At 44.7% G+C, this 113,214-nt stretch overlaps 2 protein-coding genes and 1 long non-coding RNA gene across 17 annotated transcripts; 1 reads left to right on the top strand and 2 right to left on the bottom strand.

The window, feature by feature from the left end:
* Window positions 1–6,245: 6,245 nt before the first annotated feature.
* SETD5 (SET domain containing 5) lies at window positions 6,246–53,205 on the bottom strand. Of its 12 annotated transcripts, XM_040995113.1 has the most exons (24): window positions 48,243–48,327; window positions 47,581–47,671; window positions 43,973–44,165; window positions 43,585–43,690; window positions 43,050–43,258; window positions 42,654–42,712; window positions 42,006–42,184; window positions 41,077–41,115; window positions 37,161–37,403; window positions 36,463–36,611; window positions 35,982–36,099; window positions 34,658–34,767; window positions 33,434–33,680; window positions 33,038–33,121; window positions 31,762–32,019; window positions 29,142–29,462; window positions 28,502–28,744; window positions 23,573–23,702; window positions 16,608–16,855; window positions 11,988–12,458; window positions 9,134–9,432; window positions 8,269–8,402; window positions 7,831–7,919; window positions 6,246–7,212 (listed from the first exon to the last, which is right to left on the bottom strand). In XM_040995113.1, the coding sequence occupies exons 3-24, from the start codon at window positions 44,062–44,064 to the stop codon at window positions 6,604–6,606; spliced, it is 4,437 nt and encodes a 1,478-aa protein (XP_040851047.1). In that variant the 5' UTR covers window positions 44,065–44,165; window positions 47,581–47,671; window positions 48,243–48,327; the 3' UTR covers window positions 6,246–6,603. The 12 variants fall into 12 exon arrangements, with proteins under 12 accessions (XP_040851047.1, XP_040851048.1, XP_040851056.1 ...); XM_040995114.1 differs by lacking the exons at window positions 43,973–44,165; window positions 47,581–47,671 and adding an exon at window positions 52,547–53,205 and having other exon boundaries at window positions 48,243–48,429; XM_040995122.1 differs by lacking the exons at window positions 43,585–43,690; window positions 43,973–44,165 and adding an exon at window positions 42,820–42,945 and having other exon boundaries at window positions 43,050–43,201.
* A 26,903-nt stretch (window positions 53,206–80,108) lies between these two features.
* LOC121166074 lies at window positions 80,109–86,095 on the top strand. Of its 2 annotated transcripts, none has more exons than XR_005885340.1 (2): window positions 80,109–80,182; window positions 85,730–86,095. It is a non-coding gene; the product is annotated as an uncharacterized LOC121166074 (long non-coding RNA). The 2 variants fall into 2 exon arrangements; XR_005885339.1 differs by lacking the exon at window positions 80,109–80,182 and adding an exon at window positions 81,444–82,442.
* A 2,733-nt stretch (window positions 86,096–88,828) lies between these two features.
* On the bottom strand, window positions 88,829–112,816 carry THUMPD3 (THUMP domain containing 3). Of its 3 annotated transcripts, none has more exons than XM_040995111.1 (10): window positions 112,743–112,816; window positions 111,276–111,564; window positions 107,890–107,967; window positions 102,444–102,920; window positions 99,754–99,884; window positions 96,811–96,880; window positions 95,338–95,453; window positions 91,226–91,336; window positions 89,901–90,024; window positions 88,829–89,471 (listed from the first exon to the last, which is right to left on the bottom strand). In XM_040995111.1, the coding sequence occupies exons 2-10, from the start codon at window positions 111,528–111,530 to the stop codon at window positions 89,322–89,324; spliced, it is 1,512 nt and encodes a 503-aa protein (XP_040851045.1). In that variant the 5' UTR covers window positions 111,531–111,564; window positions 112,743–112,816; the 3' UTR covers window positions 88,829–89,321. The 3 variants fall into 3 exon arrangements, with proteins under 3 accessions (XP_040851045.1, XP_040851044.1, XP_040851046.1); XM_040995110.1 differs by having other exon boundaries at window positions 112,758–112,786; XM_040995112.1 differs by having other exon boundaries at window positions 91,226–91,333; window positions 112,758–112,786.
* Window positions 112,817–113,214: the final 398 nt, after the last annotated feature.

The following is a 113,214-nucleotide window of genomic DNA, read 5'->3' as shown; positions in this document are numbered from 1 at the left end:
CACCCCCCGGGGACATCTCCTGCCCGAGGGGAAACCCTGTGTTCTTCAGGGGTTGGTCAGAAATGACCCCTTCCTGGGACCAGAGGCTTAGAGCCCCGTGGCCGAGGCCTTGTTCCTTGGTGCAGGGGCCACATCAGAGGGGACCTATGTACAGGTGACAGGACTGGTTAGCGCCAGACACTTAGGAGGAGACTGACCACGCTTCTGGGTCCTGGTAGTAATGGCAACTGGGGACCTATGGGGCAAAGGGGGTGCAGTGAGCCGCAGCTTGCAGGGACTGCAGGACAATGTCGCAGTGGCACTAAGGGCTACACGGAGGTGAGCGTGGAGCAGGTGACCAAGCTGCAGCCCTGGCCCCCATGGCCCTGATGGCTCCCCAGAAAGAGGGACATAGGGCGAGCCCTGACCCAAGGTGGGGAGAATGGCTGATGCCTCTGGGAGGGCGGGGGTTGGCCCCGGGAGCCTACCTGGGAGGTGACTGGTGTGGGGTGCATGGCACTGCCTACTTTCTCTCATCCAGCCTGGGGCCCCTGTGACAAGAGGCCCTGGTTGTAGACGGGTGGCTGGCCCACAGCAGCGACCCAGTCCTCCTGGGGATGTGAAGATGCTCCTTTTGGGGACCAGCACTGTGGAAAGGGAAGCCTGGCCCGAAGGCCCTGGCAAAGCCCCTGGCCTGAGGGGGCTCGGCCTTCTCTGGCTTCTGGTGTGGACCGGCAGGAAACCCCCTCTTCAGAGGAGCTGGGAGTTCTCCAGTGCAAGAAGCCCGCAGGCTGAGGGTAAGCCTTTGGGCGAGTCTGTCTGGGGTCCCCCTGCACCCACCATGGGCCCGCTGTCGTTAGGATAGCTCGGTGTTGTCTAGCCTGTTAGTAGGTTCTGTGCGAATGTGTCCTCGCTGTTCCTCGTCCAGTTCAATGTTACGTTGACTTTGGTCCTGACCCCTTCTGCTGCTGCTGGATTTGAGCTTCAGTGCAGGTGGAATGAGGTTCAAATAAAGACACACTTTATATCACCCATGTTGGCTGCAGTGTTCCTGAGTGCAGGGTCCGGAGGGGGGCAGGTGGGGCAGTGTCGGGGAGAGGCAGCCTGACCCCTTGGGAACCTACAGTACACTGCTGCAGTGGGTTAGCAAGCGTGCATATTTCTTCTTATTAAGAATTTTGTGGTTACCACACATAACATACAAAACTATATTTGAACTTATCCCACATTTGATGTTTCTGCTATCACAACTGAATGTTTTACATGCATCTATTTTTAAAAATATCATTTACATACAGGAGATAGATCTTCCACTGCTGGTTCACTCTCCAGTGCCTGGACCAATCCAAAACCAAGTTTCGTCTGGGGCTGCTACATAGTACAGGGGCCCAAGCACTTGGGGCACAGGAACGTGGGGGCTGGATTGGAAGCGGAGCAGTCAGGACCGTCACATGGGATGCTGCAGCCCAGGCAGCAGCTAAATTCCGTGAGCCAGTGCTGGCCCCACAGTGCTTGCTTTGGCTACTCTAACAGACGTACAATGGAACCTCAGTGCGTCATTTTCTATTTTTTTATTGTTATTTGTATTTTATTTTCTACTTCTGTCACTGGATGTCATGCTTCCAACAGGCTTGCCATGCACGTAGCAGCTGTCTGTTCATATCTTCTGCTCTTCTGATTACTACGGGTCCCAAGGTTTAGGTAAGTAAGTTCTTTATCAGGTGTTTCTTCTCTAAATATATTCTTCGGTCTGTGGCTTCTCATCTCATTTTTTTGTCCCTTCAAAGTATTCACTTTAATTTGAATAAAGCCCGGCTTATCAATCCCTTCTTTCCAAGGATTTACTTGAAAGGCACAGTGACAGAAGGGACAAACATTTCCCACTGCTGGTCCTCTCTCCAAATGGCTGCAAAGAGGCCACAGGGTCAGGCGCTCCAGCTGGGTCTGCCGTGTAGCTGGCAGGGGCCCAGCCACTTAGACCTGTCCTGCTCCAGGACACAGCACATCACAGGGAGCTGGACCAAATGCCTGCCTGCGTGGGAGCCCAAGCAGTGGCTTTACCTACTGTGCCACAGGCTCATCCTTGGTCTCTCACGGATCAGGCATGTCATTGTCACAGCCATCTTCTCAACAGACTATCTAGATTTTCCAGGTTATCTTCCAGTTCTGCTGAATTCAGGTCTGGTTCATTCTGAGTTTCTCTGGTTGTGGTTGAATGATGTCCAGAAGTTCCACAGTGTCAGTGCAGACTCTTGCCCTCTCTTCTGCTTGTGCCCCACCAAGGTTGTGTGTCTGTGTGTATATATACACACACATATATAAATGCACGCATGTGTATATATATATTTTTTAAAAGCAAGACTTATTTTCCATTTGTAAAGCAGAGTTAGAGAGGAGAGACAGATTCTCCATCTGCTGGTTCACTCCCCAAATGGCCACAATGCCCAGACCTGGGAATGTCTGAAACCAGGAACTTCAGCAGGGAGTTGGATGGGAAATGGATGCCTGCATAGGATGTTGATGTGCCAGGCAGAGGCTTAACACACTATGCTGCAACACTGACACTCAGCTGCCTGAATGTATGTGGGGTTGACTCTGGCCTATCTCGTTCCAGTGATCTATCTGTGACCAACAGCACCCTGTCTAGTCTACTGTAGGTTGCAGCAAATGCCGAGGCCAGGGAGTATGAGAATTGGCCTATAATTACATTGTCTGCTTGCCCGTTTTATTTTTATGTCAGGGTTGCAATTCATACTTTTTATGGGAGAAATAAAACTGATTTCAGAATCCCTGCCAGGTACCCCCCAGCAGTGCATCATGTCTGAAGTGTCCCCTTCAGCCTAAGAAGCCGTAGCAGGCAGGGATGGTGCAAGTGTTTTGCCCTCTGCTTCCATGAGGGAGGCCTGAAAGAAGTTCCTGGCTCTGGTCTGGCTGTTTTGTGGCCATTTGGCCATTTTAGTAGATCAAAGATCTTTCCAACTCTGGCTTTCAAATAAACAAAATTCTCACAGGTTGCTTAGTCATCAGGGGCTGGGGTTGTGGTGTAGCAACTGAAGACGTTGGCACTGACTGCATGTGGCTGCTGGCTGGGGTGTCTGATGCTCCATTCTGCTGCAGCCTCCACCCCCCCATAACCTGGAGAAGCAGTGGAAGGCGGCCTAAGTGCCTGGGGCCCTTGTCACCCATGTGAAAGACCCGAATGGGGTCATGGGGTTCCTGGCTACAGTCTGGCTTGCATCTAGGCAGTCACCCTTTTGTTCAAGGTGATCACTATTTGAGAGGACAAAGCACCACCCAACTGATGGCTGGGGCAAAGGGCCAGGCTGCTGCTTTGGGGCGGGATATGGTAGGACTTAGTCTTTTAAGTGATTTCCAAGAAGAATTTTGTTATTACAATTTATACTCATTTCCTAGTTACACTGCAAAATTTCTCAAGACACAGATTTTTCAGTTGTTAACCCCTTAGCAGCCCAGCAGGGAATAATTCGAAGTCTAGCAGCTGTCTTACCTGGATGCTCCCGGCACTACACACAGTCCAGGTGCCTAGCAAGTTACAAAATGTGCACTTAGAGACACATCCAGCTAGGAACTGCAATAGAGGAAGAAGTAATTCCCACGTGCCCCCCGCGGGCCAGGGCTGGATCAAGCTGAGCAGGGGAGTTGTGGTCTCAACCCAGGTACTCCTCCACGCAGGAAGCAGGAGGCTGGATTCAAGTCCACTCTGAGGTAGGATGTGGCAACTGCACTGCTCAATTCCCTGATTCTTTGAAGAGGATGGCCCTCAACCTCCAATCTAGTTCCAGCTGCAGCAGCTGTGGTTAGTCCTAGGCATTCTGGAGGGGATCTTTCAAACCTATGCAAGTATTGTGGTTGTGCACTCAACTGGCTATTGTCCAAGCTTCTTACAGAATTATCTTTCTCAACTCTCACAAGGTGGTTTATCACAGGTTAAGTAGTAAATATTTGTCAGTACACAGTAAAAGCAGAGCTCTGCCAATGCAGTCCATCAGCACAACACAGCCCGATTCCACCTACTCCTTATCTGTCCTGGACACCTGGGAGTTCCCTTCCAAACTGGGTTCCCAGCTGTCTACTCATCTCTAACAGGACTCAAACAATCTGTAAGAACCAAGCCCCTACTGGACAAAATTGGAGCACTTATTCATTTGCATGATTCCTTCGTTGTACTTAACTGTTGGGTACAGGGAGCAGCAAACTGTAGCCTTTGGGCCAAACCTTCCCTGTCCGGTACCAGGAAATAAAGATCGATGGGAACCCAGCAACATGCTCTATGGCTGTTCCAGTTACGTAGTGTTAAGTGCTGACAGCCTAGAAACACATGGCCTGCTGGGACTGACCACGCGTAAATCAGAACCTACTGATACCCCTTCCAAACACCTTCAAACTCTTCCCCCCATGGCCTCACTGCCCCGCTGTGGCCTCAGCTGACACATCTATTCCTCCTCCTTCAAGCTCTCCAGTCACATGCAGTTAGTCCCCTCCCACACTAGACTATTAAGGCCACTTTAACCAGTACAAGTCCAGAGTCAGTCCAGCATGGCTTTTAGATGAACAGCAGCTCTGTCATGAGGAAGCCTCACCAGTATTCCTGGCCCCCAGAGGGGAAGACAGGTCCCCCAAGAACAAACACTGTTGAATGAATGTTATCTTCAAGCAAGGAGGCCATGAGGCAACCACACACACAGAACAAACAAGTTCTCAACTCTGTTATGGTTAAGAATTTTATTATCAAAATTATTACATCTCTTGTGAAAGTTCAAATGTTACAGCAAGGTGTAAACACTCCACTTGAGAAAGAAGCGATACTTCTTCCCTTCCAAGAGTCCCCCACCCCCCTCCCCCAACCCCCCCAGAGGTCTGGTCTTGACAGCACCCTGCCCACACAGAGTGGCTGGGGTCTCTGCACGTGCCAGGCAGGGTGAGGGCTGCCTGCCCGCTGGCCTCTCCCTCAGGTGCAGCCGAGAGGAGAACGCAACCCCAGCGCAGGTGGAGAGACGTTTACACGTGGTTTCTATCATACACGAAGGAGCCAGCATCCCAGGCTGGAGGAACCCACTCCCAGTGCTCTCCCAGACGGACGGGCTTGTGGGGGGAAACGACAAGTACTCTGCTGAGGTCTCCCCTCATTGGAGCAAACACCTGATTTCCATTTTGAAAAGTGAAATTTTGTAACAGTCACACACAAAGAGAGAAGACTGTGCATATGATAGCTGTAGGACAGGGCAGAAAAGAAGGGGATGCAGGAGGTGGGGGGGGGGGGGGGGAGAGAACAAATTGGGGGAAGGTAAGAGGGAGACTCACAGTATCATCTTGTCTAAAGAAAAGAAGTCCGGTCCACTGCAGCACCAGGGATCACACCTGCCGTACAGTCACTACCCCTACCATGGTTATAACTGAATACAAAATTAGATAAATAAAAACACGCCGGATAGTACAGTAAACAAGTGAAAGAAATAAGCTGGCAACCGTATGGAATTTAAAAAGATTGTGTACCCCGCCTGGGCCGGCTCTGGGCTCCTCCAGGGGTGTACAACAGGCACAATGCACTGACGGGGAGAAGCCAGGCTGCTCGCATCTCTCATCCGCAACAGTGTCAGGGCTGTGGGGGCTTGGGAACTCGCCAGGCCTACCCTCACGCAAGCAGCCCCCAAGGGAACGTGGGGGGGCCCGCAGTCAGTCCTGTCGGTGCCACTCCACAAGCCCACCTTCCCACTCTTACCCTGCAGTCACGCGTGCAAGCTCCCTAGTCACAGAGGTGGTCCTGCTCAGGGAGTGGTCAACTCCTGATTAACTGGGAGTAGAGAAAACAACATTCAAAGAATGTCCCAAACCACCTGGGATCCTTCCTAACGAAGCTGCTGCCTAGAACTCAAAGTGGTCACGCCACAGGGCTACCTCACCTCTCAGCCCTCTTGTACCGGCCCCATGGTCACTGAGCTGTGAGATGTTGTGAAAGGGAAATGACAAATGCCCCCGGTATCTCCTCCCAGAAGAGCTGGGCTCTCGGCCCAGAGCCTACCTCTTGGTGATTTTAAGACAAAGGTAAAGGCAGGACTCTAGGGGCACACACCTTAGCCAGGCCGCTGCTTTTCTGTTTTGGAATGGTTGTCATCGGGTGGACACTTCCACACCTACCTCTTTTCTTAAGTGCATAAAAACCCTAACACTACTCAGATGGCTTGGGGCTATGAGATCGGCTCCTTTCACTTTTTTTTCTTTTGAAAAGAAAAATGTTTTTCTCTTTTATTTAAAAAGATGTCCTCACTGCACAGGTGACTACAGGCTACAGGCAAGGATGGGAGACAGAGGCTCCAACACAACTCATTGCACTTAGAACCGTTACTGAGACCATTTGCTTGTCAACAATGTACCCTCGACCGCAGGGGGGAACTTCTTTGTAGTCTCTGCTTCAGACAAGATTTCCATCTTTCTCCAAGGCCAGAGGCCAGTCGCAACCACAAGTCTTGTTTCTTGTCGACCAGACCCAATCCTCTGACACTGTGTACCCCCTTCCCCAGCAATCTGCTCGGCCTGGGTTCCAGAGGCAGCTGGAAGGAAGCAGCTATGGGCTTGTTCAGTTCTATTTGCCCAAATCCAGAAGCCCTAGGAAAGTCCTGTCTGAGTCTTGACCCCTGACCCTTGCAGTGGCTGGAGTCGGTACTGATGCACAGTCCCACTCCCTCGGGGTGGGTAGTGCTGTGAATTGGAAACCGCAGATACCCTGGAGGCCTGGGAGGCAGCTGACTGCCCGGCACTGGGCACACTTATCGTCCGTAAGTCCGACGGCAATGACGCCCTAGAGTTCTGAGGAAAGGAGGTGGAACTCAGAGTTCCTGTGCTGGACTGAGAAACTGAGTCTGAGGTCGGCGAGTCGGAGGGACCCTGCAGGGTTGGGCTGGCGGCACTGGAGGAGCAGCCCCTCCTCGGCACACTGCCGCCACTGCTGCTTGCAGAATGCTGCTGGCTGCTGTAATACCCTGGAGTCCCTGGGAAGGGGGCCATCGAGTCTGTGGATACGGGGTGGGCGGGGCTGGAATAGGACGCAGAAGAGAGGGAGGACTCGGAGGAGCTCTGCGAGGTGGCGTTTGCAGGCCTCAGGGCAGAAGTTCGGTAACTGTACCCTGGAGACTGGGTGGGATGCCCTCTGAAGGGGGATGAGCTCTGCTGCAGGAGGCTTTGTGATTCTGTGCGGGGACTGTCGCACTGCAGGAGCTGGAACGAGACAGCAGGAAGGCTCTGAGCAGGGAGGCAAACCCCTTGTAGTTCATGCACATTTACTGTATTTTAACTCAAAGTAAGAGTAAGTGTGTGTGGATCTTGTATCTGCTGATTTACTTTCCTAAATGGCCACAGTGGCTAGAGCTAGGCTGGTTTGAAGCCAGGCACCAGGAGCTCCTGTGTCTCCCAAGTAGGGGTAGGGGCCCAAGGCCCTGCTTGGCTGCTTTCCAGGCCACCAGCTGTGAGCTAGCCTGAAAGTGTAACAGCTGGGACTTGAACTGACACTCAAACGGGATATCGGCACCACAGGCAGAAGGTTTAATGTGCTACACCACCATGCTAGCACCTTCCCTTCCATTTTTAAAAAAATTATTTTATGACACAGTTCTATGGTTCTGGAATTTTCTCTCCCTCCTCAAATTCCCTTCATTTTTGTAACAATCTGTAAATTGACTGTGGCCATCTTTTTTTCCGGCATGAGTTACTGCCTGAGAGCGGGCAGATGATTTCCTTCTAAGGTTCTGAAAGCATATGCAAAGCCAGCACCCTGAGACTTCAAAACACGACAAGGACCACAAAACCCTGACGCCCTGGCACCCAGGCCCCCAGCACCTGGTAGCTGTATCTGGAAGGGCTGTAAACGGCTGCTCCTTTGGAGAGTGCTGAGCTCAAGGTCTCCGGGCCTTCTCCGTCGGCAGGGTCTGGAAGATCAAAAACAAATCCATATGGCTTCTGACAGCAAGTGAGGGGAAGTCCCTACTGCCATCAACAACCCATGCTGTTCTCTGCTAAGCAGAGTGAAGGCAGCAAGCCAAAAGCCAAAGAGGACTGGCTAAGCATGGGCAGTGTTTTAAATGACTGAACTGACTCCTGGCTCCTTCTTTTCCTCTTCATCTAGGTGCACTTTCAGGACTCTGCAGAGGCTGAGCAGACACAGCAAGCAGTATCAGAGCTCAAGGAGCGTGAGGCAGGCCAGCTGCGCCAGGAATGGACGCCCTGCTGCCTTGTGCTGCCTGGGAACGAGGCCGGCGGCAGTAGGACAAGGCTCACCTGTGTCCTTCTCGGGGATGCTGCTCTCCCACGTGGGAGAGGGCTCTCCCTTTTGGGCCACCCTCACACTGCTTCGGAGGACCTTGGGGATGCTGCCTCCTTCTCGGAGTCGTTCTACTGAGGTGGGAACCATCCTGCAGAGGAAAGGGGGTACATGACTGAAACAAAGGATTCATGTCTGAAATCAAAAAACCAAGACAAAGATCACACCCTTGCACCCACACAGTCTCTGAAAACATCCTCTTCAACACGGTTTACTTCAGGAGCTCTGTAGAACAAGGTTATTTCCTCTACCTCAAAATGTCAGAAACTCAAGAAAAAAATTAATGGGGAGGGGAATCAAGAAAATGGACCAAAGATGTCAACTTTTCTTAAACCCCATTTAGAAATTGCTAAATTTTCTTTTCTGTGAAATTATGTGCCTGGCACAGCAGATAGAAGGAATGAAGGTTGCAGACTAGCAATACAACCACACGCCTCCCACTGCATATTCCCGAGCACCTTGCTTCGCTAGCGGCCATGAGCAGTCCTGTTTCCCCGAGTCCTGTCAGAATGCCCGAGTACTCTGCATATGCTGGCTGTAAAAGCATCTGTTGCTCATTCAAATGGAACTGGCTAAACTCCCAACTTACCTTTCATGTGGAGCAAGACCACAGAAGTGTTAGTGCCCACCAAATCAAACAGAGCCACAGCAAGGTGGCTTCTTTCTTCTCCAAGGTGGAGGGCCGTGGCTGGCAGGACTCCATCAGCCAGAGTGCACTACCGACTGGTCTCTCAGTCCTCCCATACATTTTAGGTAAAACTGGGAATGATAGTGGCACACACCCCTCTGAGCTGGATCAGAAAACCTTACATACAAACTTACCATCTACTGCTGATACTTTCTTGAGGTCTGCAGTGAGATGATGAAGTGCCCCTGGAATCGGACGGGCTTACCGCCTCCAAATGGGACATAGAGGAATGAGATGGGGAGAACTTTCTGTGAGGGGAAGAAGGGGTTCGGGCTGAGGATCCCTGCACACCATGGGCACCCGGGTCAGAAGTAGAGCTGCTGCCTCCTGGCCCGGCTCCTGCTGACTTGCTTTTGCTCTGGGCAGAGTCACCTCCGCTGCCAGAGTTCTCCTTGGCTTCTTGTTTCCGTTTACGGTACTCCAGCAATGACACCTAGCCAGAGGGAGAGAGAGAGAGAGAGAGAGAGAGAGAGAGACTGTCACTCCAACTGAGCTGTGTGTTGTGCAACCACTGGCAACGGGGACAGGGAAGATGCCATGTTGGTAACCATCAGCTGGGGCCAGTGTGGTGGTGGTGGTGGGTTAAGCTTTGGCCGAATGAGGACAGAAGTTTTTTCCTCTGTTATTCCTATCCCCACTGTCTCTATAATGAAGCCATTCAAATAAACAAAGCAACCACAAATCCACAGAATAGAATAAAAAGTGAGCCAAACCAAGGAGCCCAAGCAGGCACCAGCTCTGGCAGCTTTTCGTAGGTGTGAGAGACCACAGCAAAGCCGCATGCTATCAGAGCATCAATCAGGAGGGTGCACATCTGGCACATCTGCCTACCCATCAGTGGGCAGTGGTTTGGGGTCTGGCTCTGCTTCTGAGCCCAGTGTCATACGGGTACCCACGCACCCTGGTGGCAGTGCCTGCAGTTCCTGGCTTTGGCCTGGCCAAACTACAGCATTTATGGAGTGAACGAGCAGATGAAGATCTCTCTCTGCCTTAAAAAACACAACAAAATTCAGCAAACAGGGGCTGGTAGAGTAGGTAAAGCCACTGCTTGGGATGCCAGCATCTCAAACAGGTGCCAGTTTGCAAGGCCCAACTCCTTGGGCTCTTGAACCCATGTAGGAGACATGGAAGAAGCTCCTTGTTTCAGCCTGGAACAGGGTGAAAAAATAAACTTTTATCTATGCCCTTAAAAGAGACCACACCACAAAGGACCCTCAGTATTTCTGGCCCTGCCTAGTAAATGTTAAGTCACTGTAGCTCAATGTCCCTTGTGGACAATCACTCATTTTATTTTAAAAATTTATTTATTTTTATTACAAATTCAGATATATACAGAGAGGAAGAGAGAGAGAAAGATCCTTCATCTCATGAGTTACCCCCCAAGTGACTGCAATGGCTGGAGCTGCCCGATCCAAAGTCAGGAGCCTGCAACCTCCCCCAGGTCTCCTGTGTGGGTCTAGGGTTCCAATGCCCTGGGCCGTCCTCAACTGCCTTTCCCAGGCCACAAGCAGGAAGCTGGATTGGAAGTGGGGCTGCCGGGATTAGAACCAGTACTCACTGAGATCCCAGTGCATGCAGATGAGGACCTCAAATGCTAGACCACAGCACCGGGCTCAATCACTAATTTTTTTAAAAAAGATTTATTTTATTTTCATTACAAAGTCAGATATACAGAGAGGAAGATCTTCCGTCTGATGACTCACTCCCCAAGTGACCATAATGGCTGGTGCTGTGCCAATCTGAAGTCAGGAGCCAGGAACTTCCTCCGGGTCTCCCACACAGGTGCAGGATCCCAAGGCTTTGGGCCGTCCTCGACTACTTTCCCAGGCCACAAGCAGGGAGCTGGATGGGAAGTGCAGCTGCTGAGATTACAACTGGTGCCCATATGGGATCCTGGCACATTCAAGGCAAGGTCTTTAGCCACTGGGCTACCATGCCGGGCCCTCAATCACTAATTTTGAAAGCACTTCTTGAGCTTTACAGTCCCAGCCCGACAACAAGTTCCCTAGGGCCTGGCCTCTTTAATCCTCCACTTAAGTCCCAATGCTTGGCAGTCAGAGTGTCCACGAGCTACCTGCTCTGCTCTTTCTGTATTAACTGCCTGTTTCATTTGCTGGCTGAATAATGTTTGAGATTCAGACAGGTAAGTAATCTACCTCTCAGTCCACTCCAACCGTTGAATTGGTTTAGGGCCTTGTTTTGTTCTACACAAGTGGCTAGGTGGAGCTCACTCTGCTGCCCTAGGCTCCAGAGGGCAGAACAGAGAAGGGAACAGCATGGTTACAATGGCAGTGCATAATCTGGAGTCAGAGAGAACTGAGTAGCACCCTGGCTCGTGCCCTTGGCTGTGTAACCACGCGGCAAATTCTTCAATCTGCCTTAGTTTTGTCATTGAAAAATAGGAAACTAACTGTTACAGGATTACTATGAGGATAAAAAAACACAATGCCTGGGGTCTGGCGTGCTGTCCTTGTGGCTAAAGTCCTTGCCTTGAATGTGCCAGTTCTAATCCCGGTGGCCCCACTTCCCATCCAGCTCTCTGCTTGTGGCCTGGGAAGGTGGTCGAGGATGATCCAAAGCCTTGGGATCCTGCACCCAAATGGGAGACGGGGAGGAAGTTCCTGGCTCCTGGCTTTGAATTGGTGCAGCTCTAGCTGCTGTGGTCACTTGGGGGGTGAATCATCGGAGGGAGGATCTTCCTCTCACTATATCTGACTTTGCAATAAAAGTAAATAAAATCTTAAAACAAACAAACAAAAAACCCAGCAAAACCACCACAATGCCTGTAACTAAAAATGTTGAATAATTACCATTCTTTCTCTCACTGCCCTGCAATTTCAATGTGCCAGGTACACACAACATAAGCACAGAGCATGTTTCAATTATCTGAGAAGAATGCCAAGTACAAAGTGAGAAATGGCTAAGAAATTGCTGAATCAACTGGCTCATGTTGTTCTTAAGAGGGCCTGTGTGACGTGGGACTCTTACCTTCTTTCTCTGTGGTGGGTTCTGGGGGGCAGAGGGGACTCCTTCACAGGCCCTTTCGCCACCAGGAGACATGGATCCACGAGAGAGGTCTTTCATGAAGCCATGTTCATATCTGCTAGGAAATCCTTCAGCAGGGGAACAATAGCCTCCATCCAAATGCAAAGGCTTCCTGTCTCCTCCAAGGGGAGAGCCTCGATACAGCCCGTCTGCTCGGGGCATGGCGTTCAAAGGGGAGTAGGCGTACATCAGGTTGAACTCTGTCCGAAATGCCTGGTCCGAGTTTCTCCCCAGAGTCTGGTGTCCATCTCCACTCCTGCCTGGGAAGCCAGTCTCAGAAGTGGGCACGACGGAAGGATGAGGAGCCAGGTCGGGCTGCCCTGAGGTGAGCAGGGAAGGTCTGTCTGCACAGCTGTTAGTGTTGGAGTCAAGGTATCCCACCTTTGTCAAATCCAGGTCTTTCCGGTGACAAAGCTGAAAGAATAAAAATCAAAAGACGTGGGGTAGGGGACAAAGGAAGATGTCAGCGGGCAGGAGGGAAGGGAGGCGAGGCAGACAGGTGAACAAGGGAAGAGGAGAGAAACCTGTTAGCATCTGTAACAGTTCCACGCTGTCTATAGGCCAGATTACTACAGAATCCAGATATTTCCCAAATTGATCTAAGTCTTTACGTCTGAGAATGCTGGGAGTCAGAGTTAGGTACCTGGCAGATGTGACTATTCTGCCTGCTGAGCCTTCCCTCAGGTCTGCTGAATCCCTGCACTGCAGTCAGGAACTAGGGCAACGGTTAGGGATTTACCTGAGCCCCATGCACACTACGAAGCTGAGACTGGTGTCTTAAGGCAACCGGCTTCTGGTGTTATTGATTTCTAATATTGATGGGGGGGGGGAGGGGGAGAAGGTGGAGGAAAGTAGGAGACAGATGGAAAAACAAGCATTTCAATGATTGGTTCAGGAGAGGAGAATGACATCAAAGATGTCAACCAAGCAGTTCTTCCTTCAGTTTCACCCTTACAGAAATTTCTCATACTGCTTTCTGGTCACTCGATTCTTTATCCTCTAAAGTATGTCAATCGATCACAAGACACTGATGCTCACCATTGCAGAGCATCTTAAACATGACCAATATGACTCCCACCTGTTACTGGCAACACATGAGACAGTTCATCACTAGGTCAACCACAGCCCACTCCCCATGAAGCACGGTAACAAAAAGTCAAGAGTTATGTTGCTCTCTGAATGATCTAAGTCCTTAACGACAGAGGAGAAAGCTTTATTTTCCTAAGACCGAGTCAAAACCTGCAAAATATCTCTAGGACTCTCATCAAGTACAGCTTTTTCCAGGCTTACACCGATGCATCACAATCCCATCTAGTCAGACTGCGGAAACTGTCACTGAGTTTAATCCAGAATTTTTACTGGAATGGGATGGGAACAAAGAACAATTACTTTCAGAAAGGTAAAGAGCAAACCCATCTTTTTTTTTTTTTTTAAAGAGGAAAAGGTTCCACATGGATTCAGATTAACTGCATCTGTACATATCTTATAATAGAAAACTCTAGCAATCAAACCTAAATTTAATATCTCCATAGCAGCAGGGTTTCTGGGAAAAACATATAATGACTATCCTAAAAGATACAACACACGCATCAACTGTATCCTAAATCCTCAGAACCCAAGTATCAACAACTGAACTGTACAGCACCCTTCAGGGGCCACACAGAAACCATGGGAACGCTAAGGCAGACGACTTTTTCATTCTGAGTGAACTACCGGACGAACCCTGGGATAAGGCATAAATCATTTCCCACTCCTGGACTGTCTGCTGCTCCTTTACTAGCCCAAGACAATAAATATCAGAACACAGCTTCTCGGAACTTCCTCATCAGCTAACAAAAGGAGTCCTGCCACAGAGTCTGCATCCCATAAACCTGACTTGTACATTCTATTCTTAATGCTCTTTAGCCAACCCCTCTCCCAAATGAGAAAAACAAACCCCAACTCAATTGTCCGTGCTCACACAAACACACATGCACACACTCACAGAGCTACTTCATCTTCCTCCACCTGCACCAACAGCCCTGCACAAGCACAGTTACACAGTCACTCAACTCACTGTGGTAGAGTAACCTCCCTCCAGCCCATCACCCCACTTTCTGGGATCCCCAGCCCTCCCCACACACTCACTCTCAGCCTCCAAGTGTGATTGAGATGGTGTGATAACTACCTCGGGTGACAGGGACTCGGGCCTATGCGCAGGGGAACTCTCAGGGGAGGATATGTTCTAGAGGAGGGAAAAGCATCTTGTTATTCATCTACTCCAAGTCAAGAAGCAAAACAAAACAAACAAAAAATAAAAGCAAGCACAGATGTTAGCCACAATTTTTTGGATGGAAGGGTGAGGGGCAGTAGGTTAGAATGCATAGGATGTTTAACTGCAGAACTTATCTCAATGGAGGGAATGACTTGTTAAAATGCTTCCTGCTTTCTGAAAGCATTTAAGGATAAAGTGGTTATGTTTGAGTTTTAAGTACACCTTTAAAGCACCTAACAGCAAAGTGACTGGTGAAAATTCCCACGTTTCCTTGTAGTAACCTGTGGTATTTGTCACTGAGGGGTACCCTCCCCTTATTCCTTAGAGATTTTCCCCTCTACTCCGGTACCCGTCTGCTTGTCACATCTTTTCTTCCCCCTAGGTGCTGTGAGTCTATCACTGATCAGGGGAACATTTTAGCATGCTGGGAGTTGACAAGGTTAGTGAGACGGAAGCATTCTTTCTAAGTGACACTTAAAGCAGGGTTCTGGGTGAAGAAGGGTGATTTTGGTGTGAAGAAGAGGGTCATGAGGTGTGTCCTCCCTGTGCTGGCGTCTTTACAGATGCTTCTATGCCTGGTTTTCTCCTGCTTAACTCTGCACCTTCTTCCTTTAGCACTGGATATTTTTCACAATTCTGAGTATCTCATTTCAGAAATACTCTTTCAGCAAACTGGTATTTACTTTTGACATCTTTTCAACATTTCTTTGTGTCATGAGCCCTGAAGACACCCTACACCTCTCTGTACCATGATATAGTGAAAAGCATGACCATCACAGTGGTGCTAAGAATGGGCCGGGGTGCTGAAGCCAAGCTTTCATTTTGAACTGGTGACAGACTACATTTCTTTGGTTAACTCCAAGATGATCCGAGTGGAATCACGCACAAGACCTTTCATGACAGTTATCTTTTACTGCAGGATTTCTAATATGGTGCCTGGACTCTTGATCCATACAACAACTTTGATTTTTTTTCCTATTCTAATAGACACCTCAAATTTGTACTGTATTTCATCGTCATTCAAAAAATACTGCAAGGGGCAGGAAATGCTGAGTACTGAATGTGCTGATTTTGGATGGTCACTTGCCTTCTGATGTCTACAATTTCACATTCATAATGAAATCTACACCAATAAAGCATAAAACTTTCTTCCTGTACTCTGCTGCCCTGCAAGGAGAATGTCTTCTCTTGAACTCCGCAAGTTGACAGAAACGCCTGAAGAATGCAGTGAGAGTTAACTTCCCTCCAAAAGTCAAATGTCACCATGAAGGTTCCCCACACAACTCCCCCAGCAGAGGTTTGCTCCCACAGCTCCTGAGGTCAAGAGTTAGATATCAGTACCCAGTTATACTCGTGAGGCTGCTTCTTCCCCTTACTGAGCCACTTCCCCAGTCTATGTAGCTTTAATCCTTGAGATCTCATCAAGGTTGAACAGGGAGGATGTGACTGGCTGGATCTCTGACCTTTATCATATATTCTCAGAGAAACAAAAGCTAAGAATGGAGCTCTGTGTGTTTAGTCAACAGAACAAATTATTTTGAAAACTTGAGAGACAGTGACTATCTTCCAATACAAATCAACATGCAATAGATGAGTTTCTATACACGATTCTACTGAAACATGTCACTAAAACTTTGATACTAAAACGATTCAGTTATATTTGAGAACAGTAAGACACACACTCCTAACTTTATCCAAAGATGAGTTGTATAAAATACATACGGCTAGCTTCTTGTCTACTTCTTCCCAGCACATGATAACAACCTGAACCGGAAAGAAAACCCTGCATTCGCCACATGCCACATCCCGAGCCTTTCTACATCTCTCTTCACTGAGGCTGCAAGTAAAACACAAAACCTGACAGAGACCACTCATCATTGCAAGGCCCAGAAATGAAGACACACTGCGTTAACAGGATCTGCACATTCAGGCTGGTGTTACTAAAGGTTGTGAGTGGCTGCGGAAATGCTCCCTTTCACCAAGGCATTAAAACAAACAAACAAACAAACAAAAAAAAAATAAGGGAGATCCAGGCAAGCCTACTACCTAATGTTTTAGAAACTGATGTATCACATGTGAAAGACCAATCCATGGGGTCAGACAGCCATGTTCCTATGTTGGGGAGCACAGAGGCTGTCAAGATGAGAGGTACACATAACCAGCCACAATGACTTTGAGGTTTTCCGTTTTCTGCTGAGATGGGGGAAGGAAGACAGCAAGGAAACACTTGGAATGATACTGTACTTTAAATCAAGAGGTACAAATGGTAATTTCATACCAAGCACTCCCAACAAACCAACCCAAATCACCTCAAACTGCAGAGGAGTGTTGCAGCGACTAGCAGTAGTCAGGGATGTGATTGGCGAGAACATGAGGCTGTATCCATTCCGACACTCCTCTTCTCCTGGATGAGATGGGCCAGGTGTGGTCAGCTGGGGGCTCTTTGAGCCTGAACCGGAAGGGGGTGGTGTGACTGGAGACAGAGGTCGAAGTAACTTGGTGACATTCTGTTCCATTAGATAGCGAGACTTCCATTTCTTTAATGGGCTCACCAAGTCTGTGAAACACAAAACTTGAGTGAGAACTTGCAATCAGAGTTTAAGTGAGGGTTCCATAGTCAAGTCACCAATATCTGCAACTAGCCTTCAAACCAATCTAATCTTTTTCCAGCACAAAACACAACTTTGCTTCTGTTGTATTCTTGAAAATATTACATCACTTGTTTTAAAAAAATCATCCTCTACTAAAATGCCACAGTACCAACTATAATTACTTGAACAGAGATGCATATTCCTTTCCGTTATCTCATAATTTGATCGAGTCAGTTACACACGATTTCTGCTCAGACTCCTGGCTTCAGCCTGGCACAGCCCCTGTGCTGTGGCCATTGGGGAGTAAATCAATGGATGGAGGAGTTTGTCTCTTCTTTTCACTGCAACTCTGCCTTTCAAATAGAAATAAATCTTAAAAATTAGTAATAAACGATTAGTAATTAGACCTGTATTTCATGTGTCATAGGACAGATCTATTGCATAAGCAATCTTATTAAGTAATATATCTCCCCTAAGAAATATGAAAAAAATTAAAACCCACCCTTTTTATGTTTAATAATGTTCAGACTGACATGCAGGAGGTAACGGCTGTATTTGGGTTCCTGACGCCACGTGGCAAATCTGCGTTCTGAGCCCCTAGCCTCGGTTGTTATAGACACTTAGAGGGAGAGCCAGCAGACATTAAGATCTTTGTCTCTCCTCTCACTTTTCAAATATAACCTAAATTATTTACTTAATCCCTAGTGCATGGAAAGGTCTGCACAAGGCTCATGGGCATGGCTCATTGCTCACATCTGCTATTCTCAAAACACGTGAAGCATATGTAATACTGCATCATCAAGAGAGCTGACCCACATGCTATGAATCGGTGAAAAAATGACTATCTTAAAGTGGTATTTACATATCAGATTTCCTACAAGCTTTATGTAAAGTACTAGACTGAGCTGCTAAAAGTAATTATTTCACACAAAATTTGAAGTATAATCCTAAAGGTCAAGAGAACTTTGATGACACAAATGAAAATTTCACTTTTGTCTTCAAAACTAGGTTAAATTACATCTCTAAGACACAGTGTAACGAGTGACAGTAGGAAAGGTATGAGTCAGCAGGTCATGACCCACACTTTGGGAAGAGTCATTTGGCAGCAACAAGATGAAACTGGTAACTTGGAATCTGATGATACCAGAATAGTTAACAAAAAGAATTATAAGGCAATGATTGAGGTAGATTTTTTAAGAAATGCCCAAGTGGTCATAATGGCTGGAACTGAGCTGATCCAAAGTCAGAAGCCTGGAGACTCATCTGGGCTGCAAATGGGAGCACAGGGCCCCAAGGCTTTGGGCCGTCCTCAATTGCTTTCCCAGGCCACAAGCAGGGAGCTGGATGGGAAGTGGGGCTGCCTGGATTTGAACCAGCGCACGTATGGGATGATGAACTTGTATGTAGAGGATTAACCAGCTGAACCATCCCATCAGCCCCTAATTTAAATAATTCAAAAAATATATTTATTTTTAATTTATAAATCAGAGAAAAAAAGAGAGAGAAAAGATCTTTCATTGGTTGGTTCACTTCCCAAATGGCCTCAAAGGCAAAAGCAGCGCTAGGCCAAAGCCTAGAGCCTGGAATGTTACCTGGGCTACACACATTAGTGGCAGGGGCCCATTCATTTGTGCCTCTTGATCTTTTGATGTTTTCCCAGACACACTAACAGTAAGCAGAATAAGATGAGCTGCAGGGCCTGGTGCAGTGGCCTAGTGGCTAAAGTCCTTGCCTTGAACGTGCCAGGATCATGTATGGGAGCCAGTTCTAAACCCTGCTTCCCATCCAGCTCCCTACTTGTGGCCTGGGAAAGCAGTCGAGGATGGCCCAAAGCTTTGGGACCCTGCACCAGTGTGGGAGACCTGGAAGAGCTCCTGGCTGCTGATCGGCACAGCTAAGGCTGCTGTGATTACCTGGGGAGTGAATCAACAGATGGAAGAATTTTCTCTCTTTCCTCCTTTTATATATATCCGACTTTACAATAAAAATACACAAATTTTCTCCATGTTGCTTTTGTGACCCAGGCGAGTGACACTACTTTGTGGCCCAGACCCACAGATCCCACACTGGAGTGCCATGGGGCTGGACTGAGCTTCACTCCCAATTCCTGTATGATGGTTCAGTGGCTAAAATGCTCGCCTTGCACATATCAGGATTTCTCTCATTTGGGTGATGATTTGCGACCTGGCAGCTCCACTTCCCTTGTGGCCTGGGAAAGCAGCTCCCTGCTTGTGGCTTGGGAAAGCAGTTGAGGACGGCCCAAAGCTTTGGGACCCTCCACCCGTGTGGGAGACCTGGAGGAAATTCCTGGATCCTGGCTCCGGATAGGCACAGCACGGGCCGTTGCACTCACTTGGGAAGTGAGTCAAAAAAAAAAAAAAAAAAAAAAAAAAAAAAAAAAAAACCTGTCCTTCTCTTTGTAAATCTTTCTTTCCAATAAAAACACGTAAACCTTACAAAAAAAATCTTGGTTTTGCAAACCTATTCTTGAAGAACAGGTACCTGAAATAACAACTTCTAGGTTAAGGGTTATACACAATTGCAACATACATGATAACCTCACCAAATTTTTACCATGGACATTACTCTATTTTTATTACAAATCATTTCCCAATATATTAACCATCTTTAAATTCAGGGAAAATACAGATACAAACAAGGATGGTACAGTTTGAAAAAACAAAAAAGCAAATGTTCTTAGAACTCTGTGTCACATCTTTCTAGTTTGTCAAGGGTGTTTCTGATGACTGCGCTCCACCTTTCCACACGCGCACCCATCTTTGCAGCAGTAGCATACTCATGATGAGGTTCAGAATTTCAGGAATTATAACTACTCTGAGAACTGTGTGATGCAAGAGACAAATGGGGTATCTGTGTATACATGCATTATTTATTTTTTTCCATGAATGAATGAAATCTTTTTCTAAAATGTAAAAAACATTGCACTTCAAAACTACTAAGTTTTCTTAGTATATAAATGGCGCTGATTTTTGCATATCTGTGTTCTATTCAACTGGTATTAATTATATTTTCAAGATTTTTTCAGTTAAGTAGGAGGGTCTGGTATGGTAATATAGTGGCTAAATCCTCACTTTGCATGCGCCAAGATCCCATATGGGCACCAGTTCATGTCCTGGTTTCTCCACTTTCTAAGCAGCTACCTGCTCGTAGCTTGGGAAAACAGTTGAGGATGGCCCAAAGCCTTGGGACCCTGCCCATGGATGGGGGAACCAGAGAAAGCTCCTGGCTCTGAATCAGCTCAGCTCCGGCCTTTGAGGCCAATTTGGGAGTGATCCACCAAGAGACGGAAGATCTTTCTCTCTAAAGAACTTTCTAATAAAATAAATCTAAAACAAACGAACAAACCAACAAAAAACCCACATACAAATATATATGTGAACTTTTTGCAGAAATAAAATGTCCAATATAATCTAAAAATAGTTTAAATACACACATTTAAGGAGTTTTTGGAAAGCTCAGAGCAAATGCATACTACCTAAAAATAATTAAATAAATAAAAAGAACGTGCATAGCAAAGGTTTTTTTTGCACCAAAGTAATGCTACAACCTACCTTTTAAGTGTATGTGAACTTTCTGAAGTATTCTCCTTCTCCTAGGAGAAATTTTTTTTAAAGATTCAGTTTTATTTATTTATTAAATATTTATTTTTATTGGAAAGGCAGATATACAGAGAGGAGGAGAGACAGAGAGGAAGATCTTCCATCCAATGGTTCACTCCGAGCCAGTCAGGAGCCAGGGGCTTCTTTCGTGTCTCCCATGCAAGTGCAGGGTCCCAAGGCTCTGGGCCATCCTCGACTGCTTTCCCAGGCCACAATCAGGGAGCTGGATGGGAGGCAGGGCTGCTCGGATTTCAACTGGCGCCCTTATGGGACCCTGGCACGTGCAAGGCAATGCACGTTTAGCTTCTAGGCCACAACACCTGGCCGCAAAGTTCCCTTTTACCCGTCATTCATTTATTTGGGAAGCAGACAGAGCAAGAGCTTATCCGTTGGCTTTTCTCTCTGAACACACGCAATGAGTAGGTTACGGAACTGAATCTCACGTGACAAGCAGGATCCCACGTTTTTCAGTGACTAGCTGCTGCCTCTACAGGTAAGTCCCAGCAGCAAGCTGGAGCTGGAGCTGGAGCTGGAGCCGGAGGCAGAATCCCAAGAATCCCCAGAATCCACATGTGCAGATGTCCTAACAGCTGGGTTCATATTTATCCCCTCCCATGAGCTTTCATGAAGTGCCCTTATATAGTCATCTAATTTACAAACATTTGACATTTTTGGTCCTTCAATGTTTTTAAGTACATTGGCCTGGTATTGCACTAAGCATCTTGAGGGCAGCATGTATTAGCCATACAAGCAGACAGTTCTACTTTACACTCTAAGCAACTGAATCAGCAACAGGTAGAGGTGGCCTCCACAAAAAGCCCATTTGATTCTTTCTCCCAAACTCATCTGTCTGCTGTACCCATCTTCTTGGTATTCCCAAGCAAATGACATACATCCACTTCTGCACCATGCTTGATTTTTAAATGAGTCATTTTGCTGCTGTTGATGTTACTCCTTACAGACTGGCCATGTGCTGCTACTCGAGACTATGGTGGTAGTCCTCAACCACTCCAGAGAATCCACAAACGCACCTAGCCCATATTTTAGCTACTTAGGACATGCATGGCTAACCAATAATGTAGCACAACCGAAAGTATGGCAGGCAGGTGCATAGAAAGAAGGAGAGATAGAGAGAGGGAAATTTCCTATCCATTGGTTTATTTCCCAAATGGCTGCAATGGGCAGTACTCTCCCATGTAGGTGCAGAGGCCCAAGTACTTTTTTGGGTTGTACTCCCAGGCACATCCGAAGGAATATAACTGGAAGTGTAGTAGTCAGGACATGAACCAGTGCCCATCTAGGGTATCGGTATTGCAGGTAGTGGCTTAAGGAGCTGTACAACATCAGTCCCTACTTCTATTAATCTTATTTAATTCAATCTCCCTGATATTTGATGAATAGAATAAAAATAATTTAAATAAATGTATTGATGATCTCTCCTAAGCTCCATTATGATTTTATTATGCTGGGGTTATGTACACAGTCACTCACAAGGTAAGATGCAAAATATTATGAACAAATTAAAATAATGATAGCACACTTTCTACAAATAAAAATTTAAAAGCCCAAAGCATAACCTTAATATAAAGCAGAATGACTGAAATCCAAGTAAATTCATCACAATTATGCAGCAAGGAACAACAAAACAGTTTGTTTGAAAGTCTGAAATACTATGTTAGTGGCAGCACTACAGGCGCTTCAGCCCATTTCAGAATGCTTTGATTGTTTAAGTCATAACATTGATTCAAAAGTAAATTGAGGGGGCCCGGCGCGGTGGCGCAAGTGGTTAAGTCCTCGCCTTGCACGCCCGGGATCCCATATGGGCGCCGGTTCTAATCCCGGCAGCCCTGCTTCCCTTCCAGCTCCCTGCCTGTGGCCCGGGAAGGCAGTCGAGGACGGCCCAAAGCTTTGGGACCCTGCACCCGCGTGGGAGACCCGGAAGAGGCTCCTGGCTTCGGATCGGCATAGTATCGGCCCGTTGCGCTCACTTGGGGAGTGAATCATCGGATGGAAGATCTTCCTCTCTGTATATCCGCCTTTCCAATGAAAAATAATAAAAATAAATCTTAAAAAAAAAAAAAAAGTAAATTGAGGGAACTCAAGAGAATTTTAATGAAGTTGATTCTGGTAAGAAAAACATGGGTTAAAAAAAGAGACTGTTCTGAACAAAATGAATGACAAACTAAGGCATCAATGCTTTCAGTTAGAAGCCTGGAGTAAGAGTCCTGTGAAGACCAACAGACCAGGTCATTTCTCATGGCCTTCAAGTTCAAGGTTTCTGGGGACTTGGAACTGGATGTTACATCACTATCTTCTGGAAAATTTCCACTAGTTGTAAAGTCCTTTTGAATACAATTAGTTTATAAGTTCTCATTTCGTTAATCCTCTTGCCCCTCAACCAAAACTCACCCAAGTTATTAATTCAAAGAAATTTTTAAAAAGATTTATTTTTATTGCAAAGTTATATAGAGAAGAGGAAAGAGAGAGAAATATCCTCTGTCTGATGATTCACTCCCCAAGCAGCCACAACTGCCAGAGTTGAGCCAACTGAAAGCCAGGAGCCAGGAACTTCCTTCAGGTCTCCCACACGGTGCAGGGTCCCAAGGCTTTGAGCCGTCCTTGACTACTTTCCCAGGCCACAAGCAGGGAGCTGGATGGGAAGTGGAGCTGGGGGAGTTAGAACTGTCGCAAATATGGGATCCCGGTGCGTTCAAGGTGAGGACTTTAGCCACTAAGCCCCAGAGCCAGGACCTCATTCAAACTTTTGACTCTTTTCTGATCACTTTCTTGCCCTTCCCCCCGCTTAAAATTATGCATATAGATGTCCTAAACCTACTACTTTAAGTGTATCTAATCTTCCCAAAACCATTTCTGCTGTTATCTGAGTACTGTCTAGTTCCTTCTTTGTCGTCCTGGGAAAACTGATCCCTGCCTTGAGCTCTCTCTTCCTCTGTAAAGACAGATGTGAGTTAACTCTTCAGAGAACATGCTATCTCCTATGTATACCACAAGTAGCAACCCTGTAACCCAGCATGTGCACATCCATTCCCAAGTAGCTCATACCTGCATTGTCCTTGCAGATACTAGAAGAGTTACTGTTCTCTTGACTTTGGTATAGCTGCTGAGTTCTCGTCTCTGGGGGTGCACACGATGTCTGAGTCATCCCTTCCTCCAAGGCTTGCTTTATCCAGCGCTAAAATGGGAAGAGAATCACAGAATTATTCATAACCATTCAAACACTGCTGTCTACACTTATTTCCAATACACTAACCAGGTTATTAGGTGTCAGCTGGTCAGAGATGCAATCCAACACATTCACTTGGTTCCACATTCAAGTATCTTCCTGCCTTGTTTTTTTCCACATTACAAAACTGCCCCTTCCATTCTTCTCCCAGAGAAAACTAACAAGACTCGGAAATCAAAACCAGTACAATTTTGACTGATTTAATTTTTCATACTGCTTAGCATGGAACAAATGCTAAGAAATAAGGAAGAAATCTTAACATTTATCAAGATTCTGATCACACAGAGTAAAATTAGCAGGTAAAATAATGCATAAAAGGAAAATGGAGAACTATAAACAGATGTCTGCCTGGGGCAGGGGAAATCAGAAGATCTAACAGAAAAGATCCACAGGGAATACTCTGGAGGAAAATAAATAGCTCCTCACTGCAGATACCAAAGATTCTAAAGGGTCTGTTCTAAAAGGCTTATAATCTGTGGGATGTCCCCACCGTGTCACATAGTTTGGCTATGTTCTGTATGAGTAACACAAATCATCAAAAGAAAGGATCTGCAGAAATAAAAGAATGCAAACAAATCCAAACCAAACACCCCTCTAACAGTCTCTTTTGGCAGTGAATACTGGGATCTGTGTGGGGGGAAACAAATTTGGGTCAAACAAAAAGCCTAACAAGAGAAGGGTAATAAGATCGCACATTCTGTGGGAAAGAGAACACTTCTCATCTGTGACTGCATTCTATTGAGATACAGAGGTGTAGGTTGCTCACCACTGTACGGCTCTCCTGCTCCATGTAAGACAGACTGAACCCTGGTAAACATCAATTTTGAAGTCATACCCTCTCTCAAACAGTTAGAGCCAAGGTGAATTAATTATTTTTATACTTTAGACAACACATACTGTGGGTAAATACATATTCTCTCACCAAAGAGGAACATTCTGATAGATTTCCCTTTTCGCAGTTGAGAAAGTATTCCAGGAAAGGTCTCCCAAGAAAAATCTCACATCACATAAATGCCAATGTAAAAATGAGGATAAGAGTGAATATGCACATGAAAAGATCTCAATGTCATTTCAATCACATCAGTATCTTAAGATACGACTACGCCAGTGAGAAGCCAAAAAAAATCAAGAATGAATTCTCTTACATGCAGAATATTGATGCAAAGTTGAACTGTCAGAACCATAGATCCTTACAGCTTAGAAGAGACCTCAGAGATTATCTTGTCCAAAACACTCACTTTACAGATGGGGTAAATTAGGTCTAGGAGGACAAAACGAGTGAAAAAGCCTGTTACAGATACCTTTAGTACAAGTTTTTCTTCTCAGAGCAGATGACAGAACTCACTTGGGTTCACTGAGCTTTCCTCTGAGAGAAGTAAAAAAAAATTTTTTTTATCTTTGCTGTGTCAAGTAGATGTTATCCATAAAAGAATCCACATTCTGGATGTGATGACTACAAAAAGGGAACATAAAACCAACAGGGACATTCTGGGAATAAGATGCCACTACGGTTGGCAATCAGGTTAAACACAGCACATACAGTCAAACTCATTCTCTTGGCCCTGTTAACAATTTTTAAAGTATTTCAGGACCCACGTAAAAAGGAACAGAAATACTTGTATCTAATAAATTCCCATTACCCCCATGGATCACCAATTAATTTTGGACTCACTTCCCCACATGCTCAAATTCTGTTTATGAAATCATAAAACAAAAGCAGATCTTAGGAGGCATAAACACGAATGAGAGAAATGTTTTTAATTGTCTCAGTGTGGAGAAAGAGTAGGAAGGTTTTAGGATCCAAAGACATCTGAGTTCAAACTTGGCCTTGCCACTTATGGGCTGACTTATTGTAGACAAGAGCACAGCTTCCAGATCTGAAATTTGAGGTCAACAATCCAATGATAAAGGGTCATCACAAACACTACACGAGTTGCTCATGAGATGAAGGATATGAAAAAAAAGTCTGCAGCACAGTGCTAAGCACACAGATCTTCAACTTCAGCGCTCAACTTAGAGACGCACTGACCAACTAAACCCTAAAGAACAACGTTTCATTATCAGCCAGGCCGGTTTTCTAAGTAATCTGGGAGATCCAAGGTTATCTCTAGAAGGTCAGCAGAGAACAGGGCAGGACATCACTAACAGACTTGATGGTCACTAATAACTGTTTCTCCTTAAAAATAACTTAAAAGTCTAAAAGCAAATACATAATCAGAAAACGCCTTTGAATAACCGTAAGGATTCAATTCACCAACACCAGATACACAAACATCCTGTCAAATTCTCCAAGAATATGGTGACAAACTTACACATATGATATTATTCTGTCTTGCATTTATTTTAACTTAAAAGTATCCCAATGAGAAATAAGACATTGGGCCTGTGAGGAATATAAACTATCCTAAGTGATCTCACAGAAGGGGGTTTGCCTCATGTATCAGCCTCATTCATTCTCTGAAGAACTTTCAGAAACTCCCTAAGATGGTATTTGATCATGGGCAAATTAGAACCCACAGCAAATGAACCTCTTTTAACATGCGTAAGAAAGTGCTTTGCCATACTCACCTAGGAGCAAGCTGAATTCACTTTCACACTAAAAGACCCCATTTAACTTATTTTAGCTGATAAAAATCTAAAAATCTGGTAAACTAGATTACATTTGTTTTAATGTAATCTTGACATGTTTACATCAAATATTAAGGTAGTGATCTGAATAATTCAGGTCACGACTTTTAAAATGTACAATGTGAACAGTCTTGTTATAACTTGGTGACCATGAAACACACACAGATGCAAGTTGTGGAGCACAGTCTATGTAACACAAAGCCTGCGTAACACAAGACTAAGGAAGGCCTGAGAGACTATCCCATAGATCTACATTAAAATAAGATTCTCCTTGTTGTCTGTAGAGACAAAACATAAAGAAGGTACAGACTCAAGCCCTAAATCATGACTAGGCAAAAATAGCTCAAAGAAGGTGATTTCTTAGAGATCTAAAGGCATGGAACATATGATTTTGGTTTCCATGTCTCTGCTACCAGGGAAAGCAGAAACACAAGGCCACTGAGAAGATCATACTATTTCACAACTCAGACTCTCATACTGCTCTGCACTGAGCTGTCTTTTGAATTTTGAGAAGACATTTTGTACTATTTTTGGGAAGATTAAGAATAAAAGGAAAAGAAGTTTCATATACATTATCTCTAAACTTGCTCTTCCTTTGAATACAGACCATAAAAACATCCCCTATAAATTTTGGCACTGTTCGCAAATGCGGTCCTAATCCTGGACTTTCACTTCTAACAAGGGACTGAGCATGCTAAACCAGGAGAGGAATTTTGAGTACTACACACCACACCAGAGTTGGCAGCTGTCCAGTTACTATAGATGTTTAATCACAAGGCTCACTGCAAGGAAAATAGTTTTCTTTAAGATACATTAGTCTTTCAAAGTGAACTGATACCAAAAAAATACTCTCAGATTTCTAACTTTCCCTTTAATCATTAATGATTATGTAATGTTCTGTTCTTATTTAAAAGACAGTCACCAAGATTTGCTTCTGACATCTAAATGTCATTCAAGTTATTAACATTACATGTAAATTTCTCTGGCAGGGATTTTGTGAGCACATTTTTCTTTAGGATATTTCCTACTTAGGAAATTCCCCAGCAAGTGACTCAAATCCTTAGGTAAGATGTGCAGTTTGGAGCAGACACTGTGTAGTGTGTTGCTCGTCCACAGTTGTGCCTTCCTTTTTGCAGATTCCTGTTGCCCTCCTCCTCCCCTCCAAATCCCATACCCTTTTGGCTCATCCTTTAATGTCCCCCTCCCCCCAAGAAATAATTTCTGTTCTTTGGGAAAGATAAAAGCTTTAAGTTTGGAGGAGTCAGGGAAGACCTGCCTGGAGCTGGAGACTTCATCCCATCAAATAATCTACATGCAGCATCCTCATGTACGTGATGCCAGTGGAGGAGGGCAATGGCAGGCACTGAGGAAGGCAGCCTGAATCCAGATCTGAGGATAAGAGAAAAGGATGTTCCAGGGAACAGACTCTACCCCAAAAGAAGACCTACACTCTAGAAACACAGGCATGACACTACACCTCTGAGGGAGTGATGTATTCCTACGAGACACCTTTGGAAATTGTACATGGCTTGTAGGTATTAAGAGAGAGTATTCCAAAAACAACTACCAGACACCACTCCACTAGATCCAAGAGAGGAGGAAGAGGCAGAGAGAGGCAGAGCGAGACTTTTTATAGTAGTTGAACTGTCACTTGGTCAAGGAATAGAAATCATGCCAATTACAATAGAAATTTTCTGTTGATCTCCAATAAGTGATAGTAGCAATTAAATGAATTTGAAACACAATTTGATCAGGCAACTTGGGGCCCAGTCTCACAATAATCACAAATGAACATTTTAGTCAATACCACAAGAGTACACATGAAAACATAACCCTTCCTACGCACTCATCAACTGCTGTGTACTCTCACTCAGTGATCTCCAGGGCTCTCAGAACAAATAGTGAATACTCACAAATGAGCATCAAAAAACAAACAGCCCACCTCAGTTTTACTCTTGATGTATCAGCAGTCATGGCTGAACAAAGCTGACTCATTACTAACTCACATGGGCGGAGGCTATCTAGACGATCTGTTTGATATATCACAATTATAGGTGTCCCGGGGTGGGGTGGGGACCCTCCTGTCCCCCAAACTGAAAATACTACATAAACAAACATACCTTCTTACAGGAGCTGAAGGTGCCATCAGGCAGGACAGGCCTTCGCCGCCTCTCAGGCATGAAGGGTGAGCCAAAGCGAATGTAGTGTTTGGGGGTGGTGCAAATTAATGGGGAGTGAATAAGGCCCGGTAACATGTTCAGGGTTGTTGCCAGTACAGTTGGGTCCGTGGTGATACGTAATGGGCACTCAACTGGGACCTCTTGCTTCTCTGCTTTGTCATTCAGCCATTCTGTAACTAAATACTATGATTAAAAAAAAAAAAAAAAAAAAAAAAAGACATGGTTAGCTAATGCTGCGAATGCAAATCAACAGGCTATAGTGTTCATCACCAAGACAGATCTCATGGAGAAATTAGAAGCAACAGCAGTAGCTACAAGACTATGCACTGGGCATCAGACCAAAGATATGTTCCCTTACCCTCCCCATATCCAACAAGAGAGGAACAGCTCTGTCAGTGAAATGTCTGCCTCATAACAAGGGATCAAGAAGAAGGCACTAGAATGGCTTCAGTTTTCTGTTATTTTATCCAATGTAATAACATGGAGATGAATATTTCTCTGGAGATTGATTATAGGACTTGTTATCCTACTAGGAGAGCTCTTCCCTGAGCAGATGTAACAAGATGTGGTCATGGCTTACCTTTTTGGTTTTAGGATATTTAGATGCAGCACGGTTGACATGGGATCCAGTAACTGACACCACAGTCGGGTCAGATCCCGTTAACTGCCTGTTTTCTCCTGCACTGTCTACACTCCCAGATTCAGTAGGAGTTATTGAGCTGTTATTTCCTCCCTCCTCCAGGGTGGCTTGAGACAACTCTGCTTGCTGTGCACTGGCCTGCTTCTGCCGCTTCAGTCTTTGGGCTGAACTGGTCCGATAGCGAGAAATTCGGCTCTTCGGTCGGGGCCGAGATGGCTTCGCTGGAGGTGGTTTGGTGACTGGTTTTTCAGCAGCGATATCCTATAAAAATAGTAAGGTCAAAGTTTACCAATAAATATTTGCTTTCTCATTCATTCTTCCTTAAGAGATTTATTTATTTGTTGAAAGAGTTAAGAGAAAGAACAGAAACATTTTCCCTCTGCTGGTTCTCCCTCTAAATGGATACAATGGACAGGGCTGGGACAGGCCGAAGCCAAGAACTTTTTTTGAATGAACTTTTCAACCACATGAGTGGCAGGGACTGAAACACTTGCTGCTTTTTCCAGGCTATCAGACAGGAAACTGGGTGAGCCCTGGAGTAGGGATGAGCAAACCAGCACTGATTCAGGATGACAGTTATCAATATCTATTTTGCCAATAACTTGATGTAGAAAACAAAGACAAAGACAAAGGATGCTCAAGAGAAAATGAACTCCCACTGGTTGGTTCAATCCCACAAATGCCTGCAGTGCTGGGACTGGACAAGGGCCAAAACTGGGAATCCAGATTTTAGAGCAAGACCTCTGTGTTGTTTAGCAACCCACTCACTGGCGCCTCACAGACTACACACCCAGCAAAGTGGAGTGAGGGACTGGGTTCAGAACTCAGATGTTACAATATGGGATGGTAGAATAGATGCCCACCAAACCTATTCACTTTAAGTACTGTGAATGCTTACTAGCAAAAAAAAAAAGATTAAAAAATATTAACTTAGAATTCCTAAAATCAGTTTAAACACACAAGCTAACCAGGTGGCAGAAAAAAATACATACATACATACTTATATATAAAAACATATAAAAATATATGACTTATTTATTTTTGTTGGAAAGACAGATCTATGGAGAGGAGAGAGAGAAGAGAAATATCTTTCCTCCATTGGTTCACTCCCCAAATGGCCAAAGCAGCTGGTGTTGAGCAGATCTGAAGCCAGGAGCTTCTTCTGGGTCTCTCACATCAGTGCAGGGCCCCAAGGTTCTGGGCCATGCAAACCCCAAGCAGGGAGCTGGATGGGAAGCGGAACAGCTAGGACATGCACTGGTGCCCAAATGGGATGCTGGCGATTGAAAGGGTAGGATTAACCAATTGAGCCATTGCACCAGACCTAATTTTATCTATCTCTAATCATGATAAAAAGTAGGGCAACAATTAGCTAAGGAAATCACTTAATTTTAGGGTTTTTGGCAGAAAAGAAAAATTCCTTTTGTTTTCCAGAAACTGAAGTTTCAGCTTAAGGCTCATGGCTAGGGTAGGGAAAGAAAATATTGGTTTATCCCGAGAATCCCATGGATGGTCAGGTACAGATTATACTCAAGGTACATAAAAGAAACTAAGCAATAGACTCGGCATGGTAGTCTAGCGGTTGGAGTCCTCGCCCTGCATGTGCTGGGATCCCACCCATATGGGCACTGGTTCTAATCCCTACAGTCCTATTTCCCATCTAGCCCCTTGTTTGTGGCTTGGGATTACAGCTAAAGCTAGGGCTTTGGGACCCTGCGCCCGTATGACAGACCTAGAAGAGGTTCCTGGTTCCTGGCTTCTGATTGGCTCAGCTCCCGCCACTGTGGTCACTTGGGGAGCGAATCATTAGATGGAAGACCGTCCTCTCTGTCTCTCCTCCTCTCTGTATATCTGGCTTTTCAATAAAAATAAATAAATCTTAAAAAAAAAAAAAAAGGTAAAAGGAGACTAAAATCATAATAAGCCAATTCCAAAAGGACATGTCCTGTTCTCTCCGATATAAGGCAAGTTTCATATAAAATACAAGATCAGCAGATACACAGGAAAACATATATATACACAAATTTATCTAAAAGAACTGTATAAAGGAGGCAAGAATACCAAAGAGTGGAGACACATCGCAGTATGCCATCTCTACTTGTGAACGGAACTCCCAATGAAATTGTTAGATATATCTTTTCACAATAGAATACTGAACTTTCTACTGGTATAAACAGAAGAATGATAGATTTATGACTGTTTATGAAGGACTATATTATTGTTATAATATAAGGGAAAACAGCGAGGGCATGGGGAATGGGAAGGGTGGAAAGAAGAAATCCCTGAGCCTAAGCAACTGTATCACTCACGTAAACTCATGACCAACAGTTACTGCATGAGAAACAGTACCAAGTGCTATTTAATTTTAAAGCGTCATTCAAGTTTTGATATTATCTGCCTCCCTGAGTTCCGTCTATCAGCTGGTAAAAATGCCACCTGGCTTTACTTGTGGTACAGGGCAAAGCTGAAAGGCCTGATTCTAAAAGACATGCAAGAAAAGTAACTGGCAGTAGCCAAGGCACCGGTGTCTAATCCCTGGAGTCATCTCTTCAACTCTTACCCCTGCTTGGGAAGACCTCCGGGTGTTCACACCAACACTCTGTGGGGTGCTTGGGACAGCAGTGTTTGAAGCAGGATTGCTAACTTCCACTTCAGGAGCTTCAGCTTTTGCCTCTTCTCCCACAGGAGTCTCCAAGACAGCAGCAGTGACCTCGGTATCTGAGCTGCATTGCTCAAAGGGTGGATCTCGTCGTTTCTTTCTCTTCTCTAAGCTCTCATACGCGTGCATGATGGCTTCAACCTTCTTATCCTCCCGGGTCTAAAAACAAAGAGTACAAGAATAGAAAGAAGCATAAACAAAGAGGAGGGGACAGACTTTTCTGGAGTATGATTAAAGTAATACACAGAAATTTACCAGGATGACATATATATTTTGGAACACACACGCACAAACACTTCATTTTAAATATGGGTAAGCTACATGACAAGGCCAGGCCACACTTGAATTTCAAAAATAGATATTAAAATAAGAAGATCATAAAATAATTTATTCTTGGTAAGTTCTACAATTCATAAAGAAGCAAGTAGATTTTCCTGGAACTTCTCAGTAATAGGAACAAACTTACTGGCTTTAGCATAAAAGGTAAATTACTTTAATCCATATACTAAAAAGATTTAGAAGAAATCACTCATAAACTTAGGAAATTACTCAGTAAAATTACCCTGATCTATCTAGCTTTGGTCTTCTCAGTCTGAGACAAAACTGTTAGTAAGCCATCTTGAAAAGTCAATTTTTTATACAAGATTTACTTATTTTTTATTTGAAAATCAGATATATAGAGGAGGAGAGAGAGGAAGATCTTCCATCCACTGATTCACTTGCCAAGCCACAATGGCTGGTGTTGAGCCAATCGGGAGGAAGGAGCCAGGAGCCTCCTCCAGGTCTCCCATACAGTGCACGGTCTCAAGGGCCATCCTCAACTGCTTTCCCAGGCACAAACAGAGAGCTAGATGGGAAGTGGAGCAGCCGGGATTAGAACCAGTGCTCCTACGGGATCCTGGCGCATGTAAAGTGAGGACTTTAACTGCTAGACTACTGCGCTGGGCTCAAAAATCATCTTGAGATAACAAGTCAACTGATAGCTCCTTCATTATGCGCAGAAAAACAGAAGTATGAAGTGTGACAATATCTACTTAAAGGAAAAGGCCCGAGTTAAAATCCCTATGTCAAATCCATGAGATCAAAGTCAGGAGAAGAGGCATCACATGTTGCAGGCAGCAGGAGAGTTAATAAGGAGGTTCAGGAGAGTTAATAAGGAATGCTAGATGGCACTCACCCTCCTGCTGTGGGTGAGGTTCTCCTGGTCATCTACAACCTCTTCTTTCTCTTCTTCTGCTTTTTCTTCTGGATTGTCTACTTCCTTTAACAGAGGCAATATTTAGCTGTATTCATAAGTTCTGTGAAAAATCAACCTCTTGTCTAATTATGGTAGCTTAAAACTTTCTAGAAATGATTTCTCGTGTTCTAAAGCATTCATGAAAAGGTACATGAACGAAACCCAGAATGCAGTTGAAAGGATTATTTAAAAAAAACATAAACAAAGACAAAACAAAAAAAAAACCAAACAATAAAAAAATGAATGTACCCCAACCCATTGATACAAAGGGCATTTCACCGTTATTGTATCTTTCCTAAAACAAAATGGCATTATCAACTGACTGCTGTTAATTACCTCATGATCACTGGATACATGAACTTGTTCTGGAACTTCTTTTGGCTGCTGGTCATTGTTGCCCCCTGTGGTCTCATTCTGCTGTTCCATCTCTAGCTCTTTCCGTCGGGCCTTTCTGCGTCGGGTCTCTGCTCCCACAGTAGGCAGGCTTGGAGGTGGGAGTGGCAGTTCTGCAGCATTGGGATTTCTTTTCTGTATAGGGCAATTCCTGTTTCCTTTGTGACACGCACAGTCCACTTTGTAATTACTGCTCCAAAGAAATAACCAAAAGTACCTGGCTCAGTTATCTCTGAGTATCAGTTTTATCATTTCCACTCATTGCCTTAAAACGGTATCACAGTAAATTGTTATGGTAGTATGGCTGAATAAGTTTAACAAACATTAGAGACTTTCTATGATTATTTTTAATACTCTGTGGTTCTCTGCATGTCATCATGAACTCTACTCTTACGTATGACCAATGCAAAGGAAAGAAAGCTCTCCTTAAGACCATTCTCCCAACTGCTTTTCTGTGAAGCAGCAGCCTTACTTGGGGCTGATATTGCGGCACAGAAAGTTAAGTTGTCACTTTCTGTGATGCCAGCTTCCTACAAGAACGTTAGTTTGAGTTCTGGCTGTTGCATTTATGAAGGTCATACATTTCGTCTGTCTACCCTCACCATGTCCTCATTTTACCCAACGATGCCTTTTCATTAGTGTCTTTTCTTACAGCTTGGAGCTGAGACCAGTCTAAAGACACAAACTCTGATTTGCCCAACAGGACTAAGGCAGAAAAGTATCAACTTTATACAAAATCCATCACAAACATTTATGTATGATTCATTGTTTGCATTTTTGTGCAGACATGGATATTATGGTTTGTGTACATGAGGATGGTTCTTTAATTCCCACTCAATTACAGGGTGAATGAATCTTTAAATTCTTAGGCTCCATGAATCTTAATATAACTGCACCTAGTATAACACTATACACAACTGTAACCTCAGTGTTTAGTTATGAATCCTTTTGGCTATTCTAAGGAGGCATAAGACAAAATACCTTTGTTAGAGGGCTTGTGAATATTATCATACAACATACCTATATCCAAAAGAAAAATATCACCTTACCCTTCACAACTTATATGCAGAAAACATGCTACAGAAGGACCGAAGCAAGAAATAGCAATGAATGAAAGCAGAATTTCAACAGAGTTGAAAAGCTGAATGTGTACTTCCAAAGCCTTACCAGTTACTGTACTCATAATCAAAGGCTATGGTGACCTCAGCATCCTTGGTGATGGCAGACACAGCATAGATACACAAGTGAATCATCCCATCTGCAATCATGTGTCGCACCTGTGAAAGAAGGTTTATGGTTGGATTTACCCTACTCACTACACTTCCTGTAGGAGAGAAAATACCATCTATTTTAAATACCTAATATTTTCTCCCCAATTAAAATTAAAAGGTAATCTGTTAATTCAATATCATTATTTCACTTGAAACTACGACAAAGAAACTGAAAACCTGCAACAATTTGAAATGTTAGAATTGAGAGCAAAAAGTCACCCCTAATTACTTTTGATTGAAGATTTTTTTTTAAAGGAAAGACACAGAAAGATCTTCCATCCGCTGATTCACTCCCCAAGTAGCAACAATAGCCAAGCTGAGCTGATCTGAAGCCAGGAGCTTCCTCCAGGTCTCCCACATGGGTGCAGGGTCCCAAGGTTTTGGACCTTTCCCAGGCCATAAGCAAAGTGCTGGATGGCAAGTGAAACCTTGTGGGATCCTGGAACAAGTGAGGTGAGGAGTTAGCTACTGATCCGTTGCATCAAGCCCTGCTTTGTCTTAAAACTTATTCTAGTTCTACTGTGGGATTATAGTTTCTCAGTCAGTAAGTAGCATTTGATGGACTGCCTGCTGTATTTAATGAACTATGAATTTTAGAAATGTCTTAGTTGGGCCAGGCGCAGTAGTGTAATGGCTAAGGTCCTGGCCTTGCATGTGCTGGGATCCATATGGACTCCGTTTCCCATCCAACTCCCCGCCTGTGGCCTGGGAAAGCAGTCAAGGACGACCCAAAGCCTTGGGACCCTGCATCCATGTGGGAGACCCGGAAGAAGCTCCTGGATGCTGGCTCCGGACCAGCGCAGCTCTGGACATTGCAGCCACTTGGTGAGTGAATGAACGGATGGAAAATCTTCCTCTCAGTCTCTCCTCCTCTCTGTATATCTGACTTTGCAATAAAAATAAGTATTAAAAAAAAGAAATGTCTTAGTCAAACAGCTTAGCTGGACGTAATGATATCTACCACATGCCCTTTTTTAACATAACCCCACTGACTGACGCAGCCTAGTAATTTCTCTCTAACAATTCTTTCCTTTTCCCAATTCTGCATTGTTGATAGAAAACACATTCCTTGTACCCATCCTGTCAGTATAAAATCACTATTACTTTCTTTTTAAAAAAAATCTTGTTATAATCTACAGACCTTTACGTGGGCAAATGCTTCTTCAGGAAGCTGGTCCTTTGTGGTTCCATTCAAAGGGAAGTTGCTACAGATATCTTACCTCTGCATTTGGAGTACACGATCTTCTGATGAACCGAGCATCATTACCAAAAGTACGGGCATCCACACACATCTCTACACCATTGAATTTTGAGTAGAAGAGCACAAAAGGGTATGGTCTAGGGATACAATTAAAATTCCTGTAATTCTCAATACAGATAAAAAGCCTCCCCATGAATCCCTACATGAAGTGCATGCTGACAGAAACAGCAGCAGCCCTCTGCAATGCCCAGACTAGGAAAGCACCACAGGCTTCTCTGCTTGATTCAGGAACAAGCACAAAGCAAGGAAACCCTGGCTTGGACAGAAGTCATCATCCCCTCACACACTAAACAATCTGTAGATGTATTTGTACTTCTCCACTGACAAATACGAGCTTCTCCAAGTTACCACCTTTTCCCCAAGAGTACCCTACCCATCAGCACTATTTATACAGCAGCACTGTTCAGGCGAGCCCACTCCTCAATAAACAATGTTCTTACTTTTTAAAGAAATGCCCATTGACCTCAAACTGCTGTCGTAACATGACTTTCCCACGGTACTCTATGATAAGCGTGTCCAAAGCCAAGTCTCTCGCAGCCCTCAGGATCTTCCGGTGCTTTTGAACACGTGTGACTCTTCCCACCTGTAACTGAAGAAAGTCAGAGCATTAACGTCAGACAACAGCAATAGCAGTGTGGGAGACACTGAAAACTTTTTTTTTAAAGAAAAGTAAAGGCGTTACAAATACTTAAAATTTTATCTGTTTATGTCATGAAGGCAACAATCAGATATTTAAAAATTTGATATAAGCTCAAGTTTTTCCAGGGAATACATTCCACCTAGAGAACCTGACACTTTCAGAAAAGGCAAAAGATCAAAGAAAAATACACGATTAAGGTGTCAGTGGCTCTACGTCTAATGTAAGGAGAGCAAGTCTAATCTTCAACAAATCTTATATAATTCCAATCTAGGTTGTATAAAATCCTCCATTCTAATTCATCTGTGTTTGATTAGTTTAGAAGCCAGTTTAGAAGTATATATCTAGACCATTACCATGTAGAAGATGCTGTGGATAAAGATGACCTAAGTGGCTCTTTAAAGGTTTTGTACCTTTAGAAGAGACCGGAATTAGAACTCAAACTCTTCTTGGCTCTTAAAAAAACTCACAATTTACAGCTTTTAATTTCTTTGTCCTTACCTGCATTTGGGAACCGATCACGGTGTTATTGCAGGCCAATTCAGTTTTATTGATAGTGTCTAAAATGGCAGGTTTGCCCACAAACTCCTTGCTGGAATGTAGATGCTGTTCAAGGGCGTTCTGCACATCGGCACTGTATTGGTTAGTGAAAGCTTCTTCATATTCATCAGTCCATAGTCTTATCCGGTTCTCCCAGCCCTCAGTTGTATTTTCATCCAAGTTCTGTGCTTCAGAGGGAGAATTCTGTAGAGAACAAACATGAGGCAGGTTAGAGGAACCTACGTATAAGAATAGGAGTGGGAAACTAGTTAAATCCAGAGGAAATGTGCTTTCACTTGTCAGTTGGTGTGGTTCAGGAATAAAGGACTGGGAGTCAGAGGATCCAACTTCTACTACAGATTTGCTATCAGTCAGCTGTGAGGTCTCAGATAATTTCTTTTTTTTAAAGAAAAAGATTTATTTTTATTATTTTTTTATTGGAAAGGCGGATATACAGAGAGGAGAGACAGAGAGGAAGATCTTCTGTCCGACTATTCACTCCCTAAGTGAGTGCAATGGCCGATGCTATGCCGATCCAAAGCCAGGAGCCTCTTCCGGGTCTCCCACGCGGGTGCAGGGTCCCAAGGCTTTGGGCCGTCCTCGACTGCTCTCCCGGGCCACAGGCAAGGAGCTGGAAGGGAAGAGGGGCTGCCGGGATAGAACCGGCACCCATATGGGATCCCGGGCGTGCAAGGTGAGGACCTTAACCACTTGCGCCACCGCGGCAGGCCCGTTTCTTAAGAAAAATCAGCTTCTTCACTTAAAGTAGATACTCATCTAGATCACAGTTCATTGCCGTTACTGATTTTCTGTGACAACTTTTGAGTTGTAAAGTCAATTTGGTCTTATGAAAAGACCAACAAGTTCACACTGAAAATTCTGAGTAGAAATGAGCAGCAAAAACAAGTGTAATTATCACATAGAAAATACAAATTTTTGGGCCTGGCATGATTACTCAATTGGCGAATCCTCCCCCTGCAAATGTCGGGATGCCATATGGGCACTGGTTTATGTCCTGGCTGCTCCACTTCGCATTCAGCGCCCTGACTGTTGCCTGGAAAAGTAGTAGAGGATGGTCTAAAGCCCTGGAACCATACAACACTGCACAAGACCTGAAGGACACTCCAGGTTTCAGATTGGCTTAGTTCTGGTCATTGTGCCCATTTGGGGAGTGAATTAGTAGTGGATGGAAGATTTTACTATCTCTCAGTGACTCTGCCTTTTTAGTAAAAATCAGTAAGATAAATCTCAATATACATACGCCTATGCACAAATAAACAGATCTCCAATACTTAAAGAACAGGTGTGTCTGTCTGCTAGTCCAATCTTGTTCTCCAGTTCTCTAGGAGAGCAGTTTGCTTTCATTTACCGTTCTCATTCTAAAATTAATATATGTTCATTTTCAACAAACATGCAACCCTAATCAATTACAATCCTACCACCCCTAGAAAAAGTGATCACTTTCAGTAAATCCTCCTGTTGTCAACAACTAAAGATCAGGTAAAGTCAGGAGAGGGGAGCAGGCTGGAGGAATACAGGAAAATTTCCGAGAGGAACTTAGCCAGAGTCTTCTAGGAGAGCCACTGGCATCTATGAGACCACTGCATCCTCAATACTTTCAGGTGTGCATGAATTAGGGACAAAGCTTACGCCTGATAATCATTCAAAACCTCAGTGCCATCAGAAAACAAACAACAAACAGCCAATGACGAAGTCATTCTACTGATGATCAGAAAACACTGCAGTACAAATTTACTTGAAAAATCTATGTTCATGCTAAATTCCCCAAAAGCATATAAAATTAAATGTTTTTCATGACTTGCACACAAAACACTGATTCTTTCACTTTTTGTTACCACTCTAGATTAATTGCTGTCTACTATCCTTTCCCCAATAACAAGGAAATAGAAGAAAAAAATTAACAGCACCATTTTCTCATCAGAGTTAAAAAGAATAGGAAGCAAAGGAGTATTAAAAAACACATAAAGACAACACACAACAGCATTTCTATCTGCACAGTCTTCACGGGAGCAGATAAGCAGAGTATAGAACCTGAAATTCATATTTTAAAACAGAGAACGTGGTGTGGCCACACTGTACTCCAAGCTTACAGAACTCAGTGCAGGGCCCAGCACCATAGCGTACTTAGTGGCTATATCCTTGCCTTGCATCAGCCGGGATCCCATATGTCCATTGGTTTGTGCTCCACCCATCCAGTTCCCTGATTGTGGCCTGGGAAAGCCGTCGAGGATGGCTCAAAGCCTTGGGCCCTACACCTGCATGGCAGATCCAAAAGAAGCTCCTGGATCCTGGATTCAGATCGGCGCAGCTTTGGCTGTCATGGCCACTTGGCGAGTGAACCAGCAGACTTTTAAGATCTTTGCCTCTCCTTCTTTCTGTAAACCTTTTTCAATAAAAATAAATCAAAAACCAAAGCATCCAGTGGCGATGGCTCAATTATGACTTGTTCAAGTGCCTGTATTCTGGAAGCCCTGTCATGGCAACAAGCCAGGCTCGCTAATCTGATATTACTTTGTCCCAGCTGTCTGATCACTGGAGACTTCACCTCAGTGGCTTTTTGGCAGTGGATTTCAACTACATGAATTTTCCTCCTAAGAGACCTGTATGTTGATGAACATAAAGGGGCATATGTGAGTTTCTTTGGAACTTTGTGGGTAAACAGGGAGGCTCTGAAACATTTCACAATGGAAAAGATACAGAATTACTTGGTCAAAACCGTTCAAGGTTGAAGACCATTGGCTAAGGATTAAGTCTTTCATAGGAAAATTTTTTATTATAACACTGAAAATCCAAATTATTCTTGTGGTTCACATGCTGATTTTGGTGGACTTCTAAGATTTCTGAGCAAAACATGTGCATCTCAGAATCCTGAGATGATCCCAGCACAGTTCTCTGATGCCTCAGGGCTGAGGCCTGTCTCATCTCCCTGACACATCTCTGCTCTTTGACCTGTCAAGAGGCACACCAGCTAATGCTTCCAAACTGCCCACTCACACAACTACAATGTAATTCAAATAAAGCTTATGGTCACTGAATGTTTTAATGTTTCTATCTTGAAATCATCAATAGGAAAGGACCTATTCTTAACATCATGACACATTAACAAGTATTAATACTTATAGAGTGAAACCAGAGTTTAATATTAGTTAGATGCTTTGAATCATAAGTAAAGATTTGGGAGTATGCCATTTTCTTAAATTATATCCAGGTAAAAGATGATAACAAGCAGTGTCATCAAATATGCTTGCTTCCAACAAACTGTTTTTAATTAATGAGCATCAAATAGTCCTTTTAAGCCACACATAATTTTTCTATTCTCCAACCTTTTTACAAAAATAACATCTCATACTTTAGTTCAAAACTGGAAAGAAAAAAACTACAATAGCATCACCCGATTCTTCTGTGACAGCGAATATTGTTTAACTAATTACATTAAGAATAATTCCTATCAATATTGCAACTTTTCTGCTAATAAGATTTCTCCTTCCAACTGATAGCCAACACGTGCCGAGTGGGTGCACAAGAGATGCCGTATCATTCCCAGGGAAACCTCACGCGTGGGTCTGAGCCCAATGAGAGCTGACAGAACACAACAGTCTCATGTTTGGCAAAATGTCATTTGTCCTCTAAAAAAGAAGCTCTAACAGAAAAACCAATAAACAAAAGCCGATTCACAGAAAGTGAAAATATTTCAGAAAATGGCTGAGAAAATCAAACTTTGCAGAAAAGCTCTACAAAAACGGAGTGAGAGGCAACACTTACAAACTAAGGAAAAGCAGACTCTGACATTCCCAGACCATCACTGTCAGGAAAGAAGCCAATCAAAACACCGCGCCAGCAAAGAGGTCCCCCTTACCTTCATCCGCAAGGACTTCCGGGATCCCTCTCGAAAGGCCTATCCCAGAGAGGAAACAAGTAGAACAAAACAAAACTTGGTACCGAGAATGACAGTTAGACCTGAGACTAAAACTAATGTTCACGTTAGTCATCTATTTCGTCTCCTCCTCTCTAGGTAACAAATACAATTATCAAGAATAAGGGTCGCTGCACTCTGACACTAATTCCAATACATTTTCCTATGGAGCTATATAACAGGGAAGAGCATGCACCATTTAAAACCAACATGCATCCCTGGCAGTAGGAGAAAAAGTAGAAACCTTTCTTGCAGATTTACCAACTGTGGAATTGAGAAGGAAACAGAGACCAATCCCCTTACCAAGGGGTGGGCAAGTCAGCTAGGAGCAGCAGAGTTGCTGTGATGGGGAAGAAAGAACACACAGAAGAGGTTTCTCCAAAGACTACTGAGGGAGACTGCAGGAAGGTAACCATGACAACAAGGAAGCCAGGACCATTCAAGAAATGTTGCTTCATATTTTATTTCCTTTCCTTTTTTGAAACAACAGACAAGCCAGCCATGTGAGGTGGACATGTAACCAAGCCAAGAACTTCAAACTCTTCTCTGGGGGCTAAGGGGGTACATACTATAAGGACGCAAGCTACCAACAAATGAGAGCCTGTGCCAGGTATGGCCGGGACTGCATACCTGGGATGGAGACTGGAAGAGAAGAGGCTTAAGAGTTAGTGGTGATGCTGTGATGTGGCAGAAGAAAGGCTGCTCCCTATATTCTTTACACAAATTGGCTTTTTTTTTTTTTTTACACAGAGCAAAAGTGGCTCTTGAAGCATCTGAGGAGACCTTCTTGTAAGAACCTCGGTATACTCTTGCTTCAAAGTTTGAGCTGTTTGATTACATTTCTATTGAAGACATTTTCTCACCATCCGTACCTTGATTTTTTTCGTCTTTGGTGCTGCACGGCCCTTTTCTGGACTCTTTTTTCGCTTCTTGGGTTTGGTTCTTCTGACAGTTAGGGTGATGCTTGTAGGTGTGTGCTGTGTTGCCGTATACAACACAGTGGAAGGAGAAAGCTCCTCATCCCAGCTTTCTGTTGCACTGCTGTCCCCACCTGAAAAAGGGCAGTTTTGTAGTTTCCATACTAACAGCCTAAAAAGTGCTTTAAAAGCAGATGTGCCATGCCCTATATTGAGTAGGACAGTACTTAACTAATTCTGTCCTCTATTTATATAAATACTGCCTCTGTGATGAAAACAAGATTCTTTGATCATTGGCATCAAACGTACAACCCTATTGCTCAGTGTATCTTTGTCCTCCCTAAGCTCCAGGACACCAAACCCTCACAGACTCAGACAGGATCATTTCAGGGATCCATTTTATTTATTTTAGCAACATGGCTGAAATATGATTCCAATGTTTATTCTCAGGGAGAGAACTACACATGGTCCCAAATCAACTTCTACCTCTTTTTGTGAAAAGAGCAGGGAGCCAGGAGCACCTCAAGAGGGGCTCTTCGGAAGGACAATGTAGTCACAGAATCTTTAATGTCAGAATATGGGCCCACTCCGAATCCCACTCACCTGATATGTTGTCCTGCTTCCGCCGATGAAGTCTAATGACCTTCCCCCTGCTCATTCCCCTAAAGAGGGAAAATAGACTTCAAGTAGTCCTTCCAGGAGCAGCAGCACGTCACAGCACACATGGGAGAAGTATCTCTGCACACACTACCCCTTCCCTCCCACCTACCAAATGTTTCCAGGACATAAAATTTCATATCAAATTCAATAGCTTTAACATCAATCTCTCATTCCTTGTTGTCAGCAATTCTCACCTAGTGCAGAGAATTCGAGCCAAGGAGCACTAAGGAATCATCTACATTAACAAACACAAGAAAGAATACTTTGAGCTTTTCCCTACTAATGAGAAACCCTAACCCCAGCAACCCAGGCTTGGCTTTGGACGGAACAGGATCTTACCTGCACTTGTCACAGCTGAGGAGGAAGCCATCCTGAGAAAGAGCACAAGGACACCAGGTAGGCACAGTCTCTCCTTCAGAGTTCGGGCTGTCTCCACAGCGTCCCTCTGCGGGCGACGGCAGGCCGTTCAGGTCAGCGCGAGGGATGATCGTCTGGACAGGGGGAGAAGCAGGAGGTGTCGGAGGAGGAGGGGCTCCGTAATTATGATCCTGAAAATAAGATTGTTTAAATCAACAGTGTCCAAACACTGGCCCCTCTCTCCCCTAAAGTATGGTGCATATGGAAAGAAAGAAGAAAGTAGTACCCTTCGTTTTTTGGCTTCAACCAGGAAAGTGATAAAACAAAATGCCAAGGTCAACTGGGACATAAAAACAAGAACAATGATGCAGGGCTAGACGTCCGCTGGAGGCAGGGAAGTGCAAAAGGGGCAACTTCATCATGCTGCATATAAACATTTCAAGAAAGTCACAATGTATAAGAATGGTTTACACTCCAAGAAGATCACTGCTCTGGAAATAAACAAATGCATACTCACAGCATAAGGCAGTCCTCGACACCCATGCCTCTGAGTGGTCCCATAATTATGAGTGGAATACACGCTCTTCTCATTAACTGCTGGACTAGCCTCCACAGATTCAGGGCTGCACAAAGGCGAAAAGCAATGCATGATAGCATAACACCTAATCTTTCCTGAAACTGACACTTCACTTCCCAATCAAACCCCTCCTCTTTTCACAACACTAACCACTAGAATAAGAGAAAAAGACTCAGTGAAACAATCTGATGAACATAACTAGGCCTATAAATAACAGTAGGAATGCTACTGAATGTGGATGTGTGTGCAACATGAAGCCAGTACAGGCAGATGTCTGAAGGCAGGCACCTGGGAGACAAGGTGTCCCTAATGACAAACACAAACGTACCAGCTGAGCAGGGAGTTTCCCCTAGAGAAGCCACTCTGGGCTGGTTTAGACTCAGAACTATTCTTCTTAATTGGATCTCTTAATACTTCCATGAAACCTCACATGACATTTGCAGTGAGTGAGATGATGAAAGTGCCTTCTGCACTGCCCCAGGGACCAGGCCCTCTTCCATTCACTACCAAGACAGGATACCCTGAAGAAAGTAGTAAAAACAATGGCATCTTATATTTATCACACCTCTCATTTTGACGAACCCCCAACACCTTTCAAATATCAGAGTAATAATTTCTCATTCATGAGAGACATGCAAGCATATGAAGGATACAATTACTTAATAGCTGCATGATAATACCACAGAACTTCAAAATAATCAAAACCAAATGATTGTATTGGTTTATTAAGAAATAGCAGCAGTAGTGGTAAGTACTTTCAATCACCCGTTATTTGAGAGGTGCTCTCTCTCTCTCTATATATATATATATATTTAACTTGTGCAAATCACAATATGGTAAGTAGTATCATACTTTAACAGAGAGATAAACTGAGGCAGTGAGATGATTGGAGTTCCTGAAGGCATACTAATGACGGAGTCAGGATTTAAAATACCCATCTGACTCCAAAGCCTGTGCCCTCTCCATTATGGCCTCAAGTGAAAACCAGGGTAACATTCTACCTTTAATGAGACCTTCATTTTGCAAGCATAGTGAGTATTTCTTTAATGTATCTTCAATGGATGACAAAGTAACTATTCAACCTCAGTTTACTGTAAAAGCAATACAAACACCTTAAAGTTTAGAAATGTGAAATAAGCCTTTACTTGATAATAAAAAATATAGATGGCAAGGATAAAATTCAAATTTTTAAGAAAAAGGATTATTATCTGGCTATGTTTGGGGGGAAGTTTGAATGAGACAATTAAGGGATATAATTTGACAGAAGTGAATTACTATTAACTACCTACATTTTATACTTATTACAATAGAAGCAAGTTAGAAACTCCAAGGACTAACATTAGTCAAAGTAAGAGACCAATGTGTCTTTTCAGGAGTAAAATAACAGACATTTTTCCTGTTTGAAGATACAAAACATATAATAGTTGGTGGGAATAGGGTGCAGTTCAACATGGCACAGTGTCAGCTGCAAAGTGAGGGATAAAAGGAAATTCTGTGATGTGTCCCACTCACCAGGTTACATGCTCCAAAACGGGGAGGAGGGATCTTATTAAGAACAGCCAAAGGGATTTCTAGGTGAAGAAAAACTTCAGACACAGGAAAGTACTCTTTGTTAGTGAAGGGCATGCATTGTATTGCTCATTGTGTCTGCAAGGATGGGAACTGGGGAAGAGGGGACATCAAGAATGCAGGTCAGTATTCTTGAGAAAAAAGATGGTCTGAACATGGCTCACTGAGAGGCAATCAACTCTGAATGTTAGGAAACAGGTAGAGTTTCCTAAATCAACCAAAGGCAGACAAGCATTAATAAAATGGAGATCGAATTTGGTTTCTATGATGGACAGTTAAAAGCAAAGTAATGAATTTATATGACATAATTTAAGTATGTTACTAGGAAACTAAATATATTTCAAAGGTCCATATACATTGAATATTGGAGATTTTGTACCATTCAACACATAAGGTGAGACATGACGGCTGTTTATTAGGAATGGAACTTTTTACGGGGTGGGGATAGGAAAAAAAAAGTTGCATGAAATAAAAAAAATGGCCATGGAGATGGAGCTATGCTGGTTATATCTTACCCATCTCCAAACTGGGTAAATATGAACATATGCACTTCATGTGCAAGTCTAGGGAATAAAAATAAAATGTATAGTGTGGAGGTTAACAGGCCATCCCCCTATACAATATTTTCTACTCAGGCACAGCATTCAATAGATTGCTATGCATGCTAAAATTATCTTTTAAAGAGGAAACTGTAACTTTCATATTGGTTACTGATTAAATACAGATGAGTTCAGGTGACTACAATTTTTAGAATACTCTTTAACAAACATGAATTCTTGTACATTTTCCACGAATCTAATTGTTGCCTTTCCTTTATGATTAAACTCTTAGGAGAGGCACACACCCAAAACCCAGAGGAACAAGATACACGGTACATCAACTGTACACAATATGCAACCCACTGTGATGCTACCTTTGCAAAAAGCTGAAATCTGTTATGTTTATAAATTATGAAATAAAATGGACATTGCATATTGTTACTATTTAAAATTCCACGACAGGAAGTCTTTCACTTAGCTAAGTATGTTGTTTTTAATACCAGGTTTAACTTTTGGATGCTTTACAGCAGTGACATTACACATGCTTCATCATTCACAAGCATCATTCATAATTCAATAAATAGCACACATTTGTCTCCCTTTGCAGGAACACTAGCAACTGCATAATGATTTGGGACCACAGCACCAACAACCTACCTGTAGGCTGTGGATGACAATGCTGGAGTATAAACTAGAATACACTGGTATTAAAATGGACATTATAGTGTTTTACTCTTATAAGCATTATCTCATGTGTTCTGGAGAAAACACTAGCTAACAAACAAAACTGCCTGGAGTTTTTATGTTATTTCCTAATTCTATCTTATTGTTTGAACGGCTTTGCTGAAAAATCCTCACAAATATTAATGCTACCTCTTTATACGGTTAGTAAACCCACACAGAAGCAGCTTACTAATCTGACCTTATAAAAACCTCTAAACAGTATAACTGGGCTATCTACTAACACAGATTAAGTTATTTGGGGAAACAGCTATAAAACAGTCATAAAATTTGAAGTCTCAGCTATCCACATGACTAAATTTTTGTGGCATGCAAAAACAAAACATAAACCCAAAACACCAACCTCCCTCCAGCCCCCAAAATAATAAACCTCTAAAAGGAACACAATCCACCATTCCCGACCCCACCCACTTTGTTTTTAAATGGGAATAAACTTGAAAACTGCTTTCAATTCTAGGCCACCCCAGAATATCATATACTACTTTCTCAGGGTAGCTGTATTTGTCTTCTTTAAGAAACTCAAAACAGTTAAGTTATACAAAAACATGCATGCCCTTTAAATTCTGTTTTAAAGAAGAAAACAACTATTAACCAGGGATGCCATTCAACCCAGAATCTAGTACCACTGTTTTGCTTTGCTAAACGGGGAAGAATCCCCAGGGATTGTGAAAATGGCAAGAGAAACAGGGGAATTAGAGCAACACCCACCTCACTCAAGAAGTGGCTGTGGGATCAAGAGTCTGAACTGGACCTGAACATATTCAAAACACCAGGATTTTTCCAGCCCAGACCCTAATCCCTGGTACTGCCTGGAAAAGACTTGGCTTCTGGGGGTGTGCTGCCCCCTAGGCCCCTTGGGTCTCTTTCGCTGGACTTTCACATCCTGATGTAGTGCCACTTCGTCTTGAAAGGTAGGGGGCTTCCACTTCCTTTCTGTAAGCAAGGAAGATTGGGTACAAGGGAGGTAAAAGGACAAGAGGGGGAATCTGTGAGCAGGGGAATCTCGGACAACTTACAAGAAGGGGTACGAAAAGCTAAAAGTTTTAAAACTGTGAATAATATATAAAGTTGTATAATGAAGGCCTACCTTCATTGTCATTTAAATTCTTCAAGAACTGAGAGTCTATTTTAGGGATTGGGCTTTTCGACAAACTCTGTATTCCTAATGCTGCTCTTAGCTGAAAAAAAAGTTTGGTACCACTGATTTTGAAGGTCCTCTTTCTAGGCAACGAATATCATAAAAAAAAATCTAATGATACTGTTCTCCAATTTTTCTACCCCGAATGTCAGAAGGTCTATGCAACCTGCCCATGTAAATAAAGTTTTAGCCCACTTACTCCAGAACAATGGGAAATACATAGGAAGAGGCCTTCAAAGAAAATCAGCTGAACAGACACTTCACTTCCTTCTCTCTCTTCGTCAAAACAATTAACTCTACAAAAGCAGGCGGTAATACCTACTTTTTCAATCTTCCCCACCCATCAAAACAAATGAAAATATAATCACTATGCAATTTTCATTTAATTATTTATGCAGAACCCTTTCCCTAAAAGCTCTTCCCCACCCCCACTTCCTTCATTACCCCCCTTTTCCCCTTAGTTTTTATAGGGAGAAATAAAACGGCTAATGCCATTTAATGTGGGACAGGATTTGATTACCAATACATTAAATATCTGATTAGCTCCCCCTAAGCAACTATCTCTGCACAAACTGGTAATGTACCTAGCAACCCTAGAAAGCAGCACTTACTCTGACCCAGCAGCCATATCTGAGTAGGATGTATCTGGTGTGGTGACTCCCAGAGGGACTGCAATGCTCATGTCGTCCAACACAGAAGAGAGTGGAAATCACGGGGTCCAATTAATGGAGACTGACCACTCGGAGAGTGGGGGTGAGCTGCAGAGCCTCGTCCAACATGTTACGGACATGAGGAATCCTGTCACAAAAATCAAACAATCTGGTAACCAGAGGGTTTTTTAAACTTAGCAGAAATGCACTGAATATTTTTTCTCTTTGTTTGAATAAAGATTTTAAGCAATATTCACAGGTTTGGCATGGGCTCTTCAAATTGCCTTATGTTTACTAAGTACAGTAGTCAATCAATTTTCCACAATGTGGCAAGTTACTATACCTTTTAACTTTTATTTTGTCTTTTTCAAAGGGAAACAGTCATCTGCTTGATTCATTAACAAGCACATTTCCTTCAATATGTAGTTTATCCATTACATAAACAACATTTTCTGGCAGCCTACGACCTAGAATATGGTTTTCTAAAATACTAGCTTACTGTTAGAATTATCCTAGGTTTAACCAAATTCTTCAACAATTCAAGGGCTTTTTTCTAGACATTACCAGCAGACAATGTTACTTTTCAAATATATTAAAATAAATCAATTTGTCATTTGTATTGGAATGAATATAGCTATTTCTTACTGTCTTCTTTTGCCAGAAAACATTGTTCCTTCTTTTAAAACATTTATCTTAAAGTGTATTTGGGGGAGAGATGCAATTATGTTAAACTATAATTTTGAGGTAATATAAACAATACTAGATATAAATAAAAACGTAAGCTACAAGGGAGTACTAGAAATCTCTGCAACTTCTGTCCAATTTTGCTGTACACTTACACCTTCTCTGAAAAAAAAAAAATCGGTATCTGTTTAAAAAAAACAACTCATGAAAACCTGAATGACACAGAGTAGTTTCCTGATAAAGGTGAGATGAATGATCTGGTCACCATGAACCAATGTACTATAGAAAAGGAAGACATATAAACTAGTTAGGAGTTCTGGCCTCTGCTGAAGATGCTCAGGACCCGCCCTGGAGGGCTGCATTCCACAGCTGCTCTGGCTGCTGACTCTAGCTCCCGCCAACACTGAGCCGTTAGTGACAGCTTTGGTTGTTGGCATTTCAGAAATGAATGGGCAGATGGGGATTTTTCTCTCTGCCTTTCAGATAAGTACTTGTAGACTAAAAGATTTGAGAACTTGGTACAAAGGGAAAAGATGCTCTTCCATCTGCTGATTCACTCCTCAAGCGGCTGCAATGGCCGGAGCTGTGCTGATTCAAAGCCAGGAGCCTCTTCTGGGTCTCCCATGCAGGTGCAGGGTGTTAAGCCTCTGGGCCACTTGCATTGCTTTCCCAGGCCACAAGCAGGGAGCTCGATGGGAAGTGAGGCCACAGGAATTAGAACTGGTGCCCATATAGGATCCGGGCACGTGCAAGGGAAGGACTTTAGCAGCTAGGCTACTGTACCAGGCCCTGAATCTTATTTGATATTTGAAGAACGATGTGGACAAGAGAACCAACTGGGAATGAGTCAGCAAAATATGTAAGAATATACACAGGTAACACTTTGAGTGACATCTTAGAATGCTGGACTAATCATAAATCATGACTCTTTACTCTAATAGTGCTTCTAATTGGTATATATCTTCCAACTCCTTGGGAAACTGAACTGTAACCTGCAAATGATAGAACACAGATCCCTTACAAAAAGGCACAGTTAAATATTAGAAGCTGCTGCCCATAATTTTCATTTTAACATCACTGTAATATGCAGATTAAAATGGAGAACCCCAAAACCCAATTAACTGCTTTCGCTAGAAAATCAAAGTTTGATAACCACCAAAATATCCTTCACTAGAAAAAAGAATCAGAATAATGTGTTGTATTTTCTTAAAAACATTTACCTCTAAAGGCAGAGTGACATACAAATGAAGATAGAGAGATCTTTCATCTACTGGCTCATTCCCAAATTGTTACAACCATCAGGGCTGGGCCCAGCTGAGGCTACAGGTGGCAGGAACTGAAGTACCTGAGCCATCCTCTGCGGCCTTGGAGGTGCATTAGCAGGAAGCTGGAGCCAAAGCATGGAGCAGCAAGGACTTATCACTGGAATAGGCTCTCCGATATGGGGTTGCAGAGTCACAATGAAGGCTTACATGTTATGTTTTGAGGAAAGGAAGGACGGACATTCAAAAAACCTCATTCATTAGCCTCTGTCAAACACACACTTTTACATGTAAAAGAAAACTTACAATTCTAAACTGACAGTTGGTATGTGTTCTTAAAGATTTACTTTGTTTATTTGAAAGGCAGAGTTACAGAGACAGAGAGAGAACAACGTCTCCCATCCGCTGGTTCACTCCAAAACCAGGAACTTTTGGTCTCTTACATGGGTGCAGGGCCCAAGCACTTGGGCCATCCTCTGCTGCTTTCCCAGGCACACCAGAAGGGGCTGGATTAGAAGTAAGCGGCAGCATTTCATTATAGTAGGATAAGTCTCCACGTACTATACTGGCATTCTCTATGGGTGCTGGTTCATGTTCTAGCTACTCCATTTTTGAAATAATTCCCTGCTGATGTGTCTTGGAAAGCAGCAGAGGATGGCTGAAAGTCCTTGGGCCCTGATGGCCATTTGAGGAGTGAACTGGTGGAAGAAAGCTCTCTGTCTTTTCTCTTTGAAACTCGTTTTTCCAAATAAAAATAAACACATCTCTCTAAAAAAAAAAAAAAAAAGTGGAGCAGCAGAAATACTAACTGGAGCTTATATGGGATATTAGCATTGCAGGTGGTAACCCAATCTGCTCTGTGCAGCACTGGACCAAGTATATATTTTTTCCTGACAAATTTTTGAAGTACATACTGTAAAGCAAAAAAGAAAAAGTTAATCTCTACATTCCCTACAGAAAACCCAACTCAGCTATTTTTGACAGCTGACAACTTCTTTTAAAATTAATTTATCTTTTATTGGAAAGGCAAATTTATAGAAGGAAAGAGAGACAAAGCTGATCTTCCTTCCATTGGTTCATTGTCCAAGTGGCTGCAACAGCCAGAGCTGAGCTGAATGGAAGCCAGGAGCGTCTTCTGGGTCTCCGTTACTTCTCATTCTAAATCATGCCTTAATACAGAGGATGCTGATGCCAGTTCTGACAAAAACCTTTCAGTTCTCATACATAACCCTCCCTGAATTCAGGCCAAATGCTAACTAGAGAACTATTAACATACCACTGGTATGCAAGATTTTTCTTTAAAGATTACTGATTTAAGATTTACTTAGTTGTTTTAAAGTTGAAAGGATTTACAGAGTGAGAAGTAGAGGCCAATCCGAAAAGTGCTGATTGACTCCCCAAATGGTCGCAACGTCTGGGCCAGCAGCTAACTGGGTCCCCCTGCGCCGCCCTTCCCGTGGTCATCCTCTGCTGCTTTCCCAGGCTCGTTAGCAGGAGGCTGGATCAGAAGAGGAGTAGCCAGAACTCAAACTGACACTCATGTGGAATGCCGGCACTGCAAGTGGAGAATCTAACCTACTAAGCCATGATCCTAAAGATTTGTTTATTTGAAGGGTAGAGGCACAGCAACAGACAGAAACCAAAATGAGGAATCTTCCAATTGCCAATTTACTCCCCCAATATTTGGCAACCACCAAGGCTGGGTCAGGCTGAATCCAGGAGACCAGAACTCTACCTGGGTCTCCCAGGGGGTGGCAGGGCCACTTTGGCCATCTTTTGCTGCTTTGTCTGGTGCATCAGAAGGGAGCTAAATTGGGGGCAGAACAGGCAGGACTGGCACGGGTGCTACTATGAGAGGTCAGCATCACAGACAGCTGCTTAGCAACTAAGCCCCAATATCCTCTAAGATTTTCTTAACAGCCTACTATTATAATTCTAAACAACTGATTCCTTAAGACAAAGGCTGAGTAGCTATAGTTATTAATTTCAATTTGGAGATGTGTCCTGAAGATATTAAGAATTCACTGTCTCCAGGTGGAACAATTTCATTATCACTCTGTCTCTTCCTACCATAATATAATCTGAAAGGAGCATGAATTTTGGTCTTTTTTTTTTTTTTTTTAAATCAACTACTGTAGTTCTCACCAGAATTAAACCAGATAAACAGAGAAGGTTCAGGAAATATTTGCTGAATCAACCATGAGCACCACTGCCACATATGATTTCAGGTCATTAAAATGGGTTGGGGGGTCGACGCGGCGGAGCACTCAACATAAGAAACCAACCAGAAATTAAAAAGGATTTACTTAAGCCAGTCACCTTTATATAGACCTCTGAATAGGAAGTCCCCCCAAATTATTTGCCAGTAGATCTGAAGACCTAGAAAAAGTTGAGACACAAATTAGCATAGTAATCTAAGGGTACACAGAATACAATTCTACAGATACATTCACGAGAATTTTGTTTAATTTTGGTATACTGTACTGCTGTCTACCATTCCATGTTCTATCTAGCACTAAATATCTGTTTTGTAACCTTCATAGTCCGTTTTCCTAGAAAACCAGAAACTAAGTAGAAGGCGAGGAAGCAGTTCACCCTCCATCACTGAAGGACGCTGGGAATCAGAATGCCTGTCAATTTCCCATTTGTTTTTGCCAAGTGGCGCTTCTTCACAGCTAAACCCTTCTCCAATTTAGTGGCTTATCTTTCACTCAAAGTTAAACTTACTTTTCAGCTAGACAAGTGCACACCAACAGCTATGTAAAAAGTTCATATTATTCCTTTTGTCTACCTCATCACAGCCTCTTATCCTCCTGTACTACTGACAAAAGTTGAGTTGCACTCGTGGTCAACTTCACAATGGAAAACATGCTGAAAAGTGGAGCTTATATTTGATTTTTCTCTTCTCAAACAGACATCCCAGAAGTTTTTTTGGGAAAATCATCAGTTTTTATTATATCTGTTAGTTTTTTTCCCAAGGAGTCTTTTTTATTATTTTTTTTTTTTTAAAGATTTATAGTTCACTCCCCAAGTGACTGCAACAGCCAGAGTGCAACAGTTGCAGGGAACCAGAAGCTTCTTCCAGCTCTCCCATGGGGGGGGGTTGGGGTCCCGGTGGCAAGGCTTTAATTGGGCTGCCCTTTGCTGCTTTCCCAGGCCACAAGCAGGGAGCTGGAAAGGAAGTGGAGCAGCTGGAACACGCCTGGCATCCATATAGGATCCCAGCAGCTACAAGGTTAACCACCAGGCTATTGTCCTGGGCTCAGGAGTCAAATTTAATACTAGTCACAGTAAATTATCAACACCTGGAATGTGTTAATACATCAGACATGAAAAAAAAGCCATTCATACAATTTCAGTTACCATGATTACACTATGTCAAATTTATATTGCTTTTTAAAAAAGATTAATTTTATTGCAAAGTCAGATATGCAGAGAGGAGGAGAGATAGAAAGATCTTCCATCTGACGATTCACTCCCTACGTGATCACAATGGCTACAACTGAGCCAAACCGAAGTCAGGGACCCGGAGCCTCTTCTGGGTCTCCCACACAGGTGCAGGGTCCTAAGGCTTTGGGCCATCCTCATCTGCTTTCCCAGGTCAGAAGCAGGGAGCTGGATGGGAAGTGAGGCCACCAGGATCCCACTGCGCTCAAGGCGAGGACTCTGGGCCATGGCGTGGGGCCCATATTGCTATTCAATGGTTTTCTATTTTAAAACCAGAAAATAAAGTATGCTTTAAAAACAATTATAAATAATATACTTAAAACTCTAAAAACAGAAGGGATACAAGTGTACTGGTGAAAGGAAGTAAGCCGAGGTAGCAGTATTTTTTTCAAGCACCCGCAATTTTGAAAAGGAGACAGTAACAGGAGGAAAGTACATGAGTCAGCATACAAGAGACGCTTCAATTCAACAGAATTAGCACTAAAAGAACACTCTACTAGAATCCACAGGCACAGCAGAGACCACAGTTGCTAAGCTCCAACAAGCGGGTGGATTCAGAAGCAGAACCAGCTCCCATGTACTCTGTGAGAAGTCACCATTTAAAGTTTCCAGCGAAAAGGATGTTTAAAAGAACATGCCAGAAACGATTTATCATTATCCTATCTTTTTAACTGTATTTGGAAATGGTCAAGTTTCTATATTACAATCCTGACAGTCTCTTCCTTCTGTGACCTGGAAAAAAAAAAAAAAGAAAGAAAAAACAAAAACCAACACAAGACCTGTATGATATGCTTGGTCACCCGCAAAGATGACAAACAAAAAGTGTTTTAAGAATCCACCAGAGATTTCAGAAGAAATTGCATCAGACAGGTGAGCCGGAAGCAGCTGGGGGACAAGAATTCAGTAAATACCCAATCCAATGAAAGAAATTCAGAACAAGTCAGCTTCAGTACTCTTGCGAAGCCGCCTGGCAGGAGAGGAGTGTGGCGGCAGCAAAGAGAGCAGGCCTCACATGCTTCAGACAGTCCTTGCATTGAGGCTGTGGACCTTGGCTGTTCTCCCAGAAATGATGCAATCTTGATGAACAAGATCTGCTGCCAGAAAAACAATTGTTAACAGCCTCTGCAGACAGCAACTCAGCCAAAAAGCCATCTCTGACCCAGCTCTCCATAAACCACCAGATTGCCAAAACTCTTCCTCAATTTCATATACTTAGATACACAAGCCATTTTCTCAAAATGTCCTTTTTCTTTTAATAGCTCAGGCTTTACAATACTCATTACTGATCACTAAGTTTAAATAAAGCACCGAGTATTTTTTACTTCTATATTTTTTCAAGCATACTGACAGTAAGGAATTTATATACTGAAAATTTGCATTTATATTTCTCCCATAAGAAACTCTTTGGGGAAGTAGCGGCTACCTACCAAGTGTGAAAACTGCCACGGAATCTAGCACCCAAATAAAAGATTTCCAAGTCCAAATAGGCAGTACTGCATAGTATTAGACCCAAAGCAGTTTACTTCATAGACACTTGTTTAAAAAAATCTATTTTTATTTAAAAAGCAGATCTACAGCAATGAGAGAGACAGAGATATCCATCTGCTAGTCTACTCCATAAATGGCTACAACAGCCAGAGCTGAGCTGATTTGAAGCTAGGAGGCAGGAGCTTCTTCCAGGTCTCCCACGGGGTTGCCAAGAGCAAAGGATCTGAGCCATCTTCCACTGCCTTCCCAGGTCACAGGCAGGAAGCTGGATTGAAAGTACAATAGCTGGAACATGAACCGGCACCCATATGGGATGCCAAGTGTCGTTTTAGCCTGTTGGGCTAATGTACCGGCCCCTCGCAGATACCTTTGAAACTATGTAAATCATATCATGTTGAATATTGACATCTATCAGAGAAAAATTTCTTTTGTGAAGCTTGACACAAAGTAGATGGAACAGCACTGACACACAATGTTATTCTTAATGTCCCCTTTTCTGAGAACATTGGTTCAGATCTTACTATGGTGCCAAAAGCTTGTTTTTATGTTGTGACTCACAATTTACCATTTACATGCCAAAGTGAAAATATTCTTAATCTAAAAATCTCCCAAAAACTCTCATTTACCAGGCCTGGTTTCTTTTTAACTTTAGATATCAAATTATTCATGCATTATTGTATTCTTCTTATTTACTAATAAAAGCTTGCATACAATAAATCTCAGTTCTCCAGATTCCAACTAGTCAGAAGTTACAAAGCAACTTTCTTGTGTGAAAGCAGCTGCCCTTTAACACTACCTAAAATATATTCTGGGGCCTAGTGTTACAGCTTAGTGGCTAAACTCCTCACCTTGCATCCACAGGAATCATATATGGATGCTGGTTCCTGTCCTGGCTACTCTACTTCCCATCCAGCTCCCTGCCTGTGGTCTGGGAAAGCAGTTGAGGACGGTCCAAAGCCTTGGGACCCTGCACCCACATGGGAGACCTGGAAAAGGATCCGGGCTCTGGATTGGCTCAACTCTGGCCATTGCAGCCATGTGGGGGGTGAACCAGAAGATGGAAGATCTCTCTGTATCTCCTTCTCTCTGTAGATGAATCTTTCCAACAAAAATAAATAAATCTTAAAAATTAAAAAAAAGAGCCTGAAATCAACATCATTTTATTTATTCTACAGAATAATGAACCAACAGGTAAGACAGGAGAGCCTAGAAGCATTCAATGATTTTAATAGGACTGGAAATAAATACATTTAATTCAGTTAAGAACAAAAACAAAAAAACTTCTCCAGATAGTTAAAATAGCCATTAAGCGAGACTGGCAGCAATTCAGAACTGTTGAACCATCAAAACCACTTTAGCAGTGCCCTCGGAGCATGCCCCACATCTGGGACCTGGAATGGGTGGGAGGCCTTTATCTCCCACTTTACCCCAGATACAGAAAAAGGGGGCGGGGGATGTGGAAACAGTGGTCTTATCTACTTTCCCGTAGTCTTTGACCCTTTGTGCCATAATCAATTAGTAAAGATTATCAAAATAAAATAATAATTTAATAAAATTAAAAAATAAAGCAGCCATTAAAACTCAATTTCTGAATGTGGTTATTCAGAATTTGATTACTTGTTATACAAGAAAGTTGAGCATTAATTAGTTTCATTTCTCTTTTGTTGACTATATAAATAGTAAAAAAGTGAAATGGGAAAATATCAAGAATTTTTTGCGTGACAACTTTCACTTTCAACTTAATTTTTAAATCAAAGAAGTTTAAAACGCAGGATACCTGACACTTTTATCTGTATGTGCAGCTGGTCTGAGAACTAATGTGGCAGTTCTGATGGTCTCATTGTCCTTTTCCAGTCAAAGCCCAAGTAAATACCCCTCCAGATGCATACAGCTTGGGAGCAGGAAAAGCAGCACAAAAGTGAAGAAACTGCCATGCTAGCCTACAACTCAATTAGTTTGCTGACCTCAGAAAAAATCATTTTATACAGATTAACTCTAAAAATTTCAAAATAAAGGCTTCATTGTATTCCTCCTGCTCCAAGTTTCTATGAATCCCTAGTTTTTACTGCCAACTAGCTGAGGCAATGTAGGTCACGTCTTCGAGTCAGCTTTCCCATCCATAGAACAAACCACAGCTAAATGAGTTTAAGTGGGTTTCTGGTCCAAGGAGAATGTGTGAAGATGCCTAAAAATTATTTCCACTTCTCCATCAGCCTGCATTCCAGCTACACTACATCAGATAACATGGAAACAAAGGATGGAGAGATGGGCTAAGCATCAGAAGGAAATAAGGGTATTGCTAGGAAATAAGGAGATGACCTCTAAGCATAAAGAGGTGGAGCAAAAAGTCTGTGACTGGGACAGCCTAAGTTATAGCGAGGCGAGTTAATGCAAACAAAGAATCCAGGGTAAAGTCAGAAAAGGAACCAAATATTTGGATAAATGCTAAAAGGTTAAAGAAACAATATACTTAGTAACTTAGAACCAAGACAAAATTTTGCTTTCTCCAAACTCTTCTACAACACCAGTTTATCCCCCTGATTCCTGTGCTTCAATCTGTCTTCTTTCTAGGGGCCACTAGATTTGGCATAACGAATTAATGTCTATACATGCTCTAAGTCTATGTAAATAGCAGGCAAGGAAAAGCCCAAACCAAAACAAAAAACCCACAATGAATCCATACTATGAATATCCCTCCAAAAAAAACCAACAAAAAACAATAAAGCCGTATCATACTTTAGTACTACCTGGGATGAGGAACACCAGTAGTAGGATAAGACTGTAAATGTAAGTGAAATTATTTTAAGCTAAAAAAGAAAAGGAGTATTTTGTTTTCACAACATTAGCAATGACCAGATACTTACTGAAATGATACTATGCCTAGATTCCTTGTATACTTCACAATTAGGCTGCTAAGTATAAAATGAAAGTGATGTTTACAAATCTACATTCCTTAACTCTGCCACAGGGTAGGTACTAACTATGAGGCTCAACAGGCTTTAGGACCTGCAGGAAGGTGGCCATTCCTGCTTTTACACCTTCCTCCTCTACGCATTCAGCTTTAACGCTTAACCTTCCAACGTGAAGCACTTCTGCTCACTCCAGATGTCCATCATGCACATTTAAGAGGCATTTAGATCTAACTTATTAGTATTGCTAAATTCTTCCAGTTTATGAAAACACAGACTTTCAAGGTTTAGAGCATAATTCATTCATCTTTAGAAGGATTTATTTAAGCTAGGAGGCAGGAGCTTCTTCTGGGTCTCCCACACGGGTATAAGGATGCAAGAACTTGGCCTATTTTCCTCTTTGTTCCCAGGGCATTAGCATCCAGGATCCCAACTGCTGCCCCTTGGGAGTACCAGAGCTGCAGACAGAGACTCTGCTTACCAAGCTACCACAATAGACTCCTTTTAAAGGGAAAGAAACAGCTATGAAAGTATTAACTCTTGGATAGCAGGGTGGTGTGGCATCCCTTGCGGTGCAAGTTTGAATCCCGGATCAACTTCTGATCCAAATTTCTGCTAATGCACCTGGGAAAGTAAATGGTCTCAGTTACCTCCATGAGGGATCCAGAACTTGTTTCTGGCCCCTAATTTTTTCTTTTTTAAATTAAAAAAAAAATTAATTTATTTTTTGGAAAGTCAAATATACAGAGGGAGGAGAGACAGAGAAGACCTTTGACCTGCTGATTCACTCCCCAAGTGGCCACAAGGGCTGCAGCCAAGCCAATTCGAAGCCAGGAGCTTGGAGCATCCTCCGGATCTCCCATGCAGGTGCAGAGTCCCAAGGCTTTGGGCTGTCCTCTGCTGCTTTCCCAGGCTACAAACAGGGAGCTGGGTGGGAAGTGAGGCCACAGGGACATGAGCCAGCATTCATACCGGATCTTGGCATGCGCATGATGAGGACCTTAGCCACTAGGCTACAGAGCCAGGCCTTGTAACTGCCTTTTAAATAAATTACTCCTTTAAAAGAAAAAAAATTAAGTCATAGATCATTCACACACACAGTGGTAGAGCTGAGAACAACATTAAGATTTCAACATGCAGCCTCATTTATTCAAGCCTTTACCACTTTAGGCAACATGTGAATTACAACTACTTGTTTTTACTGAGCAGCAAATATTACTGCTGTAATTGAGACACACAAGCTTGGATTAAAATTCTTATCTCTGTTGGGAATTTGTGTTATACTGATCTGCCATATTGTTTTGCTTATGCCTCATTCAAGAAACAAGTAAATAAAAAATAAGTATATAAACTGAAATGTTATTTCAATTTTTTATAAAGATTCATTTATTTTTATTGGAAAGGCAGATATACAGAGAGGAAGCTCTTCTGTCTGATGGCTCACTCCCCAAGTGACTGCAACGGCTGGAGCTGAGCCAATCCGAAGTCAGAAGCCAGGAACTCTTCCTGGTCTCCCACACAGGTGCAGGGTCCCAAAGCTTTGGGCTGTCCTCGACTGCTTTCCCCAGCCACAGCAGGGAGCTGGATGGGAAGCGGGCCGCTGGGATTAGAACCAGCACCCATATAGGATCCTGGCGTGTGTTCAAGGCAAGGACCTTAACCACTACGCTATCGCGCCGGGCCCTCAAGATTTCTTTAAACCAAAGCATGAGAGTGGGCAAATAAGTTTAGGTTTGCCTAAATACAGGAATGGGGAAAATCCTATTAATGTGCCTCTACGTTTAAGCAAAACTGAATGGAAAGCAGCAGGTTCTCTTCCAAGAAAGACAATTCTAACCCACTTTAGTAGTTTAGTAGTAAACAGTCTTACAGTGATGGGTCTCATTAGAAATCTGACGAAGAACGAAGGCCAAAGATATCGATTCCCAAAAACCTGACCATACAAGTTCTATGAACAGCCGTCAGGACACAAATAAAGACGGCTCTCCTTCCGTCTATAGTTCTAACAGTAAAAACACTTAGTAACTTTTCACAAAAAGAAAATTCACAAAAGCATACAAATTTTACAAGAACATTAAGAAGGAAACATCATACTGTCATGTGACCAGCTCTCCTTCGAAGCTAAAATTAAAACGTAGCCATCAACTGCTACAGCTGCAATGTTTTTGGCATCTTTGTATGAATATCTACTTCTCCCTTTCACAATGCTACAGTATTCATTTTAAAAAAAAAAAGACTTATTTATTTTTTATTAGAAAGATCTTTCATCTGCTGGTTCACTTCCCATGTGACTGCAACAGCTGGAGTTGAGCAGATCTGAAGCCAGAAGCTTCTTCTGGGTGTCCCTCATAGCTGCAAGGTCCCAGGGTTTGGGACCGTCCTTTACTGTTTTTCCCAGGGAGATGGACAGGAAGTGGAGCAGCCAGGATTAGAACCCATGTCCATATGGGACCCAGGTGGATGCAAGGGGAGAGCCTAGCCACTAGGCTATTGTGTTGGGCCCCACAGTATTCAATTTGATGAATGAATTATAGTCTAAAACAACCTTCTGCAGGTCAGTGTGTAAACTACAAATATCCTGAACATATTTAAATGCTGCTCTGAAGAGTTAAACCCTTCTTTATACCATGTGTACCAACATTTCTTTAAGACAAAAAATCCTAGAAATGGAAAAACTGGATGGCCTTAGTGCATTAATTATGAAAATCATCCTGCAGCTGCATCTTATATTTTCACAAACATCTGACTTCTGGGCTTAAGTGGTGGCAGGGCTAAAGTCTCTTAAATTTAAAATAATTTTAACCCTAACTTCTCTTATATAGTGCTTCCTTTGCAAGACCCTATATTATAGAACAAGGTCCTAACATAAAAATTAACTTCAAACTATCAAGAATTATGGAACCCAGTTTTAAGTAGATATGCTATTGTCCTCTGAAGTTCTTAGAATAGGTTCCAGTTGCTTTTTCAGTAAGTTTGTATTGAGATCTTTAAATAAAAACAAATAAACAATATTTCAAAATCAGAGTATTTTCTTATAGTTGTCCCCTGAGAAAACTTTAGCAGAATGCACCAAACTCTAATTTTCTTCTTCAAGTAATGAGAAAAATTATGCTAGCCATCTGTAATCTAGCTGGCAGCTCTAGAATTCTGACTGCAAGTGCAAGTTAACAAGAGATTTAAGCCCTTCGTTTTCAAACAAATGATCAAAACTGTTCCACCAGTTCTGCCTTGGGATATAAAACACGATGCTTCAATGTTAATCACCTTTGGAAAGAAAAGATGTCCACAAACTATGAGGGCTCATCCACCGCAACTTACTAACTAAAAGAGTCAAAGCACTGATTTGTAGCACAACTTCAAATTTATTTGGTATATTCAATTACATGATACTAGATACCCACAAGGTACAAACCCACGGCCTGGCCAGACCGAGGACATGAATTCTCTTCTTGTGCTGGCTGTAGCATTTGAATGCACTAGCAGATTCTTCTCCTTTGCAATGTTTCAGATTCTTTCAGCAATCCCTTTCCAAATATTTCTCACCAGATGGTGTCAAAACTGCATCACACAGCGAACTGGTCTATTTCCGAGCTTTCAACCCTCAATCTATTCTAAACTCTTTTCTTACATTAATATTCTCAGAACATAAGAACTTTGCTAATTATCATGCCACTATTAGGAATCTACAATGGCTCTCTTAACGCTTACTGGGTTAATTCAAACCCTTCTGCCCAAATTGAACAAAGGCAGTTTTTGTTAACTAGCCATTAATCAGTTTTCTTTCTCTTAAAATTGGTTCTCACTATTTATATCTTGTCCATTGTTTTTTTTTTTTCACCTTAAGATTTGATTGATTTGAGATGCAGAGTGACAGTGTGCTGGAAGAGTTCAATTTCATTTCCCAAAGCCTGTAACAGTAAAAGCTGAGCCAAAGTTCCAGACCAGCAGCCTAGAACTCCGCCTGGAGTGTCCCATGTGGGTGGGCAGGGATATGAAAACTTGAGTCATCACCTGTTTTCTCCTGGGATACCTACTGGCAGGAAGATACAGTCAAGAATCCAGCTGGGACTCCAACCTAGGACTTTAACATGAAGTGCATGTCCCCCAAATGGTGATAAATCACAGAAAAAGACTTCTGTTCTATGTCTTAAAATTTTTTAGTGCTAAAATGTCAAACAAAAATAAAACCAGAGAAAATTCTTCAATGCCCTCCAGGGTGCCAACTTAGCTTTCTTTAATCAACATTTAACCCATGGCCAATATTATTTCAGCCCTAACTTCTTCCCCTCCTGGGATTATTTTATAGCAACCCCCAAATGTATCAGTTGTGTCTGTAACATCTGCTGAGTACTGGAGAAGTCCCTTGTTTATCCTAACAAGGGAAAAGAATATGTGAGAGAAGCCTGCTTACCACATGACAGGCAGTGACGACAAGGAATCAAAAGTACTCATTCTTTTGCAGAGGTGCAGATGACTGAAAATCCTCTGCAACACATCAGCGGCTACATTTGCTGAGTAATGTAAATGTTCCAGTTATGCATATATGCCTATTCAAAACATCCTTAATGTCCTTACTAAAACTGCTCTGGGGGGGGGGTGAGGATCTGTTGATAGCCTAATGGTTAAATCATTGTCTTGCATTCTTCCAGATCTCTCCCACATGGGTTCAAGGTCTTAAGGATTTTAGCCAAAATCCTTGCCTTGTAACCACCAAGATCTTATAAGGGTGCTGGTTCATGTGTTGGACACTCCACTTCCTACCCAGCTCCCTGCTTGTGGCCTGGGAAAGCAGCAGAGGACAGCCCAAACAAAGCCTTGGGACCCTGCAGCCACGTGGGAGACCCGGAAGAAGCTCTTGGCTCCAGATTGGATCAGCTCTGGCAATTGTGGCCAGCTGAGGAGCAAACCAGTGGATGTAAGCTCTCTGTCTCTCCTTTCCATATGTGACCTTGCAATTAAAAAAAAAAAACCTTAACGAAAAAATCAGTTTATAATCAATTTTCTGAACTTCCCAGGAATGTCAGTTTCTTCTTACAGGTGAGCAAACTACAAATGAATACATAACTCCCAGCTGTGACATACAAAATGGATATATATACAACATATGAAAATGGATGAAACACCTCCAGAAGGTGGCAGGTTAAATGTGATATTCTATAAATTTGTACATCAAACAAACCTCTGGGTAATTACACACCACTACAAAGCCAAGTACTCACTAAAATGATACCGATAGCAAATGAAACTTAGAATAACTTGTAATTTAAAAAGAAACAGCAATCTAAGATAAGGATCAACCCAAAGAAATCCTACTACACATTGATAAACTTTTCCTGAATGAAACACTAACTTGTATTTATCCATATTAGGATACTGAGTACATGCAGGAAAGGTGAACAGAGTCACTCCCCTGGACGCAACAGCCGGGACCAGCTGGCCATACTCAGAAACCTCAACACTTATCGCCATTCAAATCATTGTAAACATTGAGTTCTGCAGCCCTGAGAACAAAAAACTACTTAAAACCTTGACACAGATCCTAATTAATTCTTAAGTAAACTAGCTCCAAGGTACTAACAGCATTTCTTTGTTAACATATACAACTATTGCAAGCTGCCTTAAATTCTTATGCAAAATACAGTGACAATACATCCTGCAAAAATTTCCCAGTTATCTTATTCTTTTGTGTCCTTTGATTATTTCTATTGATTTTTCCTGTCACAGTAGGGTCTGCAAACCCCAGAATTCTAGCACTAAACAAAGTGGAGTAAAACACAAATCAGGTTAGGATTTCCATTTACTTGCCATTTTTCTTTCCTTTCAAGTATTTTCTGTTTATAACCTTATCGTTTCCAAATGCTCACAAACATTGTTTTTGAAAACTGTATTTTATTTTCCAAGATTTGGTAACCAATACAAATACTTAAGACTTTTAAAAAATTACATGTTCAAGGTTTAACAAACCTCTTGTAAAGAATCATTAATAACTTTAAATTATTAAAGTGTTCTCAATCTTTCTGGGGGAAAAACTTCTCAGAGTGCAAAATTTTTATATGCCTGTTATAAAAAGAGCAAAAAATGGAGAATATAACAACACTTCTACGTAAGATCCTTTCATTTTTCTGTTCTCAAAGAGCATTATCTGTTTAGTCAAGGCAGAACTGATCAGCACATGTTCTGATGGAATAATACAAAGAATGACAAAATGGAAGCAAAGATCCCTTCCTTAAAAGACATGTCTTGAGCCCACTGGGTGAAGCAACAAATCACCTTGAAGCCCTCCTGTACAACTCAAGCATGCGCTTTACTCTCTTACAACCAATAGCTCCTCAAACACTGCTCTTCACCTATTAAATCCAGTTCCTCTCTCGACTAGCTCTAGTGGCAGTCCTCACCAAGTGACCTGGTAACACCTAGATGGAGCTTGCTGCTTTTCTCACACTTTTTCAAGCACAACATTTCTAAGCTATTATTTGAGCACAAATACTCCGTCCGTATGAATTACACCATTCCTGCTTTGACAAATTGCTCAATGGAACAGTATTTGCCTTAATCTCTTCTTTAAGGGGATCTATAATGAATGTTTATTAGGCTAACAGTCTGCTATGTTACAAAAACACTAACTTACAAATTAAAAATCTTTGAAGATAAACATTCTGGTGCTGTGACTACCTTCCTTAATCTTCCTGAATACAAATTACTTAGGGGAGTCTCACTTGAATTCTACACCTAACACTTTTCTTTGCAGAAATTAAAAACAAGCAAACAAAAACTCCACACAACACCCAAAACTGAGCTTTGGATTGGCTCAGCTCTGGCTGTTGCCGCCACTTGTGGAGTGAATCTGAGTTTCCAATAAAAATAAAATAAATCTTTTTTTTAAAATTTTTATTAATAAAATTTATTTTGACATTCTTTACATACTTAGAGTAAGAAGGTTCAAGGGCTACAGGAAAGTGGATAATACTAGTATGTTTTCCATATTGTTACCTTCATGTTTAAAAGGGGGGTATTAAGGGAGAAGGCCCACCCAATTTCCCACCCTCCCCAAGTCCCGGGTGTTGGGCATGCTCTGAGGTTCTTGCTCAAGTGGTTTTGATATTGCAACAGTTATGAATCGCTGTCAATCTTGCCACTCCAAGCACTATGATATCTTTGAAAAATCCACTGATTGACACAGTCCATCATAGCTGATATGGTTGGTTAACCCGTTCTGTCTTCTCTCTTTTCTTCGTTAGGGTTCTGAGTCCAGCATTTAGATTAGGAAGATCTCCAAAGAAACTTCTTGTATGTGCTAACAAGTACAGGGCCTGGCACCGTCCATTGCTCCAATCAGCTGGTGGTTGTAATTGCTGGGTTGGTTCTGTTTTCACTCCCGACTTCCACTGGAACCAATGGGTGTTGCAGTCCAGCCTGGTTCTGCCCCGCACATACTTGGCCCTCACCTAAACCAGTGGGAGCTGCAGCCTAGTTGGAGCGACCCACAATAACCCCCACCAGGACCGCCCCTACCCTGGTTTGCCAGTAACTGCAGCAGTAAAAAAAAAAAAAATCAAGCAACTTCAAGTAATACATTCCTAATGTTTAAAAGGATGATGAATCCTGAAAAGAATTTGTGCTTTATTTAAAAAGCTCCTTTGTCTATTAAATTTTTAAGTGTGACTTTATAGGAAGCAAGTTAGCACTGGCTTATGTATAAAGTCAGAAGCTTCAAATTTAGTGAGATGCCAATCTCAAAAACTTCCCCAAAAAACTCTTAACATAAATGGATGCTTATTTTTTACCTGCCACTGTTTCTTTCAATACTTTATATGCGTTAATTAATGTAATGCCACAACTATGAGAGAGCTACTATTCTCATTTGGCCAAAGAATTAAACTCGCCAGAGTAATCAACAAGAAGCTAAACCAGGATCTATGTAACTTCTAAACATACTATCATTAATCATCATTACTGACTTATGTGACATATCCTGGCTTAAAATGTTTTTAGCCTATATCACATATTAGAATGTGCACATTCCTGAAATGTGGTACATTCAACATACTGTTAGGAAAAACAAAACCATGTGACTAACGGGAAAACTTGAATTTTGAAAATTAGAAAACAGGTGCATCCTTTCTAGGTATCACCTAAATCTCAGGTCTGATCTAAGGGTGAACTATTCGCCACATGTTAACAGAGAGGTTTTGGCAAATTCAGACACTGCTTCACGGCTGGTATTTCTGATCCAGCTCCCTGCTGACGGCACTTGGGAAAGCAGTAGAGGGGACCTAAGTGCTCCGGCCCCTGAACCCATGTGCAGACAGGGAGGAAGCTGTGGGCTCCTGTGTTCACCCTAGCCCAGGCCCTGCTGTTTTGGACACTCAGTACACCATCTGATGAAGCTCCCTTCCCTTTTAACTTTCAGATGAATAAGTTAAAAAGATATTGCCTGGAATTTCCCTCCATCCCATCTACTAGACAACTGTCAAATGTACTGGAATCTCCAGAGAGGGTTAGGGCGCAGGGGGTTAACCTGCCACTTGCAATATATGCCCACTCATACAGGAGACCAGGATGAAGAGCTCTGCCTTTCAAACAAAGTAAGGGGGCAGTCCAAGAGAGAATGCGGCAGGTGGGGCAGGGTGGCAGGTCCTGTGCCCCGGGAGGCAGCACTGAAGGCTCAGGTCGCTGCTGCGTTTCTGCCACCCATGCAGGAACTACTGGCCCAGCCTGGCCTACTGCATGTATGTGGAAAGTGAGCCAGTGGATGAGACATGCCTCTCAAGCAAAAGGGAAACTATTTTTGCTGTAGACATTCCTCATCTACAACTACTAAGATATGTAGGGTTCTACAAAACAAGCAGAAAAGTTTATGTCCCAATTCCATGGTATAAAAATGACAGGGTACTGAAAAACTCAGGTGACAGCTTCAGTAAACTAATTTAAATGCTAATGTTAAAAATATGACAAAAAGGTGTTGTGGATATTTCTGATGTACATATAGGGTAAGAAGGTAGAAGAGACTAGCATATGATCCTGACTTTTCTGACACTCGCTTTTTAAAGTTTACCTAATAACCGTTTAACTAGTTTATAGAATTATAAGAAAAAAATCCATAAGAATTTGAAAATGAACTAAAACAAATTAATTCCATTGGACACTGAGTTGGAGACCTAGTCACAAAGTGATTCCCAAACACTGTAACTGGCCCACATACCTCTAAAGGGACACACGAAGGCAAGAAAGAAGGAAAAAGCCAAAAGCTCACTATGCAACAATCACTGTTCTGTCATCCAAAAACGGTGTGCTATGGCCCAACAAAAAGAGAAATTACATTGGTATTACTGGAAACTGGATCTGTAGAACTGGGAAAAGGGAGAAAAGGTTAGGTTCTTTTTGAAAATTCCTGAAATCCTCTAGTTTCCTGCATGGGACATGTGAGGCCTGCTCTTTTCCAACTATATTATTAGTGCAAGGTTAGATTTTCTTCAGTCTTCAAAACAAAGTGCCACAACAGATCAAATGCAGCAGCAGTTAAGAAAAAATCATTAAAAAAATACTAAAGAGACTTGCAATACTGTAAATCAAGGTTACTTAAAAATATATATTTATTTTGGGCCCGGTAGCATAGCCTAGCAGCTGAAGTCCTCGCCTTGAACGCGCCAGGATCCAATATGGATGCCAGTTCTAATCCCAGCAGCTCCACTTCCCATCCAGCTCCCTGCTTGTGGCCTGGGAAAGCAGTCCAGGACAGCTCAAAGTTTTGGGACCCTGCACTTGCGTGGGAGACCTGGAGGAAACTCCTGGTTCCCGGCTCCGGATCAGCACAGCGCCAGCCGCTGTGGTCACCTGGGCAGTGAATCATCGGATGGAAGATCTTCCTCTCTCTCTCTCTGTATATCTGATTTTGTAATAAAAAATAATCTTTAAAAATATATACACACACACATATTTAAATATATATATATATTTTTTGAAAGGCAGAATGAAAGAAGAAAAAGCAGAGAGGCACCTTGCTCTGCTGGTCAATTCCCCCAATACCTGGCCAAAGAATTGGCCACTTCATCCCGGGAAGCAGGGCCCAGATCAGAAGCAACAGAGCACTGAAGAGGGGTGCTGACACAGGCATGGGCATCCCAAGCGGAAGCTCAGCCTGCTTTGCTACTACAATGCCACCCCAAACAAGATCACTCCAAAAACACAAATAACTTGGAATAGCTATTTGTCACAAAAAAAAATCACGTTTATTATGTCCATATTACTGCTATTATTTTAAAGTTAGTAACTAAAATTTTTCTTAGATTGAATACAGATATAATCAATAGACAAAAACTCTTTGGATTCTTCAATTTTTTAAGTTCATGAAGTTTGAATGTGGATAATCTAGGCAGTGAATATCAAGAGCTGCTTAAGATGCTATAGACAAGTAGGTATTGGCTCTTATTTTTACAAAGGCTTTTAGATTGAGATGAATCAGGAAAAATAAGTCCCCACTTGCTAGCTTACTACATCCCCCAAAGGCCTAACAAGGGAAGCAAAACTGGGGAACTCAAAGCCAGCTGACCTACCAGCACAGCCTCTCAGGGTCTCCTCTGGCACTCTTACTCGCAAGCTAAACAGCACCAATTAGAGTAAGTATTGATGGATGAACACAACATTATTACAAATGATGCTAATTTACATGAGATATGGAGAAGTTCATCTAATAGCTCAAGCAATTAAATGACAATCCAATCTTCCCAATACAAAGAGCAGAAACTTTACAAATAGACTCAAACTTATCAATCAAGCACAAAGTACAGCCGTTATCTCGATCAAATAGATTACATCCAAGGAAAAGGTAAAGAAAAACAATTCTAAAAATTGCTTTCTTGGAGGCCTGGCATAATAGCCCAGTGGCTAAAGTCCTCCCTGTGCGTGTGCTGGGATCCCACATGGACTCTGGTTTGTGTCCAGGCTGCTCTACTTCCCTTCTAGCTCCCTGCTTGTGGCCTGAGAAAGCAGTGGAAGATGGCACAAAGCCTTGGGACCCTGCACCCACGTGGGAGATAAAGAAAAAGCTCCTGGCTCCAAATAGGCTCAGTTCCTGCTGTTGAGGCCACTGGGAAGTGAACCAGCAGACAGAAGAGCTTCCTGTAAATCTGACATTCCAATAAATAAATATCTTTTAAAAAATGCTCAGTTAGCAATGGGTTTTGGCGAGATCAGAAGATAAACCTTGCAGACTGAAGATGCCCTCCTCCCAATCAGAAGAACTGTGTAAAGCAAAATTGGGCTGCTAGCTAGCGACTAAAAGTTCCACCACTTTCTATAATTAAGGTGAGCATGCAATTTATGATCCAAAACTGGGGCATTTTTGAGAGTGAAAAGGTTGCTATTACTAATTACGTTAGGATAGCAGACATAAACCAGGAATGTTTCAAGAAACGAAGACACTCCTATCAGCCCTACATTTAAAAAAAACTACAATTCAAAAAATAATTTTAACAAGTCATGCAACTCAATTCTTTATGTAACTATTTTCCATTAAAACACAGGAGTTAAGAAAAACACAGTTAAGAGAAACTAAGATATGCCTCCAAAAATGACTTATCACACCTCTCAGCTGGACCGTTTTGAGTATTTCATGAAGTAGACTAGATGTATTTCTCTCCCTGCTACTGCTCTGGGTTCTGCAAACTTTCCAGCCATTCCTTTCCACACTAATGTTCCTGACACAGTTCAGAGGAAGGGTACACCTCCTCACAGCTTCCCTCTTCTAAAACACCCACCTTCCCATGGGACTTGACACTCCCTAGCATCCACACAGCTCAACAACTGAAACAAATCTTATTCCTGGCAACACATGGAATCTCAAGGGGGCACGGGGTCAGGTTAAACACGAAGACCAGAGCCTGAAGTAACCCCACCCGGGTGAAGTCAAGCACTCCAGGGTTTTGAATAAGAGCCTGGAGTTAGCTTTGCTACCTACTTGTTCTAGCCTGAACTCAACATAGGTAGTTAGCCTAGTTTTCTTTTTCTGGTTTTGTGCAAACATCTGGTGTTAGTACTACTTATGCAATATAAGGAGTGACTACCTTTTAATTCTAAATATGCTGGCCAACTTTGTTTTTAAAGGTTTCTCTTTCCTTTTTAAAGAATCATTCTCCATACCCCATATTTTTACAGTAGGATAGTCCTTTAGCCACAGTTAAAACGTTTTATATTCTCCTATTTAAGTGGATCATGGCATTGTAGACAAAGGTAGAAAACCATCATCCTGTCAAGGTGTACTGAGCTGCTTGACTGAGTCCTTCTTTCCGTAGGAGCAGACCATCTTCCCTTCCTGCTCGGCTGGTCTCCCTCTTGCAGCTCGTCCCATGAGAATGTGTGTATATACTTGTTCACCCATATATCTGTTTTGTAATTTGCCTTACATCAGTGAGAACGTAATATTTGTCCCTTTGAGACTGGCTAATTTCACCGAGCATAAAGGTTTTTAAATGTTGGGTAAATTTTTAATAAAAATGGTCTAAATAGAAAACACATAACAGTTTGATATGCAGATATTAAAAATTTTAGCATTATCTTAAGAAACTGACACCAGTCAAGCCACTCTTTTTAAAAGAATATTCTACATGTTAACCTTCTCTCACTTCCCCCAAATCTTTTTTTTTTTTTTTAAGACATTGCATCTACTATTTCTCACTGTGGATAAAATGTTCTTACCCTCACCACAGTACCCTGGCCATAGCTGGCGTCACAAAAATGGAAAAAATTAAACATTTTGCATTTATATAACAATCTAAAACTACACTCAATCATACTCTTTGTAAGGCCCAAATCTTCATTGTTTTAGGGTAAACACTTGTCTTTAGAACTAAAACAAAGCTTTTAAAAGATGTGCCATTTTGATTTTATCCCAGATGCTATCTTAATAAACACACTTTAAAAAATCTTTGTTTCTATACTTACATATATTTTAAAATAACCTCAGTTAACTGTGGCTCTTTTTTACATGCAGCTTCTCTTGCAAAACAAGCCAATTCTCAACAGCCACATTAAATAAAGGAGAACAGAACTGCAGAGGCAGAGTGGCTGCCACCAGGCCCTTCCCAGCTCTCCCAGGACAAACACACCTACAGAGCTGATTCTTCACTCAAGAAATTCTCAACATCAGCCAAAGACAGTTACAGTAACAACAACAACATCAGAAACCCACTTCATGGAAAGGAACCCCCACACTAAGACAAGTAAACAGATGCAAATCTAAGACAATAAGCTCCAGCTGGGCCTTGCACTAAAATGTACAAGACTTGCTAACATGAGAAACTGGAATATCTTAATCAGATTACAACAACTAAGAATTAGCAATAATCGTCTTACTATACTCAGCAGGGCACATAACTTATTAGATTATTGAGTTTTATTTGAGTCGTCATATATTAGAAGGGGGAAAACTTCATCACAAAACAATAAAAAAGTGAAAAATTCTCATTTGGTACAGCAGTGTTGGCTTGAAAAATTAACAATGGAAAACCAATGAAAATTAAGTATTTTAAAATCGTTCTTCATGTAAGACCTTAAGAATTATAATGTTAAAAAAAAGAATATATAATGGGTTATCACCTATTAATAGTGTATAGTGAAAATACAAATTATCTTTGCATTTATTTATTTAAAGATTTTATTTTTATTACAAAGTCAGATATACAGAGAGGAGGAGAGAGAGGGAGGAAGATCTTCCATCCGATGATTCGCTACCCAGGTGACCACAACGGCTATTGCTGTGCCTATCCAAAGCCGGGAACCGGGAAGCTCTTCTGGGTCTCCCACATGGTGCAGGGTCCCAAAGCTTTGGGCCGTCCTGGACTGCTTTCCCAGGCCACAAGCAGGGAGCTGCCGGATTAGAACTGGCATCCATATTGGATCCCAGCGTGTTCAAGGCGAGGACTTTATCCACTAGGCCACGCCGCCGGGCCTTACCTTTGTATTTAAAGACATAAAAGCAAACTCACAGTCTCACTACAACAGAAATCACATTAGCCACCTAATTTCCCCCCTTCGTCCTAGTTCTTTTTCAGCTGGGAAGAGGAACTGTAGGATAACCACAGCAGAGAACAAGGTGGAGCAGTAAGGTACAGGTGAGATGAAGATGAGGTATGGTGTTATGGTCTCATCTGCATCCCAGCCAACTGCTAGATGGTCTCAGTAAAAATGAGATGAGCAACAGCAGTTATTAAAGCCTCTAGAATCAAGATGGGATCTCTACTCTTTTTTTAATATTTTCCAAATCAATCAATCAATAAATAAATAATCAAAAGATCTTCCACCTGCTGGTTCACTCCCCAAATGGCCCAATGGCTGGAACTGAGCTGAGCTGAGCTGATTTGAAGCCAGAGTTTTTTCCAGGTTTCCAATGCAGGCGGCAGGGTCCCAAGGGCTTGGGCCGTCTTCTATTGTTTTCCCAGGCCATAAGCAGGGAGCTGGATGGGAAGTGGGGCAGCGGGACACTGAGCCCATATGGGATGCTGCAGCATGAAGGCAAAGGATTAGCCGGCCCAGTCCCTAATCTCTTTTGCCAAAACGCTTGAAGGTCTCTAAAGATTCAGGTAAACAGCTGAAAAAGAGATTTCTACTTTTTTTTTTCTAATTCACTGTTCCTAATTATTTGGGAATGTACAAATGATATTTATTTTAATGCTAAGAATGTAGGTTTCAGCTTACGTGAAGAAAACCAGACCAGGGCTTGAATTGGATCGTTTCTATTTTACTCCCAGAAATCTATGGGAATAATGCATCTCAATGAATGCACAAGAGAGGAAATGACCACCGTAAGATGTAGCAACATAAGATACAGGCCACTAAATTCCGTCAGTGCTGCTCCAACCGTGCTGGTGAAAACTAACAGTCATGATAGCTGGTTACTCAAACTTCCTTTTCAGGTCAAAAACACTCTGAAAATAAAATATCAATTGTGTAACATCTTTTTTTCTACAGAGGGAAATGTAGAAACTTGGTTCAAGTTTGTTTACTATTACAATCTTTATTAAAGGTAGGTGTGGATTTTTTTGGTGACTGGTTGGTTCTTTGCTAGCCCACAAGCAAAACTAGCATTCCAATTCCTTTGATGAGTTCATGGGTAGGAGAGAAGACTTTAAGGACAGTTTCATGCATAGCAGTACAGGTGGTACCTCATGCAGCGACACATGTGCTCTCAGAGAACTAAGTTCAAACCCATTATTGTTAAAGCTCAGATTCTCTTAAAATACAATAAAGGTTTAAAAGAATCTCATCACAGACTTTTATAAAGTAAGACTCCATTTGCAATCTAAATAACTGTTACCTATTTTGGCTACACATTCAATTCTGTTTTGATAGGGGTTTCATGGGGGTGAGGGTTACAGGTCAGTGGGTTAGGCTTCCACCTGGGACAACCACAGGTCATGCAGGAATGCAGGTTCAGTCTGTTACCCCTCTTGGGCTCTGCTTCCTACCAATATATTCAGGCAGGCAGCAAATGATGGCCCACGCACTTAGATCTCTGACACCCACACGGGAAGCCTGGGAGTTTTGGCTGCTTTAAATATTTGGGGGCATAAGGCAGTGGGTGGAAGATCTCTGTCTCTGCCTTTCAGATAAAAAGAAATAATAAAAAATAAACAAACTAGTGATAGGCATGTAGCTGTCATTTGTTTCAGAAATCAATAATATCAAGACATTCATCCTTATAATATTTCAATGAAAATCAAGAAAGACCCAAGTTTTGGGGCCAGTTTTGCAGTGTAGCATTCTAAGCCCCTTCCTGTGACTCCTATCTGAAATGCAGATTTACAGTGAGGAGATAAATATCAGCTATCTGCTGATGCGCCTGCAGCAAGCTGGAGCAGAGCCAATCTGAAACCAGAGCGGCTTCTGAGTATCCCATGTATGTGCAGCGTCCCAGGCCTTGGGCCGTCCTCCAGTGCTTCCCCGGGCCACAGGCTGGGAGCTGGAAGGGAAGTGGAGCAGTTGAGATATTAACAGGATTAAAATCAGTGCCCATATGTGATGCTGGCGCTAGCAGGCAGAGGATCTGCCAGCTGAGCCACCTTACCGGCCCAGGTTCTGATCTGAGTCCTGGCTGCCCTGCTTGTGATTCAGCTCCCTACTAACAGCCAAGGAAAAAAGCAGCAGAGAACGCAGACAAGCTCCTGGATCCTACCAGATCCATCGCTGGCTGTTATGGACATTGGGCAAGTGAACCAGTGGATGGAAAAACTCTTCCCCTATCTGTAACTTTAGACATAAATAAAATGGAGCCCAGTGTAATGGCTCCTTGGCTAACTACCTTGCAACTATGAGGATCCCATATGGGTTGCCAGTTCATGTCCCAGGAGAGCAGTTGAAGACTGTCAAAGGTCCTTGGGACCCGGCACCCATGTGATAGATCTGGAAGAAGCTCCTGGCTTAGGATCAGCTCCTCTCTAGTCACTGTGGCCGATCACTTGGGGAGTGAACAGGTGGATGGAGGATCTTTTTCTGTCTTTCCTTCACTGTATAAACCTGTCATTTCCAACAAAAATAAATAAATGAATGAATCTTAAACAAAAAAATTACAAGTTTTGAATCATTTCATGATTTTAGCTTGAGAGATCAAATACTAGACCTCTTCTAACTTTGACTCTTAGTAAGTCTAACAATAATCTGGATATCCACTAACCAATTTTTACAAGACAGCACAACACAAGTGTTAACTACAAAGTTGTGTTTGAACTGCACGGTGAAGACAGGCGTGACCGTCAGGCTATAGGGCTCTCCAAGGCGGCAGGACCGTGTTCCCCGCCTTACCGAAAGCACGGGAACAGTAAGGCACAACTACTTCACAAAGGGAAACTTACTATTTTATATTTTGTGGTCTAATTCCAACTGGAATACACCTACTGTGTTCTAAAATACAAGTTTTACTTGGAACATTCTTTTCCATTCTTAATAAGAATTCAGCTAGCAGATGCTCTAGAACTGTCTAGTCAAGAAGTTACTGGTACTCAGAAGAGCACAGTGCATGTAATTGTTTTTTTTAAACTTACACAAGACTTTTAGTTCTTTATTATTATGATTATTTTTATTTTTGCAGGAGAAGACAAGTCCCTACCAGATATTCTGGAATATACCAAACTGGGAAGTTAGCAATATATGGTTGGCAGAAATTCAATGCTGGAGTGGGAACTAAAAATGATTTCTTTAATTGTGTGCCAAACTGAATAATCTCACAGGGAAAAAGAACCTCTCCCGTCGCCCCTCCCCCAACCAGCACTGCCTCCCTGCTGTGCAAAGAGCCCTTTGTCCTGCCCTGCACTTATCTAGCTGTTTGGCCATATTGACAGGCCTACTGGAGGCATAATAAGGGAGTCAGTCTGACATAAGCAGCTGGCAATTTGAAACAGAAATCTTCCTTTTCTGCTCAGGCCAAATTCTGCCGCAGAGGTCTATGGCTCCGCCCATGCTCCCATCCAGATCAGCTAGGAATTCACATCTTCCTTCAATTAGGTAGCACAAATAAAAAAACTTGGATTCCTAAGATAACACCCTTTCTGTATGAATTCCTATAGCCACTGTTTTTTTTTTTTTTAAATTCACAACATAGGTCAATGCATTCCCAGCTCCGGGTACATTTATTTAACTAACATGACCAAGGAGAAGCATTCTTATGACTTCAGTCTGCCATCAAAACTCTGGGAATCCTCATACTATGAGGACGATGAAGAAGAGAATGCAATCCAATGGAAGCAAGATACACATTATGCAGTAACGCCAGTAATCAAAACATTAAGGCATTATTCCAATATCCCAACAAGCAGAACATTCATTATTCTCATCTTCTTACCAAGACTACTGAAAGTGACCTAACATTAAGTAAGCTGTTCCCTCAGGTACACTGCAAACAAAATCAATAAGATGGAAAAACAGTGAGGCAGGATGGGATGACAAAGTCCTTGCTCATACAAAGTAGACAGACACAGCTTCATTGTTCTTTTTCTCAGTTTCCTTCCATAAGCCTAACTGTTGGGGCATGCTTTGTCAGAACAGACCTGCCTGAGGAGGGGCTTTCTAATGCCGCCCCAAGTCACTGGGTCTCTTACCTCATTTCTAAGTGACCATGCAACAAAACATTTTAACAAAGTATGTATAGATAAGTGAAAGAAATCACATTTTGTCTTTCATGAACTTCCTTAAATCTAAGTGCAAAAGAAATAAACTATTACCAATTGAACAGTTGCAGTGCCACTCTGTAAGGAATGAAACCAAACCTCATCCATCCCAAGCGCAGCCCAATTGTTCTCTAAAGTGCACCCCTGGCTTCCCAGCCCTGCATTATCTCACTTTCTGCAGAATCAAAGCTGCAAATCTGAAAAGCATGCTTCACAAAAATTTTCAGTTTTCAATACTTGAAACAATTTTTATAAATCATATCCACTCTTTAAACTTAACAAAAAGTCATTAAACAAAGAAGCAAACAAAAAACACCATCCAGGACCCACTGACTGTCGTAACCCATGGCCTGCCTCATGGCTACCACATTCCACCTTGTTATTTTTCAACTCAAAAGTAAAAATGAAATAGTCACTCTCCCCAGAAAGATCAAAATAATTTCAGAAAAAAAAAATGCAAAGTCCCTAGACACAAAATACAACAAGATGTAACAGATTTTCAAGTATACTGGCTAAATCCACAAAAAGGGCCTCTTTGATCCTTCACTAAACAATTTTATCAAAACCATAACAGGTTTCAAAAGCACAGGAAATAAAAGTGAAATAGCAATTATATGGTTATGTTTAATATTAATAATTTATACTAGAACCTAGTGTAAAACTTAGTTTTAAATTTCCTGAAACAGCCAAAAGTGAAATCTTCACTTGCTATGGTACTTTAACTGTGACTGCAGTAAGGATTAGAACCACCTAGACTGGAGGTTCTACTAAATACTCACTAAAGGTTCCGTTCCACAGATCTATTTTATTCACAAGAAACCAATGTGGATAACATCTGTGAACTCTGGTTCGTTGCTACAAATGCCAGTTCTGATAAAATTACGGATGTATGTGGACTTTAGGTAAGCTTATGCAAAACTGGACAAATCAAAATTCTGAGTGAAATAAACACAGGATGCCTGATGGTCAGTGCTGTCCATGGGGAGGTGTACCTGGGGCTGGGCTCCCTCCTAGCGTCGCACACTCACAGACTTCTGCTTCAGTTCTCCATCCTGGAGGGGCTCACACTGCCTCAATGCAGGAAGGTAAACTCAGGTTATTTCTGTATATTTTTTTCTGGTCTGTCCTGTATTTCCCTTGGCCCACAGCCAAAGATACATCCCTGTGATGTCAGAAAAACATATCCAATATGCATATAATTATCCCAATTTTGTAGGTCAAACTCCAGAAAATAACATGGAGAAGTTTGTTTCGCAACACCGAAATTAAGAGGCAACTATTTATACTTAGAAGTCACTTAAAAAATGGCAGATCTTTGTAGAGCTTTGGATTCCAAGTTAGGAGAATGTCTCTAGCAAAACATCTATGCAATACACATGCCCTAATCAATGGGAAGCAAAAATATCAACTCTGATCCAATGATTAAAGAGATGAAGGAAAACATGTCAGCTGCAGGAAAAATAAAAACTAAAAAACAAAAAATCCCGACCATCATTTATTCCCAACTCTGCTTCTCAGGAAGGCCCTTAAAGTCTCACTATTTCAATTTTAACGATTTTAAAATCCAAACGCTAGTGGAGCACCTATCAAGCACAATCTCAGATTAAAAAGGAGAATTCTCCGGGAACATGACCCAAATCAAACAAGTTTTAAACTATGATCCAGTTTCCAGACGTTGCTATCCATAATTGGGTAGAAGGTTAGCAACTGCTAATTCTCTTCACAGCAGTAAAAGGCAAACCAGTTCAGCAGGGAAAATCCCCCGGAAGCAGCCCTGGGCGCTAATGGACGCCGCCGTGCCGGCCTTCCCGGGGGACGGCGGCCGCCCCGTCCATCCCCCCAACCCCCGTCCATCGAGCTCCAGCTGCAGCCGCCTGGCGCGCACCTTCTCGCCACCCCACCCCCACAGCGCTCATCCCAAACCAAAGCCTTTTTATAAAGAAACACCAGCATTCCTCAAATTACCAATACTCATGTAAGTAACACAGCAATTCAGGCTTCAGCGTTCAGAAGGCCAACGTTCCAAGCATTCTGCAGACTTAAACGTGCTGCTTGTCCCACCAGAGGACACACACAATGACAGTCCGAGTAAACCCCATAGACGCTAATCCCATTAGGGGCCAGAATTTTTGGCTACAGACAAGAACTAATGATCCTCCTGAGAAAACTGGAAAAACCAAAAAGCAAATTTTTCTCCCCGTGTCCTCCAAGAGGCCCAGAAACCTCGGATTCCGCGAGTAACCTCCGTTCCAGTCCTCGCTCAGATTCCACACATCTAAAATTACCACTCCTAACTTCTCTCTCAGTGACCTAAAAACGTTAATCATGAAATTAACCACCCGAAATACTTCTCTTTCCCACACAGTCTCCCGAGAAGCCCAGCACACTCTGGCCGCCTGGTCCTCCTCCACCCCAAGTGGAGCTCTACTAACACATCCGGCCAACAAAGACACGTAAAGATGACCTTGGTCACCGACTGGCCACCTCGACCCCACAGGGCTAAGCCAGGGGAGGAGGAAGCCAGCAGGGCCCTCGGGGGCACGGGGATCCCCGGGGAGACGAACCCCAGGGTGCGGAGAGAGACAAAGCCGACGGGAAGCCAGGGCTCTGGACACGCACACATTGCACAAGTAACATGAGAAAGCAGAAAATGCGGGTCCGCCGCGCGCAGCGGGAGGGGCGTCCCCACCCGGGAAACTTTGCCTCGCACCCCGACCCCGCGTGCACGAGGCGGCCCGGAACCCGCCGCCTCCCCCATCTGGGCCCCCCCAAAGATCGCTCTCCACGCCCAAGGCATGCACCGACGACCCGATCTGGCTCCACTCCTACACATTCCACGGGGGCGATCTCACGGATCCCGGCCAGACGCCCCGGGGAGCCCAAGGCTGTGAGGACGGGGTTGTGGGAAACAGGGCGGCCATCTGAGGGGGGCTGGTGGATGGGGGGGTGCCCAGGCACGAGAGGGAAGGCGCCCAAAGGGAGACGCGCAGGGGGCCCCCATCCCCGCCCAGGCCGCGGGAGCGGGGCGGGGGTCGGTCGGGGTGGGGGGCTGCCTGAGGCCTCGCGCCCGCCGGGGTCAACGTGGACCCGGGAGCGCCCAGCAAACGGGGTGCAGCGGCGTGGGGGAGGGGAGCGTCCTGGCCCCGGCCGAGGGCAGCGGGCTGGGGTCCAGGGGCGTGCAGGCGGGAGGAGGGGGTCCTCTCTCCCGCCGGTACCGAGGGGTGCAGCGCGTGCGGGGGCGGCCGGGAGCGATCAGGGGCCACCTCCTCCCTGCGGGGGGCCCGGGCAGGGCCCAGGCCCGCGCGCGCGTCCCGACCGGCCGGAGGAGGTGACCCTTCCCTTCCCTTTTCCCGGGGGCCCGGCCGGGAGGCTCGCTCTCTTTCCGCTCGGACCCTTACCTTGTCCCAGGCGCCGCCGGGAGGCCTGGGCCCGGCCTGCGGCGCACGGCAACTCCCGGGAGGCAGCAGGCTCGAGCTAGGCCCGACGCGGCGCCACGGCGTTTCCTGGCCGGGAAGGGCCGGTCCCCGGGAGGTGGGGGGTGGGGGGGGCGGCAAAAAGGCGGAGCGAGCCCCAGGCGGGGAGGGGGAAGGGCCGCGGAGGGAGGGGGCCGGCGCGACTGTGGCGGCCCGACTGGCGGCCCGGGGCTGCGTGAGTCGCGGCGCAGGCGGGCGGCGGCCGCCCCTCCCCCGGCGGCGGTGCTGGCGGCGGCGCTGGCGGCGGCTGCGGCGGCTCCCTCAGCCCGCTGCCCGAGCGGAAACGCCACTGACCGCACGGGGATCCCCGGCGCCGGCGCCAGGGGCGCCCGGGACACGCCCCCCGCCGCCGCGCCATTGGCCGCGCGGCCCGGCGCTCGGCGCTCATTGGCCAGCTCGCCGCCAATCCGCGGGAGCTGCCGGGGCCGCCCTCGAGAAGAGGCTGTGCTCTGGGGCTCCGGCTCCTCAGAGAGCCTCGGCTAGGTAGGGGAGCGGGACTCTGGCGGGAGGGAGGCTCGCGGCGGCGGGGGCCGCGGGGGCGCTGAGGCGGCCCGGCCTGGCGCCGCCGGGAGTGCCAGGGGTGGGCAGCGCCGGGGAGAGGGCTGGCTGGAAGGGGCACGGGACGGCCGGCTGCCGGCGAGAGGGGAGGCCCGCCCTGCCGCAGCCGGAGGGGGAGGGCGAAGGGAGCGGAAAAGGTCCGGCCCCGGACGCAGCCATTACTTCCTGCAGAGGATGCGCTTCCGGCTCGCCTCTGCGTGCTGATTGGCCGCCGCTCCTCCCGCCGTGTGTGTGAAAACACAAATGGCGGCTTTCGGTTGGAGCGGGGCGCCTGTCAGTTAGGGCGTCGGGCGTGCGCAGCCGCCGGGCGGGTCTGGCGCGGCCCCCGGGGCGGGGGAGAGCGCGGGACTCGCGGGGGCAGGGTCAGCGGGAGCGGCTCCCGCGCCGCCGGCCGCCGGGGGAGTCGGCCGCCCCGTCTGATTGGCTGCCGCCGCCCGGGGACCGAGCGCCTGCCATTGGCCCTGCCCGGGGCCCCGCGCCGCAGTGTCTGGGCCCTCGGCTCTGCGCGACGTGGCAGGAAGCGCGCGCTGGAGGCGGGGACGGGAGTGCGGCCGCGGCTCCGCCCAGGCCCGACCTGCTCCGGGGCCGCGGCGCGGGTGGGCTGGGCAGGGGGGTTCCGTCCGAGCCGCAGTGGAGGAGGCGGGGAGAGGGCCGCGCCCTGCGCGCTGGGGGAGGGCAGTGCCGCAGTCTCTTCCTGGGAGTTCTCCAGGGCCTGCGAGGATCCCGCCCTCCCCCTCCCGACGTGGGCCTCCATGTCATCGCCTCCATGTCTGGTCGCTTCTGGTGCATGGGCGTTGTTCCGTGAAGGAACTGGACAGGTGTAGGGCTTGACGGGCGAGCCCGAGCGATGTGTTTTTTCCCACGGGACTTGAATCTGTGATAACCGATAGGGGTGCGGTTAATTTTGTGCAGCGGGACTGCAAGCCATTGCTCCAGATGATCTTGAGGTGGCTTTTCCTGGAAATGGAGGAAGGTAGCTTGGAGGAGTTTGATGCCGACCTCATTGGAGAGCTTTGCTACACCACCCACAAGACTGTTTTCCGATGAAACCATAACGGATCCCTGGGGCCCTTTGCTTGGGAGCCCAGTGCTTCTCGTCCCACTCGTGCCCGCTCCCTGCGTCTTACCCGGGCGTGTAGCAACTCTCACGCAAGCTTCTCTCCCATCTTGCGTTTGCTGTGCTTGCTCATGCCGTCCCCGGCTGGCTTCTCCCTGATCTTGGGTAGCCTGGTGAGTCATGAACCAGCCCGGTTGGTGCCTCCCGTTGATGGAGGCTTGAGCTGGAACCTCGCTCCTCACCCAGCTGGGATTTGTTCCTCCCCATGCACTTTGTTAAATGTTTACTTGGAGTCTCAAGTCACCTTTGCCTTCCTCGACCGGGTGACCTTGGTTGCTTTATTGGGAATTGGAGGTGAAGACGAACTACCTCTTCCTTGTTTGAATGCCCTGTCCATCTGTCCTTTTCATACTGTTGCTGGTAGCTGAACTGTTAGCTCCCCGTTGTTTTTTACGCTGCCAAGGCAACTTGCAAGAGGGACAGTACTGGACGGTGTAACTGCCTGGCACTTGCACTGTGCAGTACAAATGCTCTGTGTGGACAGGACGATCTTTCTTCTTAGGAAATAGTAAGGAAGTAGGATGAAGATGACAACCGCTTACTGTTCCCAGGGTGAATTCCAGCCTGGTGATTGGGGAGCAAGAGGCCTCCTCTCGGTGGGCAGTGTGCACTGTTGGTGAACAGCACTTGGCTTTCTTGCTGCTTTCTGCCTCCTGGGTGGCACAGCGGGGGTGTTTGCCCAGAGGAGAAGGCAGTACATCTTGGGAGTGTTGCCTTCAGGAACGCCGAGATCCTTTTCCTGGCCTTTCCCTTTGTCTTTCCTAGTCTGCTCTGTAACTCGGGTTGCCCCTTCAGAAAGTGACCCTTGTCCTGACCCTCAGCAGCTTGCTGATGATCAGGGCTGGAGCACCTTTTGTGGGCCGTATGGAATTACCAACTTAAAAACGAACCTGTTGTATACAGTTGCTTTGCGAAGGCTGAGGCACATGACTGTGGGCCTTTTGGCGGGGCGCCTCCACCTGCCGCAGGAATGAATCTCCGCCTTGCCTGCCTGTTGCTGGACCAGCTCAGGTGCTCCTGATCTCCTGCTGCAAGGCTTGATGGCTGGCCAGTTTTAAGTGAGACGGGGTGAGGGTTGGTCTGAAACGGTTCCCTGTATGCTTGCTGATGCTCTGGTTCAGCTCCATCCGGTACAGTGTTCTGCACTGATGGAAGTCATACTTATCTTTGCTCTTTTCACTGTGCTTGCCACTAATCCTGTTATTCCTAAGCATGAGGAATGTGGCTGATGCAAACAGTAAAGTAATAAAGTTAAATCTCAGGCATTTCCCCCTATCTTTGGGGGGGGGGGAGGCTGTTTGTATAATTAAGCTCTACTTAGTTGCATTCTGGACCCAACAGGCCATTCCCTAACAATGAAACTTCCTTTGGACAACAACCAGTGTCTTGAGAGTGAATGCTGATTGGTTTGGATTTCAATTTCAGGTCAATGAGATTTCATTACGTGGTGACAAGGGATACACAATCAAAAGTCATGGAAGCATAGTTAACAGTAGTTACTTGGGATAACATCAGAATATCTGGTGTTGATTTGGTCCTAGATTTCGACCCTGCTTCATTAGGGGTGCCCCAAAACATTTTGAGTGGCAAACTAATTTGAATTCTGAAGAAATACATGTATTGATATATTTTAATTTCAAGTGCTTGTTCACTTACATGTTTTGTAGCATTCTATAAACTTGTTTTCTTGGAGAGGCAGAGAGGGGCACATGGAGAGAAGTGTCAGTGTGCTTTAGTGCCCAGATGTCTGCAGAGCCGGGAGCCCAGTTACCCTGGCCATCACTGCTGCGGGCTGCTCTCTCAGGATGTGGTATATGGAGGGCTTTGTCACTAAGGCTAATTAAGCACCTGCCCCTCAACTACTGATTCATTTGGATGGCAGGAAAAGAAAGAAACCTTTAATCCACTCCCTAAATGTCTGCAACCGCCAAAACAGGATAGACTGCAGCCAGGACCCCCTGCCCGCCAACCTGGCTCCCTTGCAGCTGGAGCTGCAGCATCTAGCCACTTCAGTCGGAGGCTGGATTCAAGGCTCAATGCCTGCAGCTTGAGCCTGCCCTCTAGTACTACAACTGAATGGCTTTGAAAATGAGCCTATATTTTTAAAAATTGGAATGGGACCCTACAGCAGGGTTTGTAAGGCCTATAGTTTAGTGGAGATTATGATCCATAGCTGGGGATCCTAATGTGGATGAGAAGCATCCCACTTCTCTTTCCAAGGGATGTGTCTGCTTACGTATGCCTATCTTGAACAACAAGACATTGTTCCTGTGTGTGTGTGTCTGGTGTGTTCCTCAGGGACACAGGATTTAGCTTTGGTTGATTTCTTCAGTGCCTAGGCACAGAACTAGGAATTCCAGAGCCACTGGCTTTAGTAACTTGAATGTAATGTTGCTCTTCAAATATTTGTTTAAGTTCACAAAATATGGAAGATTCCTCTTTGGGAAAACCTTGGGGTCATATTTATGTCACATCACCTCATATTCATAGATAACCTATGCCTTGTGGCTTTAAAGACCATGCAGCCTTTTCTTGGTTTCCTGTTTGACCCATCACTGGATCTTCCTGTGCTGCACTTCCTTGGACCTTTTTGTTTAAATGAACCAGCCCATCCTATTGTTCTATGCTTGTGGGGCAAGCATTCATTATATATATTAAGCATTTGTAATTAGATGCATGAGTTAAAAAAGTCTGTTTTGTTTTTTTAAAGATTTATTTATTGCAAAGTCAGACATACTGAGAGAAGAATCTTCTGTCCACTGATTCGTTCCCCAACTGGCTACAATGGCCGGAGCTCAGCAAATCCAAAGCCAAGAGCTGCCTCTGGGTCTCCTACATGGGTGCAGGCTCCCAAGGCTTTTGGCGAGTCTCTGCTGCTTTCCCAGGCCACAAGCAGAGCGCTGGATGGGCAGTGGAGAAGCTGGAACATGAACCAGTGCCCATATGGGATCCCAGTGCTTGTAAGAGAATTAGTTGAACCATTGTGCCAGGCCTAAAGCTTGTGATTTTTAATTTGCAAAATTGTAACTAATGTTTTAACTTTTATTACTGTAATTTTATTTTTTATTTATTTTTCTTTGAAAGGCAGATTTATAGAGAAGAGAGACCGAAACATCATCTATCTGCTGGTTCACGCCCCTAAATAGCCAAGATGGCAATATTGGGCCAGTAGGGAGCCAGGAACTGCTTCTGGGTCTCCACCTGGGTGCCGGGGCCATCTTCCTCGGCTTTCCCAGGCCGAAAGTAGTCTGCCATGTATTGAGGGAATTTTGGTTCTAGTTAATTAGAAGGTGGTAGCAGTAAGCACTATAAGATGGAGTCTAGTTGGTACTTTTGTGGACCAGTCTTTATTGTTGTGATGTTAAGTCACCAGTCAAGGAATATTGGCACTTGGCAGGATGTTTCTTCATTTTGTTGGGTTACCCAGGGGCATGCTAGTTCAAGGGACAAATTGAAGAGCTGGCTCTTATGACCTCCCTTTTTTGGCTGGAATGCAAGACACCATCAGTAGCTAACTGAGTGGGCATGAAGGATTGTTTAGTTCATTTTCTTGATGCCAGGACTAAGCTCAGGAATGTTTCTGGCTTTTGTGGCTAATACTTTCATGGTGGTCTCCGATTATTCCTCGGTGTCATGCATTTGTTAATTTGGTCTTACTGATCTTTGGTTTTTCTTGACACTTTTTGTTTTCTCAGTTTTGGTTTGTTTTTTAAAAATGTGTGTTTAAGATTGGCTTGTCCTAACAGCAGGAACATCTTCAAATCATGCATTCATATGTGTTTGTAAAACCCGCCTCTTGTCTATGGATCCTAGTCAACCCAGTCTTCACAGCCTCTTTGCTGGCCTTAGACAAAAATTCTGCTTACTCTGACAAACAGGAGGAACATTCTAGTACTTGATGATGTGCAGAAGTTAATTTGCAAACATGACTGGTTAGAATTAATACTCAGTGCTTTTTTTTTTTTTAAGATTCAAAAGCAGATAAGCATGTCTTTCATCTCCTAGTCTCCATGTGGGTGGCAGGGCCCGTGTAGTTGGGCCATCGTCCAGGCTGCATTCCTGGTGCATTAGGGAACAGCCCAGACTGGACCTAGCACTCTGGTACAGGGTGATTGCCTAACTGTCCCCACTGAAACAGTTGAGCCACTTTTCCCATGGGTGTGTCAGCAAGCTGAAGGCCAGGCACTGGAGCCCTGCTCTGACAGGTGGGAGATGTGCACAGCTGCGAGGTACAGGGTGGTTTGGGGAGTGGAGAGGCCACAAGAACAGTCATCAACACACGGACAGGTGGGAGGAGAGCCAGACTGACGCTCTGTAAGTAGTAATCATGCAGTTCTTTTTGTTCCCCACTCTAGGTTGTTCCTTGAGCAAGATGGTGCCTGACTGGCCACATCCCTGTTGCCCAGGCACAGGCAGGAGTCTGCGAGGTCAAAACTGTTTTCACAATATCAGAATATCTTTATTTGCCATTGATGTCAAAAAGTGTGCAGAGGCTATAAACTAATGAAGTTAATCAGTGGTGCCATGATCTGTGTGACTCCAGTATCATTCTGCTATTTTTAAATCCTGTAGTTTTCCTGTACTTAAGCACAAACCTAACTATTTTTTCATTTTGTCTTGTGCAATGTCTTTTCCCCAATTTCAAATACCAAAATATTAGTCTTTATATTTTTCTAGTTTAAGAATGGACTGTTGACTTTAATAAACTTGTTAACCAATAATCACATCTGTTTTTTTAAATGCTGAAAAGATTACTTGTGGAGGGGAAGAAATCTATAAAAAGTGGAAAAAGATGACTTAGGTAAAGCTTCATTATGTCCTACGAAGAGAGCAACAGTGTGGTGCTGTTGAGGAATTGTTAGGAACCATTCATTTGCAAGTCCTTTTTTGGGAAGGTATGTACACAAGACATGAATTTTTTCAAGCTAGAAAAGCAACTGCATTAAATCAGCTGGAGAAACACAACAACTAGGAAATGTTTAAAAGCCACACAACTCCCATTATTGTCTGCTGGGTGAAAGGGAAATCAGAAATGCCAGCAGTGCCACACTGGGCTGCAATTAAAGCACAGTGTGCCAGGATGGGAAGCGGGTGTGGTGGTTAACAGCAGAGGTGGGTGTGCACAAACTGATGGGTCTGTAAGTGGGGCTGGACAATAAGGATAGCTGTGGTGTGTGAAAGGTTGGCAGTAAACACAAGCCCTAAAATAGTGTGGGGTGACTAACTGCGTAGGGTTATCCTCAGTAGCTGGAGGTGTGCGCTGATCATGAAAGGATAACGCCTCGAGCCTTTGGAGAAGCAAGCTGAACAAGCTTCAGTTGGAGAAACAATTGTACCTGAAGCAGTGACCACAGTTTTGGCAGTCAGAGTTGGTTCCTGGGCATCTTTGATGTAAAAGAAAAGAACCTGGTAGACAAGACAGCTGATAGTCTGATCAGTGATGAAATCTACACTCTAAAGTTAGAATCAGAACTGAGGGGAAACCTTGTCTCCACTATCAGTTCTAGAACTTTCCCGATAATTACAAGATAGGTCCAGATATTAATGACTATCTTACATATTACATAATTAAATAACCCATATTTTTGTAGTACTCATTTAACTTCATGAGCAAATACTCCAAATGATCAATATATGAAAATTAAAAACCAATTACAAGTAAACAACATACAAGCCCACTGAGTGCAAGGAGGAATCATCCAGCCACTTTCTGCTAGGTAAGAGCCCTAACACTATATTGCTCAATTTAGATTGCTCATGTGACAGGATGAGGAATCTGGCTACACTGCAAGAGCATCCTGAGGGTGCAGGAAGTGGCTGTTCCAGCTGTGATACACAAACTGCCAAATGCCTGCTGAGGTGACTGCAGCAGGGAATTAAAATGACTATCTAAGGTAAGCCATCCTGGCTGGAATCCTGGGCATGCTCCAGCCAGCCTTTGGTGTTTTAGGTGGGACCTAACAGTGTACTAGGCAGGCAGGAATTCAGGAGTTAGCCTTCAGAGAAGCCTGACTGCTCTTTCTAGTGAAAATTTCATTACCATAAATATCTGACTAACTGATTAGGAAATAGCCCCAGGGCAAATGAAGTGACAAGAAAAGTGCTTCTGCAAAATCATTCTTTAGCTGCCTTAGTCCACAGGAGGCTGAGGTTTGGGGAATTTCCTGAAAGCCTTGTTGCCATGTCAGAAGCAGTGTGATAACGCTCTCACAGATCACTGCAGTACAACAACATCACTGCAGTCTTTGGGAGAGAACTAACTATATTTCCCCATTTGAGGCATATGGACTAATGACCAGTACCAATGCTGGGGAGGTTACTCTGCTGTTTCATGTGTATTCCATTTTATTCCCCATTCTCATGGTCTAGGAGAGCCCCTCAGAAGGTAAAAACCAAGGCCACGTAGCTGGTAGGTGGACATAAATGTCACTGTTGACATTCAGGACTTCGAAAACCCACTGAAAGCCTGTTGTTGACTCTTAAAACATACTATGGTACTAGGGGTGAAGATGTCAGAAACACTAAGCTAACATCCAACAAGTATTTGAACTGTTGTGTATTGACGGCCCATTCTGAGGCAGGCACTGTACCAGGCACTTACACATACATACTCCTTGCCGACCAACCAGCATTTGAGGTTGAAATGGTCATTTTCAAGTGAAAACTTTCATGTTCAGCTCACAAACACCACAGCAGAATACAAAACCTTTCTAAATGTCTTCCAATCCATTCTGAAGTGTGGGATTTAGATCAGGGAACACAGATTCTGCAGCTCATGTACACATGTTGGAGAGGAAGTGCTAGACCCTTTTATTCCAGATGGAGACATCAGCAGGTAGTATGAATTAATTACAAGACCAAAGATCTAAGCTAAAGGCAGCCAAGTAACAAACCAGACACTCTGGCCTGGAAGTGCCACTTTACCTGGACTCAACAGGATTTGCTTTTCCACAAAACTATCTTAGGAAGGACTTGATGCAGCCAGAAAAGCAACTAGACTACTGATCTGGGAGAAAATAGGGGAAAATGTCCAATTTCATGAATGCCATCTGGAATGCTTTCATTCTATTCTGATACCTTCCCTTGTTTCTCTCATTCTTTTAAGAAACCAATATAAAACAACGGTTATGTTTTTTTTTAAAAAAGGTTTAACTTTATTAGAAAGGCAGATATACAGAGAGGAGGAAAGACAGAGATGGTTCACCCCGCCGCCCCAAGTGGCCACAACGACTGGGGCTGAGACGATCATATCTGGAGCCCTCCAGGTCTCCCATACAGGTGCAAGGTCCCAAGGCTTTGGCCCGTCCTCCACTGCTTTCCCAGGCCACAAGCAGGGAGCTAGATGGGAAGTGGGGCTGCCAGGAGTAGAACCTGCATCCATATGGGATCCCAGCTGTTCAAGGCAAAGACTTTAGCTGCTAGGCTACTGTACCAGGGCCAACGGTTATGTTTTGACTTTAAAAAGCAACACATCCGTTTGTAGCCCCTTTCATATGTTCCAGCCCTCTGAGTCCTGTAGATTGATCTCACTAACAGGTGCCATGTTTTAAGATTTCATCCTGGTACAAGGCCAACACGTCACCAAATGTACTGAAACTTTATTTTTGAGGTCCAAGCTTCAGAAAGCAAAGCTGCAGAGGCAGCAGACAGGCCTAGGAGGCTACAATGGTATTTTCAGACCTGGATATCATTCCACTTGTCACAATGCTGAAAACAAAATGGGAACCAAAAAATCCCAAAACGTTTTATAAAGCTCTTCACTAAACATCTTAAAACATTTTAAGAGAAATGCTAACTGCCCAGCTCACCCATAAAAATGGCTCCCAAGACGAGCTCTGCCTTTATAAACATAGGAGTGCAAACTGCACTTACTCTCCCAGCAGGTTCTTCCACCGGCCTTGCCAGTGTGGGAAGCACAGATGCTCTCCAGCACCTTCGGACGCAGTGTCACCAACGGGCTCCTCTGTCTCTGTCCTCTGAAGGATGAACAAACGCTTGTGGTGTACGTTTCAGGAGATAAACCGCAGCATGAAGACCTCCAATGTTCACCCAAACTGTATGCACCTTTCGCCATACGTGCCCCATTCCAGATAGTGCCTGTGCACACAGAGAAGGCATGAAAGTAGTTAGACTGGCATCTTTAGGCTCCACCTCAGATCTCAGCTGCCAGTTAACACTTGGGGAGGGCTGGTGTTTTGGCACAGTGGGTAAAGCTGCTGCCGCTGACACTACCATCCCACCCTAATCTATCTGGGAAAAGCAGAAGATGGTCCAAGTATTTGAGCTCTTGCCACCTATGTGGGAACCCTGGCTCCAGGCTGACACAGCCCCAGCCATGGTGGCCATTTGGGGAGTAAACTAGCATGTGAAAGATCTCTCTCTCCCTCTGTAAACCTGCCTTTAAATTTAAAATAACTAATTCTTCAGGGAAATCTAAATCCTATGTAAACTAATTCTACTAAAATTCACCTAAAAAGATCTAAAGTCACCACTAAAGGCTGAGATTGCTGAGGTACTGTGCAGCACCTTGGTAAAACATTTCTTGTCCTGCGTAAGGAGCACAGCTCGGCCTGTTCCAGGTCTGCAAACACGGCTCATCTCCTGCAGGCAAGCTGGATAAAGATTCCAGTTTCTCTTCTTGGAGCCCATTCTAAAATATATAATAATAATATTATGAGTCAAGCACTTAATGTTGCAAGAAACAGATATCTAAGACTTTAAAAAATGAGAACAAAATTATGTATCCTGAGGAATGAAGAATTTGCCTTTAAGAAGCCAGAACTTCATGAGGGACCTTCAAAAAGGTCAAGGAAAATGGTGATTATGATAAAGCTTGAATGAATTTAAAAAGCATCTTACACAGCAGCCAGTGGGTAAAGCTGCCTCCTACAATTCTGGCATCCCTTCTGAGCGCTGGTTGTTCAAGTCCCAGCCACTCTAGATCCAACACAACTCTTTCCTAATGAGCCTGGGAAAATCAGTGGAAGATGGTTCAAGTGCCATGATCCTGCCACCCATATAGGACACTGGAGTCCCAAGCTCCTGGCTTTGACCCATTAGGGGAGGAAACCAGTGGATGGAAGACCTCTGCTCTCTAACTCTGCCTTTCAAACAAATATATCTTGAAAAGAATTGTCTTACACAAAAATACACATCTTTTTAATCCCATTTTCCATGAACTTTTTAAAAGCACTTTTGTACATACAGTCTGTGAAATAAGATATTGGCAAACAACTTAAAAATCTGAATCAGAAAAATATTTTTTTCTTTGATTGGTTTTGAAGACAGAGATAAACAGACATTTCATCCACAGGGTCACTCAGCAAATGCCTACAAGAGCTTGGCTTGGGCCCAGTCAGCCTAGACTCAGGCCCCGACCTGCAGCCCTCAACCTGGCATGGACCCAAGTGGCCAAGCTGTTAGCTGTTGCTTTCTGGAAAGTGCACTGAAATGTGGGGTATGCACTTACAGTGCAGTCTTTACTGTTGTTCCAAATATCTGCCAAGAAAAAAAATTAATATCATAAGCAGCAAAGCTATAGAAACCACTTATCCTGAGAAAACAATCAAGTTCTCCTCAGACTGCTTATATGACGCACCGGATCAACCCGGGCCCTGAAGTGGTCAGAAGCAATAAGCCCATACATCCCCGACCTCTCAGACACATGAATGCATCAGACTGCTCAAATTAAGTAAAAGCTCTGCCAAGTCTAGGAAAAGAAACTGAAGAGGTGTTTTCTGGCTTTGTTTTGTTTTGCTGAACTTAGAACTGGCTCAAAGAAAATACTGATACATGTAGAAAACAGGTAGAGGGAAGCTCATTAAAAATAAGTAAAAACGATCAAGCAGTACCTCTTTCCAAACGGCATGTCTGTGACAACAATATCCACGGAGGCCGTTCTCAGGGGCAGGCTGCAGATATCCCACTGAGCAGCGTCAATGGGCAAGCCCCAGGATGCTCTGCTGTGGGAACAAAGAAAAGGTGTTTCAATCTACGCTGAATTGGAAGATGAAGAAAATGACTTTTTTTCTGAAAAGAAACTTCTATATTAAGTGTAAAATTCTTTTTTTTTTTTAAAGATTTATTTTATTATTTTTTCATTGGAAAGGCGGATATACAGAGAGGAGAGACAGAGAGGAAGATCTTCCGTCCGATGATGATTCACTCCCCAAGTGAGCGCAACGGCCGATACTATGCCGATCCAAAGCCAGGAGCCTCTTCCGGGTCTCCCACGCGGGTGCAGGGTCCCAAAGCTTTGGGCCGTCCTCGACTGCTTTCCCAGGCCACAGGCAGGGAGCTGGAAGGGAAGTGGGGCTGCCGGGATTAGAACCGGCGCCCATATGGGATCCCGGGCGTGCAAGGCGAGGACCTTTAACCACTTGCGCCACCGCGCCGGGCCCATTAAGTGTAAAATTCTAAGAAAATAGGTGCGGACATCAGCAATTTAGATAAACTACTACAGTGACTTCAATGGGATGTCAAGAAGAATGACAAGCATATGATAGAAACTTGTATCTGGACCAAATAAGTGTAGGGAAAGCAAGCTTGTAGCACAAATAACTGTAACAGGTAATTGCAAAATCAAGTGTCAAGGGAGCAAGTATTACCTGGGATGTATGCATCCCACACTAGAGTGCCCTGCTGAAGACACCCACCCTAGGAGGCAGCAGGTGATGCTCAGTGCTTGGGCCCCTGCCAGCTACTGGGAGAAACCAGAAATGAGTTCCAAGTTCCTGGCTGCAGCTGCAGCCTAGCCTAGGGCGTTCGAGAAGTGAATCAAATAAGATGAGATCTTTCTCTCTCTCTCTCTCTCTCACACGTATATATTATATAATATATAATAAGTATATATTTAATATGTACTATATAATAATACATACTATTTATTTATTTGAAGGGCATAGTAGCAGAGGGAAAAAGGAAATGATGAGAGGAAAGGAGGGAAGTAGGGATCCAGGGACATCTGCATGCTGGTTCACACTCCACACACCCTGCACAGCCAAGGCTGTGCCAAGATCAGACAGACACAAGCCAGGTGGGGAGCAGGGACCTTGCACCGGGGCCAGGATCTGCTGCCTTCCAGTCCCATTAGCAGGAAGCTAGATCAGAAACAAGAGTTGCTTACTTTTTTTTTTTTTAAGATTTATTTTATTTTTATTAGAAAGGCAGATATACAGAGAGGAGAGACAGAGAGGAAGGTCTTCCGTCCGATGATTCACTCCCCAAGTGAGCGCAACGGCCGATGCTATGCCAGTCCGAAGCCAGGAGCCTCTTCCGGGTCTCCCACATGGGTGCAGGTCCCAAAGCTTTGGGATGTCCTCAACTGCCTTCCCGGGCCACAGGCAGGGAGCTGGAAGGGAAGCGGGGCTGCCGGGATTAGAACCGGCACCCATATGGGATCCCGGGCGTGCTAGGCGAGTACCTTAACCACTGCGCCACCTCGCCGGGCCCAAGAGTTGTTTACTTTATAAAAAGAATTTTTTTTTAATTGGAAAGGCCATATGAGAGTTAGGGAGAAGGAGAAGAAAGAAAGATCCTCCATCCACTGGTTTACTCCCAAAGTGGCTGCAAGAGCTGGAGCTGAGCCCATTTGAAGCCAGGAGTCAGGAGGTTCCTCCAAATCTCCCACGCAGGTACAGGGTCCCAAGGCCTTTGGCTGTCCTCTACTACTTTCCCAGGCTATGAGAAGGGAGCTGGATGGGAACTGGAGCAGCTGGGATACGACCCAGCACCCATATGGGATCTCTGCAGATGCAAGGTGAGGATTTAGCCACTAGGCTATGGCCCTAGGCCCTGCACTGGATTCTCGGAGCTTGAAGTAAAGTGTGGCTACCCCAAGTCCTCTGTCTTAAAATATGCATCTCAGGTTTTATACTCTGCATTTGTTTCTCTGCCCCTAAAATGCTGTTAAAACAAACAACAACTCCAAGAGGTGTTTGACACATTGGTTAAGATGCTGCATGTGGCCTGCATTCCCATCGGAATGCCTGGTTGGATTCTGATGTCCCGGGAGAGCAGCTGCTGTTCCAGCACGTGGGACACCTGATGCCTGGCCCAGCCAGCTGTCTGGGGAGGGCACCGGCAGGTGTAAGATCAATCAATGTCTGCCTTGCAAATAAAAAAGGAAAGTACAGAAAAATTTTAAAGCACTGAAACTAATTACATAACTGATGATGCAGTTATAGAAACAATGGAGAAAAACAGAACACTGTAAAACAAGATTATGAAATGACACAGGGAAAACAAGCATAAAACCATGGGAACATGTTCACCAGAACAAAACAAATTAGTATAAAAACAAAACAAGAACCCAGAGCTTTGCGTGTGTATCTCCCACGGCCGTGACTGTGCCACCTGAGATAGGGCACCCAGGCGTGCCACATGCTGAATCCCAGGTCCCCCGCCAGCTCTCAGGCGTACAACCGCCACTGCCTTTGGCTGCTTGCTGAGAGACCCAAGGACACCAGCAAGATCCTGATGACTGTGGCAAGAAATTGTGAACTCAGATGATGCCACTGAGTGGGATCTGGTGCAGAGGGCCACAGCTTTGGATGGTGTCACAACATCCTGGAACCTCAAAGCGGTGGCAAACAAAGTGAGCTTCCACACCACGGGATTTCAGGGGTCACCAGAGCTGACCTGGCTCAAAGGCACCTGGGCACAACTGCCAGGAACAGGGACCTACACTGTTTTGCCAAAGAGAAGGGAAGAGTCAAGAGGGACAGAAGATGCCTTGCCCTTCAAACACCTGCTTTCAGTCCTGGTAGGACAGAGAGGCCAGGTGGGTTTCCCTTACAGAACCAAATTGGAGCATGAGAATAAACCATGAGGAGGCAATGCCAAAAGACAGGATTACAGAAGCAGTAAGGAGAAAAATCGGCAAACTTCAGAGGCCAAGCCCTGGGAAGTGCCTGCGGAGGCCACTGGTAGGATCTCTCGGCCATGGCATGTGGTGGCATCTCGGCTGTGGCTGCTAGGTCTCGTTTGACTCTGGGATTCTTGTTTAGTGCCAAGTGACTGTAGAAAAGTTAAGTATCTATAGTGTTTCCAAATAATGGGATATTATGCAATCACTTTAAAAATACACTAAACAGAGGCTGGTATTGTGGCTCGGCAGATTAAGGTGCCACCTACAGTACTAGGAATCCCAGATGGGCACTTATTCAGCCCCAGCAGCTCCACTTCCAATTCAGTTGCAGTGCTCGGCCCTGTCCCCCTGGGGGAGACCTGCACGAAGCTCTCGGCTTTGGCTCAGTCTAGTTGTGACCACTGTGGTCATTTGGGAAGCGAACTAGCAAGTGGAAGATCTCTTTGTCTTTCCCTTTCTATTAACTCTACCTTTCAAATAAATAAATGTAGGAATTAAAAACAATCAACTAAATAAAAACACAAAAGTGCTTAAAACTTTGAGAAATAGGGCTCGGCTCAGTAGCCTAGTGGTTAAAGTCTTGCCTTGCATGCACCGGGATATCCCGGCAGCTCCACTCCCATGCAGCTCCCTGCCTGTGGCCTGGGAAAGCAGCAGAGGACGGCCCAAAGCCTTGGGACCCTGCACCTGTGTGGGAGACCCAGAAGAGGCTCCGGGCTTCCGATCAGTTCAGCTACAGCTGTTGCAGCCATTTGGGGAGTGAATCAACGGATCTTTCTCCATATTCTTCTCTCTGTAAATCTCACTTTCTATTAAAAATAAATTAAAAAAGAAAAAAAAAGAAAAAAACTTTGGAAATAAAAATTAAAGACTGATAAAATATTCTGTAGCTATATGGGGGAAAACAGATCTACGAATAAGGAAAGAAAAAGGAGAACAGGAATAAGTTGTTTTAGGGTACAGAAAGTACACTTAAGTAAAAAAAGTTTTAAAATTTCAATATACTTAGTGTTTCATATTTTGGTTATCAGGATATCAGTGAAAAGTGCTTAAAGTCTACAAGGTGCTACAGAATCTAGGTAATCAAGTTCTTACCCTTCCTTAGTTTGGGTCTTGGTCAGCAGAGATGAGATGTTATTTGCTGCTCTGTTCACGGCCAGGGAGTTATTGTCCCCTGCGATATGGTAACAGTGAGACCATTCCGTAGCACCCTGCAAGACAGGGGCATACAGTGAACCACAAACAGCAGGCGATTTCAATCAACTACAAGAACACAGTCCCATCCGACACAGCGCGCGACAGGCTGGCGGCTAAGCTCTTCCCCTGGTGGAAATGTCCCACTGTCCTTTCCCTGCTTGCCTCCCATCAGTCTCTCCAGACCCAGCTCAGATGTCCAACCCCCCAGAGACACCAGCTGTCCAGGCTCTTTTATCTGCTCCTCCAGACCATCCCACCACTGCATTCCTGCCTCTGTTCCATTTTTAACCCTCCTCCTCCCGTCCTTTCTTTTCCTTTTCATTTATTTAAACATTTGTTTGTTTGCTGTGGACATCTGGGGAGTGAAGCACTGGATGTGAGTGTACATTGTGACTGCCTCTCAAGTGACTAAAGAAAATTTTAAAAACAAATTATCTAACTCAAACTGACTAAACACATATCCCTTTGGTTCTCAAAGCATAATCTGATAGATGAGAATATCAGAATTTCGAAGTAAAACACAACTTCCTCTTCTGAGAAATAGTTTTGAATGGTAACCGCCACATCCCTCAAAGAACCTGGTGATACTCAATTAGTCACATCGGTGAAATATACAGACTGTCACATGTCAGCGACGAAAAGCCGAGGCCTGTGTCACTTGGTACAGAGACACGTTCCCTGACGTCAGCAGAGGGGCCGAGCCTGGCGCAGGGATGCAAACGCTCCCACTTTGCCGAAGCAGCACACCACTCAAGGCCGGAGAGCCCTGCAGCCGGTGCTCCCCACCCGGAAGGTTCACCCTGCAAGGGCGTCCACCGGAGCCCCAAAGACGCTCCTGGCCCGGCCTGGCCCAGACCTCTCCATCGCCACCATTTGGGGAATGGACCAGTGGATGGAAGATGTCTGTCTCTCCCTCTCTGTAACTTTCTTAAGTAAATAAAAAAGAAATCTTTAGAAAAATGTGATTAAAAAAACTATGCATGGACTTCAAACATTTTTTTAATCAAAAGAATGGTTTTTTAATCTCATTTTTTCATGTATTTTTGGAAGTACCCTCATCCATACTAACCCCAGGAACCAGGAGAAACAGTCTCACCTCACAGAAGTGAAGCGGCCTTCCTCTAGGTCACACCTGTGCCTCCCTCTGTCCCCTGCCCCTTCCGGTCTCCCAGCCTGTCTGCCCCGTGGGTTGAAGTGCTTGGGCTGCCATGGGAGCTGTTTGGCACTCGGCGAGCTCCCATAGGGAGCTACTGCTCCTCATGAGGCAGCTCACCTGCTGTGGCTCCCTGCATCCCGTGTGCCCTGCCTAGTAGGTCTTCCATACACTGCATCTATCACTCATTTATCTGGCAGCTACAGAAACACTACTACCTCTATTGGTATTGCCCCTGTTCCACACATTGGATCGACAATTATATCACCAGGTTGAGGAGCACAGAGCCTGGAAGAAGAAAAGAAAAAGAAGAAAGGCCAATGTGAAGCAATTCAAATTTCCAAGACCAGGGCCCACATCTCCTCAGTATAAAGGCACACCAACCCACAGACACTTGTGGACCCAGCGTGGTAGCCTAGTGGCTGGTCCTCTCCTTGCACACGCTGGGATCCCATATGGGCGCCGGTTCATATCCTGGCAACCCCACTTTCTATCCAGCTCTCTGCCTGTGGTCTGGGAAAGCAGTTGAGGACGGCCCAAAGCCTTGGGACCTTGCACCCTCATGGGAGACCCGGAAGAGGCTCCAGGTTCCTGGCTTTGGATTGGTGCAGCTCTGGCTGCAGAAGCTGCTTGGGGAGTGAATCAATGGATGTAAGATCTTCCTCTCTATATATCTGACTTTTCAATTACATAAATGTTAAAAAAAAAAATTTACTTGTAGGGAGCAGTGTTGCGGCACAGCAACTAAAGCTGCTGCCTGTGATGTCAACATCCTACACAGGCACCAATTCAAACCTCAGATGCTCCATTCCTAATCCAGTTCCCTGGTAATGCACCTGTGAAAACCGCAAAAGAGGACCCAGCTGCCTGGGTCCCTACACCCACATGGAAGGCTGGAAAAAGTTCTTGGCTTCCATCTGGCCATTGTGGTCATTTGGCAAGTGAGCCAGTAGGAAGGACAACTTTCTCTCTGTAACTCTAGCTTTCAAATAAATAAGTCCCTTAAAAATAGATAATAAAAATAAAATTTCACTTGTATTCCATGTTGACTCTAGTGCTTAAAAAAACTCATTACATACAACCTGTCTCTTCTCTCATTTAAAATTGCAGTTCACTCAGAGCAAACTTAGTTCCCAGATTTTATTTGTTTTTAAGATTTTATTTATTTTGATTGGAAATACAGGTTTACAAAGAGGACAAAAGACAAAGAGGAAGATCTTACATCTGCTGATTCATTCCCCAAGTGGCTGCACTGGTTGGAGCTGAGCCTATTAGAAGTCAAGAGCCTCTTCCGGGTCTCCCACATGGGTGCAGGGTCCCAAAGCATTGGGCCATCCTCCACTGCTTTCCCAGGCCACAAGCAGGGAGCTGGATGGGAAGTGGAGCTGCCGGGATTAGAACCAGCACCCATATGGGATCCCAGCGTGTTTAAGGAGAGGACTTTAACCACTAGGCCATGCCGCTGGGCCCTATCTTTTGATTTTAAAAACTAAAGGCATGATTTTAGCTTCTGATACACACATGGGGCATTTTGAAGCTGACACGCATGAATCCGCGCTCCTTTCGGGTGCTGCAGTGCTGACTCTCCCCCGCCAGGCAGGTAGCTCTTCCAGCAGATGCGAGATGACCCACAGCAGGTGCACCAGTGCCGGAGGTCTCACCGTCACACGGCACAGCTTCCACTTCCTGCAGCTGGCCTAGGCTTCTCCACCCCCACAGGAGATTCTTGGGGCCGAGCCTGCCCGAGCCTGCCAGCTGCCCAAGTCTCCCTCCCTGTTCCTGCCCTCAGCACCTAGGAAGTAGGCAGCCTGTCCTCCCTAGCACTGCTGACAAGCTGGGGAGAACACTCTACCAAGGTGATGTCAAAGAGATCCTCCATCCAAGATTCTGGAACAAAGAGCCCAGAGCCCTGGACAGTTTAGCTGCTCACCTGACCCGGAAACAGATGCCTAACGTAAGCTCAGGGTAGCCATGTGCACAGATGAGCAGATAAGAGCCCAAGGCTCTGAGGAGAAATAAGAGACTGCTGAGGCTGGTGCCATGGCATAGCACACCAAGACTTTGCCTGCAGTGCTGGCAGCCCATATGGGAGAGACTGAGTATGAGAGACCCAGGAAAAGCCCCTGGCTCCTGCCTCCAGACCAGCCCGGCTCTGGCTATTGTTGCCATTTTGGGAGTGAACCAGCAGATAAGGATCTCTGTCTCCCCTTCTCCATTACTTCATCTTTCAAATAATTAAAAAAACAAACAAAACACAAAGAGGCTTCCTAGGTTCCTGCTGGTTTTCCAAGATCAGTTTCCACACATTTGGAAATACAGCCTTGAATTTTTCTGGGAATTGCCTGAGATTTTGCCTTACTGTTCCAATAAACTTTCTCTCTGACACAGTCATCACTTTAACACACACGTGTTCACCACAGGCTTGATGCCCAGCAGCAGGTACTCCATGTCTGCTGCCTGAATGGATACTACGAGCTCTGATCGGGTGGTTGCTTCCTAGTGATTGCGGAGGAGCAAGACGGCAGAGGTGACAAAGATGGGAAGAGATGGTGATGACACTCAGCGTCAGGACAGGTCAGGACTGCAGGGGACAGGAACTCAGCACCTCTTCTGCCTATCTGCCTCCTGAACAGGAAACCCATGGTACCGTCTGCAAACAGGAGCTTTAAGCACCCAGAGAATGGGGAAGGGCTCGGAGTGAAAACAGCTCCTGTGCTCAGGAAAGGCGACCATCCCAGCCACAGCCCCGGGTTGCTACGTGCATGCAATTTTACAAAACCGGACAAAGCTCTGTGTGTTCATTTACATGCTGCACACCTTTCAAACTCTGGGCTTTCTCTGCTTTGCTCAAGTTACACACCATCCGTACATCCTGTCCAAAGAGGAATGGAGCAAATCTAGTATGAGGCAGAGGAAGACTCATTCTCGTTTTAAAAGCAACAAAACAAAGACACCTAGATTAACCAACTATTAACACCGTGCTTTCAAGACCACAAAAAAACCAGCACTAAATAGAAAAGGAGAAAGAAATACAGACCATCAATTTTTCATCTTGCTCTTCGTCCACTAAATTCCAAAAACACTTCTTTCCCTTTCCCCACCAAAATCAGTTTTATAGAGAGCGCGGGAGCTGCTTCAGTCAGATGAAGCCGCCTGCGTACCTGAGCATGCCGTAGGCGAGCGTGGATCTCAGAGTCGTAGGGCCGAAGTGCGTGATGTTCCTGCGGTGGAGGCTCTCTTCAGTCAGCGCGATGCCCACAATCACCTCGCTGTCATGGATGTTCAAGAGAACCTGAAGCCAAGGTCAACAAGATAAAATTTCAAGTGAACAGTTACGACTAAGGCTTTTCACTGCAAGCTTTCCCCTCTGACTTTCTCATCCAGAGAGACTGCCTCCAGCAAGCAGGACACGCGGCACGCGCCCAGTGCGGCCTGTCACCTGCCCAGAACCCCCACTAATACCCAACCGAGACAGTCACCGATCTCACCCCTACCATCACAAATCAATATTCCCATTTTTCTAAACTTCACATAAATGAAAAGCCTATACCACTTATTGCTTAACTTCTATTTTATTCACAACATCTGTGACTATATAACAAGATGTTCCTCTAGTATTTTGGACCAAGAGCAATACAGACAGAATCTTCAGTCTGCTAGTTCACTACCCAGATCCCCAAGGGTAGGCTTGGCTGAAGTCTCAAGCCAGGAATTCCATTCATGACTCCACATGGGTGGCAGGGTCCCAAGTACCTGGGCCATCATCTACTGCCTTCGGTTCTCAGAAAGCTGAACTGGCAGTGGAGCTGCAGGCAGACGTCACAATCAGTGGATGAACCCACTGCACCACAACACTCCCTAGGTTTAAGTACAGGTATTTTTCACTAGCACAATGAATTATACCCTCCACCTAGATTACCCAGTTATTAACACTGTGCTTTATCTACTGGACTGTGTGTTACTTAGTACTTTAGAACTCTGACACACTTAGGTGATAACGGCTGTGACATGACTTGTCTTGGTGGTAGTTAGTCTTCCTAACACACAATGAAGCTATTTTCACAAAAAGCACGCTTTACAGCCTTCCACTGCAAACGTCCTCCTTGTGTTTTCATCACCAGCAACAGCAGGCAGTCACAGGTCCTTGCTACGCACGAGACACAGATCCACACTGCCCACATGTGAGCTCATTCCATGTTCCTACAGCCCCTTTGCAGATGAGGAAACCAAAGCACAAAAACACAAGCTTGCTTGCTTGCCCAGTGAAGCTTCTGGTATAGAACCCTGGGCATGCACAGCCCACAGTCTGCCCTCTGAGCCCCTGCTCTGGGAAATGACTGGTCTCGTTAGTGCAGTCATTCTCTTGGCAGCTGCAGCAAATGAGCTGTCCCCAAATTGAGTATCCCCAAAGAACAGAAATTCACTTAGTGGCAAGGAAAAAAGTGTGTCAAAGATTAGTTACGCCTCACTGGGGTATTGGGGATTTCTCTGCACACCCATCCTAAAAAAAATGTTCTGTACCTGAACTGATAACACATGTCTTGCTAGAGTTATAAGCTAGTTCAGACCATCCGAAAAACAACTAAGTTCAGCAAAATCATGCTTCAACACTATAAACAGCTAAATACAAAAATCAAAATAGACGAGACAGCTGAATAGTAACCTATAGCCATTTTGAGGTGTATGGAATCCAGTTGAATATAAACCAAAAATTGAAATATCTATGAAGAAGTCACAGGACGTAGTTTAAGAACCCACATTTTCCTATTAACATACTGTTAATCAATACCATGTCAATTAATGCCATAAGGTTGTGAATGGTTGTTGATGTTATGTTGGGGCTTTTAATTGACTGGGATGATACTTTGCTGGCTTTACCTTCAGACCAGAGATGGTCTCACCAAGAAATCGTTGAACTCACTAGGATAATAAGATGCTGGACTTTATGCTTGGTAAATACTTCCAATGAAAAGAACCTCATCTGAATTTGAACTGTGGTAACATAGCAAGGTGGAGAAATCCACCATGGGGAGAGGGTTCGGGAAGGGGTGAGGGGAATCCCAGTGCCCATAACACTGTGTCACATAATGCAATGTAATTAATAATAAAAAAAAAAAAAGAAAAAAAGTGTGTATGTGTGTGTAGATGAAGCCCTTGCCTTGCAAGTGCAGGGATCCCAGATGGGTGTCGGTTTATGCCCCAGCTGCTCCATTTCCCACCCAGCTCTCTGCTTGTGGCCTGGGAAAGCAGTCAATGATGGCTCAAAACCTTGGGGCCCTGTACCCATGGAGGAGACCTGGAAGAAGCTACTGGCTCCTGGCTTCAGATCAGCTCAGCTCTGGCCATTGTGGCCACTTGGGGAGTGAACCAATGGATGAAAAATCTTTTGCTCTGTCTCTCCTTCTCTCTATAAATCTGCCTTTCAAATGAAAAAACAAAATCTTAAAAAAAAATTGTACTTCACTCTACTTAGTGACAAAGCCCTACCACCAAGAGACATATCCAATTTATAATCCAGAAGTCAGCAAACTACAGAAAAGCCAGGCTTGCCAGCTCCCATCTGTTGAGAACTTGGCACATACTAGGTCTTACAGCCACTCCTGTAAAGGCATTGTCTCACGCACTGCTTAGAACCACCTCCAAGGTACACACTATTACAGGCTCCATTTGAAATAGGTACAATTACGGAGTTAAACTTTGGATCTAGATCTGTCTGTAACCCATGCTCTTGTTAACCACACCCTTTCAGCTCTATTGCTTCAGTTTAACTGTCCCTAAGATTAGATAGGTCTGAAAGTTCCAGAGTCTGAAACAGCTTGCTTGAACCAGCACAGTTAGAACCTGTTCCTACCTCCACATCAAAGTTGGTCATGTCAGCCTTCCACTTAAAATATTCTTGAACAGCACCTCCAAAATCCCTCGCAGCCTCATTTGAGGTAAAGCAGTGTTTCTCTCCTGCCCTGTTGCATGTGACGCGAAACTTGAGCACCTGAGCATCCATTTCTTCTCCGGCCCGTTCATCATTCTCCTCTTGGCAAGACACCGAATCGTCACCAACCAACGTGGAGATTTCCTCTTTGATGGCTGGATTTTCATAATAGTCTAAGATTTGGGGCTCTAAGACACCACTAGTGAACTCTTTTTTGTCACCCTTCTCGTCCTTTTTGTCTCCCTGTCCGTTGTGAGTCTTCCCTTTATTTGAATTCTGAGTCACCTTCTTGCGTTTTGTTTTTTTTTTCTTAAAGTTGCTGTTCAGTTCCCACACTTTTAAAGGCTCTGACCATGACAGCTTCCCAGCCAACTCTTCAAAGTCCTTTAGAACTTCTTCCTACAAGACAGCAAATAAAAACCATTCATTTCTCACCTCTCTCACTGAATACATCAGCCCCTAATTTGCTCATGGACTACACTGATCATAAATGCCAGGGTAATGGGGCTGAATAACTGCAAATAAAATGCCAACAGTCAAGGAGAGTCAAACAGCATGCCAACTGAAGAGATGCATGGTAGGCCTCTCAAATAACTTAAGAGAGCAGAGCTGAAGCAGGGATAAAGATGCCAATTCAGGGCTGGTGCCATCTGGGTCTGTCACATGGGTGTGGGGGCCTAAGCACCTGGCCCACCTTTTGGTGCTTTCCCAGGCACATTAGCAGGAGTTGGATCAGAAGTGGAGCAGCCGGGCACTCAAACCAGCAAACACAGGGCATATTGGAATACAGGTTTGACTTAACTTGCTACGCAATAATGCGGATCCCGGAAGCAAAAATTTTTAAAAGAAAGAATAAAATGCCTTAAGCGGTTAAAAAAAGTACCAAAGTAGTAATAAAAGTTGTATATTTCTAAAAGATTTAGTTTATTTTTATTGCAAAGTCAGATATACAGAGAGGAAGAAGAAGAGACAAAGAAGAAGATCTTCCAACCACTGATTTACTCCCTAAGTGGCTACAATGGCCGGAGTTGAGCCAATCTGAAGCCAGGAGCCCAGAGCCTCTTCCAGGTCTCCCATGCGGGTGCAGGGTCCCAAGGCTTTGGGCCATCCTTGACTGCTTTCCCAGGCCATAAGCAGGGAGCTGGAAGGAAAATAAGGCCACTGGCATTAGAACTGGCACCCATATGGGATCCTGTAGCATGAAAGGCAAGGACTTTAGCCACTAGGCTACCACACTGGGTCCAAAAGTTGTATTCTTAAAAGGTAAAGCCAGCAGGCCAGTGCAGAGGAGCAGTAAGCTAAGCCTCTGCCTGCGGCTCTAGCATCCCATATGGGCGCCCTCTGAGTCCTAGCTGCTGCATTTCCGATCCCTGCTTACAGCCCTGCTTGAGGGAAGAATGGCTCAAGTCCTTGGGCCCTGCACCCAAGTGGGAGACCCAGTGGAAGCGCCTGCTGCTCGCTTCAGACTGCTTCAACTTGGACTGTTGACAGCCAGACATTTGTTGAGCAAGCCAGTGGATGGAATATTGTTTCTCTCTTTCTCTCTGTAGTTCTACTTTTCCAATAAAAAGTCTTTTTTTTTTAAAGTAAATCCAGTGATACCCCTTTTCTTAATAAGTGTTTCAATAGCTTCCCACTGTACATGCACAATCTCAATTCTTCAATAAACCTACCTGAACCCTGCCTGTTTCTCTTCTGTCATGTCAAGGCTATTCTGTCCCTGACTTCCAATCTCTCCCTGTAATCGTGTGCATTGCGAGGGCCCTCTGCACTCCTAGCACAGGCATATCCTCTGAAAGTCTCCTCCATTTAAATCAGCCTTCCCAGGTCACTCTCTTCCTGCTGCATTTTCTTTACCACCCTTGGCATTATCTGAGTTCACTAGGTTTACGTATTCATTACCATCAAGGCTCCTAGGAAGTGACAGCATGGTGGAAAGGCCTTTACTGGCCGTGGCCAGTGCTTTAAGTCAAACACGGAAAACAGTATTGGCGTACCAAGGGTACTGCACAAACAGCTGCCAGATAGCTGAAACAGGGAGCACGGGGCTATCCCCTGGGCAGCTCCTCGCCACCTATAGCCACAGCAGGGGACAAGCAGAGCCTTCAGCTACGACATCCCTGTAGCTGCAGTTCTGAATCAGCGGTTAGTATGTTACATACACCGAAAACATCTCCACTAGAAAGTTCTATTACACAGGATCACAGGAGCAGTAGGAAGGGCAGCCATCACTTAAGATCAAAGTAGAAGATATCAGAGCTGACAGATAGAACAAGAGTGAAGGCTTGGCTGCTACCGTCTCTCTCCCTAAGAACCCCCAATAAACACCAAGCCCAAGAGGAACTTGCTTATTCCAAGAAAAGCAATTAGCAAATGTCATCAGCACAGGACGTACATAAAAATCATAAAAGAGAAAAAGGAACCATGGACAGAAAAACAAACAGCAGCCAAACACTCCATCCAGGAACCAGAAACATTGAAAAAGAGTTTGCAACCGAAAACAAAAGGACATGACATCAACAAATGTAATGAAAAAATCGCCTTGTGGGATAAGAACCCAGACCAGAGATATAAAAGCAAGAAGAGGTGGCAAGTCAAGCCACAGAAGGACATGAACAGAAACTAAGAAAGTTGAAAGAAAAATCAAATGGGCCCAGCGTGGTAGCCTAGTGGGTAAAGCCTTGCCTTGCATGTGCTGGGATCCTATATTGACACCAGGTCATGTCTTGGCTGCTTCACTTCCCATCCAGCTCCCTGCTTGTGGCCTGGGAAAGCAGTTGAGGACAGCCAAAGTCTTGGGACCCTGTACCTGTGTGGGAGACCCAGAAGAAGCTCCTGGCTCCTAGCTTTGGATCAGCTCAGCTCCGGCTGTTGCAGCCACTTGGGGAATGAACTAGCAGACAGAAGATCTTTCTTTCTGTCTCTTCTCTCTCTGTAAATCTGCGTTTCCAATAAAAAATAAATGCATCTTTTTTTTTTAAAGATTTATACCACAATGACGCCAGTTCATGTCTGCTTCACTTCTAACTCTGCTCCCTGCTAATGGCCTGGGAGAAGCAGTGGAGGACAATCCAAGTGTTTTCCCCTGCCCAGGTGAAGCTTCTGGCTTTGGCCTGGCCCATGCTATCCACTGAAACCATCTAGTGAACCAGTAGATGGGTGATCTCAGTCTTCCTCTAACTCCTTCAAAGTAAGTAAATAAACCCTACTCTACCAAAAGCAAATAAAATAAAAAGAGGCAAAAACCAAAGAAGGACTGGAGAGAAAATGACCAGCAGAAAAGAGGCCAGCACCACGGTACCTCAGGTTAAGCCTCTACCTACGGGCACTGCCATCCCATATGGGCGTCAGGTCACGTCCTGGCTGTTCTGCTTCTGGTCTGACTCCCTGGTAACGGCCTGGGAGAAAGCTACAGAGCATGACCCAAGTGCTTGGACCCCTGTGCCCATGTGGGAAACGCAGAAGAAGCTCCTTCTGGCTTCACACTGACCTAGTGGGTTTTTTTGTTTGTTTGTCTTTTTTTTTAAATGCCTGGGTTCGAAGCCCTCATCTGTTACCAGCTTTTTTTTTATAAGATTTATTTTTATTATTTTTTTATTGGAAAGGCAGATATACAGAGAGGAGAGACAGAGAGGAAGATCTTCCGTCCGATGATGATTCACTCCCCAAGTGAGCGCAACGGCCGATACTATGCCGATCCAAAGCCAGGAGCCTCTTCCGGGTCTCCCACGTGGGTGCAGGGTCCCAAGGCTTTGGGCCGTCCTCGACTGCTTTCCCAGGCCACAGGCAGGGAGCTGGAAGGGAAGCGGGGCTGCCGGGATTAGAACCGGCGCCCATATGGGATCCCGGGCGTGCAAGGTGAGGACCTTTAACCACTTGCACCACCGCGCCGGGCCCTGTTTGTCTTTTTTTAATGATTATTTCTCAGCTAGACTTTAAAGTTGAAGTTTTGAAGCATTTGACTCTGCAAATCTGAACAAAAATTACTGTGGAAAAAAAACCACAGCCTTTGCTGCCATCTAGTTTCTTTTTTTTAAAGATTTATTTATTGTTATTGCAAAGTCAGATATACAGAGAGGAGGAGAGACAGAAAGGAAGATCTTCCATCCGATGGTTCACTTCCCAAGTAACTGCAACAGCTGGTACTGTGCCGATCCAAAGCCGGGAGCCAGGAGCTCTTCCTGGTCTCCCATGCGGGTGCAGGGTCCCAAGGCTTTGGGCTGTCCTCAACTGCCTTCCCGGGCCACAAGCAGGGAGCTGGGTGGGAAGTGGGGCCGCTGAGATTAGAACCAGCGACCATATGGGATTCCGGCACGTTCAAGGAGAGGACTTAAGCAGCTAGGCCAACACGCCAGGCCTGCTGCCATCTAATTTCAACCATCAGCCGGGGCAGCTGCTGATGACTTAGGACTTAGTTGTTGAACACTGGATGGCAATGAAGCAATGCTCTGGCATCATCTCAACAAAGGGTGTTAGGAGACAGCAGAGCAGAAGCACTGCACCGAGGGGCACCGAGGAGCTCCTGCTCTTTGGCTTACATTCTGGAAGTAATGTCACTGTGAAGCTGTCCATATATCAGTAATACAGATCTAAGCTTTACATGGCTTGTAAAAATGCCCAACAATAGGGCTGGCTCAACTGGGTAACCCTTTGCCTGTAAGCGCCAGGATCCCATATGGTCGCAGTTCACGTCCTAGCTGCTCTGTTTCCCATCCAGCTTCCTGCCAATGGTCTAGGAAAGCAGAAGATGGCCCAAGTCCTTGGGACCTTACACCTATGCGGGAGACCTGGAAAAGGCTCCTGGCTGTAGACTGATTCGGCTCTGGTCATTGTGGCCATTTAGGGAGTGAACCAAGAGATGGAAGATTTTTCAATATTGATTTTGTAAACATTTTAATTAAAAATTTATTTTAAAGAATTTTTGTTAAAAAAGTATTTATTATTTAATGTGGTGAGGGAAACAGAGAGCGACAGTGCTCCCATGCTCTGGTCACTCCCCAAATGCCTGTTCCAGTGATGCTGGGAAGTGCATCCGGGTCTGCCCCATGTCTGACAGGCCCTGCCGGCCAGAACCAGCACAGCTGCCTGCCAGAACTGCGCATGCAATGAAGGAAGGAGGTAGGAGACAGAGTTGAACATCAAACCACGCATGCTAACGGGCCACAGGGACTCTACCCACAAGGCTAAGCATCCACACCCAGGCCACAGATCTTCACAAATGTTCGGCTTTTTGAGATACAACCTCCCGGTATCCTGCTCTGTATAAAGAACAGTAATGCTACACAAGAACCAGAAGTGACAAGCAGCAGGAGTCTCCCTGAGGAGATCGTGGACATCTGTTGCTGTGCTGGGAAAGCTGCAAACTCACCTTGGTGCTTTTGAACTGGAAGTCCTTGAACTCCTGCACCACAACGAATAAATTGTCAACAGATCTCAGAGAATGAACCTGGGAGGAAAACATGATACAAGCGTCTGAGAAACCATCGAACCAACATCAGCTACCCACAAACAAAAATCATGCAGAGATCTGCAACTGGGAAGTGACCTGATAGAGGAGCTGAGGAACTCCTCAGGCAGGACACAGTCCCTGCACGTGAGTGCAAGAACCAAGGCTGGGAACAGCCCAGACCAGGCCAGGCCACCGTACCTGCTGGAACACATGGGTACAGGCCAGGCGGAACCAATTCACAATACCCACTGGCAGGTGTGAGAACTGGAATGGGAACAAGACCAGCTGGGTTGGGCCACAACACCAGCCAGTTCACGTTAGGGCTGGGACTGGAGAATGGCTGCAGCACCTGTTGGTGAATGCCAAGGTAAGGTGAGCCATACCAGTCTGATCTGTAGCTCCCACCAGTGCATGTAAAACCAGGGATGGCGGTCAAGTCCAGTAGGGCAACTGCAAGGACTTCCCCACTGGGCCACTGCTGCTCTAGTGAGCGTAAGAGCTGGGACTGGGAACAGACCTGGCTTGGCCTGCATGTGAATGGGGTTATAGGGAGAGCCAGGCTGGCCTAAGGGACCATATCCGCTGGTGCATACATTGAGTCAGAGTAAGTGCAGGTGCTTGGGTTTGCCACACATCGGCTAACAGGGAATGGGGGCAAGTCCTGGCAGGCTAGACTATAGAACCACCTGGAAAGTGCACAATTTGGGGCTGGGATTGGGCCTAGTTGGGAAATTGTGGGCAGCTCTCTGATGGGCTGCAACTCCCACTGTTGAGCATGTGAGCTCTGGCTGAGGGCAGGCTTGGCTTGACAGGCTTTGACACCAGGCATAAGTGTGGTCTGAACAGTGGGGTCAGTGGGGAGCTAGGCTCCAACATCCATTGATGTGTACGAGCTGAACGGGATGCAGGACAGATTGGACCAGTGTGCTGCATATACTGGCATGCACAAGAACCGAGGCTAGGGGTGGGCCTCGTGGGGTTACTGGGGGTTGCTCAGCCTAGGCTGCAGTTCCCACTAATGTGCATGAGGGCCAAGTGTGTGGTGGGTTAGGCTGGGCCACAGCATCCATTGGTTTGTATATGAAATGGGGCTGGGGACAGAACTAACCAGGTGACTGCAACCACAGGTGTGTGTTGATGGACTGAGCCAGACCCCGCACTGGCTGGCACACACGGGAGTCAGGCTTGGTGACACCTCTAGCAAGGCTTCTTTGGGGATCCCCCACAACTAGATCACTGGACTCAGAACTCCAACCACAGTGAAAAATCACAGGATCTGTGGTCTGACCATAGAGTCCATGTGTCAGAACTGGGTCTCCACTGTTGCTGAGGCCTATGCAGTGGACAACATGCCCAGAAGCTTATGGGGGACATGACTACCAGTTGACTAAAGGCTACAGAAGACATTTAGTACCATGGAGGGCAGAACAAACTCGACAGCTCTACTGGTCAAGCTTTGACGGCGAGTATTTGAGTGCATCGACACTAAGGTGGACTATGCCAGCCAATGAACCTTGGAAGAATTTCCTCAACCTTGGAGCAACAAAATCAGTAGCATCTTAGAGTTATTGAAAACACTTAACTAAGCAGTATTCTCAGAACATGATCCACATCAGGGACCTGGGATGACATCAGCTGGCCGTCCCCCATTCCTGGGAACTGATGTGGATGGGTGCTGGAGGTGGTCCTCTCACGTTCTCTCCACTTTCTCCAGATGCAGGAAGAAAAAAGGAAGAGTGGAGGCAGTTGTCTCACCCAATTTCCCCCATTCCTCAACCCTTCCCACCTGAATTGGTGGTCCACATGGGCATGCATCCCTCTCAACTATGTAAACATCATCAAAAATAAAATAAATTGGGCCCAACGGCGTGGCCTAGCGGCTAAAGTCCTCACCTTGAACGCACCGGGGTCCCATATGGGCGCCAGTTCTAATCCCAGCAGTTCCACTTCCCATCCAGCTCCCTGCTTGTGGTGTGGGAAAGTAGTCGAGGACGGCCCAAAGCCTTGGGACCCTGCACCCGTGTGGGAGACCCGGAAGAGGCTTCAGATCGGCATAGCATCAGCCGTTGCGCTCACTTGGGGAGTGAATCATCGGACGGAAGATCTTCCTCTCTGCCTCTCCTCCTCTCTGTATATCTGACTTTCCAATAAATAAATAAATCTTTAAAAAAAATAATAAATACATTAAAAAATAAAGTAAATTATTAAAAATCAAGTGCAGTGTTTACGAGGGTTAGTGCCTACAGTCTGTACCCTAAACACCTCCTACCTCCCCATTCTCCCATCTGCTTGGTTACCCATCCGTGGCTGCTTTCCTCCTAGGGAGAGAGAAGCACAGCTGAAGGACAGAACCAGAAAGTGCTGCATGGACAGCAGGGGCTGGGGGAGAAGGGGAGAATGACGACAACTGGCAGGGACTCTGCCACGTTTCCTGTGGCTGCCCGTGGTGCACTATCACTGCAAGGATAAACACTGCAGCACTTCCCCTTCCTAGGTCCATGGTTAGTAATAACGTTGTCTTCACACAGCAGCTGAGGGTATTAGATGCAACACTGGACGCAGACACCTGTGCACCAAGTCATCGACGGACACTTAGGAGGTGCCCACTACAGCCCAGACACTCAGAGCTCAGGACACATTGAAGAACACACTCTCAAACAGGCACGAAGCAGTCAGTAGCCCCAGCCCGCCTGCTGCCCGTGTGCCCACTGACCTCATGTGGCTGTGGACGGACCCCCCAACCCCCTGCTGCCCATGTGGTGGTGAGGGGGTCCTTGCAGCATTTATTAGAATCAGGGGCAATTTGCCTACTCTGAACCTTTCACCTTCTTCACCTCAACATCTCTGAGCAAGAATCTTGACAGAGATTAAAAGCCAAAAAGCTTGTCGTGCATTTCATCACAAAAGCCTAAGCTTTGGCAAGATGCTGAAGTAAATAAACTATGGCAAGCATAGCAGGTGCTCAAACTTCTTCATGAGACACAAGAGGGATCTTTCTGGAAATTCAGTATATGTGCTGCCGAAGCGAGCACATTTCTGGTGAATTCAATAATAGGAAGTGCCAGGGCTCTCCTAAAAATAAAGCAAGCAGGTAAACATACCTGGAAACACATAAATAATACATAAACTTCAGCAAACTCAAGACACAGTCAGACTCAGAAATCAGTACCTACTAGAAGATATGTACAACTTTAAAATCACAAGATTTAGAAAAAAAAAAAAAAGAAATTCCAAGGGGCCACAACCCAGAAAGTAATCATAAAACAACAGTCAGAAAACTACTTAAAATAGAGCTTGGTTCCAACCTGGGCCAGACTTTCCACTGAAATGTCGAAGTAGATCTTGCCCCGGTCCTTGCTGATCGTGCAGGTGGACTTCAGCTTCTCGCTCACTTCGTCGGCCGCAGTCTGCTCAAAGCCGGTGGGAACTGTGGCTCCAATGGTGACCTGCAGCGGCTCAGACCCTGCAGGGAGGCCACTTCCAGTCACTCCCACAGAGCCCTCCTTCTCACCCAGGTTCACACCAAGGAATTGGTCAGTGGCTTCTTGAACGTCAGACATGGTGGTAGCGTGGCCAAGAGGCCTAGCACGGTCCCTTCAGAAGAACAGAACAAAAAAAAAAAAGTGAAATAAAGCACAATAATCATAATACCCGTATTTCAACTATAATTAAAAACCATGTGCCATGCAGAGCGGCAAGCATGAACAAGGCAACCAAACTGTACGTATCAGATCTGATCTACCTGCTCGGTCAACTACGTACAGGCTGTGTCCCACGGCTGAAGAAACGGGGGTGGAGGCCAGGGTGTGGACACTCCTTCCTACTAAACAAGGGGCCAGCACGTTGTGGTGACAACAGTGGGCTGCTGCTCTGCCTCCCCACTCACCCGCCCAGTGACCCAAGGCAAGGCAAGGCTCCCCAGTCTGCAAGCAGGACCAAACATGACACTTCCCTTTGGGGGGCTGCTGGCACACATAAGGGAAGATTAGCACATAGCCAAGCCAACCACTCAACTTTAAGATGCGCGCACTTAGAAGTGCTCCACGGGTCCCTCCTGATCTGTTGGGTGTACTGTTCTCATTATTTCTTTTCATTAAACTTGGTTTCAGTATTAATGCAAAAAAAAAAAAAAAGAGTGAAAAAGAAAAGAAAGATGAGGCAGGTTCTGTGGTATAGCACGCTAAGCCACTGCCCTGTAATGTGGCCCACCCATATAGGTACTTGGAGTCCCCTTCCTACCCAGCTCCCTGCTCAGGCACGGAGTGTGGCACCTGCACCCACGTGGGAGGCCCTTTAGGAGCTCCAGGCTCCTGACTCGGGCCTGGCCCAGCCCTGGTCTTTGTGAGCCGTTTGCGGAGTGAACCAGCAGATGGTTCAAATACAGAAATCTTTAAGGGCAAAAGCAACAATCATGGCAGGACTGACCAGTCTGCCTAATGACCACCGATGTCAGGGAAGAACCTGGCCCACCCCAGTGTCTCGCATCTGCGCATCTGCGATGTCCCAGGGGACCCAGGCATCGGACAACTGGAGACCGGCGAGGAGATGCGCCATGGACACGGAACGTCCGCGAGCGGCGCTTCCACGCCTGGTCAGCTCCCAGCCTCCAGCCGCTCACGGCTCGTCCAAGGCCGGCGGCCGAAGAAGCCCCGTCTCCCGACTAGTCCTGCCCCACATGGCCACGGAACCTCGGGACGACCCCCCGCCACCAACGCGGGGCGTCCGATAGGGCCGAGCTACAGCAGGACCCGCCCCGTGCCCGGTGCCCCCACCTGCCGCCCCGTTACCGGCCGCCGGCCCAGGGTCTCCGCCAGCCCCGCGCGCTGGGACCACGCCGCCGGAAGTCACCGCGCTGAGAGCCCGGAAGCGGAAGGCAGCCGAGGGCACGTCGGCTCCGAGGTCGGGGCTTGCGTCTGGACGGGCGGCTGGAATGCGCATGCTCGGAGGGCGCTGTGAGGAGAGGGGCCGCGGTGTCCGCCTGGGTGCCCCAGGACCCTCAGCTGCCCACGTCTGGGCGCCACTGCGCTGGGTAAGCGCTTGGCAGGCGCCGTCCCGGTTGTGCGGGCTGTGGAGGGGAGCGGGATCCAACCCCCAGTTAACCCCAGAGGCGCTGAATCTCAGAAGATAAATGTCTTAGTTTGCCCCAAAATGTCACACACCGTGCACTTAGAAACCGAGCCAGGGCATTGTGACCCTAGGATTTTGGGGTCCAGCTCGTTAGCCAGAGCTGCACAAACTGATTTT

This window comes from Ochotona curzoniae, unplaced genomic scaffold (genome assembly GCF_017591425.1).
Source record: "Ochotona curzoniae isolate NIBS_2020 unplaced genomic scaffold, NIBS_Ocur_1.0 contig_908, whole genome shotgun sequence".
In the NCBI taxonomy this organism is placed as follows: domain Eukaryota; kingdom Metazoa; phylum Chordata; class Mammalia; order Lagomorpha; family Ochotonidae; genus Ochotona; species Ochotona curzoniae.
The sequence above is the reverse complement of the archived record's forward strand: the minus strand, read 5'-3'. Positions and strand labels throughout refer to the sequence as shown.

Coding starts and splice junctions, on each gene's coding strand:
- SETD5 (XM_040995113.1), bottom strand. CDS start 44,064: ATGGAAGTATTAAGAGATCCAATTAAGAAGAATAGTTCTGAGTCTAAA. Junction 42,713..43,049: donor CTCAGCTGTGACAAGTGCAG/GTAAGATCCTGT, acceptor TTCCCTCTTTAG/GGGAATGAGCAGGGGGAAGG. Junction 7,920..8,268: donor CATCCCCGAGAAGGACACAG/GTGAGCCTTGTC, acceptor TTGATCTTCCAG/ACCCTGCCGACGGAGAAGGC.
- THUMPD3 (XM_040995111.1), bottom strand. CDS start 111,530: ATGTCTGACGTTCAAGAAGCCACTGACCAATTCCTTGGTGTGAACCTG. Junction 107,968..111,275: donor CAGTGGAAAGTCTGGCCCAG/GTTGGAACCAAG, acceptor TTTTCCTCCCAG/GTTCATTCTCTGAGATCTGT. Junction 91,337..95,337: donor AAGACCCAAACTAAGGAAGG/GTAAGAACTTGA, acceptor TTGTTCCCACAG/CAGAGCATCCTGGGGCTTGC.